The sequence below is a fragment of the Schistocerca serialis genome, chromosome 1, assembly GCF_023864345.2.
Source record: "Schistocerca serialis cubense isolate TAMUIC-IGC-003099 chromosome 1, iqSchSeri2.2, whole genome shotgun sequence".
Lineage (NCBI taxonomy): Eukaryota > Metazoa > Arthropoda > Insecta > Orthoptera > Acrididae > Schistocerca > Schistocerca serialis.
Window position 1 is genome coordinate 371,865,642 of NC_064638.1, and position 141,596 is coordinate 372,007,237.

The 141,596-nt window shown below is 39.6% G+C and overlaps 1 protein-coding gene across 1 annotated transcript; it reads left to right on the forward strand.

The window, feature by feature from the left end:
- Nucleotides 1-41,603: 41,603 nt before the first annotated feature.
- Nucleotides 41,604-121,188, forward strand: LOC126470627 (prenylcysteine oxidase 1-like). The gene is made up of 5 exons (XM_050098597.1): nt 41,604-41,773; nt 42,734-42,943; nt 71,231-71,408; nt 98,477-98,685; nt 118,352-121,188. The coding sequence occupies exons 1-5, from the start codon at nt 41,692-41,694 to the stop codon at nt 119,116-119,118; spliced, it is 1,446 nt and encodes a 481-aa protein (XP_049954554.1). The 5' UTR covers nt 41,604-41,691; the 3' UTR covers nt 119,119-121,188.
- Nucleotides 121,189-141,596: the final 20,408 nt, after the last annotated feature.

Consider the following 141,596-nt stretch of genomic DNA (forward strand, 5'->3'; position numbering starts at 1 on the left):
AGAGAAAACATAAACACATGCACTCCAAAGGCTACTATTTTCTGCACTTAAAACACAATATAATATTAGATCGTTGCGTGTTCCGACCTATTAGTCGAATGCAACAGTGTTACTATCCCAATATAAGAAATATATTTTCAACGCATGACATACATTCCCCTTGCAGGTTTCTCTACGATGAACGATCGTCATAAACTGCAAAATGAAAAGCTACTTCCTTAAAACATCGATTCCTTAGTTTAACGCCGACAACAAATTAAATACGTGCATTAGTGTATCGTTTAGTCTTGCCGTTAAAGGTTTGACTTTTCTTTGCGTATTTTTTCAGAAAACGCGAAGAGATCGTAACTTCGCGAAGTCGCACTTAGGCTTAAATTTTGTGAACGTGTCTGCTCTTGTTTCACGATAATTTAACTGGTTTCTCGGTAACAAATAAGTAAACTACCGTAAATAGCGTATAACTTCATTGTTTTAATATAGATTTCAGGATAACAGCGTAACTTTATATAAAAAAACTTGCTTATATACATTTGTTTATAGGCCTAATTCTCGTAACGTTTTTGGAGAATCAAACTTAAAGTATCTCGTTTAATTGTCCTTTTTTTCATTCCATCTAGTGAAATACATAATAAATAGCGTATACCTTCTTTGTTTTAATACAGACCTCAGAAAAACAGCGGAATTTTAAATCAGAAACTTGCTTATATACACTCCTGGAAATTGAAATAAGAACACCGTGAATTCATTGTCCCAGGAAGGGGAAACTTTATTGACACATTCCTGGGGTCAGATACATCACATGATCACACTGACAGAACCACAGGCACATAGACACAGGCAACAGAGCATGCACAATGTCGGCACTAGTACAGTGTATATCCACCTTTTGCAGCAATGCAGGCTGTTATTCTCCCATGGAGACGATCGTAGAGATGCTGGATGTAGTCCTGTGGAACGGCTTGCCATGCCATTTCCACCTGGCGTCTCACTTGGACCAGCGTTCGTGCTGGACGTGCAGACCGCGTGAGACGACGCTTCATCCAGTCCCAAACATGCTCAATGGGGGACAGATCCGGAGATCTTGCTGGCCAGGGTAGTTGACGTACACCTTCTAGAGCACGTTGGGTGGCACGGGATACATGCGGACGTGCATTGTCCTGTTGGAACAGCAAGTTCCCTTGCCGGTCTAGGAATGGTAGAACGATGGGTTCGATGACGGTTTGGATGTACCGTGCACTATTCAGTGTCCCCTCGACGATCATCAGTGGTGTACGGCCAGTGTAGGAGATCGCTCCCCACACCATGATGCCGGGTGTTGGCCCTGTGTGCCTCGGTCGTATGCAGTCGTGATTGTGGCGCTCACCTGCACGGCGCCAAACACGCATACGACCATCATTGACACCAAGGCAGAAGCGACTCTCATCGCTGAAGACGACACGTCTCCATTCGTCCCTGCATTCACGCCTGTCGCGACACCACTGGAGGCGGGCTGCACGATGTCGGGGCGTGAGCGGAAGACGGCCTAACGGTGTGCGGGACCGTAGCCCAGCTTCATGGAGACGGTTGCGAATGGTCCTCGCCGATACCCCAGGAGCAACAGTGTCCCTAATTTGCTGGGAAGTGGCGGTGCGGTCCCCTACGGCACTGCGTAGGATCCTACGGTCTTGGCGTGCATCCGTGCGTCGCTGCGGTCCGGTCCCAGGTCGAAGGGCACGTGCACCTTCCGCCGACCACTGGCGACAACATCGATGTACTGTGGAGACCTCACGCCCCACGTGTTGAGCAATTCGGCGGTACGTCCACCCGGCCTCCCGCATGCCCACTATACGCCCTCGCTCAAAGTCCGTCAACTGCACATACGGTTCACGTCCACGCTGTCGCGGCATGCTACCAGTGTTAAAGACTGCGATGGAGCTCCGTATGCCACGGCAAACTGGCTGACACTGACGGCGGCGGTGCACAAATGCTGCGCAGCTAGCGCCATTCGACGGCCAACACCGCGGTTCCTGGTGTGTCCGCTGTGCCGTGCGTGTGATCATTGCTTGTACAACCCTCTCGCAGTGTCCAGAGCAAGTATGGTGGGTCTGACACACCGGTGTCAATGTGTTCTTTTTTCCATTTCCAGGAGTGTACATTTGTGAATAGGCTTAATTTTTGTAACGTCTTTTTTGATTTTCGGTAATTTAATTGATTTATTCTAGCTGAAGTATTATTTTTGCCATGAGTGAGAAGTGCCTGACTTGCAGTAGAATTGTTAGTTCCGGGGTTTGGTGTGATGGATGCAGTAGTTTTTTTCACTGGGGGACTGCAGTGGCGTGGGTGTCGGGAAAGTGGATCATGCTCATCAATAGTTATGTAGGATTTGCAGCAGAGATAGGAAGAAAGTGGAACAGGAGGGGAAAATTGCTGCCCTTCAGGCTGAGCTAGATCAGGCTGGGGAAGATCTGGACAGGTTAAGGAGGGAGAAGGGAAAAGAGAGATGGGAAGTGGCAACAGGTATCGGAAGGAACAGGCCTAGAACTAAGTCTGACAGTTTTGTGGTGAATGTCAAAAATAAGTTTGACCTGTTGCTTCAGTTAGAAACTGATGAGCCTCAAGCGGAGGTAGGTGTAGACAGGATACAACAAACTTTCAATAGGAAATTGAAAAAGAATGTAGGAAAGTCATCGAAAAGGAAGAAAGTTTTGTTGTTAGGCGGCTCTCATGCCAGAGGTGTAGGCCAACTTCTGCAGGAGGAATTAGGACCAGAATATCAGGTCGCAAATTTTTTAAAACCAAGTGCTAGTCTGGATCAGGTGACAGAGGATTTAGGTTCACTCTGTAAAGGATTTACCAGGGAAGACACCGTGGTTATTGTGGAAGGGCCAGGGAACAGCATTGACAGAGATCCTGGGTACAGTATAGAGTGTGACCTGGTAAAGATTGCGTCGCCATCGAGACACACCAATGTTGAATTTGTATCTGTCCTGAGACGCCATGACCAGCCTCATTTGAATTCTTCTGTTGGGAGAGTTAATTTCGAGTTGGAACGGCTGCTTGGGTTGGGTGCGGGGGCTCATATTGGTGTGGTTCCTGTTGATTCTCTCAGTAGGTGGGACTATACCAGGCATGGCCTACATCTCAACAGGAAAGGGAACGGGGAAACTGGCTGGGGTAATAGCAGGAAATCTAAGGGGGGGGAGGCACTGCCATGAATGGTAAAATACCAGTGGTTACAGGTGTTGGAGCAGCACCTTTTTTAGGATAGGTAAGACAGAAAGACGTCAAGTTCTACGAGAGGTCAGGATTGAAACAAATCTTCAGTTTAGGAAAGAAATTAAACAGCATAATTCTAGCACATTGGATTACCAATCACAGCTGTCAATTATAAATTTTCACTAATCACCAGAAATTTTATCTGCACCAAGTTGTATGTCAGTCCTAGGTAATTGCATTGATGAATTAAAGTCACTCAACCCAGTTCACATAATCTGCATCTCTGAACACCATGTGACCACTGGTATAGGAATTAGGCCTAAGCACAATGAGAAACTCAGATGGGAGAGTACTGTAAATGTTAGAATAAGGAAAGGTTCTCATAAAAGTATAATTAAAAATAATGTAAGTATATTTCATCAAAATATTGGGAGTTTAAAGAATAAAATAGATGAGCTTCTGGTTTGTTTAGAAGATTTAGAAGCTGAGGATGAAATAGATATACTACTGATACGGATAAGGTAAATGTAAGTGGATATAAGCTCTCTGCACATGTAATGAGAGAAAATATGGAGAAAGGGGGAAATGCCATATATGTCAAAAGTTATCATTGTGCAAAAAGTATAGAAACAAAAGAGTTTTGTGTGGAGAAACATATAGAAGCATGTGCCTGTGAGCTTAAATTAAATAAAGGCACATTTATAATTGTAACTGTATATAGGTCCCCATCAGGAAATTTTCATCTATTTCTGAAAAATTTGGACTCCTTGTTGTGCTATCTGTCAGACAGGGGGAAGCAAATTATTATTTGTGGGGACTTCAATGTAGATTCTCTGAAAGAGGGTAATAGAATAAATGACCTTGAACTATTACTCAGTTATTTCAATTTGACACCCGTTATTGACTTTCCTACTCGGGTGGTAAAGGATAACAGCTCACTGGTAGATAACTTCTTTATAGACCAAGATAAGTTTAACCAGATAAATGCTCAGCCTGTTGAGAATGGTCCTTCTGATCATGGTGCACAGCTAGTTACAATATATGACATAGCTCCATTCAGCAATACTAAACAGTCCTCCAAAGTAGTACATTCAGTCAATGATTTAACAATTGCAAATTTCAGGGAATGCCAACAGCAGTTAGACTAGGATGATGTGTACCGTGAACCTGATGCCAATTTAAAATATAATTAATTTCATGACATTTTTCTAAATGCATTTGAAAACTGCTTCCCCAAGAAAATAGTTAAATATACTCGTAAGAAACCTTGTAACAAACCATGGCTTACTAAGGGTATAAAATATCTTGTAACTGGAAAAGGGAAATGTATCTGACAGCAAGAAAGAGTAGTGACCCAGAAACTATTAAACATTATAAAAACTACTGTGTTATATTAAGAAAAGTTATTAAAAAATCCAGAGGTATGTGTATCATGTGTAAAATCAGCAACTCTGATAATAAAATTAAAACAATTTGGAATATTAGTAAAAGAGAAACAGGTCAACCAAGAGCACAGGAAGACAGTATTACCATCAAATTGAATGAAAACTTTACGAACAAAAAGTCAGAAGTTGAAAATTTTTTTAATAATCATTTTCTAAATGTTGTGGATATAGTAGGATCCAGGTGTTCATTAGAAGATGCTAGGCTGTTAATGGAAGAGGCCATACCTATGCAATTTGATACAATTGAAATCTCACCCACTTCTCCCTCTGAAATTAGGAAAATAATAAACTTGCTTAAAAGCAAAAACTCACATGGAATTGATGGCATTTCCAGCAAAATACTAAAAGCTTGTTCTCAACATATAAGTGAGATTCCCAGCCACCTGTGTAATAGCTCTCTGGAACAGGGCATTTTCCCTGATAGACAGAAATATGCTATTGTTATACCTTTGCAGAAAAAGGGGGATAGATCTGATGTCAACAATTACCGTCCAATCTCCCTTCTAACAGCTTTATCCAAAATTTTTGAGAAAGTAATGTATTCAAGAGTAGCTTCACATATCTGTAAAAATGAAGTACTAACAAAATGTCAGTTTGGTTTCCAGAAAGGTTTTTCAACAGAAAATGCCATATATGCTTTCACCAATCAAATTTTGAATGATCTGAATAACCGAACACCACCCGTTGGGATTTTTTGTGATCTCTCAAAGGCTTTTGATTGTGTAAATCATGAAATTCTGCTAGATAAGCTCAAGTATTGTGGCATGAGTGGGACAGTGCACAAATGGTTTAATTCGTACCTAACTGGAAGAGTGCAGAAAGTTGAAATAAGCAGTTCTCATAATATGCAAAGATCAGCACATTCCTCAAACTGGGGAACTATCAAGAATGGGGTTCCACAAGGGTCAGTCTTAGGTCCTTTGTTGTTCTTAATATATATTAATGACTTGCCATTCTATATTCATGAAGAGGCAAAGTTAGTTCTCTTTGGTGATGATACGAGTATAGTAATCACACCTGACAAACAAGAATTAACTGATGAAATTGTCAATACTGTCTTTCAGAAAATTACTAAGTGGTTCCTTGTAAATGGACTCTCACTGAATTTTGATAAGACACAGTACATACAGTTCCATACAGTGAATGGTATGATGCCATTAATAAATATAGACTTTAATCAGAAGCATATAACTAAGGTAGAATATTCCAAATGTTTAGATGTGTCCATTGATGAGAGATTAAATTGGAAGAAACACATTGATGGTCTGCTGAAACGTTTGAGTTCAGCTACTTATGCAATAAGGGTCTTTGCAAATTTTGGTGATAAACATCTTAGTAAATTAGCTTACTACAACTATTTTCACTCATTGCTTTCATATGGCATCATATTTTGGCGTAAATCATCACTGAGGAATAAAGTATTTATTGCATAAAAGCGTGTAATCAGAATAACAGCTGGAGTCCACCCAAGATCATCCTGCAGACATTTATTTAAGGATCTAGGAATATTCACAGTAGCTTCTCAGTATATATACTCTCTTATGAAATTCGTTATTAACAACCAAACCCAATTCAAAAGTAATGCAAGGGCAGTTCAATAAATAATGCAACACATTTTTTTTTCGGCCAATTTTGTTTGAAAAAACCGGACATTTCTTGTGGAATATTTTCAAACATTCTCGCTTCGTCTCGTATAGTTTCATTGACTTCCAACAGGTGGCAGCGCTGTACAGAGCTGTTAAAATGGCGTCTGTAACGGATGTGCATTGCAAACAACGAGCAGTGATCGAGTTTCTTTTGGCGGAAAACCAGGGCATCTCAGATATTCATAGGCGCTTGCAGAATGTCTACAGTGATCTGGCAGTGGACAAAAGCACGGTGAGTCGTTGGGCAAAGCATGTGTCATCATCGCCGCAAGGTCAAGCAAGACTGTCTGATCTCCCGCGTGCGGGCCGGCCGTGCACAGCTGTGACTCCTGCAATGGTGGAGCGTGCGAACACACTCATTCGAGATGATTGACGGATCACCATCAAACAACTCAGTGCTCAACTTGACATCTCTGTTGGTAGTGCTGTCACAATTGTTCACCAGTTGGGATATTCAAAGGTTTGTTCCCACTGGGTCCCTCGTCTAACCGAACACCATAAAGAGCAAAGGAGAACCATCTGTGCGGAATTGCTTGCTCGTCAAGTGGCTGAGGATGACAATTTCTTGTCAAAGAGTGTTACAGGCGATGAAACATGGGTTCATCACTTCGAACCTGAAACAAAACGGCAATCAATGGAGTGGCGCCACACCCACTCCCCTACCAAGAAAAAGTTTAAAGCCATACCCTCAGCCGGTAAAGTCATGGTTACAGTCTTCTGGGACGCTGAAGGGGTTATTCTGTTCGATGTCCTTCCCCATGGTCAAACGATCAACTCTGAAGAGTATTGTGCTACTATTCAGAAATTGAAGAAACGACTTCAGCATGTTCGTAGGCACAAAAATCTGAACGAACTTCTCCTTCTTCATGACAACACAAGACCTCACACAAGTATTCGCACCCGAGAGGAGCTCACAAAACTTCAGTGGACTGTTCTTCCTCATGCACCCTATAGCCCCGATCTCGCACCGTTGGATTTCCATATGTTTGGCCCAGTGAAGGACGCAACCCGTGGGAGGCACTACGCGGATGATGACGAAGTTATTGATGCAGTACGACGTTGGCTCCGACATCGACCAGTGGAATGGTACCATACAGGCATACAGGCCCTCATTTCAAGGTGGCGTAAGGCCGTAGCATTGAATGGAGATTACGTTGAAAAATAGTGTTGTGTAGCTAAAAGATTGGGGAATAACCTGGTCTATTTCAATGCTGAATAAAACAACCCCTGTTTCATAAAAAAATGTGTTGCATTACTTATTGAACTGCCCTTGTAGCGGTGTGCATAACTACAATACTAGGAGAAAGGATGATCTTCACTATTCAAGATGCAATCTAACTTTGGTACAGAAAGGGGTGAATTATACTGCCACTAAAGTCTTTGGTCACTTACCAAATAGTATCAAAAGTCTGACTGATAAGTATTTAAGAAGAAATTAAAAGAATTTCTGAATGACAGCTCCTTCTACTCCATAGAGGAATTTTTAGATATAAATTAAGAAAAAGAAAGAAAAACAAAACAAACAAAAAATTATAAAAAAATAAAAATAATGAAAAAGACACAAAAAATAAAAAAGTTGTTATATTAACTTAAGTATGTTGTTAAATTAACTTAATTATGTCATGTATTGGAAAATTTGACTCGTTCCACAACATTACGAAATATCGTATTCATGATCCATGGAACTAGTATTAATCTAATCTAATCATGTACAATATAGCTTTCCAGAGGTGTATAGCGCCCACCATTCACATCTGATCACAGTTCAGTACAATGCTCGCATCAGTCCTACATAAAATGATCGTTAGTAACGGGAATGCCTCTTACAAAGAAAGGGCCAAACGCATACCAGCAGTGTTTGACATATGAAACTAAACGTCATTCCGCCACTAACTCCGAAAACAGGACATCTGTCAAGTAGATGTATACACAGGGATTTTAATAGCTCGCAAGCAACTGTCACTAACTTAGAATCACTACAGTTATGAAACTGAAGACTCGATTTTAGCACAAGATGCGGCAGGGGACTGGCAGTTTTTGGACACCTATCGAGGAGAACGCATGTTCAGCTACCGACGCCTTTGCAGTCTTTTAGAGCGACTATTTTCACCAGTGCATGTTCTGCATTGTGACACATTCATTACGAGTGTTGGTTCTTTCACAACAATTTCGAAGTGTAATTAAAACTGTGACGCATTTCTTCCAGCAGTTGTGGTATCGTGTTTTGAAACCGGTTACCTGGGCTGTAGGTGGTTTTGAGCAGGCGTCGGTAGCGAACTCTGACGTCAAACAACGATGGATACTGTATGTTTGTAGGTAATGCACTTTTTGAACTCTTCTCTGTCCAATATCAGCATCTCATCTGTTGAATATTGTTCCTGCCAAAAAGAATAAAGATAGTACCTTACACCCCTGCCTTTCTCCCACCAGCTTGTACGTGAAGAATAGAGTTTGAGTGTGTCTGTCGCTAGTTTCAAGTGCTATTGTGAAATTTTTTCCCAGCAGTATAACACGAGTTGTATGGTATCGTCAGTTTTTGAGCTGTATTGCGCTTTTATGCCGTCCTTGTGTAGCGCTATGTATATAGTTGTGTAATTAGGCCCTGTCATTGTTATTAATTACATAATTAGGATCGATCTTTGTGTCAGTTTCCCAACCAAAATGAATAAAGTACGCTAACCTAGCCTTCCTCTCCTGCATTAGTTTCCGTGTGTTACAGGGTGCACTTGGGCTTTCTATCCAGTAGAATCAGGGTTTGAGTCCTGGAAAGGGCACAGTCATTTTTAATTTCCCGTCAATTCCAAGCGCCTCTGGTGGTTTAATTGTGTTAGGGGGGTACACTTGGGCTTTCTGCCCAGGAGGACCAGGGTTCAAGTCCCAGAAAGGGTACTGCCAATTATAATTTCCCGCCAATTCCAGGGTAGGGTGGGATATCAGAACAGCCCTGGGACAAAGAAATCCCGCCAAAATTCGAAATTCCCGCCAAAATTCAAAATTTCTGCCAATAGGGTAGGTTGGGGAGGGGGAGGGTGGGGAGGTGGAGGTGGTGTTGGGGCACACATGCAGGCTGAGAAAAACACAATACATCATCCAGGGGCAGGGTGGGCATGGTAACAGTGGGGTGTCTGACGATGGGCGGGAGGGGGCAGTGATTAATTGATCAATGTAATTAATTTGCATATCAATTTGATATTGAAATTGCTCTCGTGACCCCACTAGCCTACTACTTCCATATCATCCGTCAACATGGTGTAAGCCAAAGTACGACTATGTGTAACCTGGAGACCGCTGCTATCCCTATCACCTGCAGTCCAGTTTGGACCACTTCGAGCATGTGTTGTTACATCGATGCATACTAGGTTCTGGGACGATTGTTGTCATTGCACACACAGTGTTCATTTCCAGAATCAGGTTCATAGGACATTTTTATCTCCATTTTCAGTCAGGAATCAGTCCCTGTAATTTGTTGGTTCTACTAATGTGCACCCTGTATATGAGTACAGGAGGAGAGTCGTAACAATAGTTCCATGGGAGTTTTCACTATGTAATGATTGATATATTTACTATATGAATAATGAATTCTTAACAAGATGACATTTCTTGCCATCTTATAGATCTTATAGATCTTTTGATGAAAAGGTTTTAGTGTTAAGGTTTTACAAGTAGCTATATTTGTTGAGTACAAAACTGTAAGAGTTTGGAAATCGGTTTCAAGCTTCAAAGCAGTTTTCCAATATCATTAAGTCATAAGCCTGTGTTTTCACCTGGAAAATTGACTCTTTGTAAGTCACCAAGAACTGACTTTACTACTCTGTGTGAGTACAACTGGATCATTAAGATCGCAAAGTAATGGTGATCCAGTCATTCTATGAATACTGTAAAATGATGACTTAACCTCAGGGAGTCGTTTTTGTTTATACAAGGTGATAATCTACCAGAAAGTCAGCATACATTTATTGCCCATATTTTATGTAGTTATGAATGAATTAGAGGATGTCTGGGCCAGTGAAAGCGGTTTATAATGTAAAGAGTTGGACATAACTGTAATAGGAGACTGTGGATAATATGCTTTGTCTTGTTTATATGCTGGCTCTTTTCTATATCAGGATCTCCAGACTTCCGCAACTGTGTGGGTAGTACTACATTATAGACTCATTCTAGAGAAGTGCAAGTATTTCTTGTGTAAACTAGTTATTTGTATTCCATATTAATACCTTTGCATTAATATTAACCAAGCGAGGTGGTACAGTGGTTAAACACTGGACTCGCATTTGGGTGGACGACGGTTCAATCCCACGTCCGGCCATTTAGGTTTTCTGTGATTTCCCTAAATCGCTCCAGGCAAATGCCGGGATGGTTCCTTTCAAAGGGCACGGCCAACTTCCTTCCCCATCCTTCCCTAATTCGATAAGACCGATGACCTCGCTGTCTGGTCTCCTTCCCCCAAGACAATCCCAACCCATTAATATTATTTGGTCTGGTTTCCTTTTACCTATTGCTATTGGATCTCCTGTTATCTACACACAGTATTTTGTCTCAATTCTAATACATTCTAGAAAATTTCTGATGAATATTCAAGACATCAATTTTCTAGTGCACTTCCTGCTGAATGGAGGCTACAGAGAAATGTTCGTCTTCTACATTGTTTGTAATTGAGTTTTTACGAATCCAACTGAAATATTCTTTTCATTTATGGGTTCAGGACAGTTTACTGATAATTACTATATTCTGACTTCTATTCTTTAAGAAGGGAAAGCAGAAAGGTGGAAGGAGTATATAGAGGGTCTATACAAGGGCGATGTACTTGAGGACAATGTTATGGATATGGGAGAGGGCATACATGAAAATGAAATGAGAGATATGATTCTGCGTGAAGAGTTTGACAGAACACTAAAAGACCTAAGTCGAAACAAGGCCCCGGAAGTAGAAAACATTCCATTAGAACTACTGATAGCCTTGGGAGAGCCAGCCCTGACAAAACTCTTCCATCTGATGAGCAAGATATATGAGAAAGGAGAAATACCCTCAGACTTCAAGAAGAATATAATAATTCCAATCCCAAAGAAAGCAGGTGTTGACACATCTCAAAATTACCAAACTATCAGTTTAATTAATCACATCTGCAAAATACTAACACGAATTATTTACAGACAAATGGAAAAACTGATAGAAGCCGACCTGGGGAAAGATCTGTTTGGGTTCCGCAGAAATGTTGGAACAGGTGAGGCAATACTGATTCTAAGACTTATCTTAGAAGATAGATTAAGGAAAGGCAAACATACGCTTCTAGCATTTGTAGACGCAGAGAAAGCCTTTCGCAAAGTTTACTCGAAATTATGAAGGTGGCAGGGATCAAATACAGGGAGTGAAAGGCTATATACAATTTGTGCAGAAACCAGATAGCAGTTAAAGGAAGAGAGGGGCATGAAAGGGAAGTAGTGGTTGGGAAGGGAGTGAGACAGGCTTGTAGCCTGTTTCTGGTGTTATTCAATCTGTATATTGAGCAGACGCTAAAGAAAACAAAAGAAAAATTCAGAGTAGGAATTAAACCCCATGGAGAAGAAATTAAAACTTTGAGGTTCACCAATGACATTGTAATTCTGTTAGAGACAGCAAAGTACACGGAAGAGCAGTTGAACAGAATGGACAGTGTCTTGAAAGGAGGGTATAAGATGAACATAAACAAAAGCAAAACGAGGATAATGGAATGTAATCGAATTAAGTCGGGTGATGCTGAGGGAATTATATTAGGAAATGAGAGACTTAAAGTAATAGATGAGTTTTCCTATTTGGGAAGCAAAATAAGTGATGATGCTCAAAGTAGAGAGCACATAAAATGTAGACAGGGAATGGCAAGGAAAGCATTTCAGAAGAAGAGAAAGTTGTTAATATCAAGTATAGATATAACTGTCAGGAAGTAGCTAGTGAAAGTATTTGTATGGAGAGTAGCCATGTATGGAAGTGAAACATGGACGACAAATAGTTTAGACAAGAAGAGAATAGAAGCTTTCGAAAAGAAGTGCTATAGAAGAATACTGAAGATTAGACAGATAGATGACATAACTAGCGAGGAGATGCTGAATAGAATTGGGGAGAAGAGAAATTTTGTGTCACAACTTGACTAGAAGAAGGGATCGGTTGGTAGGATATGCTCTGAGGCATCAAGGGATCACCAATTTAGTTTTGGAGGGCAGTGTGGAGGGTAAAAATAGTAGAGGGAGAACAAGAGATGAATACACTAAGTAGATTCAGAAGGTTGTAGGTTACAGTAGGTTCTGTGAGACAAAGCTGCTTGCACAGTTTACAGTAGTATGGAGAGCTGCATCAAATCAGTCTCTGGACTGAAGACAACAATAACAACATTCTTTAAGCAGGTATTTAATGACACAGCTATCGATTAATATTTTAATCAGGGTTCCATACTCCAATGACGTCGCCGAATTTGCATTTGAAAACTCCCATGTACAGGCGACATAATGCGAGTTATGTCACTTTATGGCAACCCATTAAATATAAAAGTCATTATAACTTAGTGTGCCACTAACCTGCTTGAGAACTTATCAACATCATTCATTTGCTTTTTAGGCGCTGTATTTTGTAACATAAACAATCTATTTATTTTCTTTCCAAGTAGCATACTAAGAAAATGAAGCAATGATTAATGAGAGTACCATATGGCTCAGTCTGAAGCTGTTTGTTTTGTGCAGTTACGTGCAAAATAACCTTTCAGAAATGCTTATCTACAATAACAATAAATTAAAAAGGAATTAAGTCTTTCAGGGAGAAAACTGCAAAATTTTAAATAAAACACTTCGTCTTAATGAAAAATGTAATGCAGTGTTTAACATAGTTATTGGTTACTTTGAAAACTATTCTTTCTATGAAATTAATAAGTTTAAAGTGATAAACTGCACCTAAATTCTAGGATACATACGTGCTCAGAATATCATCCAAAGCTAAGAGTAGAGTCAACTTAGCACAAAAGATGGAGATAGTGATAAATCATATTGCGAAATGTACAACAAAATTCTGTGGAAAGGAATCAAATTAGTTGCAATCAATAATTTTTTTCTGATTTGGCCAATTCCAGTGCCTATGATTTGAAGTAAACAGCCCAACGAAGTTTGGAAGGTAGTAGATGAGGTAGTGGTGCAGTTAAGGCTTTGAGTATGGGTTGTAGGTCGTGCTTGGGTAGCTCAGATCATAGAGCATTTGACCACGAAAGGCAAAGGTCCAAAGTTTGATTCTCAGTTTGGTACACACTTTTAATCTGCCATGAAGTTTCAGCCCAACAATATTTTTTAAGGCATCGTGTACACTAATAGATGTGGTAATAACCAGTATTCTTCATAGCAAGCAAAACACATATGGGTACCTATCTGATGGTGCAGAGGAGAAATAGAAATATTTCTGTTCACCTCTAGGTTGGTAAATAAATACAGCATGCCCAGTTGTACACATAAATTTAGCTGGTAATTTTAGTATGTTACTAATTACAGCAATTGCTATCAGTACAAGGGGAAGACTTAAAATGTCATTTTACATTTCCCACATAAATAATTCCTATATAGCTCATGACACTTACAAATCAAAGTAGGAAGCTTATGTAGATTCACAAGAGAAACAGAACTAATTTTGCTCAAAATACGTCTTTACTACAAATAATGTCTAAGGCTGTGTGGTCCTATATAAACATTAGTGGAAAAGGTACATAGGGTAGACAGTGGCAACATAATACTATCGAAGGATGCAAAGTAAAACAAATACCCCAATGAAATGCTTAATTTTTTAATCAGAATGACATTGAGGTAGTGCACAAACACATAAAATAGAAATCCAGTAGTACAAAGATCAAGTAGCATCCTCAGTGTGGGAGAAAAAATTTTCGTGTCATCAACAAATGAAACAGATATAGGAAAAATAGTACAAAGTCTTCCATGCAGGAACCCTGGGGGATTGTATAGTATTTCTACTATGGTTACTGGAAGTTTTTGTCATTGGTTTTTGAAGGCTGTAGCATTTCTTGTAAATTCATCTGTGGAAAAAAGAAAATTTCATAAATGGCTCAAAATCAGTAAGGAGCAGATAAGAAACATTTCAGGAATTATTGTACTATTGACATACAACTGTCATTTCTAAAATTATGGAAACCATCTTGTTTTTGGAAATGTAAATCTACAAATACAGATGAACAATAGATGATAAATGTTTTATTTGTCGATCTATCTAAGGCATTTGATTTTGTAGGCCATTGCAGCCTAATACAAGAACTTAGTAACTAAAGCATATGCCAAGTAGTTTTAGGAAGTGCAAGTGTACTAAAATATTAATAGCAAACGTTTTAGATTTTGTAGAAGAAGCATTAGAAAAACATAAAAAAATTTGTTGTTTCTTCATTGACCTTTGTAAGGTATACGACTGTATAAGTCATATCAAGGTAACACAAAAATACAGTAATTCCTGCTGTTGTTATAAAATCACACACGGAAAACAGTGAACAATGTGTGAAGGTAACCGATGCTATTAACAGTACTGACAAAAGTGAATTCTCAAACATTAAACTAGAGAAACAGGGTATATCACAAGGCTCTTCATTACTGAGGATGTGATCATGGATGTAAATGATGTACCTCTCAGAGCAAGTGCTAATATAAGAGACAAGCTAGGAGAGAGAGTTTCTAAAAATATAGCTCTTTGCAAATATTAAAGAAAATATATATTCGTTTAAGTACAAAGAAAACAACTAAATCGAATGACACCAGTGGCTCAGTTAGAAATTGGTACACTGTCACAAATTCTTGGGTACTGTTGTTGATATACACATGAGATTGGGAAGCCATAAAAACGAAATTTCCAAAAAAATATACTAGTGTATGCCGAACGTAAGGATAAATGTAACTTTTGCGTGATGTATCACTGCCAAGTAACATAGCTCAAAAAACTCGAAATATACATAAAAATGACTTGTAATAATGTTACCTTTAAGCTTGAGGATGTCTGGATGCCAGCTAAGGAACGATTCTATATCACTAAGCTGGAATGGAAAAGTTTGCAGTCACGTGGGTGGTATTGAAAAGAAATATACTGACCTGGAAAAAATAAGAGACGAAATAGAAGAGGTTACAGATCTTAGCACTAGTGATTTCTATGACACAGATGATGACAAATAGTGTTGGCATTTACATGATAATTACAATGAGTAAGCAGAATGTCAGTAATTAGTACTGTATGTATTCTTTATTTCAAATTGTCAATGTCACTTACGTGACATTATGCATTACACATATAGCCTGTTTACCATATCCATTGTGTTCTTTGACCCCAAATAATGTCAGAAATAGCTGTAATTTTCTCCTGAAATAGAGCTGAGTTTTTCACTTACACACAGATTATTTCATGAAATCTGCTTGATCAATCTATGTTCTTATTTATATACACTATATATGCTCTGTGCAGTCATTGTAAAACTTTGCTTGTGGAAGAACATTAATTGCAAAATATATCCAAGTCGTCATAGAATATTTGCAGTCTATCTTGAAAACAAAAGAATAAATTAAATTAAAGACTAAGAAGACGCAAAAGCAGTAAATACATTAGTACAACATGAATGAGTGTGGCGAACACAGGTTAACTTCCGATATTAGCAGATGATGACACTGCTGCCTCTAACAATGTCAACGTGACAACTTCCTCCCCAAGAACGGTTTCATCTCCTCCTGTTCCTTTTCGCCGGCCGGGGTGGACGAGCGGTTCTAGGAGCTACAGTCTAGAACCGCGAGACCGCTATGATCGCAGGTTCGAATCCTGCCTTCGGCATGGATGTGTGTGATGTCCTTAGGTTATTTAGGTTTAAGTAATTCTAAGTTTTAGGGGACTGATGACCTTGGAAGTTAAGTCCCATAGTGCTCAGAGCCATTTGAACCATTTTGTTCCATTTCATTGATGGCTATTTGAAATAAATTGTGGAATGTTCTGACATTCTGTTCCTTCAAATGTAAATCGACTTTATATCTTATTTGTGAATGTCACTTGTCGACTCAAGCTCTTGTTAATAGGACTTGAAACTCTAAAAAATATCTTTTTATTACTGGGTATTTAATGACTTAATAAGTAACGTTTTATTTTTATAAAGTTGCATGAAGTATAACAGCTGAAAATATGTTGCAGAATAACAAATAAGTCATCATGTGTTTAATAAATATATGTTATTCTTAATGTCATTCACTTCTGAGCCAAATGTTTGTGTTCTCTACTCTTCTTTTCTCGCCCTTGGCTCAATGTTATTCTGCAAGATGCCTGTTCTTATGTTTCCAGTTGCTACCGTACTGATAAAAGCACCTCTAGAATTTTTACCATTGTATGTAAAGACAGCAGCTTTCGTCTCCACTGTAGTTTTAATCGTCATGTCATCTGCTGTGACATCACTTGTTTGTGGAAACATAATAGTCTGTGTGTGACAACTACAGTTGAGGCTGTATGATGGAAACCGTAGACCAGAGGTTGGCAAACATCAGCAGCAAGAGCCATAGAGTGGCAAAATGAAATAAATGTGGGCCACATCTGATAAAAATTTTTGTGAATCTGTAACTGTATCGATGATATTAAAAATATAAAACACAAATATTTCATTTTAATTTTTACTAAACAATGGCAAAAAGAAAACTAGAATAAAAGTAGGCAAATTAGGTGTGAATTTTGAAATAATAATACATCTGTGACAAATAAAAATTTAATGAGATTTTGGAGGCTGTATTTGAGTGGCTGTTTGTGGAATGATTGCTTTCATTTCTGAGGTAGAAATTCACAAAATGGTTCTCATATAGTCATCTGTGAGACAATAACAATATTCATTTTCTCTGTACCTAAGAATTTTAAAAGTTTGCTCACATAAGTGAGTGCTGACAAAAACTGTAATTATCATAATTATTTGATAAGCAAAAAATTTCAATTCTTCAACATTAGAGATGACAGTCTGTCATAAAATTTACAAAATTATTAATTTCATAGAAAGAGGTTTTTAGAGTGTCATTACACTGAAAACCAATCAGATTCATTCGCAGATTTCTCCATACATCCTCAATACCACTTGAAAAAAGGTCTTCAGAATCTGTGGTTGAATTGATTTTGTAGCTGTATTGAAATATGTTTCATTTTATCATTTTTCCAAAGGAAATTTATTCCAAGTTCCTCAACAGGTTTTTTTACAATTTAGGAAATGGGAAAGCTTTTGCTCATAAGCATGTATTAATGAAGAGCTTGTTTCTTATTTGGAGTGGATTTATGTCTATGTCCATGTAAGATGGGAATTTGTTGTTTCCTTTAAACATAATATTCAATATATTTAACTTATTCGTTAAATCTGTCAAAAATGCACGGTCTATTAACCATTGAGGATCACTTAGTTCTGAAACACATTTGCCTTGTTCTATCACAAATGTGTTGCTTTATTTGCTGATGTCAAAAACCTTTTGAGTACTGCATTTCTACTTTGTTACAAAACAAGTTCTGTATCATCTGGAGGCGAGAGAGTGTGTCAGGATTTAACCCCAGTCCACTGTTAGTAATGCCATGTCATCATAACGTGCCTGTGTGTAGCACACAAAATATTGTGCCATAACCTAAGAGTGAAATTAAAAATTGAAATAGCTTTTCCAAAGTTTGTCTGTATATAGAAACCAAACTCTGCCCAAACAGGCCATGAAGGCCCAATTATACTGACTGGCTGCCATGTCATCCTCAGCCCACAGGCATCATAGGATGCGGATATGGACGGGAATGTGCTCAACACACTGCTCTCCCAGCTGTATGTCAGTTTACGAGACCAGAGCTGCTACTTCTCAATCAAGCATCTCATCAGTTTGCCTAACAAGGGCTGAGAACACCGCACTTGCCAACAACGCCTTTTTTATCAATACATAAACATTATTTAATTGCATTATGTATAACTAGACATTAGGTATGTTTTGAATCCATTACATTTCGTTTTCTGTTTTCCTTTTATATAGTTATCTTTTATTTAAAGTCATTCCTGTGTACTGAGTTCGTTTACTTCATTTCCAGGAGAGTAAATCTGTTTTCATTTAATTTTAATAGATATTCAGTCTCTATGTTTATGTATGTGTCATGATGATTGACTGGACCGTTTTTAATTTTAAATGAGCTGTTTTGGCAATGATAAATACGAACAAATATGCAATTTATATTTGAATACATAGAATTGATTATTGACTTACTATTGGCTTTTTTTTAAGTTAAAGTGAGTAGTATTTTTGTTGATTTGATAGCATTTGGTAAATGATATTTTATTTTTCCATGGGGGGGGGGAATTTTTGCTTTTTCATTCTACTTGTCATTAATTATTCCACTGGCAAGAGCATTGATAAAACACTGAAAACAAACTAAACTGCACTCAATACGGAATGAAAACTTCACTGAAGCACTTGACAGTTTTTCTGGGACGGCTGGTGGGCGGTGGCCTGGGCTTCAGTGGTGAGCTTGGGTGGCGGTGAGCAATGCTGTGGGCTGCCGTTCTCCCTCGAGTGGGCTTCATCTGCACGGGTGTGGCAGGCAGTGAGGTCAGGAGGATGGTATGGCTCTCCAAAAGATTGCTTGTAGGGCGATTTTGAGGAAGTTCGAGAATTCTGTTTTGTACTTTTTGTACTTATTGTTTTCCTCCATTAAGTTTGAGGTATTCCATAGCCTCTTGTTGGTTCTGTTCTATTGCATACACTGTTTGGCCTATAATCCATGTGGTGGTTTCTTTCTTTGATCAGGGAATGCTTTTATGTCTGGAACAATCAATAGTTCGATGTTTATCCATTCTAGTGTACTTCTGTTTATCATGCCAGCATAGTCTTGTATGTCTCCCATATTTGTTTCGTTTCTCCACATTGGAAACGGCGTTCCAAGGTGTCGTTTGCAATAGAAGTCGGATATATTCCTGATGGTCTGAGGTGAACTGCCACTAACCTTTCATTTGTGAGTACAGTGTTGTTGATTGCCTTCTACCACGTTTATCTGACTTTCGTACTGACTGCACCTTGATGTGGGTTGAGCCATCCTTGTTTCCAAATATTTGGGTTTCTTTGATTCTGTATTGTTCCACTGCGCCTCTCCTCTCAATTTCGCATAGAGCTTCTTGATCGTCCTCATTCTTCTGCTGTGTCTAATACGTAACCTTTTTGTACAAAGTATTATCTCAGGTTTTTCAGTTTGTAGGGTATAGTTGTTATGTTTATTGGTGCTTTTTCTGAGGCTGGTCAGTATGTATGTATGAGGGGGGCTCTCAAGGTGTTTGGGTTGTTCTCTGTTGTGGTACTGAAGCAGTGTATCAGCAGTGTGGTGCGTTCTTTCTAGACGTCAGTGAGGCCTACTCCCTCATGGATGTCTAGCGTGCATGTGGAACCCTGCACTTTGAATATTTCCCGACGCAAGAGGAATTAATGTATTGCTCCTTCAGTGGACCTTGCTGTTTCCTTTGGCGGTTTAGACACCTGTGCGAGGAACCCTACTTTAGACAGGAGTTCGTCGTTAATGGGTCTCGCCTTCTGCAGTAGGTCCAACTCTCTGTTGCCATTCGTTCTGGCGAGACCTCTTATTACGTGCAACACTTCTCTCAATTTTGCGCCACCATTTTCTTTGGGCATGAGTACATTTTAAGCCCTGGGTGCTTAAGTGTTTCGTCAACTTTGTTCCAGGTACTTCTTTCATATAGCTTTTTGCTCCCATTCGGTAGTAGGGCAGTTTTTTTCTTGTCTATTTTGGCTCCTGCTGCTTCTGCAAATGTTTGAAGGCTTCGTTTACTTATTTGAGGGCCTCTTTATCTCTCACGAAGAAACCAACGTCGTCAGCATACGCTTTGCATTTTAATGTAGTGCCAAGCAATGTGATTCCTGCTGTGCTGTCATCTATTTTTCCCAGCATAGGGTCCAGTCGAAATGCGAACAATCTCATCGAGAGGGGACATCCTTGGCTTACCGATCTCTGTATTTTTATGGGTTTCACATTTTGGCCATTTACTAACGCTCGGGATGTGGCACTGCAAGAGGTTACTTGCCTCATCATGTATACATATGCCCAAGTGATGCTAAATGTTATCTTTACATACAGAAAAGTATTATCCTCTCAACAATCTTCAAATCATGAGCTACACCCTTCATTTTTATATATGAAATTAGTGAATTTACTCATGACACTATCGTTGCCTTTGTCTGCAGTCACTTTCAGAACTCAAATTAATCATCAGATTAAATAATTTAGTAGAATTGCATTCTGAATTGCTGGTATATCCATGTATCAACACAATAAAATGTGATTGCCTGTGGAAGATTAAATGAGTACAGTGGCGTATTTAAGTTTCCAAAAATAATGACAAGTTTTTATTCATCTTTTTATAACTGCATTCAAGCTAATAAATCTCACAAAAAATGACAAACATAAATCAGGAAAGGAATGATGCTTGATTGGCAAAGCATTCATTGGGGTGGAAACTATACAAGTCCTCCCCTGAATTAATTCCTTTACAGCACAATCAGACTTCGTTTACATGAATCCACTGTGAGGCCAAATTTTTTTCAAATGGAATCAACTACGAGTGGGCACACCACAAACAATGGTTCACGGGGAACAGGGAACTGTGAATATCATTTAACAACCCTACGGTGGTTCAGCAATACTTAACTCTTTCACCTTGATTCAGGTGGCAGCAGAAAACGGCACATTGTGGGCAAGGGGCGGAGAGCGGCGGCAGCTGTAATGTTCTAACGTGGCCATGAAAACTTGCAAACTACATGGACTGGCGTGCTGATTATTAGAACGTGGGAAACTTCCCTATCAGATTGAGATGCACCCGTTCGCTGGACTGGTCAACCAATTTGAATCACAGGCACAACGGTGTGTGCTGCAATTGTCAAACGTCCTACTCAGGACGAATAAGTTCGCTCTTGTGACACACGATATATCTAAGATGACACACAGCTCCACTGTCGGTACAGTTGGAAACTGCCACTAGCTCTTAGTCCACCACACGTTACATATCACAAGTCTCACCAAATAGGCAAAGACTCAAGGTTCTCCACTAGAGTAGGACCAGAGGATGACGAAGCAAAGAATCGCAATCAGTTTTAGGAGCCAAATTAGCAAAAAAAGTTCTGCTGAGCTGGTAGCCAATACAGACACATCAGCAGGGTTCCCACGCTGGTGGAGCAAGCCTCTGCTTTGCACATCCTGAAGGGAGCCAATCAACGACTCAAAATCTCCCTTGTCTGGAAAAGAAGATTTTAGACTAGGGAGGCGTCGATCTCACGGTAAGAATGGCCATATTTTGGAGAAAGATGTCTACCAAGACAGGACCACAATCCATCATTGACAAAGAAATCTAATCTTTCCAGGCCAACCATTTCCAACTTCTGAAAGAAGGCTGTTAAGCTTCCCAGACAGTCATGCCCACGATATATATTCGCTTGCTAAAAGCAGTTGGCGACTTCCTGGCATCACGGGAGTTACAGTCCTACCTCCACTAGAAAAGTGCACCAGCTGCTCTGATCGTGTTGTACCAGCTTCTAACATGAGAATGCTTATAGCTTTATGACCATCCCGCCATTTGCACAAAAGCTCAGATTGCAGCAGTCTCTCTTAAATGGCTTCTGCCACCCACATTCCGCCATCTGGACACCCTTGCAACGGACATTCGCCTGGCCCATGCAAAATGTTTTGTGAGCCAGTGCCCTCCTGCTCCAAACCTAAGTGAGAAGAGTGGAGTGCTATGGCCCGAGGTCACTGTCCAGGTACAATTTACAGAGTGCTGCTTCCCCAAATCACTCGCACAGCCAGGTCGCTGGACACAGCATTTGTTGCCCACAAGCCATCTTTCTCCCTGTTCTCCATAACCTTCACTACAGCCCCTCAGGTACAAGTTCTTGGCAGGCTACACATGCGCTTATAAGGACATTCTGCCCACATTCCCTCATGTAAAAAAGTCGTAAACCACACATAAAAAATGTAGTACTAGAGAACATGGAGATCATGGCCTAAAATACGATTATTAATCTGACTGACAGAGTAGTTAAAGTGAGAGAGTGGCTTGTCACCTTTCAGCACTGTTTAGGATGTTCTAAACGATTTTCAGGAAGGATTCGCCGAGATCGAATTTTTCATGTTTTTGAATAGGAAATGGTGGTCTACGCGGTCAAAAGCTTTATGGAAGTCTATCGACACAATCGATACTTCTCATTTATTTACAGCTGTAATGATGATGAAGTCCCTATATTTAACAACAGCCTCAAATATTGTCCGGCTGAGTACGGCACATGTCTAGTGGGGGCATATTATTTCTCCCATTAGTGTTTTTAGTTTTTCCACCATGCACCACACTGCTGTTTTCTAATTTGCGTTTAGCAGCGTGATTCAATGGTAGACTTCCACCCGGCAGACTGAACGGTGACCGATCCAAGTGTACCATTTCATTGGCGCGTTGCGTATTCGGCACTATCGATAGCGACTTGTATTTCTGTTTCCGTCTGATTCGGCCTGTGCAGGCGCTGAGGCGGCTGCTGGCCTCTGATCCGTTTTTCGCGGGGGGCCACGCGCGCTCGGCTTCGGAGTTGGATTCGCACCGAGCTGGTGGTATTTTGCCTTCCGCTCTGGCACAGAGGTGTGGTCTCGTTGTTGGCGGGCCTCGTTGATTTGGGCGTTGGGTAGTGTGGCGTGTTGATGATGTGGTGTAGTGGACAACTGATGGATCCCCGCACGCGATCGCTCGCGGTTCTCTGCCTCTGAAAAGGGTGCCATGATATCACTTGGGTTTCCATTCCCAAGGGTTGTAAGGACTGCAGGGCAGGCTTTCTGTGTGTTTGCTCTGTCCAGTCTGCGTGGCGGGGTTCGTTTCACCTTACTTCACCTTACTTCAGCTGTTGTTTATATTTTCTGTGTGATTCCGTTTTAGCCAGAGTCTGGGTGTCGAGTTTTCTGCTGGTGTGTACCCAGTCGTCACCCCTGTTTTCCCACCCGGGGGGCAACCGTATCTGTTGGTGGGAATTATTTGGCAGTGTCTGTTTTGCATGGTTCCGGTGTGCTCACGCGATCTGATTCCGAGTTGAAATTACTGTGGTCAGGCTGGCTCGGTTGCTGGAGTGTGTGTTATTGGTTTTCTGGCTTGCTGGGGACTGCGCGCGCGTCTATTCCGTTTGTGATGTGGCAGGAGTCTGATATTTTTTATATGTGCCTGTTATGTTGCTAGCAATTGCCTTTAGCCTTGTGCTTACTTATTTTTATTTAAATTGCTGGGCATTGTCATTTGTCTGTTCTTTTACCTTTATTTACTTGTAGTTTCAATTAAGCCTAAGACGATGTCCAAGGTGCTAGCAATTGATTTTAGCCTCGTGTGTACTTAACCCTACTTAAATTCTTGGGCATTGGCATTTGCTTGTTCTTTTACTGTTATTTATTTGTTGTGCCAGTTAGCCCTAAGATGATGTCAGACCTTGGCATCTGCAACCTTATTTTGGCTACAAGCGCCCAGGTGCAATATTGCTGGGCATATCCCGGATTTATCATTAATTGAGAGCTTTTTATACTGTATTTTTAGTAGCAGGTTTGGCAAGTGCACTTGCGTCTGGTATTTAATGTGTTCCCTCCCACCTTCTTCCTCCTTCGTGTAAATTGATTTTGGCAAGATTGCTAGGTGGCCTGTGTTATTTCCTATGTAAGTTTGCCCGCTGCTTTAGTCGTAACATGTTTTGACCGGCAAGCGGCCCATGTTGACGAGAGTTTGAATGTGTTTTGTGCTGTTGATGCTGGGCTTTGCCGTACATATATTTAGTCATGTACGTGTTGTTGTGCTAAGGATTTTAGGGCATTTTTAATTGGGATACCTGTTGAAAATTTTATCGCTCTTTTAAAGAAGGTATAGGAAGAAGTAACTTCAACTGAAAATTTAATTGTAAATTATACTATTGTGCTTCACAAAATTTAACTGTATTAGGTGAAAGTATGTAGTTTAATGCACAATGATTATTTGTTAATGTATCAAATTGTAAACAGTTTTGAAGTTTCTCTGTTTACCTGTGGTATATAACATTTTTATTACCTCATATTGTAAGCAGCTTGATTTGTTTGTAACACTGTAATTTGTAAGCCACAGTGTAATTTATTACAATTAATTAATTGTTTTGTGGTAATAAACCTTGAATTGTATGTCCCCTTTTCATTAACCGAATCCCATCCAAATCGTCCACTCAATGGTAGCAGAGCTACCATCCTTCCTCTGGGGGGTTTTTGCACGCAAGTAGCTTTAATCATAAGTATTTTGGCCTTATTTGGTATTGTACTCATTTGTTCTTGTACTGTGTTTTCAGTTCAGACTGCTGTCATGAGTGCCCCACCAGTTCCCAGACTAGGTTATCTGCGACGCGATCAGCTGCGTAGTGAGAGCTATGCATTCGCGACCAAACTTTAGATGGCACCGTTCCCGAGTTGGCATCGCGATTGCGCACGGCGCTCGGATTACCGGTCAACATTGTCGCGAACAATTTTCCGGCATTGGGTGAGTCCTTGGCAAGTGTAGCACGTAATCTTCAGCAATTAGAGCCGGTTCTGGATTTCTTTATGGGGGAGACACCCACTCAGAAACAGGTAGTTCATATTCAGGCACACTTTTTGCATTATACGCAGTTTCTTATAGGCTAGATCTTCTCTCGTTGGGGCAATCTGGTGAGTGTAAGAAGCAAATTGAAGACCTGTTGATGTTGTTGCAGTCATTGCAGACGCGCTTGTTATCAGTATCTTTGATTGAGAATCAGCCCCTCGAAGGTAGTCAAGAAGCAGTGGATGTGTCGAGTTGTGCTTCTTTGGTCAGAGATCGGACAGCTTCCTTCGATAGTAGTTTTGCCCGTTTACCGCATCCGCTAGCCTTGTTAGTTCAGAGGATTCAATTTTCAGATGTTGATTCATTGCAGCAGCTTAAATATCTGCTTGTGCTGCTGGTTGAGTTGCAAGATCATGCTAATGCTTTACAGATTTTACATTCCTTGATCCTAACGGTGCTTTACCCGTTAACTAAGGGTCGTCCAACTTCCGTCTTGGCTGAGTATCTGCAAAATGGGGGGTCATTGGTGGCATTGAGGAGACGTATTCGCACTGAGTTTCTCTCAGCACGCATGTGCAACCAGTTATTGTCTGATTATTTCTGGAAGGTGCAGGGCGCGGAAGAAACCTTAGCTCAATATTTTGAAAGAGTTGACGTAGCTAGGCTAGCCTTGGACGTTGATATTCCGGAACAGGAGGGAGTTGCTATGTTACTTGAAGGTATGAGGCACAGGGATAGGGTATCCGCTGTGTGGCCCGAGCGTCCAACTTCATACGAACAGTTTAAAGCTCTAATTTCTACGGCACAAGAGTTAGCTTTTGCAGAATCACAACGGGATCAGAATAATCTTATCTCCCATATTACTCCCTTGTGCACTCCACACAGCTCGTCTGAGTGTCATGTTGAGAAGCCCAGGGAGCGGCGTTGTTATCATTGTGCTTCTTCCGAACATTTGGTAGCACAGTGCCCGGTACAATGGAAACCTCGTGTTTCTCAATGACGCCAGGTTATAGGGAGGAAAAGGAAGCGCGTTAGGAACTGGCCCGTTAATTGTAGAGCCATTTCCTACCCAAAAAGGCGCTCAGTACCGTATTTATGCCTTGCTATTGGGCAAGAGCCCCTGTGTGCTCTCTTGGATTCCGGGTGCGCTCTGTCGGTCGTTGATAGACGTTGGTATCATGAATTTAGACGTTTGTGTGGTTTTACTTTGCCCAAAACTTATGAAGGTAGATGTCGGCTCGCAGATGGGCAATGGTTACCTATCTTCGGTTTGGTGAAGACAAAGGTATCTATACAAGGTTTTTCATGGCCGACCCCTTTCTTGATTGCTGAAAAATTAAGCACCCCAGTTATTTTGCGTTGTGATTTCATTCAACATACGGGTTTGGTTATGGATTTCTCTCGGAACACTTTTTATTTTAAATTCAGTCCTAGCACTTCTGTCGCCCTGTGCTCCTGTAATCGCGAGAATCCCACCAAAACCCTTTGTGTTATACAAGATGAGGCGTGTGTTGATCTGGATCATCTTGAGCAGGTGTCTGCTAGCCAACTTAAACACTTAATTGAGAAGTTTCCTGAGGTAATTACTCAACGCTTGGGTATGACTGCCCTGATTCAGTATGAAATACAGTTAACTGATAACGTCCCCGTCCATCGGGCACCTTACTGCCTTTCTCTACCAAAAGTGGGCATTCTTCAGCAAAAGATTGAAAAGATGTTACAACAGGGAGTCATTCGCCCTTCTATTTCGCTTTATGCTGCCCCGATGTTTTTGTACCGAAAGACGGCCAAAAGGACTTTAGGCCGGTGGTACATTATCGAGAACTTTTGGAGTCCATTCCTTTACCCGATTTAGATAACTGTTTTTGCTGGTTCAAGGGGGCTGCCGTTTACTCGGTACTGGATCTTAACCAGGCATCATCCAAGCGAGTAACAGCATTTTGTACGGACTGGAACCTATTCGAATTTAACCGGGTCCCTTTTGGTCTCACGACCGGTGCAGCTGTGCTTTCACGCTTGCTCGATAATGTACTGCACGACTTAAAGTTTAAATGTGTGTACAATTATTTAGACGATGTTGTTGTCTTTAGTATATCCTTTCCTGAACACCTTCACCATCTTGAACAAGTCTTTCAAAGGCTTAAAGACGCCGGGTTAACGGTCAGCCCCGTCAAGATGACCCTACGTAGAGATAGGATTTCGTTTATAGGGCATATTGTTTCAGCTAAAGGTATCGGCATTGATCAGGAGCGAACCAGAGCCATTAGGGAACTTCCTCCGCACCGCGATCAACGCGGAGTACCTCGTTTTGTCGGCATGGTTAATTTGTTTCGTAAGCATGTCCCTAACTTTGCTCAGTTGGCTGCTCCTCTTAATTATTTAATAAAAAAGAACGTGCCATTCGTTGGGGGGGGGGGGGGGGGGGGAACAGCAGCTAAAAGCCTTTTTGGCTCTTAAGAACGCTATCAGCAGTCCCCCTGTGTTAGCGATCCCAGATTTCAATCTCCCCTTTGTGGTTCAGACTGATCCTTCTCATGCGGTCATAGCAGCTGTCTTGTTGCAGGAGGAAAACGGTGAGAGGCGTCCTGTAGCCTACGCCTCTCGACGTCTCACTGATACTGAAAGTAAATACTCTGTGTACAAATGTGAAGCTCTGGCTGTTCTGTTTGCCATTGAGAAATTTGCCTTTTTCCTTGAACATCGAGAATTCATTTTGGATACTGATAACTAGGTTTGAGCTGGGTCTTGGCTCGTCCATGTAAAAAGGTCGTATTGCTAGATGGGCTATTACGTTGTCGGCATTTCGATTTAGGGTTCGTCACATCAGAGGTGTCGATAACGAGGTGGCCGACGCATTGAGTCGTATGTTTACTGAAGAGCCCGAGGTTGAAGTACATGAGTTGGCCGTTAACACCACACTGAGCGAAGTGCCAGACCTATTTTGTGATTTACCTCAAGAACAGAAACAGGATTCTAAGTAGAGTGATATTTATACACGTCTTCAGAGTGGAGAGGGGGTGTCTGGCTTTTCCTTGCATCAGCGGGTCCTCTGTAAACAATGTACTCCCGGAGTGGATTGGAAAATTTGTCTTCCTAGTAGACTCATTATGAGTGTTTTGCACTATTTTCATAACTCTGCCCTGGGTGGACATTTTGGTTTTTTTAAAACCTTGGGAAAAGTCTGCGAGAAATTTTTCTGGGAGGGCATGTATCGCGATGTTCGTTCTTATGTCAACAATTGTTATGACTGTAATAAGGCTAAACCCGAGTCCGGGGCTCGGAAAGGTCTCCTACAGTCTACTCGCGAGCAGTATCTTTTGAATCGTATATACATTGATTATGTCTGACCTTTGCCACGTACTAAGAGAGGAAACAAGTACATCTTTGTGGCCGTTGATGCCTTCTCTCGCTTTCTCTGGTTGAGGCCTACCACTGGAGTTACTGCCTCTGTCACCGTTCAGCAGCTAACCCAGATTTTCGCCTGGTTTGGACCCTCGAAGAATTTGGCTTCCGATAACGCGCCGGCCTTTTTGTCTCGCCACTTTAAGGAATTTTGTTTCAATCAAGGTATTAGGCATATTACCACCACCCCTTATTATCCCTGTCCTTCGTTTGCAGAAAGAGTTAACCGCAATTTGAAGGCGGCTCTTTGTATTTATCACGCTTGGCCCCTACTAAGTGGGATACCACCTTAGGTTGGCTCGATCAGGTGTTCAATTTCGCCAGGCACGAATCCACCGACTCTTGTCCCAACAAGTTAATGTTTGCGTATCAGGTCAATTCGCCACTCTCTAATCTCTGGACCATCAATGATATTCTTCCGGAGCAATTTACTCCTGCGATTCTCCGGGAAAATTGGGAGAGAGCGAGGAGAAACGTCTTCGCGGCCCACCAGAAGGAGGCCGACAGGTATAATAAGGGAAGACGGCCATTTAATGCTAAGATTGGTGATTAATTTTGTTCGTACGATTTCTGAGACTGGTGGACACTGTTTGGGAGGGAAATGTACACTGCGGTTTCGGGGGCCCTGTCGCATTGTTAAAATCTTGGGACCTGTTACTTTTGAGGTAAGAGATCTCTCTTCCAGACGTATTTCCAGGGTGCACCTCAGCCAACTTAAATGCTCGTCTTATATTCAGTAGTGTTCCCCTCCGAGTTTGGCCTTTGGGGGAGGGAGATTGTGCCATTCCTCTGGTGCGGCGCGTATCCGGCACTATCGATAGCGACTTGTATTTCTGTTTCCGTCTGGTTCGGCCTGCGCAGGCGCTGAGGCGGCTGCTGGCCTCTGAACCGTTTTTCGCGGGGGGCCACGCGCGCTCGGCTTGGGAGTTGGATTCGCACCGAGCTGGTGGTATTTTGCCTTCCGCCCCGGCACGGAGGTGTGGTCTCGTTGTTGGCGGGCCTCGTTGATTTGGGCGTTGGGTAGTGTGGCGTGTTGATGATGTGGTGTAGTGGACAACAGATGGATCCCCGCACGCGATCGCTCGACGTTCTCTGCCTCTGAAATGGGTGCCATGATATCACTTGGGTTTCCACACCCAAGGGTTGTAAGGACTGCAGGGCAGGCTTTCTGTGTGTTTGCTCTGTCCAGTCTGTGTGGCGGGGTTCGTTTCACCTTACTTCACCTTACTTCAGCTGTTGTTGATATTTTCTGTGTGATTCCGTTTTAGCCAGAGTCTGGGTGTCGAGTTTTCTGCTGGTGTGTACCCAGTCGTCGCCCCTGTTTTCCCACCCAGGGGGCAGCCATATCTGTTGGTGGGAATTATTTGGCAGTGTCTGTTTTGCATGGTCCCGGTGTGCTCACGCGCTCTGATTCTGAGTTGAAATTACTGTGGTCAGGCTGGCTCGGTTGCTGGAGTGTGTGTTATTGGTTTTCTGGCTTGCTGGGGACTGCGCGCGCGCCTATTCCGTTTGTGATGTGGCAGTAGTATGATATTTTTTATATGTGCTTGTTATGTTGCTAGCAATTGCCTTTAGCCTTGTGCTTACTTATTTTTAATTAAATTGCTGGGCATTGTCATTTGTCCGTTCTTTCACCTTTATTTACTTGTAGTGTCAATTAAGCCTATGACGATGTCCAAGGTGCTAGCAATTGATTTTAGCCTCGTGTGTACTTAACCCTACTTAAATTCTTGGGCATTGGCATTTGCTTGTTCTTTTACTTTTATTTATTTGTTGTGCCAGTTAGCCCTAAGATGATGTCAGACCTTGGTATCTGTCAACCTTATTTTGGCTACAAGCGCCCAGGTGCAATATTGCTGGGCATATCCCGGATTTATCATTAATTGAGAGCCTTTTATACTGTATTTTTAGTAGCAGGTTTGGCAAGTGCACTTGCGTCTGGTATTTAATGTGTTCCCTCCCCCTTCTTCCTCCTTCGTGTAAACTGATTTTGGCAAGATTGCTAGGTGGCCTGTGTTATTTCCTATGTAAGTTTGCCCGCTGCTTTAGTCGTAACATGTTTTGACCGGCAAGTGGCCCATGTTGGCGAGAGTTTGAATGTGTTTTGCGCTGTTGATGTTGTACTTTGCTGTACATATATTTAGTCATGTAGGTGTTGTTGTGTTAAGGATTTTAGGGCATTTTTAATTGGGATACCTGTTGAAAATTTTATCGCTCTTTTAAAGAAGGTATAGGAAGGAGTAACTTCAACTGAAAATTTAATTGTAAATTATACTATTGTGCTTCACAAAATTTAACTGTATTAGGTGAAAGTATGTAGTTTAATGCACAATGATTATTTGTTAATGTATCAAATTGTAAACAGTTTTGAAGTTTCTCTGTTTACCTGTGGTATATAACATTTTTATTACCTCATATTGTAAGCACCTTGATTTGTTTGTAACACTGTAATTTGTAAGCCACAGTGTAATTTATTACAATTAATTAATTGTTTTGTGGTAATAAACTTTGAATTGTATGTCCCCTTTTCATTAACTGAATCCCATCCAATTCGTCTGCTCACCAAGTGCTAGTCCAGCTCGACAGCGCTTAACCTCAATGATCTGATGGGAACTGATGTTTACACTGCAGCAAGGCCATTGACTTTGTCAGTATATTCAATATATTAAAGTTAAAGCTGTTAAATCTCAGAATGATCAGATGAATAAGTTTTACTAAATATGTTATCTTAACAAAATATAAGTGGCGCTAAATAATGCAGCAAGATAGCTAAAATTGTTGAGAATGTGAAAATGTATGTCACAATGAAATGTCTCAACTTGATCGGTGCAATTTTTTGGTCGCAATGGGCGTTTTTACAAAAATTGAAGATCGTAAATACTAAACTGACTAGGGGAGGCCACGATGTTGGGATCACAGATTAATTTCAAAATTTGTACACCTTTAGCCGGCCATTAAAACAACGCAACGCGCAAGTAGTAAGGTGCTCTACTCAGGCAATTCCACTGGAGTTCATGGTGAGCACACTTAGCGTTCTAGCTTTGTGGGACAAACATCTATGAGGTGATGGTTCGGCTCCCGCTCAGAATTAACTATCAATCTATTTTTTCACCACTGGTCATATTATCGAATATATATGACATTTGAGAGGTAATATAATTAAAAAAGACTACTTGTATTTGTATGAAGTTTCAATTTATGTTTTCCATGTCTGTATGACAAATAACATACTACAACATGTGACGTCCAGAGCACATCTGACAAGAAATGCTACATAACTCTTGTGGTCTGGGAGACAGTGACTTACTATATTACTGGTTGTAAATAACACCATTCCCATAATTATTTATTGAGGTTTGACTTGTGCTTTCCAATCCTGCCCCTCATCATTGAAGATTTAGTTACAAATAGCAAATAGTCAAATAACATATGAAATTCACTACAGCTCCATGTAAATGCAAGTGGTTTTATTATATTTCCTCTCAAATTTCATATATACTAAATAATGTGACCAGTGATGAAAAAATATAGATTAAAAATAAATTTTAATGGGATTCAAAACCTGTGGTATCCACCACTATTGAATCTCCACACCGAGCTGCGGCATGTTCCCTTACTCATGGCCAAGAAATGCATCATTGGCCACACTTCTCCATGTGAGGTCCGCAGCCAACATCTCAGGCATCCTCCGCATGCATGCACTTCGAAACAAAGTGATTGGCCACCCATAACACTCAGCGGGTGGCTGCCAAGAAGATACAGCTACCCGAGCTGCCCACTCCATTAACTATGGAGCTCTATTTAACGCCACTCCTGACGGCCACAAGCCAATTATCATCATGCTAGTTTCTACTCCACTACTTGGAGGTGCTGCACTGCGATGTTGATTCGGCTGTGCTCTGATCTTAGAATCCGAAGGCTATACTGGAACTTGAACTTCAATGTATCAAATCAGGCTCAGTATTTCATCGGAACTGTGATATCCACTGGAATTCTGCATTTCACTTGTACTTCCTGAACATTAGTATAACTACGATCTATTTATATAATTTTGCATTAAGTGTTCATCTACAGCTTGGTACTTGGTAACAGAATTATTTGTATCAGTGTTGTGTCAACAAACCATAGAGCAGTGATATATTTATTGTGTTATTCCCAGTTATAACGGAACGATTCGTGCACAGAGCGTGAGTGCTAACCACTTGACCACATTACTCCTTATGGTAATCAAATTCGCACAGAAATATGTCATATAATACATGCATAAAACTTGCCATTTTCTTGGAATTGTCGGAGTAGTGCATCTTATTACTTGCACATTATGTTGTTTTAATGGCCTCCTAAAGGTGTGCAAAGTTTTAAGTAAATCTGTGATCCTAGTGTTGTGACCTCCCCTTATCAGAAAGATGAAAATTCGCATGTAGCCTCAGTTTGATATAAAAGTATCAACTATGTGACTCCACTAAGCTACCTCTAATAGTTTTCAAGTTATTTAGTAAAAACCAAATTTGGAACGAAAATGTCCATATTTGTATTAGATTAGGTGTCATTTGTAATTGTTGTAGAAGTTGTTGTTGAGTTGTTGCTCACTTTTGTTAACATTGAGGGACAGACTATTAGAGGTGAACTAACTTAGTACATAGCGTTTGCAGAGTTCTGTAGATTTCAGTTTAGTACTTTCTCTAAGATACTGTTTGTCTCATTCACAAACAGAGTGGAGTGTGCTCTTTGTGACACAAATCATGGCAGATCATTGTTAAACATTAGGAATAGTAATGGATCGACCACTGAGCCCTGTGGTACTCCATATTTCACTGTGTTCCTCTCAGAGCAGGCACGGTGCCTACTTTACCATATAAGCCACAGTGCTCAGCCTTCATAAGTAGAATTTTGTGATCTATGCAGTTGGATGCTTTAGACAGATCACAAAAAATTGCAACTGATGACATTTTATTGTTTGTTGGTTGGCAAATGCGAAAATGGCATGTTCAGTTGAAATACTCTTTTGGAATCCCAAGTGATTTTTATTATGAATGTTATGTTTATTAAGATGATCTTTGTTTCTCTTGAACATAAGTTTCTCTATGATTTTAGAAAGACATGTTAGCAATGAAATTGGCCAGTAGTTAGATATCTCAGCTAAATCAGCATGTTTGAACAGTGGCTTAAGAATAGCATATTTGAATCTATTGTGGACAGGACCTCTGTTTATAGACTCAGTAAATCTGTAGGGATTGCAAGAATAAGTTTGCAGCAATGCTTCAGTAATTTCATAGATATAATATTAATTTTTCATTTGCTTTATTACCTTCCCAGTCTTATTGGTTGAAATGTAAGGTGTATAGATCTGACTATTTATGATCTTGTTATGTTTTTGAAGAAGATTCTTTACAACCAATTTGATCAGCTGCTGTCAAAAAAGGGTTGTTGCAGATATTGACAACTATATCACTTTCCTTTACCATGCTTCTGTTATAACACTGTTCAATACTGTCTGTATCTACTGAAATTTTTGCTGACTCCCTTTTGACCACCTTCCAAATAGTTTCTATTTTATTTCTAAGGTTTAAATCTCGGTTTTGATAAAGGAGCTCTTGGATTATTAATGACATTCTTTAGGATGCAACAGTACAACTTGTAGTGCTCCCTATCCTGTGGTTTGTTATAATTCCTGAGTAAAACATTACACATTCTGAGACCTTAACTTTTCTCAGCGAATTGAACGTTCAAATAACTTACGGGTTTGCTGCCAGGTGACGTCGTCGACCACCGCCGATGTTTCGACAGAAGTACACCCTGCCATTCTCAAGGCACAAATGCAAGGAGGAAGAAATGTGCAAGGGAATTTAATACCTCAGTTCACAGAGGAGAAACAAGGAAGATACCACACACAGAACAAGTGTCAACACAAACAAAGATAACCAACATTAGAAATATCGATAGTGGGTGAGGTAGCACTAATTCTGTCCCTCTGTTTTTTGACGAGAGACAGAGCCGAATTCCAAGCAGCATTTAAACAAAATCCACCATCTCTGTTTATAAGGTTGCTTTATAGCTTGATTTCAACAGCTTCCTTAATAACACTATGCCAATAGCTGGATATGCAATCCAGAATCTCCGTGTTGTTGTATTCCATAGGATGACCGGTGTCAATGCAATGTTCTGCAATAGCGGATTTGCTCGGCTGTTGTTAGCGTGTGTGACGCTTATGTTCAATACACCGGTCTTCTACAGTCCTGATTGTCTGACCAATATACGACATGCCACAACTCCAAGGAATATGTTAGACACCAGCCTTACGCAAACCGAGATCATCTTTAACGGACGCGAACAGGGCCTTAATCTTAGAAGGTGGTCGAGAAACACATTTCACATCATATTTTCGCAAAACACGTCCAATCCTGTTGGAAATTCTTCCTGTGTAAGGCAAAAAGGCCGTAGACTTGGGTGCCACTTCGTTGCTATCGTCACTCACCCGTTGCACAGAAGGCTGATAGCGTAACTCACATTTGATCTGCCTCTCACTGTAACCATTCTGACGAAAGGTGACTTCGAGATGTGATAGCTCAGCTGCCAAACTTTCAGGGTCTGAGATAACGTCGGCCTTGTGAACCAAGGTACGAAGTACTCCTTCACGCTGAGGTGAATGGTGACAACTATCAGCTCACAGATACAAGTCAGTGTGAGTAGGCTTCCTATAAACAGAATGTCCCAACGTACCATCAGTCTTCCTTCTGACTAACACATCAAGAAAGGGAAGGCATCCATTCTTTTCCACCTCCATAGTGAACTGAATATTCAGGTGGATTGAATTCAGATGTTCCAAAAACCGGTTTAAATTCTCTCTACCATGAGGCCAAACAACAAAAGTATCGCCTACATATCTGAAAAACACGAAGGTTTCAAAGTCGCTGACTCCAATGCACGTTCCTCAAAGTCCTCCATAAACAAATTGGCCACAATAGGTGACAACGGGCTTCCCATTACAACACCATCATTTTGTTCATAGTACTGACCATTGAATAAAAAGTAAGTGGAAGTCAGCATATGTCGAAACAAATTTGTTAACTCGACACCAAAGTTAACCTCAATTAGCTGCAACGAATCAGAGAGAGGAATGCAAGCGAAAAGAGAAACCACATCAAAACTGACTAAAATATCAGAGCCATTCAAACACAATCCCTGCAATCAACATACGAAATCTGCAGAGTTCTTAATGTGGTGTTCACACCTTCCTACTAGTGGGCTCAACAAACTAGCAAGATGTTTAGCTACACAATATGTCACATAACCAATATTAGAAACAATAGGCTTGAACGGGACAGCCTCTTTATGGACTTTAGGGAGGCCATATAATCTAGGTGGTACAGCACAGTTAGAATTAAGAGTCTTGATAGTCTCCTGTGGCAAAGAACTTTTCTTCAGGAGGTTATTAGTCTTTCTCTCAACACTCTTAGTAGGGTCAGTACCAATCTTGCGATATGCCAAATCAGAAAGTAGACACATCATCTTTTGAATGTAATCGTGCTTGTTCAACAAAACCGTGGCATTGCCCTTGTACACTGGTAAGATAACAATATCAGGATCCATTCTGAGTGAACGTAAAGCAGACACCTCAGCTGCTGTAACGCTACACTTGGGTGGACGGGCCCCAGTCAACACACGACAAGCTTCCCTCCTAAGCTCTGCCTTGAGAATGACAGGGTGTGTTCCTGTCGAAATATCGGCCATGGTAGACGACGTCACCCGGCAGCAAACCTGTAAGTTATTTGGAGATTACACATTCTCTTTGTTTTATGTGTGTTTTGATTTCCTTAGTGAGACACTGTTTCCTGTACTCACTCAGGTGGGTGTTCTTTGAAATTCTCTTAGGAAATACACCTACGAAAGCAGTAACAAATTCATTCAGGAATAGGTTAAAATTATCTCTGATATTTTTAAGCTTATATACAGTGTCCCATTATAACTGTTGCAAATATCAGCTGGAGGTTTCTAGATCCTCAGTGTTAATTAGTCTACAAGATCTATTGATAAAACTACTCTTGTTAACATGACTTACTTCATTCATTTTTAACAGTTGCCCATCGTGGTCAGAAAGGTTTTCTAAGCTATGTGTTACACATATATCATCAATCCTGTAACAGTGTGCAAAGATTAAGTCAGTCAGGTTTCTGCAGTCCTCTGTAACTCTTGTGGGGAAGTCAACAACTGCCATTGAATTAAAAGACCTCATTATGTTTTGAAAATCTGTTTTATCTTTACTACAAGTAAGAAAATTTACGTTAACGTCACCAAGCATGATAACTTATTTGGTGTTTGAGAACAGGCAAGTTAAATGTAATTCTTCTTGTTTCAGGAATGTATTATGCTTCCCTGAGAGAGATCAGTAAACAGTAAGCAGATAAAAAGGTAGAGTATTGACGTGGAATTCAATGCAACAGGCCTCAAAATGTTGATCAACACAATAATTTCTCACATCTATAGACTTGTACACTGTATTATTTTCAATATATATGTTATTACTCCATCTTTATCCATTGCATAAGTAGTGTAAAAACTGCTAATTTGTAGTTATATAGTTTTACAATATCAGTCATTTCCTTCAAATGATGTTCAGTAAAACATAACATATGGACATTGTTTACTGTATTGCTGTTATTAATGCAAACAGGCAACTGGTCCAGTTTGTTTCTTAGAACTATTCTGTTCTGGTGAAAAATGCAAAGCTTGCCATTTCCTAAACTCTTTATTATGAATTGTTGAATTGTGTTTTATTCAGCTCATGATGTACATTTCAAACAGTTTGGTTTGTGTACAGGAAAAATGTCAAACATTTATAATTCTGTTACAATGAATTTTACATTAATAAATAATAGCACTACAGTAAATAATAACACTAATAGGGTATTTCTTGGAATATGTAACACACCGTATCCAGCTCAAATTTCCAGTTTATCCTGCATGAATTCATCCACTGAGTAATAACACTTCAGTGTCAGTACCTCATTCCCATCTACAGAGGTCCCTGGGCGTACAGTCTGAGGTAGTGGGTGGGGAACATAAAATATGCTTTCTTTCTAGTCTCATGTGAATGGACAAAATGGTTTGCCTCAAATAATTCATGTCTGGTGTACAAAAATATAATAATCTCATATATGTATAAGGATGGCAGAGTTAATATTTTAAGTTTTCTAAATAATGGTCGACATGGTTCTTTGTGATTTGCAGTGCACATATTCCAAATGATTTTTTCTGTATTTTTAGTATCCACAACAATGTTCGTTGAGTTACCTCAAAAAACAATACCATACCTAATAATGGATTCAAAGTAGCTTGTATATGCTACTTTTCATGTGCCCATATCAGCTGCAGTTGATAATATTCGCATTGCAAACGCAAAGTTGCTCAGTTTGTTTGCCAGGTATTCAATGTGTGCCTGTAAGCTCGAATATTTATGTACATTTATACCTGAGAATTTGACTGAGCTTACTTCTTCTATATCTTGATTGTTGTGTACAATCTTAATGTGCTCACATTTTGACTGTTTGGTTTTGACCTGCATTACGTCAGTCTTAGATATGTTTAGATTCAACCCAAATAGCTGAAACCAAGTTTCTTAGGCGCTGAGCGTACTGATCACAGATTTGGGAATTTTTCCTGAATCCTGATCTTCAATTAAGACAGAAGTATCATTTATGAACAGAACTGACGGGGAGTTGATATTTAAAGGTAAGTCATTAACAAAAAAGGGAAATAGGGCTGGGCCTAATTTGGAACATTGTGGAACACCCTGAGATATTTTTTTTTCCAGTCAGAAAAATAATATTTGCCATTTGAAGAGATGCTATTTCTTTGCTTTCTGTTGCATAAGCAGTATTTAAGCCATTGTAGGGCACTGCCAATAACGATATACTTTTCAAGTTTGTAAACAAGCAATGCATGGTTTACAGAATCAAACACCATTCTGAGGTCGTAGAAAATTCCTACCACCTTATTTCTCTTTTCTAATCATGTACTTATTTTCTTAGTGAAACTGTTAATTGCATGTATGGTGGTTTTCCCCTGCTGAAAACCAAATTTATTGTTTAAAATAACAATATTTTGTAATGTTTTGGATTTGTACAATAGCAAGTTATTAAAATATTTTAGATAGGACTAGAGGAATCGAGATAGGACGATAATTTCCCATGATCCTTCTTGATCCTGTCTTGAAGAGTGGTTTGACTTCACCATATTTCAGTACCTCTGGGAAACAGCCCTCTTCAAAACATTGATATGTTATTTGAGCTGGTGGGTTTGCAGTTCTATTGCGTATCACTTTAATAACCTTGGTGGGTATTCCATCCCAATCTGCAGATTTTTTGTGTCTTAATGTTAGAATAGCATTTCTACATCCTCCACAGACACTTTTGAGAATTTTGTAAAGTTTTCAGATTTTTCACCTAGGCTAAAGGGATTAACTTTGTTGTGATAATCTGTTACATCTACATCAGACTGCTACATTTATAAAGAATTCATTAACGTACTCTGGTATTTGAGTTGGATTTACAATAGTGTTTCCTTCAATGTCAATTTTTGAAATTTTTTGGTCACAGGCTTTAACACCTAACCCAGATATAATGGCTGACCGTACAGCCTTTGTCATATATTTTTTTTATTTAAAATTAGCCTGTTACTTGCCAGTTGTTTTCCTGCCCTCACAACTCTTTTAAGTATAGTTTTATAGAGGCCAACATATTTAATGAAATCAATATCTTTATTATTATATTTTAGCTCTCTGTGCAGTTTTTCCTTACACTGGAAATTTTTATGCCCTGGGTAATCCTCTTTACTTTATTTGTTATTTTATTGCTGCAGAGTCTAGGTGGAAATGTTTCATTAAAGACACCAAGAAAACTATTTAAGAATTTCTCCAAGTTTTTTTCACTTGATTTACAATGATCAAAAGGCAATGTTTTCTCTTTTAGCTTTTCACTAAATGTTAGCAAGTTTTCTTTGCTAAAGTTCCTGCTCATATGGGTTCTCATACATGAAATTTTCGTGTCTGTCTGTGGCAGCTCAATGAACAATGACCTGAAATACCTATATCTAGACAAAATTTGTACACATCTTCCTGTACATAATTAGTTAGAACATAGTTAATACATGTTTCTGGTTACCCATTGTCTCTGGTGGATTCAAAGAAATTCAGTTTGAAACCATATTTCTTTACTAAGTCAGTGAATCTTGAAGTGTGGCTACTATCACATGTGATATCAATATTAAAATCAGCAACTATTACTTTTTTTCTCTACGAAGGTCTTCTAGCATAATTTGAAGCTTAGATAAGAATAGTTCTGTTGTTGATGTCCCTAGAATTCCGTATATTGAGATTATTATAACATTTGCTAGTGAGTCCACTATTTCTACACAACAGCTCTCAAACACACATTCTTCATTTAAATCATTAAAACAGTTCTGGTCTCATAATTTTTAACATTGTGTAGAAGTATACATGAGCGTCCACATGACTTGTTTCTTCTGCAAAAGCTACTTGCTAACCTGAAGTTCCCTATCTTGTTTAGAATTTTAATTGTGTCCTCAGTAAACTAGTGCTCATTTAAACAAACAACTCTAATATATGCACATTCTGACAGAATGATTTCCAGTTCATCTATGTTGGAGATTTTACTGTTTGAAACATCAGTGTTTAAACCATTTATATTCAAGTGGATAACATACCTACTTTGACTATTAGTTATGGGCTTTAGCACATTTCTTTCCAGATATTGGTTTGGTTTTGTGTTTCTTAATGCTACACAAGTTTTTTCACCCCCATCACTACTTATCAGTTTACCTTATTTTTTAGTACCTGGCAAGTATCAATGAACATCTTACTGAATATTTTTGAGCTCAACCTATTCATTTGTAGATCATCTTTGGCAAGACACTTTGCACTTGTCGAGGCATGTACACTAAAATTCGTCATTTATAAATTTCAGACACATGTTTGCGTGCTTCTCATGTAACCAAAAGTTGCACTTAATGCGCCGAATTCCTTTGACTACACGTTTTTTACACTTTCTGCGCGAAGAACCATTCCATTTCAACTGATTTTGCAGTATCCTATCACCACAAAATCCTACCGGCGCCATCTTTACAGTCACTGTTTTGTTATAAATTGCAATTAGAGGTTATATGAATTGTACTTGCAGGTTTCTGACTTAAGTTAGTTCTGGAACTGAGGCCAGGTACCAATAATCTTGTAGAGGTGTGCGTTTCCATTGCTTCGTCTGCTTGCCTCAGTGACTGCTGATGGTGGTGGAGGCACATGAGATGGCTAAGGGTCTTGCACTTCTGAAGGCTGCGACGAGACTAATACTGACGAAAGGTCTTGAGCCACTGATGGAAGGACAACAGCAGATGAAGTTACTGACACTGCTGCTGATGAATACAGGGGGACAGTAGTAGTAAGTTTGATGGGTATGTTTTGAGATTTCAAGATCACTGTTGCTGTACCTGGTTTGTTGTAGTACCGTAATACTGTTGATTGATTTGCACAGGTATTGTTGGGTCTACGAAACTTGCCACTGCTGGCAAGGGAATTAGAATGTTGTGTACTTTACTTGTTGACATAACAGCTTTTATTATTTTGCACACATGGCTTCTTTATCCTTGTTTTGAGTTTTGAAGTGCTCTCTTGCAGAGCTGTCAACTAGTATAATAGTGGGATTGCGAAATAATTTATAAGTTTTTTGTAGTTTCCTGTCAATGTTCTTTATTTCAATATTAACACACGATTTTTCTATTAAATCATGCCTCGGTGGAATGGCAACAAGAAAGAACATAATCTGTGGGTTATTTCGAAGTTAATCTTTCAAAACCCTCATTGCAGGACTGCTTTAGTTGCAGTAAACGTCATTTGCACCGCCTATCACAATACACTTGATTCCAGATTGTAAGTGCTACAACACCGAAATTATTATTGTGTTGCACACGCGCTATTTAGCTTTGTGAACTCGAGTGCGTTAAATAAAAAAACCCTCGTACTTTCCGAAATTGAAAACACAATAGTTGTTGCGTGTAGCACCTTAGACGCAGAATAACTTGTTTCGCTGGATCGGCCGACACTTGTGGCGCACTGGTGGTAATTGACGTCACGATCGGTGTTTCTTCAGTTGTAGTTGTGTAGTTGTTACTCGTATTTCAGTTTTGTCACTAAATTAAAATAATTCCGAATGATAAAACAATCGCGGGGCAAAGGAGAAAGCACGCGGGCCGCTTATGCCCGTGTTTGCCTCCTGCTGCCCCAACTTCATCTACTTCGATGGGTCGATTGCCGTTAGTGACCTCCGTCAAGTCAATTGCGTTTACCTATACCAGGCAGAACGCAGAAGGCACTGTGTGAAGTTTGGAGATAGGTCAGGTGTAGCTGTTAATAATGAGAGGGAAGCAGGTGTTTCGTATATTTCTGCTGAGCTTTTGCTTGCAACTGGGAGTTAATGCTGCAGTACCGAGAATAGGTACGGTTCAGGGAATCGAATGCCGATTTTCTGTAAGGTGCAATTTGAAACTATGTACTGTATGCTAGTATGCCGGTAAAACGAATAGATAATGACAGCTGAAGTTTACAACTGCAACCGAATCTCATTCAGCCTTCGTAAACTTTCTTCTGTAGTATCCACAGTGGTTTAAGAGATATGTTAGTAAGGCGTTCTGCAGATACGGGCACCCCTAAAAGTAAAATTGTGGGAGCCGAATGGTAGAGAAATGAGAAATAAGTTCCTAACCCGCGCCGTCATTCGTTGGACACTCAGGCCGTAGAGGACAAGAGAATATACTCTATTAGTCGGTGTCAAAGTTTAGAAACGTGACGACAAGTGCACTGTGTGTTAAAAAAATAGAAAAATACATTTACCACCTGTGGATTTTCGTATAATTTCTGTTCCACGTAACTGGTGAACTGCCGTTGCTTTGTATGTGTTACAGCTTGATACGAAATGCATGTAACACCGTTTTACCAGATACTACAGACAGTCCAAGCCTTTTGCTTTTGTCCGTTTTGTAAGAATTTTCACCATAATTTTGCATCATGCAAGAAACAATAAATTCACCAGCCTCTGGTCATTTATTTTCACTCAGCAGTACGCACATCCACAAACCATATTCAATTTCTAAAAGTTTGAATTGTTTAGTTGTTTGGTACACATTGTTTGTACTTGAATTACAATAATCCATGTTAATTTACAGATATGAATTATTTGGGTTTAAGTCTGTTATTAGATTAATTTGGAGGGGAGGGGTCAACTGGCACTTAGTTTTAAAGCGCTTAAAAATTTATGCTTCATAACAAGGTACAGGATATAGTGTCCTGCCAAAACAAATCAAAAATTTTTCGAAAACTTGCCCTTCTTTGTCACTATTAATCTGTTGTCAGTCTGATGATTAAAGAATATGAACTAAAGCACATCACTCACTTGCAGGAGTTATTGGTGGAGGTATTGGTGGAACAGGAGCAGCGTATTTCTTAAGAAAACTCTTTGGACCAAAAGGAATTAAAATAGACGTTTATGAACAAGGAGCTATTGGAGGCAGATTGGCAACTGTAAATGTTGAGGGTTTTGAGTATGAAACTGGAGGATCTGTAATACACCCAAAGAACCATTATGTTGTGGGGATAATGAAAGAGTTAGGTTTGTATCTGCATTATTATCAGCACATACTCTGAGCAACCATAAATACTTTAATTACTGAGATACCATTATGAATGAGTTTGTTAAATAAAGCTAAAGCCTTACTTGTTAATTTGCAGCACTAGTTGATGTAGTACATATTTTCAAGTTAGATAAGTGTATGGTGTGCTTGTCACTGGCCCAGGTCAGATCTGATGGTGAGACTGGTATTTTTGTAATCCTTTGTTTAACTCTGAATGCTGACATAGATAAGTGGTATAGGTAACTAGTTCCACTAATACTGGGTACTTCTGTTGCTGCTCACTCTCCCTGCCCCTCCCTCCCTCCTTCCCTTCCCCCATACTAACCCCACCCACCCCTACCACCACCATTACCTCTATTTTCCTATCATATACATGAACTGTCTGTGGAAATGATGAGTCAGAATGTCTTTTTTCCAGTTTCCTCATTATGATCATTCTGTGAGGTGTGTATTGGAGGAATTAAAATGTTGCTTGATACTTCATGAGTGTATGCTCTTAGAATTTTAGCAGTGAACCTTTGTGTGATAAAATATATCTGTTGTAGCCTTTAGCATTAAAGTATCATGAGTATCTCTGCAATTCTCTCACACTTACTAAACAAACCTGTGACCAAACAGTAAGCAAGATGGCACACTGATCAGACACCAATTCAAATTCAGGTAGACTGCAATTGAATTTCCATCAAGGCTCAGGTTGTCCATGGTTTCATTAAATCGCTAATGACAGTTGCCTTTGGAAACAGTATGGCTAATTTCCTTATCCAAACCTAGCCTGTGCTCTGTCCCTAATGACCTGATTGTCAATGGCAATTAAAACACTAATCTTAACTCCTTCCTTTTCTTCTCTCTCTAAGATTTTGAGTTTGTCTGGACTAAATCTATGCAAGCTGTTCCTGGGGAATAAGTCATTACTCCCCCACAAACCTCTCAGGTTTTTTGAGCGTACAAGCCTCAAGCCATTGTAGTACTTCTTCCTTTTCTGTGCTACCATTTTACTCTGACTATATCTTTGTTCCGACTTAATCTCTAGGTCCAATTCTCTGCTTGCTTATAGGAGATCAATTCTGGCTTATCTCTCATCGTTCCCTCACATTACACCATGTAATTCAGTTTGACCTCCACCTCTTCAAAATTGTTTTACAGATTGTGTAGGCTGTATGGGGAAACTTGCTCAGTACGCAGTATGGTATGGAGGGAGGGGGGATCGTCATCAGACGCTCAAACGGTTGCAGCCCTCCTGTACAAGCAAGAATTACACTATTAATGCCCAAGCTGTCATCTCCCCTCACATGCCAAAGAGCAGGTGTTTGTCCATATGGAAGCACCGACCCTCTATGCAGTGACCATCATGCCAGGTGGCCTTTGCTCTGACTGGGTGGGAAGAGATCTCATTTGGAGTAAGCGGCATCATGGCAGATATTTGGTGTTATGAAACAACCAAAGTTATCAGCTAGTGTGTGCAAGATCCTTGCATTGTTGTCAGACCGACCGCAGTTCATCGCCAGTTTTTATGACTCGAGGAATTTTCCATTCTTGGCTGTGCCATGGGAGAAAAACAAAATCAAGTGACTTGCACACAGTCATTGCCGTAATTGGTCTTTGTGCCCAAACAGATGAAGGGTTCTCTCTTAAGTGATTTTTTTGTGTGGAAAATACTCAAAATGTACTTGACAAACTCTCTTTCCTTAAAATTATGAGGCAGTTCCATCTTAATTAATTCGGCATATCGTACCCAGTCCTAGGTGCTTCTCATCAACAACTTGGTGATGCACCTTTTACCATCACACGCTATAAGATCCTCAACATGGTACATGGATTAATTTTTCTCTGGGGCCTTTCACTAAAAATAATAATAATAAGTACTCGAACATTTATAGAGCAGAGAGATCTACATCGTAGGTTATATGCAACAAGGCCTGTTGGAAAACAATGTAGAGATTAGCAGTTTCATCCGTTCTTTATTTCACTTCCAGAAAAGGTTGAAATCATCTGTGTTGTGAACCCATGTTTCCCACCCACAATGTGGTGTTTTAAATGCCAGTGCTTCAGGCATATGCCTTCCTGGCATACACACTACACTGTCAATTGCGGAAACGAAATGACCACCCTCAACAACCCAGAAAGTGTGCTAACCTCCATTTTCTCTGTGAAAGTACTTATCATTACCAGATATAAAGTTTTACGTACTCGTACGTCCTTTGCCAGCTGTCTTGATCTTGTCTCTTTGTCACTATTTTAACTGCTTTTAGATGTAACTGTCAGTATCAATGAAATCCTCCAACTGCAATCTTACTAAGATGTTACTTTATTTTATTTTGGAGCGTACCAATTTCAGCATTTCGCTATGCCATCTTCAGGCCCCATATGCATCTCTCCAAATAAACGATAATGTTATATAGCTCAACTAATTTCTGGATGATGTCAAATTAAACACCTTTCAACCATCTATTGTCAGCTTTATTTTATTGGGTTATTGGGAAACCAGTTTCAGCATTTCACTATGCCATCTTCAGGCCCCTGAGCTGAGCGACATGTAGGAATAATCTACCTTGCTTGTGATTAAAAACAGGGACCAGCAACACTGGTAGTAGTAGATATTTGTTACAGTGACCACTTCAACCATCACCTGCCTCAAAGTCAGCAGGTGAGGGTTGAAGTGGTCACTGTAACAAATATCTACTACTACCAGTGTTGCTGGCCCCTATTTTGATCACAATTGAGGTAGAATATTCCTACACATCGGTCAGAGGCCTGAAATGGCATAGTGAAATGCTGAAACTGGTTGCCCAGTCAAATAAGGATGACAACTGAAAGGTGTTTAATTTGACATCCTCTGTTGAACAGCTGAGTCCCGCAACCATTGCTAAAAAGACTTGCTATCAAGTCTTCAAATGAAGGACCTGTGAAACGTTTGAATTCATGACATCCAGGGATTTGTGACACTATATGACATTATTGTTTATTTGGAGAGATGCGTATGGGGCCTGAAGACGGCATAGTGAAATGCTGAAACTGGTAGCTTCCAAAATAAAATAACATCTTAGTAATACGGCTTTCGGAGAATTTCATTGATATTGACAATTACTTAACCAGCCAATGTCTCCTGTCCATGATGGATCTAAGGTGTTGGGTTTTCTGCCTTACCTATTTTCATTTGTAGGGGTAAATCTCCGATGGATAGTGTTCTTTCTCTTTTTAGCACTGTGACTGTTGTGTTTTGTGGGTGAGATGGCTGTCGGAAGGATGGCCTCCAACATATGCAGAACCACAGGAAAACACTCCCCTGGCCCCATCCACATACCTGACGTCCTGATTATTTCTCTGACTTTATGTTGTTATTTTCTGTCAGACTAATGCCAATTACAGTTTTTAACCTCGTCACTTCCTCTGGCATAAGATATTCTGTACTCTCTAACTGCCTTTCTCATAACTAGATTGACAGGAATTGGATGTTGATGAGGTTTCTCCTGCCACAGAAGCCCTGGTAGGCTTATTGTTTTCTCTGACTGATGGAATAGCTCGACCCATAACATTTTGCTTCTCCCTAAATTATTTTTCAGTCCTGGCATCAATTTTGCATTCAATACCTTGATTTTAGCACTGCTACATACTTTCATAATTCAGTTAAATTTCTGGCAGATGTCACTAACTCCAGATGAACTTCATGTTAACCAAGGGTCTGATGAGCCTGCTGTTTAGACCCCCAACCAGCCCACATGGTGTTGATCAACCTGTGGTGTGTGTCTGAGTAGTTCGAGAGGGGGTGGGGCTCAGCAGTCCTAGGAATTTTCAGCACCTTAGACATCAAAAATTAAGATGGAGTGTATTATATTTGTGAAAGCATGTCAGAAAAGTATGTATAAACTAAAATTTATAACAAGTTTTTGTTACCAGTTTTCATGTATTGCAGTGGGACTTGGATCTTTTATTTGAATGCAATTTAAGTTTGAACAGAAAGAAATGTAGATATTCATGTTCATAGTGGTAGAGATTTTGGGGGGGGGGGGGACTTCAGAAACTCCCCGATAAAATAAAAACACTGAGACAAAAGAAATAAACCTTCCAGAAATCAGCCGTGGCAGAAATAACACTTTGATATCATTAGCAATCAATTTTAGTCTTTATGCCTACTTCTCCACAATGTCATACCACAGTGAGCCTTTTAGTACAGTTCTGAATAGAATGCATTTGTTTTGGTAGACAGTATTTACACCACTGACGTTGGTTTAAAAAGCTGAAATACTGTTGAGATTCTAGTAATTATGTTGGTGAAATGAACTAAGCTTATGTTCCAAGCAGAGTATTAAAATTCTGCTTCATATTAGGACAACTCTTGGTCTATCTATTGTTGTAATTGATCAGTGACACCTATAAGAAGCAGATGTAGACAAGTAACCCCTATTGTCAGACCCCTTTCACATTTGTATTTTCTCGGAAATATTTGGAGACAGTTTGTTTCATGCTCCATAGATCATTTACATGATAAATGATGATGAAGTGGAACAGGGTCATTTTAGATTCAGATAACAAATTAATGTGGAAGTATAGCTGAATGCTGCTTTTTTAAAATATACAGATTTGAGTTAGTAATTCTTGCCTGCTACCTTTACACATTACAGTAACAGGAATTCTTCTACAGCATATGAGTAGTAGACCAGGAGACAAATTTTCAGTTTGTTTTCAAATTTTACTTCACTGTATGTCAGACATAATATGTCATTGAGTAAATGATCAAAATTTTGGGTGCAGAATTGTGCACCCCTTTTTTGCTGAAGGCAACCTTATGTGGATTAATAAATGTTTTTTTTCTCCTGGTATTGGAATTATATAATTTATTGTTTGTTTTGAACTGTAATGAAACAATAACTATACTGTGAAGCAGTAGTCAAAATATCTGACCTCTTAAACAGATGTCTGCAAAACTGTAGGTGAGTGCCACATGTTATTCTTACAGCACCTTGTAGAGAAATGAAGACTTTGTTAAAGATGGGTTAACCTAGAACATTATTCTATAAGATATTATTGAATGAAAATTTGCAAAATACATCAGCTTACTGGTTTGTCTTTCCAAGATTTGCAATGATTGCAAGTGCAAATGGAGCTGAACTAAGTGTTTTTTCCAGTTTAAACTCTCATCAGTATGGATACGGAAAAATTTATTTATTATTTCTTGACACTAATCATCAGTGCAGCACCTCTAAACGTATAGAACTGAATATGCTGTTGTCTATTTTAAACTGAGAGACCACTTGCAGAGAACCAGTTGATGATGCTTTTAAGAACAGTGGATATCATTTCTTCAGTTACTCTATGTATGCTTGGATTGATTACAATACTAGTGTCATATGCAATAAGAAATGATTCTGTTTCTTGTATATTAGACGGAAGATCGTTTATGTGTGCGAGGAACAATAGCAGACTTAAGATTGAACCTTAGGGAACCCCATATATGATTTATCACTAGTCAGGAGGCTGTTCCCTGATTACGTTGGTTGAATTACAAAGTACAACTTTCTGCTTTCTTTTGGTTAGATATGACACCATCCATGGATTGGCTACTCCATCAGTTGCATGAAATATCAATTTATCTATGAGAATACTGTGCAGTACCCAGTCAAATGCTTTAGATAGGTCACAGAAAATAGCTGTTGGTGCTATTTTGTTATTTAATACTTGTAAAATTTGGTGAGTGAATGTGTGTAAAAAAAATTGCATTCCCAGTTGAGTAAAACTGTTTATTATTGAGGGACTACCTGGAACCCTTAAACATTACAGCAATAATGGGATAGCAGAAAATAGCATGTCAAATTGTATTTATTCCCCCTTGCATACACACACATATCCATCCGCACATACACAGACACCTGTCCTTTTTTCCCCCCTAAGGTAAGTCTTTCCACTCCCGGGATTGGAATGACTCCTTACCCTCTCCCTTAAAACCCACATCCTTTCGTCTTTCCCTCTCCTTCCCTCTTTCCTGATGTAGCAACCGTTGGTTACGAACGCTTGAATTTTGTATGTATGTTTGTGTTTGTTTGTGTGTCTATCAACCTGCCAGCGCTTTCGTTTGGTAAGTCACATCATCTTTGTTTTTAGATATAAATACGTATATAGTACAATTCATACATTTAAATATTCTTCATTGGAGTAAAAGCAGCTATGTTGTAAATATGACTTTAAAGATTTTTCAATGATTTTGACCTCTGTGTTTGCATTTATGTTTTCAGGAAGTTGGTTGTATAATTTAACTCTCATGTGAAAAGTATTGCTTTGGCACAGGACTGTGTTGATTTGGGTCATATTCTAACTACTCTGTAATCAGATGACTGAACTTTGATTTTAATCCCTCATTGCTGCAGTTAACATTTTTGTAGCCTGAACTCTTTTTCTGTGACTGCTCTCAACAAAAACTGTTCTAGAACTGAGCACACAACCAACTCATAACAACTGACTTATGTGTTAACTGTCACACAGTTGTAAGGAATATTACAATAACTGACAAATGATTTTACATTATTGGAAAGATAGTTTTGACAAAATTGCTATTAAAATTGTAAAGATTTATGAAAGTTGCCCAAGACATAAGTTACAGTGTGTTACACATCATCTCGTGCCGCACTTATATTTCAGAATATTTTATGAGCTTTGTGAGAAATTATACTACATTACTTTTTATAACAGTGTTTTTGACTAATAAGCACATTACTTCCAAATTACAGTAGGCAGTTTGCTTCTAATGTTACTTCAATATCTGCATGTAAATTGTTGACCTAGTGTATAAAGACATTAAGGCTGAGTACCTTGACAATAATGCCAGAATGTTTTTATCCGTTACTAATTTGTGTAGTGATATTGTGGATCTGGCTCAAAGTTACATAAATATAAAATAGAAATTGAATACATAGTTCATACAACTTAATCATTGCACCTTGCGTGTGTCTAAAATACTCTATTGTGGTTTCCGTTATTGAAACTGACTTGGACTTAGTTAATTTGGTAAATGTTATACCACTCTCAGATTCAGATTCTTTATTTGTCATTGACTACATGCAGTAGAATAGGCTTTCTTAGTGATAGCAACTTATAGTTGTGATCGAAGTATTAAAATTAGTGTTCATATATGTACAAATTAAGTTTCTTATATACAGTTATAATTTTATATAAATGTTAGCATGGGCTGTATCATAAAATGCTTTCATATGGCAGCATGGACTTTAGGTAGACAGTCATAAAATTTTAATTTTAATTTTTTTAAAAATAACAAGGATTGAGCAGTGAGAGGAAACTTTATGCAAATTTCATGTTATTGCTAGCATGTGTCTTGGAGTGTTAATATTTGCCTCATTTCTAGTGTTATATTCATAATTGTTTCTCTGATGACACATTCTTTAATGTCGTTTCAAGAAAGAGTGCAGACTCATAGATATACAGATTTACCACTGATAGTATCCTAAGCCACTGGCGGCAGGAAGGCCATATGGCCACCCCTTAAATTAACCATGCCAAATCCGACCTTAACCATGCCGACCCTGTGAAAATATTGCGCAAAGGCACAAGAAAAAGAAGAAGAAGAGTACCCTAAGCCTGGTGAAAAGAGGGTGACAGTGCTATTTAGGACCAGCCTTGTAGATTACATATCAATATTTGTTTGGGCTTTTAAAATGTTACTGGTATGAAGAGAATGTCCCCATATGAGTAGGTTATATGATATATGTGACTGAAAGGGTGTGAAATATGTCATACAGAGATAATTGTTGCTGACCATAACTTAGTTTCCACATTAGGTGGGATGCTTATGAGACTTTTTACACACTTGGGTGATACACTTTTCCCAACTGAGTTTGTAAGAGTTTGACACATTTATTATCTACATTTGTAGACAGTGCTAACATAATCTTTTGGGTTTTATCTGGATTACAAAAAAGTTAACTAGCTGCAGGCCAATTGAAAGCAGAGTCAAGAATTCCGTGCGTAATCTTATCAAGAATTGGGAAGCCGTGATGTGAAGTAAGTGAGGTTGTATCATCAGCATAGCAGATTGTTATACACAGTGAAGCACGTCAGTGACAGCCACAATGAAAAAGAAGGGGCCAAGGATAGAGACCTGTGGAGCACCTGTACCAGTTTCTACTAAGGGGGTGTGTCTATTGCTAATTGAGACAAACTGTCTTCTGTTGTTCAGGTAGGAAGAAATTAGTACTAATATAGGTTTTTCTACACCGTAATACTCCAATTTTGTTATAAATATGTTAAAAATGAATGCAGTGACATGCTTTACTTGATCACATAATACAAGTAAGCTATTAATGTCTGAGTGACAATTTGCAGAACAGCTGCAAATAGATTGTAGTAAAGGAGGTCATGCTTTTCAAAATAATTGCTTAGTTGAATGCAAACGAGCGATTCAAATATTTTTGAGAGTATTGGTGCAATAGAAAGTGGTTGGTAGATCTGGGGTAGTTGTTTATCACCATTTTTGAATTTTAGGGATAACTTTTGAGATAACTTTTGAGATTTTGAGTGGATTCGGAAAAACCCAATACTCTAAACATTCATTAAAAATCAAACTCAGTCGCTTACTTGTAATGTGAACTCTTCATTTAACAACATAATCAGACATTAAGTAGCAGTCCATACTTGCGGAAGTAGATAATTTGGTAACAGTTTTACAGGTGTCATTGGGCATGATTCTATCCCAATGAAACAAAGGCCCTTCAAGAAAGATCCCTTGCAAATGTGTTTGTGGCCTTAATTTTGTTTCCAAATTCTCTGACTGATGTGACAAAGTAGTCATTCAATTCTTCTGGACCTAGCAGAGTTTGCCATACCTGTGTGGAACAATTGTTTTGTATAATAACTTCTCAAGCTGCCTTACACGTGTTTGGAGCAACTTCTATGTGCCTTTCACTTGCTGCTTGTTTGCATGTATGAGCTTAGCTTTGTAATACCTTTTTATTACTAAGGTCAGCATTGTAATCTAAATCCTTCTGTTGAGCCCCTCGATTATCCCTACTTTTACACAGGATGAGTCATAAACGAGGAAAAATATGTTGAGGACCGCATGCTGCTATGCGTAACACGTGACGCACCACTGTTAGTTTCGTTCTCCTCGGTGAACTGTGTACTTATAACAAAAACACCTGTTAACCATTGAACAGGATACTGACAAGCCTCACGATAATCACGACACGTCATTCACCCATAGATACAACACATGACACGCCAATGAGCTGATGTGTATCTGCCAGCATTTGAAAGATACGAGAAAGAAAAAAATCTCTGCGTAATGCATGTGAATATATATCGGAACTTGTGAATCACATGTTGCCGGCGGTAATGGGGCGTGCAATCCCATTTTAGGGAACGTGTGTCCTGTAAGTGGAAAGAGTGGTCAGCGGCAGAAGTAAGACTGCGGCGTGCATGACGTGTTTACAACACCTCTGCACTGCTCACTGCGCCCAACACTCACCGTGTCGACAGCTGCTAATGGCTGCGTCGCAGTGTTACTACAATACCGTGGCAAGTTTCACAAACGAGGAATACGCTGACATCCACCTCACCTACAGGCTTGCTGATGGGAGAGCTGACATTGCAAGGCAACTGTATCACTAGAGGTTTCCTAGCCGGTGCCTTCCATCCGCAAAAACATTTTACTCTGTGGACAAGCACTTGAGGGAGTATGGTGCATGTGTAGCACCTCCAGGATTTAGTGGTCATGGCTGACCATCGGCATACAGTGCTGATGACGAACAAAAAGTGTTACAAACTGTCGCGGAGGACAGAACAATAAGTACCAGGTCTCTCGTCACTGCGGTCGGAATGTCACAATCTACTGTTATGCAAGTACTCCATAGAACCCGTTACAATCCCTTTCGCATGCATAGGTACAGGCATTATTGCCGGAAGACTACCAAAGGAGGACTTCTGCAACTTTATCCTATGGCGTCAGATCCATGACCAGCATTTTTCATGAACAATATTGTTCACCGACGAAGCCTACGAGGGGCGTTTGAAAAGTCCATGCAAAGTCCAAGAGATGGCACCACCGGCACATATTGAGGTCATGTTTAGTTAGTAGCATCTTTGGATAGAATGCACACCAAGTTTCAGCCATATTGGTCTATTTCTTTGTGTTTGGCATTCGTGTGAAACAAGGAAGTCGAGTAATTGTCAAAAAATGGATGTAAAAGAATTTTGTGTGGTGATTAAACATTACTTCATGAAAGGCAAAACTCCTCAGGAAACTAAAGAGAAGCTTGATGAACATTACAGTGACTCTGCACCTTTGATTAGAACAGTTTATAAGTGGTTTCAAAATTTTCGGAGTGGCCATATGGGCACAAGTGATGCTGAACATTCTGGAAGCCCTGTGGAGGTTACGACCCCAGAAATCATTGATAAAAATCCATTATATGGTGATGGGTGACCGAAGAGTTAAGATGCATGAGATTGGTAGTGCTGTGGGCATCTTGAATGAATGGGTACATAATATTTTGCACAAACATTTGGACATGAGAAAGCTATTCGCAAGATTGGTTCCGAGATTGCTCACACTTGACCAAAAATGGAATCATGTAAAGTGTTGCAACGATGCCTTGCAGCTGTTCAGGAAGAAACCACAGGACTTTAAGCATCATTTTGTCACTGTGGATGAAACATGGATACATTTCTATACTCCTGAGACCAAAGAACAATTTAAACAATCGGTTACCAAGAGAGAATCTGCAGCAAAAAAGGCAAAGACCATTCCTTCGACCGAACAGGTTTTGGCGACTCTCTTTTGGAATTCTCAAGGTATAATCCTCATCAAATATCCGGAAAAGGGTAAAACTATTACAGGTGCATATTATTCATTACTATTGGACCGTTTGAAAACCGAGCTACAAGAAAAGGGCCGGTGATTGTACCACAAAAAAGCCCTTTTCCATCACAACAATGCACCAGCACACACCTCAGCGGTTGTGGTCACAAAATTAATGGAAATAGGATTCCAACTCGTTTCACATCCCCCTATTCTCCAGACTTGGCTCCCTCTTACTACTATTTGTTCCCCAGTTTGAAGAAATGGCTGGTGGGACAAATATTTTATTCAAACGAGGAGGTGATTGCAGCAACTAATAGCTATTTTGCAGACTTGGACAATTCCTATTATTCGGAAGGGATCAACAAATTAGAACAGCACTGGACAAAGTGTATAAGTCTAAAAGGAGACTATGTCAAAAAATAAAAAAAGGTTTACCCCAAACATACAAGTAATTTTTATTTTGCACGGACTTTTCAAACAGCCCTCGTATTTCACAAAGGAGGTATAGTGAATTTGCATAATTGGCACGAGTGGGCAGAAGAAAACCCCCACAGCACAGTGATGTGAGGGTACCAACAACGATGTGGTGCCAAAATCTGGTGTGGTATTATTGATCACCATCTCATAGGGCCACATGTGCTACCACAAAGGCTTACAGGAGAGCGGCACTTTCATTTCCTGGATGCTACATTACCGGAAATGTTGGAAGACGTTAGTTTGGCCTCTGGTATGAACCTGTGGTACATGCCTGATGGTGCCCCCACTCACTTCAGCGGCACAGTGTGATGACACCTGAACAATGCCTTCCCTTCGAAATGGATCGGTCATGGAGGCCCTGTAGCATGGCCCGCAAGATCGCCAGATCTGAATCCCATGGATTTCTTTTTGTGGGACCATCTGAAATCTGTGATTTATGAAGAAGAGGTTGTTGATGTCAACACCCTTCAACGCAGAATACAACATGCCTGTGATATTACGCAAAGAGTACAGACATGTTGGATCATGTTCAGCAATCCTTCATGCGAAGAGTTCAATTTTGCCACACACATCGTGGCCATCATTTCGAACAGTAATTATAAACCACCACTGCAGCATCTGGTCATGTATTTTTATGTTAGTTTTGATTTTTACAGCTGTATTGTGTTTGTTTGTATTAACTGCTACATACCTGTATAGTTGTATTTTGTATTCTGCATCTCTGTACTTGTTTCCTAAAACTAAGTCCAGGACACAAAAACCAAATTATAAAACATACATGTACAGTAGTGCAGCCCCTCCTCGTGTTCCTTTCCCTATGCCAACTAGCCACAATACGTAATACCCGGCTAGCATAACCGGTATGAGATAGATGTGGATGCTGTCATTGCTCGCGTTGTCACGCAGACCGTCGCTTGAAACTGCATGTCTCGCCTTCTCGTGAGCGGATAGACTACCTACGACACGCGCATGTTATGCCCTGTTGCCGATCTATCCCCTTGGCCAATGTCGGCACACAGTAACACCCAAAAGTTCACTTCATATTTCCAGGTTTTTACCATTCAATTGCACCATCATTTATTGACATAGGAACATGTGGAAAACGAATTTATGTTTGTAGCTCAGTGTGTGACAATTTGCACAACATATTTTTCCTCATTTATGACTCTCCCTGTATACAGGGTGTTACAAAAAGGCACGGTCAAACTTTCAGGAAACATTCCTCATACACAAAGAAAGAAAATATGTTATGTGGACATGTGTCCGGAAACGCTTACTTTCCATGTTAGAGCTCATTTTATTACTTCTCTTCAAATCACATTAATCATGGAATGGAAACACACAGCAACAGAACGTACCAGCGTGACTTCAAACACTTTGTTACAGGAAATGTTCAAAATGTTCTCCATTAGCGAGGATGCATGCATCCTTCCTCCGTCGCATGGAATCCCTGATGCGCTGATGCAGCCCTGGAGAATGGCATATTGTATCACAGCCGTCCACAATACGAGCACGAAGAGTCTCTACATTTGGTACTGGGGTTGCATAGACAAGAGCTTTCAAATGCCCCCATAAATGAAAGTCAAGAGGGTTGAGGTCAGGAGAGCGTGGAGGCCACGGACTTGGTCCGCCTCTACCAATCCATCAGTCACGGAATCTGTTGTTGAGAAGTGTATGAACACTTCGACTGAAATGTGCAGGAGCTCCATCATGCATGAACCACATGTTGTGTCGTACTTGTAAAGGCACATGTTCTAGCAGCACAGGTAGAGTATCCCATATGAAATCATGATAACATGCTCCATTGAGCGTAGGTGGAAGAACATGGGGCTCAATCAAGACATCACCAACAATGCCTGCCCAAATGTTCACAGAAAATCTGTGTTGATGACGTGATTGCACAATTGCGCGTGGATTCTCGTCAGCCCACACATGTTGATTGTGAAAATTTACAATTTGATCACGTTGGAATGAAGCCTCATCTGTAAAGAGAACATTTGCACTGAAATGAGGATTGACACATTGTTGGATGAACCATTCGCAGAAGTGTACCCGTGGAGCCCAATCAGCTGCTGATAGCGCCTGCACACACTGTACATGGTACGGAAACAAACGGTTCTCCCGGAGCACTCTCCATACAGTGATGTGGTCAATGTTACCTTGTACAGCAGCAACTTCTCTGACGCTGACATTAGGGTTATCGTCGACTGCACGAAGAATTGCCTCGTCCATTGCAGGTGTCCTCGTCATTCTAGGTCTTCCCCAGTCGCAGGTCATAGACTGGAATGTTCCGTGCTCCCTAAGACGCTGATCAATTGCTTCGAACGTCTTCCCATCGGGATACCTTCGTTCTGGAAATCTGTCTCGATACAAACATACCGCGCCATGGCTATTGCCCCATGCTAATCCATACATCAAATGGGCCTCTGCCAACTCCGCATTTGTAAACATTGCACTGACTGCAAAACCACATTCGTGATGAACACTAACCTGTTGATGCTATGTACTGATGTGCTTGATGCTAGTACTGTAGAGCAATGAGTCGCATGTCAACACAAGCACCGAAGTCAACATTACCTTCCTTCAATTGGGCCAACTGGCGGTGAATCGAGGAAGTACAGTACGTACTGACGAAACTAAAATGAGCTCTAACATGGAAATTAAGCGTTTCCGGACGCATGTCCACATAACATCTTTTCTTTATTTGTGTGTGAGGAATGTTTCCTGAAAGTTTGGCCGTACCTTTTTGTAACACCCTGTATATGATACAACATGTAAGTTTTTGTTTAGTTTGGTTGGTGATCATGAATATCACAATTTTTCCCCAATCTGCTATCCTTGATTGTCATTTATAGAGAATATAAGGGTTTTCATAATGTAGATACATGATAAAGGAGGGGTATTAGAGATCTTAGACAGAGCTTTACAAGAATCTCTAGATTTGCAACCAAGCATAATTCTGATGACCTTTTTTGCAGTGTGATAGATGCCTTAGAGTTTCGCTAAAATGTGACCCCACATGTGAGTTGAGAACGTAAGTTGGAATGATATTGCACTCTTTACTGTTTCCTCACTACAGCAGGATTGTAGTAAGCAAAGAATATAGCAGGTATTGCTCAATTTTATGTTAAGATAGTCTATATGCTTATTCCATTTTACAACACTTTGCAGCCATAATCTTAAGAATTTGGTTTCTGTACTGGTACCAATTGACACAACATTGGTAGGGAGAAATGAGATGTACATATCGTTATTCAGTGTGTTGTGAAATTTTTGTGCATTATTTTTTTACTCTTTTTAAAAGCTGATTATTCTGTGCCTGGTTGCTAAGTTGTTTTGTGACATTGTTTACTGATTGCTGTTATTCTATCATGCCTTCCCCTTTTAAAAGAATTGTGGTGTATACTGCAAATATGATCATTTTATGAGCACCCACATTTAAGCTAAAGTTGTTAACATCAAAAAGAACAGAAGTGCTTCCATTGCTGATCCTTGAGGTACACCATATTTAATTAGATTATGCTCTGACAAGTGTTTAGTTGTTGGTTTGCTGCCAATTGTGGAAGTCGTAATCCCACAGAGACTCATATTATGCAACTTCAGACAAATAAAAATTACATAGAGGCACTACAAAATGATGTTAATAGTGGCCAATTAAATGGAATACTCTGAGTAAAATTCATAGGGATCCAGTTGAATACAAGCTAAACTGAAGTTAACATACAGATGAACAATCAAGAACCTGATTACATGGTTTGTTCTTAAAAATCTCTCTTGTTGTGTTGACTTGAAGATCAGGGTGCTGACTTATTTTGCTTCCTTCATGTCCCAGTTTGTCTTGTAGGATAATTTGGAGCAATTCAGTTAAAGTAAACAGCTTTTTCAGCCATTAAGATAGTTCTTAATGATAGGATACAGGAGTTGGCAGTCATATGTTGATGTTTTGGGCAAAGTACAGTGTGTAATTTACCTGTGAAACTCAATGTAATTAGAATACACATCCCTCCCTCAGACACTGCTTCTTCTATAGATATGATTTTCCTGCCAAATGTCCACTCATGTAACTGTAAGTGGTGTGTTAGTGGCAGATCTACAGGAGTTGGATTAAAATATAGAAACATTGCAAGAAACATGTTCTTGAACATAAATGCAGGTGCCAGTAATCCTGCAGTTTGTGCTGTAGTATTTGGCCATGAACATCACCTGTGCAATGTTCTTGGTAAATTGCAAGTGTTAGTCACGGTCAGAACAGTATTCAGTGAAGAGTTGCAAGTGCATTATGTTGGTACTAAGTGTTCTCGAATTCGGGTAACTTGTAGGCACTCGTATGGTGAGTGCTTCTGTAACCAAGGAAGCCGAAGTATGTGGTGTTTCAGAAGACTCTATATCGAAGATTTATACCACATACAGGGAAAGCAGAAAAGCATCATCTGCTAAATCACAATGTGGACGGAAGTGTGCATTGGCTGATTGTGACGGGTGGTCATTGAAGAGGACTGTAATGAAAAATGTGAGGAGGACAGCTGCAGAAGTCACTGCAATATCACACACATGAATGCTGTCAGCATCTAAAAAACATGAAGGAAGCTCCATAAACAGGGAATTCCAGAGCAAACTGGAATTCCGGAACTACTCAACAGTGATGGGAATGACCATATTAGGTAAATGTGGCACTGAAGCCATAAAACCTGGTCTGTGGAGCAATGGAAGAAAGTCATTTGGTTGTACGAGTCTTGTTTCACACTGTTGCCAACTTCAGGTCAAGTTTGCAATCCAAGAGTGAAAGATGGTGGCAGTTTGGTGATGATTTGGGCAACCATATCATGGTATTCCATGGCCCCCATGAGTACTCTGTAAGGTTGCATTAACACCAATGATTATGTGACCATTTTGGCTGATCAGGTCCACCACACGATACAATATTTGTTCCTCAGTGGTGATGCTGTGTAAAGATAGGGCCACTGTTCATACAGCTTGCGTCATCCAGTACTGGTTTTCTGAGCTTGAGGTTGTATTGTCACATCTCCCCTGACCACCACAATCACCAGATGTCAATGTTATTGAACCTTTTTGATCTACTGTAGAGGGAAGGTGTAGGATTGCTATCCATATTCACTTTCATTACCTGAATTTGCCACTATTCTCCAGGAAGAATGGTATAAGATTCCCTTGAAAAATGTACAGGACCTGTATTTATCCATTCCAAGATGACTGGAAGCTGTTTTGAATGCAATCAGGTTTCCTACACCATATTAAGCATGGTAATGTGTTTTCGGCAATTCTGTATTTTGGCCAACCCTTGTATGTGCTCTATACAAGAGAAGCAGGGCAAGGGAAAAATAGTATACTACATCCATCCCACATATCAAGAGATACAAATTACATTGATCAAACACATTACCTGGCCTTGGACATAATATATGTTTCCTTCTGACAACTGTTAGAGAACCAACCCCTCTTATGGTGATTCAAGCAGATATGCACTGTGCATCACTGTTGTTAGAGGTGACCAGAAACCTCTGTATTTGAGCAAAATGAAAGCCCTGGCCCAGAGACTTTAGTGACTCTATGACAGTCTAAGATATGTTTTGTTAAACTTATCACAGAATTGAAATCTGTATAATTCTCCTAAATGGCACAGTGGCAGTTAAAAGTTTTGTTTATTGTTATGTGGAAACCATGTCAGGGCTTTTTAGATTGTGTGACTGCTTGTTTAAAATAATTCTATTCACAGAAGCCTTCAAAACACATCAAACCAAAAGAAATGAGAGCATCGAGGTAAAAATCAGAAACTAACCTAGTCACATATTTGAAGTAAACATCAGTGTATACAAAAGGACAGATTACTTGGAAAAGCTCACACACACACACACACACACACACACACACACACACACACACACACACACACACACACACACTTTGTCTCACTCTGTTACCTTTGTTTCCCCTCCTGCAAGTCCAGGGGTTAGAATAGGCGCGAGGTATTGCTGGCCTGTCGTAAGAGGTGACTAAAAGGAGTCTCACGCGTTTCGGCCTTTATGTGGTGGTCCCTTGTTAGGTTTGACCTCCATTTTTCAAAATTTTATCGAAGAGCGAGCCAATTGGGAAAGGGCGCCTAACATGGTGGATCGTGTCCACCATGTGCTGAGACCTCTTGTGTCCTTTGTCACCATGGATCTGCATTTCCGCCCATTCTCCAGGTATTGGGCGAGCTCAACCTCCTGGGTGTGTTTTCCTCTGTCCAATGTGCCGTGTTGCTTTCTGCGCTGATGACTATAATGGACTTCTTAGCTCGTTTGCACCTGATATCCAGCATGGTATCCAGTCCGTTGTGGTGGGGCTGCCATGTACCCTGTTGGTTGTAGCCCCCCTGACCCCAAGGGATCGCTCTGCTGATGCCTGCTTGGTTGCTCCTGACGTATGCCAAGGAGTAGATGCCCATCCCCCGGGATCGTCAGGACTCCCGGCAATGGCCATCCTGACAGGTGGCCTTTGCTGCTGCTGGGTGCCACCTGTGGGGAAGACCCCTGGTCTTAGTGGGTGGCATCAGGGTGGTGACATGCGACGAAGCTCTGTACATCATCTCTTGTGCTGGATAAACACCAGCAGTCACTAATCATTTATGGGGTCAATTCAGTGCACAGAAATACGACCCCAAATCATTCACCTCCCTGACCACACCATGGGAGGAATGCCAGGTTAAGGATGGCAGCGCATCTTATTTGCCCCAGTACCTTGTATGTTGAAGAGCTGATGGGAATCTTTCGTGCTTCTGAAACCTCAGTTTTTTGTTGAGCATTTAGAGAACAAGTTTGTGGAGGTGGAGGGATTGTCCAAAATGTGATCGGGTCAGTCTTGATCAAAACAGCATCCTCTGCCCAGTCAAGGGCACTACTCGCCTGTGACAAGCTGGGGGATGTTTCTGTTTCCATCATGCCCCATAAGAACTTAAACACGGTCCAGGGTTTCATATTTCAGAGGGAACTGCTTTTGCAGTGTGATGATCAACTTGTGTGCCAATTTAATGCAGCGAGGTGTTCATTTTGTCCGGTGCATCCACCTGGGTCCGAGGTATAATCAGGTTGCCACCGGTGCCTTCATATTGGCCTTCGAGGGTGACACATTACCCGAGAAGGTCAGGGTGATGGTCTACCGCCATGATGTGAAGCCATATATCCAATACTCCACGTGCCCCACCTCCCGCCTGTGTCAGCTGCAGAGAGCCTTGCTCGCCATACTGCAGGATTCTCCAGAAAGAAAGGAAAATAATGAAATACAAGAGCCTGGACCAACTGACCTTCACCGAGACTAAGAGAAAATATAAGGGGCTACATCCTATGCATATGACTTAAACCTATGCTACCGATACGACAAAGGTTCTACCATCTTCCGTTCCGCCGCGTACAGTTGGCTCTCAGAGTCATCAGATTCCACCTGCCACCTTTATGGTGGGGAACACTTCCCTTCCTGTTGCTCCTGCACCATCTACTTCAGGAACAACCCTCCCCCTCCAAACATCGGGGACTTCAGTCCCCACTTTTCAGACAGAGAAGCGAATGTCTTCTTCGGTTCCTCTCACTAGGACGTGGTCCCTTGGGTCACTCCCTCCCAGGTTCCTACCAGCGGCAAAGCTGACACCTGCCAGTGGTTGAAGTGACCACAGGTCAGGGCTTCATGATCCTCCTCATTCCCTGAGACTGAATCACTGAAGCCATCCCTGCCGAACAAACCTAAGGAGTAGCAAGAGAAACCAAAAAAGAAAAAGACCCCCAAGAACCAAGGCACTGCGGTGGCACCCACACCACTGCCGCCTACAAGCTCTGCATCTGAGGATGAAGTGGAGATTCTGGCCTCCGCTGATGACATAGATCTTACTGGGCGCTCAGACCCAGGTACTCATCTGGTGGCAGCAGGTGACCCTGAGGCATAGACTGCGTCATTGAGTGTTTCATGCCTTCCCAGTCTCACGATCACGTCATCCTCCAGTGGAATTGCAGCAGTTTTTTCCACCATGTGGCTGAGCTATGGCAACTGCTAAGCTTTACACCTGCTTTCTGCTTTGCCCCCCAGGAAACCTGGTTCCCAGCAATGCAGACCCCTGCCCTTCTTGGCTACAGGGGATATTACAAGAATTGTAGCGAATATAATAGAGCGTCAGGTGGAGTTTGCATCTATGTCCTGAACTCGGTATGTAGTGAACCTGAGCTCCTTCAAACTCCTCTTGAAGCTGTGGCTGTCAGGGTACGGACGACACAGGAAGTAACTCTCTGCAAATGGTGCAGTACCACTGAATGTATTGGCTGCACTGATTGAGCAACTCCCTAAACCTTTCCTACTTTTGGGAGCTATTAATGCCTATAACCCCTTTTCAGGGTGGCACTGTGCTTACTGGCTGAGATAGAGATGTCGAAAATTTACTGTCACAACTCGGCCTCCACCTCTTAAATACAGGTGCCCCCACACATTTCAGTGTGGTACATGGCACATATTCAGCCATTGATCTCTCGGTTTGCAGTCCTGGCCTTATCCCATCTATCCACCGGACAACCTGTGTGGCAGTGACCACTCCTCCGGCATCATGCCCATGGATGCCTACCCAGATGGGCCTTAAACAAGGCAGACTGGGTAGCCTTAACCTCTGCTGACACCGTTGAATCTCCCCAACATGGTGCCATCAATGTTGTGATTGAGCAGGCCACTAAGCGATCGATTCTGTGGTGGAAAATGCGATTCCTCATTCTGTAGGGTGTCCCAGGTGAAAGACAGTCCCTCGGTGGTCGCCGGATGTCGCTGAGGCTATTAAAGAGTGTCGGCGAGCTCTACAGCGGCACCCTGCCCTAGAGCACCTAATAGCCTTTAAGCAGCTCCGTGCCTGTGTTTGCCAGCTTATAAAATGATGGAAACTGGAGTGTTGGGAGAGATACATGTTGACTATTGGGTGCCATACATCACCTCCCTTAGTCTGAACGAAGATCAGACATCTTTTCGGGTACCATATGCCAACAGGTGTCCCTGGCGTGAACATCAGTCGTGTGTTTTCTACCGACAAAAATGTGATTGCCAAGCACTTTGCTGAGCACTATGCTCGAGCCTCTGTGTCGGAGAACTACCCCCCAGCCTTTCGCACCATCAAACGGTGGATGGAAAGGAAAGCCTTCTCGTTCACTACATGCCACAGTGAACTCTACAACGCCCCATTTACAGAATGGGAGCCCCTCAGTGCTCTTGCACATTGCCCGGACACAGCTCCTGGGCTCGATCAGGTCCACAGTCAGATGATTAAACATCTCTCATCTGACTACAAGCGATCTATCCTTGCCATCTTAAACCAGATCTGGTGCAATGGTGTATTTTCATCGCAATGGTGGGAGAGCACCATCATTCCGGTGCTCAAACCCAGTAAAAACCTGCTTGATGTGGATAGCTATTGGCCCCTCAGCCTCACCAACGTTCTTTGTAAGCTGCAGGAATGAATGGTGTGTCAGCGGTTGGATTGGGTCCTGGAGTCATATGGCCCACTGACTCCATCTCAGGGCGGCTTCCGCCAGGGTCTCTCTACCACTGATACTCTAGTTTCCCTCAAGTCTGCCATCCGAACAGCCCTTTCCAAATGCCAATACCTGGTTGCTGTCTTTTTTGACTTGTGTAAAACATACAACACGACTTGGCGACATCGTATCCTTGCCCCATTGTATGAGTGGGGTCTCCGGGGCCCACTCCCGATTTTCATCCAAAACTTCGTGTCATTCCATACTTTCCGTGTCCAAGTTGGTGCCTTCTATAGTTTCTCCCGTATTCAGGAGAAAGAATGGCATTCCGCAGGGCTCTGTATTGAGTGTCTCTATTTTTAGTGGCTATTAATGGTCTAGCAGCACCTGTAGGGCCGTCAGTCTCACCTTCTCTGTATGCGGATGACTTCTGCATTTCATATTGCTCCTCCAGTACTGGTGTTGCTGAACGGCGCCTACAGGGAGCCATTCACAAGGCGCAGTCATGGGCTCTAGCCCACGGCTTCCAGTTTGCAGCTGCGAAGTTGTGTGTCATGCACTTCTGTCGGCATCATACTGTTCATCCGGAACCATAACTTTACCGTAATGATGATCCATTCACTGTAGTGGAGACATATTGATTCTTAGGACTGGTTTTCGACACCCGATTGACTTGGCTACTTCACCTTCATCAGCTTAAGCGGAAGTACTGGCAGCATGTCAGTGCCCTCCGCTGCCTGAGCAACACCAACTGGGGTGCAGATCTCTTTACACTGCTGCAGTTCTACAGAGCCCTTGCTCAATCCTGCCTTGACTATTGGAGTGTGCTTTACGCTTCAGTGGCGCCCTCAGTGTTGTGTGTACTCGACCCAGTGCACCACTGTGGCATTCACCTAGCAATGGGAGCTTTTAGAACGAGTCTAATGTCCAATGTTCTGGTGGAGGCAGGAGTCCCTCCATTGCAGATCTGACACGCACAACTGCTCGCCAGTAATGTTGCACATATTCGTAGTTCTCCAGAGAATCCAAATTACTGTCTCCTTTTCCCACCCGTGGCAGTTCATCTCCCGCATTGGCAGCCCAGGTTAGTGCTAACAATTGCAGTTCATGTGCGATCCCGTCTGTCTGAACTGGAGTCCATCCCTTTACCACCTCTGCTTGAGGTCATTTCACTTACACCTCCATGGTGTACATCTCGACCGAAGCTTCTTCTGGACAGCATAACAGTAGGCAGAATAAACTGCGTGTCGTTAAGGAGACTGTGGATTTGTGGATCTCTTCCTTGCAGGCTTCTCACATGGAATCAGTTGTCCTTTGTCGGCTCCACATTTACCATACGTGGCTAACACATGGTTACCTCCCCCGTTGTGAGGACCCACCTCAGTGTCACTGTGGCTCACAAATGACAAGTCGTCCACCTCTTGCTGGACTGCCCACTTTTAGCCACTCTGGGGCTGACTTTTAACTTTCGCAGCACCCTACCTTCGGTGTTGGGAAACAATGCCTGAACAGCAGCTTTAGTTTTACATTTTATTTGTGAGGATGTGTTTTATCATTTGATCTAAGTTTTTGCACATGTCCTTCATCCCTCTGTGTCCTCCACCCTAGTGCTTTTTGGGTGGAGGTTTTAATGTGTTGCAGAGTGGCTGGCTTCTTCTTTTTATTTTCATGGTCAGGCAGCCGTGCTAATCTGCTTTCTTGTTTTAATCTCTTCTACCTCTTTCTTGCTTCTCTCTGCAGTTTTGTTGTCCTCTTTTGTTCTTTGTAGTGTTTGTTGCCTTTCCTTAGTTCTTGTCATATTTCTGTCCTTTTGGTATTGTGCTCTATGTCTCTTTTGTTTTCTTCTTATCCCTGTATGATTGTTTTAACAGGAACAAGGGTCTGATGGCCAAGCAGTTTGGTCCCTTCCCCACCTTTTAAACCAACCAACCTACCTAACCTGTGTTTTAGTAGCCAGTGATGCTAACTACTAGAGTGCAATGGAGCCTAAGGGACCAGAGATTTTAGTAGGGATCTTGTTCCAGCTGGCACACACGTCCACGTACAGGAGGCTGTGATATATTCCTAGATGCCTAATGTAATACTTGTTCTCAAAACTTTCTAAGTAAGTTTTTGCAAAATGGATTGTGTATTCTTCAGGTGTCTGCTAGTACGTGTTTTGCAGCATTTCCTTGACACTCTCCCATGGATCAAACAAACCTGTGACCATTTGTTCTGCCCATCTATGTATATGTTTAATATTCACTATTAGACTTATTTAGAATTGTTCAAGAACGATTTCATCGATCTTCTTAAATGAAATAATACAGATGGGATCTGTAACTGCCCACACATACTTTCATTCACAAAATATGATATACCTTACTTGAATAATTTAGAGAGTGGTGGAAAGACACTTGCATCATATCATTTTCAAGAAACAACTAAAGCTTTTTTTAACCTTTTCTTAAGTCACTGGATGAGCAGGGAAACAGTAAATTTACAGTATAATGCTTACCATGTAGGAATACTTTTATCGTGGACCTACTGTATTTATACTGTCATTTGCTTAAAACATGCCTCCTCTCTAAGAGGTGCTTTGTTCCATTTTATACTTTCTTTACTTTTGATGTTTTTGTACCAATAACATCTTTTGCTGTGTGCATAATTATTTTTGCTAAGTGATTTCCTCTTTCAGCTACGTCTGTGGATTGTTCATTTTCTGAGATGTTGAACTTGTTGCTTAGTTTAATTTGGTACATCTATCTGTTTTAAATAAATTCTTGTGATTCTATGTTTCTGACTTCATGCCTTGTGAGATTTTCTTTCTACTTTTATATCTATTTTTATCTGTGCATTATGAGTCTGTGGTTCCTTGCAATTTAACACCTTTTAAACCCATCACATGGTGAAAATTTTCTTTGTTTGAAAAAATTTAATCAATTTAATTTTTTCCGCTTGAAAAGTCCATTTTCTGTTTGTTATCTTCTGTAGAAATGGGTTATGGACAAACTTATTGATGTCGTAAACTCTACTAACATATGACCTTGATAATTTCAAGTATCATGCACCCATTTTATTTATTCATCAGATTTTGTGAGACTATGGGAGCAGAGCTGTTTTGGCATGGAATAAGTCAGTGTGTAGTTTAAACAGTGATTGAAAAATTTATGAACAAAAGAAAGAAAATAATTAATTAAAGAACAAGAAATGAGAGTATATGAAAAATAACAAATCACAGAAAAAGGTTCTCAGCTATTGTGAGGAACTCTTGTATAAAATAAAAAGAATGTACCACAAAAAACCTTTCATGTTAGATTTGAAGACTTGGCACTATTATTTTTTCTTAGTTCTGCTGGAAGCCCGTTGAATGGCGAACACCTATCTGTACAATTTGGTATCCCAGTGCAAATCATTTTTCAATATAGTATTCATTGTATTCTAATACAATCATTTTCTGGTCTAAGAATTTTGTTCTTTAGTGCACATGTTTGCCCCATTATGTGATGACATGAGAGATAGTAGAGTAACAGTAAACAAGTGTTTGCATTTCAGTGTTCGAAACATTTAACCTTGGTCTAGTAGTGAAGGTAGCAGAATTCAGTTTCTGCACAATATCTTGAACATAATACTTCCAAGAAAGCTAATTCTTTCAAGAGAGCTCTCAGTCCTAAAAGTTCAAAATGACCAACTTCACTGATGTTTGCTTTTACAGAAGTTCAGTTTCAGAAACTTTATGTGTTTTAATTTTTTTGCAGTTACACTTTAATCTGTCCTCTAAAAGTCATGTGTTGATTTTATCTATTAACCAACTTGCTTGTTCATTTTCATTCCATTCCATGCCTTTCACAGAAACACTTGTCATCTGCAAAGATCAAACAAAATCACTGGTCATCTGTAAAGAGAGATTTTTGTGACAGCTATCATTTTTAGTGGCAGATCATTGTTACACTTATACCAAGGAAAGCAACTGATATGTGTATGGTGTCTGTTCTTTTGGACATGTCCAAAAGAACAGACACCATGGAGGATTGTGACAGTCGTGAAGAATCAAATTTCAATGAATTACAAACATCAGCTAAGCAGGAGATCTCGGGTTCGAATTCCGGTCAGGCATGCATTGTTTCAACTTCCCCATTGATTTCTATCAATCAGCTAATGTTTGTAATTCATTGGAATTCCATTCTTCACAGCTGTCGCAATCCACCGTGGTGTCTGTCCAAAAGAACAGACACCACACACATATAATTACAGTGATCACAAGCCAAATATCATTTCTGTGTGGATGCATACCTATACTCAGGTAGGGAGCACTACTTTTGTAGTGTGTGGAATAAGTTGCAAATGTGAATCTGCTGGAGAGTGTGCTTGGGATAATTCTGCGCAGTCGCACCAGTTCCTGTGTTGTCGTTCCGTATGGGTTTGAATGCCTGCCTAGTAAGCCGGAGATCCTGGGTTCGAATCCTGTTCGGCCACACATTTTGTCAGCTCTCCCTGTTGATTTCTATCAATGTCCCGTACACAGCTGATGTCTTTGATTCATTGAAATTTTAAAAGCAGTTGACCCAGAACAGAACCTTCCACTTTCATAGATTCAAATTGTTTTCCCTATTTGTCTCGCATACAAAACAATAAATTTCATTTCATGTGGATACTCCTTTCTTTCAGTCATACTGTAAATCTGACAACAGATTATGTGTACTGAGATGTGCCTTTACTCTCTTATACACTGCTTTGTCAAAAAAATTTAAAAACACCGATAACAAAGGAATTGAGTGGTAACTGTCTGCATTCTCACTTTTTCCCTTTTTACAAAGATGTGTCACTAATGAAAATTGGTCTGTCAGGAAATTGGCCACATCTGACACATTGCTCAGATGGCTGTGCACACAATTAATACATGGTGCGTCAATTCTCATAACCTTACGTGATATTTCACTATACTCATGGGAGCCTTTACTCTTTGGTGATTTAGTAATTGATTCAATTTCATCTTTGATTGTTCCTTGTAGCTGCATGTGGTATGTCTTAGAGCATCAGCTTAAGGGTTCTGCTTACTTATCTGTACATATAAAATTTTGGTGCAATTTTCTGGCTGTTGTGCAAAGTATTTAATAATGAATTTTTGTCATCTCTGTGGGTCCCTAACAGTTTCAGTCTCCCACATGAGAGGTGTAATATCGAACATTCAGCATTCTGCCCTTGTACACTTTCAAAATTGACCATATAGTTTTAATTTTGTTCTGAGAGCTTGCTATTAATTTGGTGTAATGCATTGTTTTAGTCAATCCAATGATGCTACTGCACGTTTCAGTATTGTCAGTAGCAACTGGGCTCTGACTGCCCTTCATACTTCCTTGAAGTGACCGCCTGAGTGTTCTCAGTCCACTACTTGTAATATTCTTTCCCCTGGCTGAAATACCAATGTCCTAGCAACAATCACTCATCAGCAGGTCCTCAGAAACGGTGCACAAGTCTGCCAGGCCCCAAAGAGTAGAAACAGTAGTAAATATTGGCAGATATATTTTCACATTGGTCTCAGCCCAGGCCTGTTTGCTTGCTAAATTTCAGTAAAAGTCTTAATGCATGACCAGTTTGCACAATAATAACATATTAGGAGGGACATCATATCGGTATTGTTATTTGGCTGTCTGTCTATCATGGCTCATAATGTAGCTTGCTGAATAAGTTTGAAGTGTTTTCCCATAAATGTAATAAGCATACAGATACACATAACAGAGACCTTAGTCATTAGTAGTATATTCTCCTTTACTATTTACAACAGTCCACCAATGCTGGGGTAACTTTTTGATTCTGCTACTATGAAATCACATCGTTTTGAGGTGAAGAACATGTTGACCCATGTTCAGAGCAAATTTTCATCCAGGAAGGAAGTTCCTTGAAGGTTGTCCAATAGAAAGCAGGAAAGGTGAAAGCATCCAAGATGAGGTGAATAAGGGATGTGTGGAATATCTTCCCAACCCAACTCCTGTATAGCATTTTTCGGCAGTGTAGTAGAATGCAAACAAGCATTATCATGGATTAACATCACTACACACAGTTGTCCTGGTCACTGTTCTCAGATTACATCTGCAAGGTGCCTCCGTTGTCAATAATAAATATCAGCAGTGATGGATACACCTTGGGGAAGCAATTTATAGTACACCACACTGTTACCTAACATTATCTTTAGTGGATCTGCACAGGTCTTTGTACGGAGAGTTGCTGCTTTGTTTGGGCTCAACCATTCCTTTCTTTTCCTTATGTTAGCATAAAGACACCATTTCTCACCAGTAACAATACAGTATAGGAATGATTGATGTTATTCATGAGCCACTTGATGATGAGCAAGCAGAGATGCATGTATGGCCACCCGCTGATTTTTGTGATTTTGGCTTAGAGCATGTGGTACCCAACCACTCAATCTTTGAATCTTCCCCGTTGCATGCAAATGTCTCATGATGGTGGAATGATCACAGTTCATCACATTTTGCCAGTTCTTGAGTACACTGAGGTGGATCATTGTGGATTAATGTGTTTAAACGATCTTTGTGAAACCCAAAGGTCATCCTGAATGTGGAGAGTCACTCATGTCAGAATGATTATCCTTAAAACAAGGAACCCATTTTCTTGCTGTGCTCTGTCCAGTGGCATTATCCCCATACACAACGCAAATTTTTTTCTGGCTGCCTTCACTGCTGTCGCCCTTCTATTGATTCCAACAAAAGAATTTCTCCAATTGGTTCTCCATTTTCTAGCATCCACAGCTTCACTTATTCTCCCCAAATGACAAAACGACAATATGTACACTCAAAGAGCACCAGTGAACTAAAAATAAGAAATGACAAACAATAAATAAAGCCAAAGCAACATGTGAAACAAAAACACTACAAACTTATGAACCAATCTAATACATTTGGTCAAAAAAAGAAGCAGACTTGACTCACTGTGCTGTCTGCAGTGTGGGACAGTTGGCAGCTCATCCATATTTATTCCCTACAAAGTGAACAACCAAGACTATCTAATGGTTGCTGAGTGCTGCATCCAGGAGCTTCTAGACTGGATATTGGGATCATCTTTGGTTGTTTCTTTTAATCCTCTCTAAGATGCAATTAAGCTCTCTCCTCCTAGTTCTGCTCTCCTCATTTTCAACCTTTCTATGCATAAAATCATAAAAATATAAAATGACTATACAGATATTTACCTACTTATTAATACAGATGTACTTGCCATGAAACCTCTCTGTACTAGATGGCAGTTACAGTTTGACCTCCTTTTGATATAAAGGAAGCTGCTGCAGTAAAATATTTCTGATAGTGGTAATAAATTTTGACACTGCATTTTTTTATTATTATAATTTTTGTACTTTTAAGTCTCGAACGATGATGTTATGTGTCTTTGTAAGTTGTAAAATAACTAGAACACATATGGCAGAAAGCTTTATCTGATGTACATCTATAAAAAGTGTGCACAGAGCACTTTATCTGCTGAATAACATGTGGTATGTTTTATAGGTTTGGGACGAAGAAAAACACATGAATCAACTTTTGGTCTCTATGATGGTAACAAATTTCTTTTTCGTGAAGCAAACACTTGGAACTTCATTAACACACTTAAAATATTGTGGCGGTATGGTATCAATGTAATCACTTTACAAGACTATGTAAGTGACATGCTTGGAAAATTTGAAAGGTAAAGTTTTCTTGAGAATATTATTTTAAATTGTGTCATTGCAAATGCGGTGTGTGTGTGTGTGTGTGTGTGTGTGTGTGTGTGTGTGTGTGTGTAACAGTTAAAGGCATTCATCAGTGATGAATATTGAATAATCATGAGGATTATGAATGGAACATTAAAGATTCCACTATATTTTTCCCATGTGCCATAAAAGCCCTAGGGATCCTTTCGTGATGTGATTTAGGTTTTCTGTGGTTTTCCTAAACTGATTTAGATTTTCTGTGGTTTTCCTAAATCAGCTGAGGCAAATGTAATGATGATTCCTTTAGCAAAGCCACAGCTGACTGTTGTCCTCTCTTCATTAAATACATCTGTATTTATTCGCATGTCTGTGTGTTTGTCTTATGTTTCTTTCCTTTATTAAGCTGACAAATTCTATATCATTGTAGAATGACCCTGGAATCATTCATTCATTCATTCTGCATGCATCTTTTCCATAAATCTCATAAGGAAGTAGAGCTCTTTGCATGTGAAACCAGCTGAGTCACACGTTAACAGGCAGTTGCAACCACTGATAGTTACTTCTGCAAAGTACAGTAACATCAAATTATGACTAGTGCTAATCTCATCAAATTGATTATTTTGTGTAGACTGCTTTATGTAAGTATGCAAGGAGAAAAACTCTCACTAGAAAAAAAAAGAAAGAGCTCAAAATTTGTCATTTCTGTGTGCACACTAATCCTCTACAGGTAAGTCATTGCCTCTCCCTTATTTTACATATTTTTTCCATTAAGGAGAAAAACAGCTACTTTGGGCAAAACCACTGCTCCTCCTCCAGTACTACTCATCTCCTGTTATTACCTACCATTTCACCTGCCTGGATAGCTGCGTGTGTTAACACGACTGCTTCCAGAATGGTAGTGTACTCTGGCCACTGACAAATCCAGCCGGTGGATTAACAATGATGGGTTGGTGTACCAGCCAGCCTGAATGTGGTTTTTAGGCAGTTTCCCACATCCCACTATGTGAATATCACTCAGATGTATGCTTTGCAAATATTTGGAATGCTTTCTTGCCCTTGCTCACAGAATTTAATCTATACTCAGACAGATTGGACACATTGTTTCTGTCTAGGAGGTGAATAGGAGACTGATGACCTTTGCTGTTTGTCTCCTTAAACACGTGAACAGCAACTGCAACATCTAATATTTCAAACAAAGCATTTATTTAATCTTACATGGATCACTAATGGGAAAATTAGGATCTTTCTAATACAAATATTAGAGTTATGTGGAATTTGCAGGACCTTTCTAATACAAATATTAGAGTTATATAGAATTCGCATTCTTGGATCCATGTAATCTTATAAGTTGAAGGAGGAGTGACTTCATTAGTCACTCCTCCTAAAGTGGTGTCCCATTGCCCACCCAATCTCCACAACAGCCCAGTCCATCCCTATGCCATTCCCAATCCCAACCCCTTGCCACAAGGATCATATCCCTGTGGAAGACCCAGGTCCAAACCTGCCCGATCCACCCACACAGCACTTCCTTTCTCAGTCCTGTCCCAGGTTTATCCTAACCCATCAGGGCTGGGCCACCTGTGAACGTAGTCATGTCATTTACCAACTCTGTTCTAATCATTCACAGCTTTTTATATTGGTATGAATACCAACTAGCTGTCCACCAGCAAGAATGGCCACCGCCAAACTGTGGCCAAGAGCAAAGTAGACAACCTTGTGGCACAACATGCAGCTGTGCATAACACACTTGATTTAATGGCTGCTTCATTATCAGAGTCATCTGGTTCCTTCCCTCCACCACCAGCTTTTCTGAACTGCACAGATGGGAGTTATCCTTACAGCACATTCTCTGCTCCCTTAATTATCCCGGCCTCAGCCTTCAGTAGCATACTGTCCAAACACCCTCCACCCAACAGTTTCTACCCCCTCCGTCCTACCATCTCCTCCTCATTCTCTTCTCCTACCCTGTTTATTTGCAGTGCTCTGCCAACACATCCACATGTCTTTACCCACTCCTCTCCTTTTTTCCTCACATCCCTGCCCCACAACCTCCTGATGCTACACCAGTTCGCAGTCTAGTCTCTGCATACTCCACCACGCAGCATTTGTCTCTCTCCCCACCCATACACTACTATCCCTTCCACCACCCCACCCCCCACGCCATCCAGATTGCTGTTTCCATCCCACATTATGTTGCATTCCAGCCAAAGATACTGGAGTTGGTGGTCGTGTGTGCATGAGGTGTGTGTGTGTGTGTGTGTGTGTGTGTGTGTGTGTGTGTGTGTTTTACTCTTTTACTGACAAAGGCTGTGGCTGGAAGCTATATGTGAGTGTCTTTTAATTGTGTCTGTCTGCAACTTGATGTGTCTTATTTATGGTAGGGTCTAAGTAACAATCTGTCTTTCCTATATTGTTGATATTCCTACTTGAAATTTCCATTGTTTGATAATGAAGTATTCTTTTACTTTATTTTTAAACATTTGAGGATATTCTTTCCTGCATAACATGCGCTGGTAGTGTGTTATAGACTTTTGCCCCAGAATATAAAACTCCATTCTAAACCCTAGAGAGGGACGTAAAGTCTACATGGACATTATTTCCACTTTTACTTTTGTGGTTGTGAATTTATCTTCAATTCACTCTTGTTTTTAACCACAAATATCATTAGGCAGTATTTGTATTGATGTGTACATGTAAGAATTCCTAGATCCCTCAGAAAGCTTGCGCCAACATGTTTGGTTATCAAGTTTACAAAATATTCTTATTTGCCACTTCTGTAGAAGGAACACTTTCCACCTTAGCTGCAGTGCCCTAGATTATTATCCCAAGGATAGAACTGAGTGAAAGTATGCAAAGTATGTTAACAAGTCGTCCTCCAGTTTGACATAGTGAGAGACATTTCTAAGTGCCCAGTAGACAAAAACTGAGCTTGTTCATTAACTTGTTCACATGCTGGTGCCACCTCAGTTTGTTATCCATCTGGATACCCAGGAACATGACATTTGAAGCCTTATCGAGTATAAACACACTGATCTCTACTACTAGTACCTGGAAGTCATTTTTATTTGTTTGGAACTGCACAGTATTAGTTTTTTTTTTCAATATTAAGGTTTTAGTTGCTGATTGTGAACAAGTAGTAAGCATGTTTCGTTATTGTCCTGGCTTAATCTGAAATGGAAGTGCTTGAGCCTTTTATCAATATACTTATCATCAGCAAACATCTGAAGAGACCTCAGATTTCCCCAATAAATCATTTATCAAGAGCAAGAACAGCAGCGGTCCAAGCGCTGAACCTTTCAGCATGCCGTAGTTAATGTTTCCCCCACTCTTAATTTAATCTTATTCCTATCATATTATTTGCTAATGTGACACACTTTTTTTCTATTGCTAAGATATGGCTCCATCCATAGGAGGAAGCCCTTTAATACCATAACATTTTAATTTCCATAGCAGAATTTTATGATCTACACAATCAAAGGCCTTTGCAAATTCACAGAAAATGCGAACAGAGTAATTTTTGTTGTTTATTTCCATGCAGAGTGGAGTGCACTTGATAGGGGGTGTGGTGGAGTGGTAGGCTGGTGTGTCCAGTTACACACAGGTGGCAAAGGGAAATATTTTGTTTAACTTCAAATATGTATCATATCATTAGCAATGAGAGGCAGACACGTCACACATTGGTGGCATTGGCTCGCAGGTGGCTGGCTCCTGCTATGGAGAAGAGATGCATGCATCGACACCCTGTGTTGCTGACATCAGCAATGGCTGGTGGCTTGGCAGTAGGCTGTAACTTTGACATCAGCAGCCCTCTCCTAACAAATTTCACTACACACTGGGTAGCAACACTACAATTCCTCTCTCCATAGGGAAGACTCTGCCGTTCGGTACTTGTTGAGGACTGCCTCCACCCTTGATGCATTATAAAAAATTACACACTCTCAATATTATACTACAGTAACAATTTTAAAGCGTATACATTTACATCAGTAAATTACATAGCTGTTTCCCAAATTCCTTATGTGCTAACAAATTCATTTTTAACTGATATCAATACTACATTATTTCTCATAAGCTTACTATAGCTGTTGTTACCTTGGAGTGTCTCCTTATACTGCTTAATCTCTCAAGAGCCCCCTGCTGTGTTCATTATCTCAAATACTACAAAATGTATTTCAATGATAGGTCTCTTGCCATGCCCATGCACAAACATTCCAGACTTAAAAACTAAAAATGACACTTATGTGTATACTGCTGATGAAGATTTCTTCAGTAAAAATGACACTATTTCTTTCTTAATAAATTATCCTTAACATGTCACCTTTGACAGTACACAGGCTGGCTCTATTAAACCATTACACTTGGCACCCCATTTGTCTATCTGGTGGTTTTTTAATTGTTTGTTTAGGAACAACTTTCAAAACTTTGTCCTTGCAACAGATTCACCCTTTGGCTTCCCAGCAAATATACCCCCAACAGTATCATCATAAGAAAACCACAAACAGCACTACCATTCAAAATACATTGACAAGTTGTCCCATTTACTCCTCCCCTGTAGTACTTATTACAGACTAAATTTCCCTTGAAATGCTTGGTTTTCTGGTACTTCTGCTCATCCGAAACAACTTCCTGATGCCTAGTGGCACTATATCATGCAAATCGTGCCTTAGTGTATTTGTCCATGGTTTAACTGGTTTATCTTGTACAACAGACAATCTTTGCGACAGCTCTACACTGGCAACAGCTTTCTGTTGCCGAAGGTTAACTTTGTCATGATATTCAGTCAGAATGTTTACTTTCACATTGTACCCTTCACCCACTTCATATTTGTCATGTACATCAGTTGTCACTGTGCTGTAAAAAGCTCACTGCGTACGTCAGCTGCTTGCCGTTTTTAATCAGCTAGTTATTGTACACTCTGCGCAACTTCTCTCCATTTTCCGGAGATTTTTGATAAGCTATTTCCTTCTCCTCGGCATCAGGCGCTTCTAATATCTTAGACTGCTTTGCATTGTCAGATCGCACCTTATCTGATTTGTCTCTTTAAAATTCTCAGTACCTCCTATTTGGTAGCACTCTGTGGTACTGAAAGCCCTGCTCCCTGTGGTACTGACCATGAGATGATTACCTCTTATCAGTTATGCAAAACATAAAAGAAAAGATACAACTAAACATGCCACAATCCCAACACTGAATGTTACTTCATTAAATACTGAGCCATATTCCTTGCTCTCCACGAAACAAAACCAGATTATGAGAGCACTTAACTGTAACTCTGTCATGTCACTTCTAGGTATAACTTAACTACTGTCACCTGAGTGGCTGCTTGTAATTAGCACTACACATTGAAATGATGACTGAACTCAGCTTCATATCCTGAACTGCTACTCACGGTTAACACTTGTATACTGCTAGACAGTGACCCATGCCTCTTGCCTGTGACACTCATATTGACCATATTAACCAGATGAAAACTAACATTTATCTTACACCTCCTCAAAATATGGCCTGCGTTCATAAAATCCACTGACTTACCATGACACTCACAATGAAAAGGGTGGTATTGGGGGGGGGGGGGAGGGGGGGGGGGCACCAGGGGGTGGGGGGGTAGGGGGGGGCGAGGAAGGAAGACTCCACCATGTATCACTCCACCTGCATCCCTGCAGCAGTAGAGTCAACTTCTTCATTTATGGATGATGGTTGTTGGCATTGTCTGCTCCCTCTGCTGTCACCAAATGGTGTGGTGACAGGCTCGAAGATCCCACTCTGTAGGGTACGGTCAGCACTTGGAAATGTGAGTGGTGGAGTGACAGACTAGTGAGTCCACTGACACACTGGTGGTCAAGAGAAATGTTTGATTCAACCTCAAATACACATCACATCATTAACAATGTGAGGTAGATGTGCCCCACTTCAGTGACCATGGCCAGCGCCGGCTAACAGATGGCAGGCTTCTGGCCTGGTGAAGATATGCTTACATAGGCATCCTACATTGCTGATGTTGGGCTAAGCAACATCTGGCGGCTTGACATGAGGCTGCAGCATTGATATCAGCAATGCTCTCCTAGTCCAGCTGCGACAGCATTCCACTATGGAACGGCCTCAGCAGGCAACTCAGGCCCCTCTCACATCTACCATGGAGGCAGGTGAAGATTACCATGCACAGAACATGACCCGCTGCCCCCCCCCCCCCCCTCCTCCCCCTCCTCCGGCAGGATTCCAGTGACAGCAGGTGCAGACGGCAGGTTGGCACCAAGTCGAGTCGTCGTCATCGTCGTGGTTGGGTCTTCAGTCCGATGACTGGTTTGATGCAGCTCTCCATACTACTCTATCCTGTGTGAGCCTCTTCCTCTCCAAGTAACTACTGCAACTTATGTCCTTTTGAGTCTGCTTACTATATTCATTTCATTGTCTTGCCCCCAGTGCTAAATTGGTGATCCATTGATGTCTCAGAATGTGTCCTATCAACCAATCCCTTCTTTTGATCAAGTTGTGCCACACATTTCTCGTCTCCCCATTTCTATTCATTACCTCTTCAGCTTTACTGTATGATTACATGATGATGGCGTCCTCTTGGGTAAAATATTCCGGAGGTAAAATAGTCCCCCATTCGGATCTCCGGGCGGGGACTACTCAACAGGATGTCGTTATCAGGAGAAAGAAAACTGGCATTCTACGGATCGGAGCGTGGAATGTCAGATCCCTTAATCGGGCAGGTAGGTTAGAAAATTTAAAAAGGGAAATGGATAGGTTGAAGTTAGATATAGTGGGAATTAGTGAAGTTCGGTGGCAGGAGGAACAAGACTTCTGGTCAGGTGACTACAGGGTTATAAACACAAAATCAAATAGGGGTAATGCAGGAGTAGGTTTAATAATGAATAGGAAAATAGGAATGCGGGTAAGCTACTACAAACAGCATAGTGAACGCATTATTGTGGCCAAGATAGATACGAAGCCCACACCTACTACAGTAGTACAAGTTTATATGCCAACTAGCTCTGCAGATGACGAAGAAATTGAAGAAATGTATGATGAAATAAAAGAAATTATTCAGATTGTGAAGGGAGACGAAAATTTAATAGTCATGGGTGACTGGAATTCGAGTGCAGGAAAAGGGAGAGAAGGAAACATAGTAGGTGAATATGGATTGGGGGACAGAAATGAAAGAGGAAGTCGCCTGGTAGAATTTTGCACAGAGCACAACATAATAATAACTAACACTTGGTTTAAGAATCATGAAAGAAGGTTGTATACATGGAAGAACCCTGGAGATACTAAAAGGTATCAGATAGATTATATAATGGTAAGACAGAGATTTAGGAACCAGGTTTTAAATTGTAAGACATTTCCAGGGGCAGATGTGGACTCTGACCACAATCTATTGGTTATGACCTGTAGATTAAAACTGAAGAAACTGCAAAAAGGTGGGAATTTAAGGAGATGGGACCTGGATAAACTAAAAGAACCAGAGGTTGTACAGAGATTCAGGGAGAGCATAAGGGAGCAATTGACAGGAATGGGGGAAATAAATACAGTAGAAGAAGAATGGGTAGCTTTGAGGGATGAAGTAGTGAAGGCAGCAGTGGATCAAGTAGGTAAAAAGACAAGGGCTAGTAGAAATCCTTGGGTAACAGAAGAAATATTGAATTTAATTGATGAAAGGAGAAAATATAAAAATGCAGTAAGTGAAACAGGCAAAAAGGAATACAAACGTCTCAAAAATGAGATCGACAGGAAGTGCAAAATGGCTAAGCAGGGATGGCTAGAGGACAAATGTAAGGATGTAGAGGCCTATCTCACTAGGGGTAAGATAGATACCGCCTACAGGAAAATTAAAGAGACCTTTGGAGATAAGAGAACGACTTGTATGAATATCAAGAGCTCAGATGGAAATCCAGTTCTAAGCAAAGAAGGGAAAGCAGAAAGGTGGAAGGAGTATATAGAGGATCTATACAAGGGCGATGTACTTGAGGACAATATTATGGAAATGGAAGAGGATGTAGATGAAGATGAAATGGGAGATATGATACTGCGTGAAGAGTTTGACAGAGCACTGAAAGACCTGAGTCGAAACAAGGCCCCCGGAGTAGACAATATTCCATTGGAACTACTGACGGCCGTGGGAGAGCCAGTCCTGACAAAACTCTACCATTTGGTGAGCAAGATGTATGAAACAGGCGAAATACCCACAGACTTCAAGAAGAATATAATAATTCCAATCCCAAAGAAAGCAGGTGTTGACAGATGTGAAAATTACCGAACTATCAGTTTAATAAGTCACAGCTGCAAAATACTAACACGAATTCTTTACAGACGAATGGAAAAACTAGTAGAAGCCAACCTCGGGGAAGATCAGTTTGGATTCCGTAGAAACACAGGAACACGTGAGGCAATACTGACCTTACGACTTATCTTAGAAGAAAGATTAAGGAAAGGCAAACCTACGTTTCTAGCATTTGTAGACTTAGAGAAAGCTTTTGACAATGTTGACTGGAATACTCTCTTTCAAATTCTAAAGGTGGCAGGGGTAAAATACAGGGAGCGAAAGGCTATTTACAATTTGTACAGAAACCAGATGGCAGTTATAAGAGTCGATGGACATGAAAGGGAAGCAGTGGTTGGGAAGGGAGTAAGACAGGGTTGTAGCCTCTCCCCGATGTTGTTCAATCTCTATATTGAGCAAGCAGTAAAGGAAACAAAAGAAAAATTCGGAGTAGGTATTAAAATTCATGGAGTAGAAATAAAAACTTTGAGGTTCGCCGATGACATTGTAATTCTGTCAGAGACAGCAAAGGACTTGGAAGAGCATTGAATGGAATGGACAGTGTCTTGAAAGGAGGATATAAGATGAACATCAACAAAAGCAAAACAAGGATAATGGAATGTAGTCTAATTAAGTCGGGTGATGCTGAGGGAATTAGATTAGGAAATGAGGCACTTAAAGTAGTAAAGGAGTTTTGCTATTTGGGGAGCAAAATAACTGATGATGGTCGAAGTAGAGAGGATATAAAATGTAGGCTGGCAATGGCAAGGAAAGCGTTTCTGAAGAAGAGAAATCTGTTAACATCCAGTATTGATTTAAGTGTCAGGAAGTCATTTCTGAAAGTATTTGTATGGAGTGTAGCCATGTATGGAAGTGAAACATGGACGATAAATAGTTTGGACAAGAAGAGAATAGAAGCTTTCGAAATGTGGTGCTACAGAAGAATGCTGAAGATTAGATGGGTAGATCACATAACTAATGAGGAAGTATTGAATAGGATTGGGGAGAAGAGAAGTTTGTGGCACAACTTGACCAGAAGAAGGGATCGGTTGGTAGGACATGTTCTGAGGCATCAAGGGATCACCAATTTAGTATTGGAGGGGAGCGTGGAGGGTAAAAATCGTAGAGGGAGACCAAGAGATGAATACACTACGCAGATTCAGAAGGATGTAGGCTGCAGTAGGTACTGGGAGATGAAAAAGCTTGCACAGGATAGAGTAGCATGGAGAGCTGCATCAAACCAGTCTCAGGACTGAAGACCACAACAACAACAACAACCTCTTCATTAGTTACATGATCTATCCAACTAATCTTCAACATTCTTCTGTAGCACCACATTTTGAAAGCTTCTATTCTCTTTTTGTCTAAACTGTATCTTATCTATATTTCACCTCCATATATGGCTGCACTCCAGATAAGTACTTTCAGAAAAGATTTCCTAACAATCAAATCTATATTCAATGTCAACAAATTTCTCTTCTTCACAAATTCTTTTCTTGCTGTTACCAGCTTACATTTTATATCCTCTCTACTTCAGCCATTATAAGTTTTTTTGCTGCCCAAATAGCAAAAGGTATCTGTTACTTTAAGTGTCGCGGTTCCTAATTTAATTCCCTTAGCGCCACATGATTTAATTCATCTTATGTTAGTGTTCATCTTATATCCTCCTTTCAAGATGCTGTCCGTTCCATTCAACTGCTCTTCAAAGTTGTTTGCTGTCTCTGACAAAATTACAAAGTCATTGGCAAACCCCAAAGTTCTTATTTCTTCTCCCTGAGCTTTAATTCCTAATCTAAATTTTTCTTTGGTTTGCTTTACTGCTTGCTCAGTGTACAGACTCAATAACATTTGGGATAGGCTATAACCCTCTCCCATTCCCTTCTCAACCACAGCTTCCCTTTCATGCCCTTCAACTCTTACGACTGTCGTCTGATTGCTGTACAAGTTGTAAATAGCCTTTTGCTCCCTGTGTTGTATGTTGCTACCTTCATAATTTCAAAGAGGGTATTGCAATCAACATTGTCAAAAGCTTTCTGTAAGTCTACAAATGCTACAAACGTAGGTTTGCCTTTCTTTAACCTACCTTCTAAGATAAGTCATAGGGCCAGTATTGCCTTGCATGTTGCTACATTTCTCCAGAATTCAAACTTATCTCCGAGGTTGGCTTCTATTAGTTTTTCCATTCTTCTACAAAGAATTCATGCTAGTAGTCTGCAACCATGATTTATTCGATTCAATTCAGTTTATTGCTCGTAACATGTAATTTTACATGCATGTGCATTTTCAACTGTGTAGAAAGTTTTTACAATTGTTGTTGTTGTGGTCTTCAGTCCTGAGACTGGTTTGATGCAGCTCTCCATGCTACTCTATCCTGTGCAAGATTTTTCATCTCCCAGTACCTACTGCAACCTACATCCTTCTGAATCTGCTTAGTGTATTCATCTCTTGGTCTCCCTCTACGATTTTTTCCCTCCACGCTGCCCTCCAATACTAAATTGGTGATCCCTTGATGCCTCAGAACATGTCCTACCAACCGATCCCTTCTTCTGGTCAAGTTGTGCCACAAACTTCTCTTCTCCCCAATCCTATTCAATACTTCATTTGGGATAGGCTATAACCCTCTCCCATTCCCTTCTCAACCACAGCTTCCCTTTCATGCCCTTCAACTCTTACGACTGTCGTCTGATTGCTGTACAAGTTGTAAATAGCCTTTTGCTCCCTGTGTTGTATGTTGCTACCTTCATAATTTCAAAGAGGGTATTGCAATCAACATTGTCAAAAGCTTTCTGTAAGTCTACAAATGCTACAAACGTAGGTTTGCCTTTCTTTAACCTACCTTCTAAGATAAGTCATAGGGCCAGTATTGCCTTGCATGTTGCTACATTTCTCCAGAATTCAAACTTATCTCCGAGGTTTTTTACAATTACAATTTTTTTAGTTTACGTTATTTTTCATTACATTGTAATTCATGATAAATTCAAGTTATAAGGGCATTTTTGGATAAGCCACTGCTTGACTCGCATTTTAAAAGTATCCACTGTCAATATCGTAACTTCATTTGGTAACAAGTTATTAAAAGCAGCTCCTTTGACATAGGGGCTTTCTCCTGTTAATCTTCTGTTAACCATATGAAAATCTTTTCTATGCCTTGTTTCATAGCTGTGAATATCCATGTTTCTTTTTGTGATGTTAGTGTCTTCTTTCACTAGCATTATAGTTTCTAGTATATACATGGCATATACTGTGAGAATATTGTGTCTAATGAATAGGGGTTTGCGTGAATTCCTGGTTTTACTTTTGATATGGTCCTCAAGGCTCGCTTCTTCAGTATAAAAATCCTTTTCATATTAGTTTGGCATTTCCCCTTCACACAATACTATTCCATAGGACAAGAAAGCATACAATAATCCACAATATACGCTCCTTAGGGTTTCAGAATTAAGATATGGTGATAATCTTCTTAATCCATGAAAGTCAATCATCTATGCATAAACCCAAGAATTTACAATCTGTACAGGTTTCGAGCAGAATTTCATCAATCACAGTAATTTGTCTATTTGGACCACTTGGTTTAAAACGAATAGTATTATTTTTTTATATGTTTACTTTTAGGTTCTATGTTTCAAAGTGAGCTCTTGCTTTTTCAGTAGAGTTACGTGTCTCTTCAACTAGGATGGGCTCATTGTCTGCATAGCAGACACCAGTTGTATCGTCTGCATACATAGTGATCAATTGCTTATTGTCAAGAGAAATTGGGAAATCATTTACACAGCGTATGAATAGGACTGGACCATAAATGGAGCCCTGAGGAACACAAAAATTTATATTTCTTATACTTGACCTTCTCCTCTCCAGTATTTCTCCATTAGAGTACATAATATCCATGCACCATTGTCTATCCTTTAAATATGTTTCTAGCAATTGCATGAGCTTTCCAGTGACACCACTCTTCACAATTTTTGATAAGAGCGTGTGATGATGAACTCTATCAAAAGTCCTTGAGAGGTCCAGGAATACTTCTGCTGCTTGGGATTTTTCATTTATTTTTTTAGGTACATGATGGACAAATTGTACTGCTGGCGACGTGGTACTTCGACCTCTTCTGAAACCATGCTGGAAATCACTTAATATGTCAGCATTGTTGTAATGTTCAAACATTTCTTAAATATAATTTTCTCTATCAGTTTGCTGAAAGTTGAGATTAGGGCAATGGGTTTGTAGTCCTGAACATGCTTTATTTCCCCCTTTTTGTGTATTGGTTTCACTACAGACAGTTTCAACTTGTCAGAGAACACACCGTCTTTGAGAGCACAGTTTATTAGATGAACTTATGGTTTCATTAGTTCATGGTTGTTTTTCTTCAATAGATATGGAGAAATTTCATCTAATCCTGCTGATTTTTTGTTTCTCAGGTTATCAATAAGTTGCAGGATGTCACATATGCTTACTGCGAGTAGTGTACTGCAGTTCTGTTTGTTACAGGACTCAAGTGTTCTGTATATCCTGTTTCATAGACACATCATTTTTGATAGAATCTATGAAGTAATTATTAAAAATATTGCTGACTAGAAGAGGATCAGAGATATATTCGTTACTCACAGTTAATTGTACATTATTAATTTTAGTTTCTGTTTCATTGTTTCTGACTTTATTTACAATTGACCAGCAAGCCTTTGAAATGCTATCTGAACCTCGTATCTGTTGGCTGATTCTTTCTGATTTTAATCTCCTGACTTCTTTGAGGTACTTATGTTTGTACTGCTTGTAGAGTTCTTTATGTAACTCTGTTTAGTCAGTTTGTGTAAGCTATACATGTTTTCCATTTTTTCTCTCAGATCTTTTGTTTTAAAATCTAATTGCGAAGGTTTTGATTTTGAGGGTTGATTTTTCTGGAAACTCACTTTTTTTAATGGCATGGCTCTAGGTGCTCAGTCATAATTTGTGTGAACATGTTCCATTTATTGTTGACCCCAGTGGTAGTCATAACTGATTCCCATGATTCCTGGCTTAAACTATGTCTTAGTGTAGCAATGTTGTTTGCAGATAATATTCACCTGTGCTTGTACATTTTTCTTGGTTTGAATTTGGTATTACATTTTAGCATGCTTGGCCTAAATGATCTGAGAGGTGACTATTTATTACATCTGTTGAGATGATGTGGTCATAATTTGTGATAACATGATCTATTGAACTACTATATTTATTAACTATTCTGGTGGGTACTAGTCCAAGAAGATCTTGAACCCCATAAGGCAGGATACAATCTGTAAAACACTTTCTTTCCTGACCATCATGTAGTGTTGATGTTCAGATCACCCTGTATGACAAGATTTACACTTCTGCAGCCTGGCATTAATTTACTTAAAACTCCATCAAGTGATTTCAGAAAAGCACCAAAGTTTCCACAGGGCGATCTGTGTCTTCAATAGATGTGGAGAAATTTCATCTAATCCTGCTGATTTTTTGTTTCTCAGGTTATCAATAAGTTGCAGGATGTCACATATGCTTATTGCGAGTAGTGTACTGCAGTTATGTTTGTTACAGGACTCAAGTGTTCTGTATATCCTATGACATAGAAAGGAACAGTCCAAAATGTGATTTTAAGAATTGCAATTTCGAAATCTTTGTCAACACAGAAATTGTTCCCCCATAGCACTTTTTTTCCATGATGGCTATGAACTTACATTTTCTTGAGTAGATGGGAACACCACCACCTTTATTGCATGTTCTGCAGTAGAACGTAGCTAGATTGTGGCTTTCTAATTTGCAATATTGAATGTTGTCCACTGTTTTCTAGTGTTCTGTAACTATTACTACATATGGATATAGTCCTGTGATAAATTATTCAAAAGCATCTGCTTTGTTTCCTAAACCCTGTACAGCATAATACAAAAGTAATAAATTATTCTCATGTGGAATGACTTCTGTTTGAGGCACATATAAAACACTTACATTTACATCTGGTGGTGTGCTGGTGGAAGGTTTTATTGTCGTAAAAAAATATTCCTCTTGTCCTGCCAATGTATTGTTTTACTGACCTGGCATTTCTCCAAAGTATTTGTTATTTTTGTCCTTGGAGGGATGGCCTCTGTTGCACAACACAGTACATTCAATTTGCTGTTCTGTACTTCTTGGATCCATTTTATTACTGAGTCCTTCCCTAGTCTATTGAGATGTAAGCCATAGTATGTGTGGAATCTTCTTCCTACGCAGCTTATGTCCACAAGTGCAGCATTTTCAAATCTTGTGCATATATTTAGGATTGGTTTATTTGCACTTCTTTATTTACACACAACCACATTGGCAAGTCATCTCAATGTGGAACAGAGAAGACGATCATGTTTGAGCTTCTCAGCTCATGTAACCTTCTTTTAAGTGAGATTACTAAGCCTTTCATTTTGTTTTTTGCTACGTCATTTGTTCCCACTAAGAACACGAAAAAGTTGTTATTTGTTGTTGCTGTTTTCATGTCATGGTTCATGGAAGTCACTACTTGAAATTTTGCTCCTGGTTTCACTATGCTAGTTATTTTTTGACTGCTTCTAAACTGAAATTTGGCTGCTATGTTCCACCCTTGACTATCTGCAAACAGGTGTATTGTACAAGCTTTTGCTGGTTGATGATAACTGTTTTTAGACCTGCCGGTACTTGGATGTTGCATGGTGTCACTGTCTGTTTTGTCTTTTTTGTCTGTATCAGTCGATTATCCATCTTGGGGAACACTAGATTTTGATTCACTGTCGGCGACTACACTGGCGGTTGAATTATTGTCCCCCCCCTGTGGTTGAAAATGACTGTGTCATTCTTTATGGTGTCCTTTTTCTCTGCATGCAGTTTGATGCAGCTTGTTGAAATATCACAATCTACAGTTAAAAGCTCTTCAAAAGGGTTTTCGTGCACAAACATTGTGTCATCGGTCCTTTTACCATTTATACGATTTTGCAGTTCTTGCTTGCTGTTTCTGTAAGTGACTTTAGTCCACTTTTCGCTAGCAGGCGCAATGCATTATGGAACTTGTCAAGTATTCCGCTCACTTTTTCCAAGCTGAAAATTTGAGAGATCCACTTTGAGAGCACTGATTATAAATTGTAAGCTTGACACACGTTCGTTTAACTTCCTGATTTCACCTTTAAAATTTGCACCTGCCTTCTTTTTAACACCAAAATTAACACTTCTCCTCAGAGAAACATGTCGAACTTCCACATTGGCCGCCATGTTACAAACATTGCCAATTATTAAACTGATAGCTCAGTAAGTGTCGTACCTGTCAGCAACTTCTTTCTTTGGAAGTGGAATAATTAGATTCTTCTTGAAGTCAGATAGTATTTCACCTTCTCATACATCATGCACACAAGTTGGAAGAGTTTTGTTGTGGCTGACTCTTCCAAGACTATCAGTAATTCTAATGGGATATCCCAGGGTCTTGTTTCGGCTAGATCTTTCAGAGCTCTGTGAAATTCTTCTCAGTGTTTATCATCTTCCATCTTATCTTCATCTAGGTCCACCTCCCATTCTATAATGTTGCCTTCAAGTTCATCTCCTTTGTACAGACCCTCTATACAGGATGTTACATAAAGGTACTGCCAGACTTTCAGGAAACATTCCTCACACACAAATAAAGAAAAGATGTTATGTGGACATGTGTTCAGAAATGCTTAATTTCCATCTTAGAGCTCATTTTAGTTTCGTCAGTATGTTCTTCCACCTACGCTCAATGGAGCACGTTATCATGATTTCATACGGGATACTCTACCTGTGCTGCTAAAACATGTGTCTTTACAAGTACGACACAACATGTGGTTCATGCACGATGGAGCTCCTGCACATTTCAGTCGAAATGTTTGTACGCTTCTCAACAACAGATTCGGTGACTGATGGATTGGTAGAGGCGGACCAATTCCATGGCCTCCACGCTCTCCTGACCTCAACCCTCTTGACTTTCATTTATGGGGGCATTTGAAAGCTCTTGTCTACGCAACCCCGGTACCAAATGTAGAGACTCTTCGTGTTCGTATTGTGGACGGCTGTGATACAATACGCCATTCTCCAGGGCTGCATCAGCGCATCAGGGATTCCATGCTACGGAGAGTGGATGCATGTATCCTCGCAAACGGAGGACATTTTGAACATTTTCTGTAACAAAGTGTTTGAAGTCACGCTGGTACGTTCTGTTGCTGTGTGTTTCCATTCCATGATTAATGTGATTTGAAGAGAAGTAATAAAATGAGCTCTAACATGGAAAGTAAGCGTTTCCGGACACATGACCACATAACATATTTTCTTTCTTTGTGTGTGAGGAATGTTTCCTGAAAGTTTGGCCGTACCTTTTTGTAACACCCTGTATACTCCTTCCACCTTTCAGCTGGCCCTTCTGTACTTAGAAGTGGTTTTCCTCTGAGCTCTTTATATTCGTACAGCTGTTTCTCTTTTCCCCAAGGGCCTCTGTAATTTCCTGTAGGTGCTATTTATCATTCCCCTAGTGAAATATGCTTCTAAATCCTTACATTTGTATTGTTGGCAACAATCAGATGAACAGTCAGTTTAGACAGTTGTTGGAAAACAATCAACTCATTTGGTTGTAACTTTATGTATCATTTAAATTATTCATTTGTTCTTTTGAATGAAACCAGTCTTAGGGAGCAACCAAATGGAGACACGCAAATCAGTCGGTTGTAGCTCTGTGTATCGGTTGGATTATTACACTTTCATTTCTTTTGAGTGAAACCAATCTATGGGAGCAAATGAATCAAAACAGTCGACAATCCTGCATACTGGCCCAGTTATTTGTTCTTTCTTTTCAAGTGAAACCAGCTAGTCTTTTTAACTGTAGCTAAGTGTCCTGCACATTCAACATCAGCATCCTGCTGCTGCCAGGGCCAGGGTAGCAGCTGGCATCGCCGCTAGCACAGATCCTAGTAGTGCTGCTTGTGCCGGCCACCACACTACCTTCTTGTGCTGGCTGCACCCCTATCCCTGGCAGCAGCAGGAGGCGGCTATGCCAGCAGCGCCACCCACTCGCCCCCATTGGCCATCATACCCATGGAAAATCGTGAAAAGTATTGGAGTTAAATCACTCAGTCTCTGGGACTGAGTGATTTAACTCCAATACTCATATAACTGATGTAACTGACAGACACTTGTCTCAGTCATTTGTCTCGCATTGAATGAAATCACTCAAACCAGGTGTGTGAGTGAAAACATTCATGTAATGGCCACAGTTGACAGATTTGTGTCAGTCGGTTGTCTTGATTTTGAATGAAATCACTCAAACTAGATGAGTGAGTGAAAACATTCATATAACAGCCACAGCCGATGGAGACTTGTTTCAGTCGGTTGTCTTGCATTGAGTGAAACCACTTAAACATGGTGAGTGAATGAAAACATCTGTATAGCTGACATGGCTCCAGAGACTAGTTTCATTCGTTTGTTTCATCTGACTGAAAAAACCGACTGAAGAAACAAAAAGCAATCAGCTGGCCAGTGTGTTGTTGAAAACAGTCAGTTGCCCCATCACTATACATTTGTCCTCTAGCCACTTTGCATTTCCTAGCAATCTAATTTTCTAAACATTTGTATTCCCATTTTGCCTGCTTCATTTGCTGCATTTTATTTTTTTCATTTCACCAATTAAATCCAATATCTCTTGTATTATCCAAGGATTTATACTAGGCCTCGTGTTTTTACCCATTTTATCCTATGCTGCCTTCACTATTTGATCTTTTAAAGGTACCCATTTTTCTTCCACTGTATTCCTTTCCCCCGTTCTCCTCAACCGTTGCCTAATGCTCACTCTGAAGTTCTCAGCAACCTCTGGTTCTTTCAACTTACCCATGTCCCACCTCCTTAATTTTGTATCTTTTTTCAATTTCTTCAATTTTTATCTACAGTCCACAGCCAATAAATTGTAGCCAGAGTCCACATTTGCCCCTGGAAGTTTCTTACAATTTGAAATCTGGTTCCTAAATGTCTGTTTTACCATTATATAATCAGTCTGAAATGTTCTGGTGTCTCCAGGTCTCTTCCACATATACAATCTTCTTTAATGATTCTTAAACCAAGTGTTAGTGATGATTAAATTATGCTCTGTGCAAAATTCTACCAGGCAGTTTCCTCTTTCATTCATTTTCCTGAATCCATATTCACCTGCTATTTTTCCTTCTCTTCCTTTTCCTACTATCAAATTCTACATCTACATCTACATCTACATTGATACTCCGCAAGCCACCCAACGGTGTGTGGCAATTCCAGTCCTCCATCACAATTAAACCTACTATCTGAATAATTTCTTTTATATCATCATAAAATTGTTCATTAGCTGCAGAGATAGTTGGCATATAAATGTGTACTACTGTAGTGGGTGTGGGCATCACGTCGTCATAGTGTTCTCACTATGTTGCTCATAGTAACTTTCATGCATTCCTATTTTCTTATTCGTTACTAAACCCAAATGTGAAGTATGGAAATGTAAACAAAAAGGATGTTTACTTGTTCATGAATTTTGTGAACCCCTTTGACTTGATCTACAGGCGAAGCCTTTGGAATGTAATGATGAAATTTGGATTTCTGATTAAACTTGTAAATCTTTCTAAAATGTGTGGATCATAACATATGCAGGGTGTTGCTAAATGAAATAAAATGTGACCAAAAAGTTTGGACCAAGACAGGGAAGAGTCTCTGCCCCTCTTCTTCTTAATGTAGCTTTGGAGAGAGTTGTGAGAAACTGCTCACTGGGATCATCCAAAGAAATAAAGGTGTTAGAATACGCAGATGGTATTAATAAAAGATCTGTTATCAGATTAAGCCCGGAGAATAATGGTACATACTAACAAATGTTTCACAATGGTTTATCCTTAATCTGGAAAAAAAAACATGTATTGTGAAATTTCAAACAAATAAAAATTACTTCTAGGTACCAGATGTGTAGAGTTGAACAAAACAACCAATCATGTCTGATAATCAGAAAACATAAATTCGGACCCACTGAACTGTTCAAATTTCTGCATGCAATGATTGATGAACAAAATCAGAGAAAGTAGAATTGAAAATGAGACTACAAAATGCTAACTGTGTTTACTACTCCATACAGAAATTTCTAGGTTCTGATGTGCCTAGGCAAACTAAAATGAAGCTATGTAAAGCAACCCACAGATCAGCCCTAACCTAAGAAGCAGAAACAAGGAGTTTAAACTGAAAGAACACCGGTTAAAAGTTTTTGAAAACAAAGTTTGTAGGAAAATTTGCAGTCCATATTATGGTAATGAACCACAAAGCTGGAAGAGAAGACACAACACAGAAACCCACATGTTATCACAACAAGCAATAACAGTGAGACTAATAAATTCCAGAAACTTAAGTGGAAAGGCAATGAGATGAGAAGGCCATGTGATCACAGTAATATTCAAGAAGAAGACCAAGCAGGAGACTCAGGAGAATATGACTATATGAAATTAAAATAATACCCAAAGTGTGGCCATTAATAATAATAGGCAAGAAGTAGCAGAAGACACAGAAGCTTTTGAAGGCAACATGTCAGATTGGCATAGGATCGTCAAGTCCTTTAGCAACCAAGAAGTACAAAAAGAAGAAGAAGAAGAAGAAGAAGAAGAAGAAGAAGAAGGACATTCTACTAGAATTAAGTTCATGAGGTCATATATTGCACACTCTTGAAGGGAAGCCACTATGGAAGCCAGACTGAGCTATTGTTAAAAGATTATTCTCAGAAGGTGGTTCAGTATTCTGTTTAAAGCTAGTTTCTCAAAAAAATTTGAGAGCAGGAGAAGGAGGGAGACTGGTTTCCATTTTTGCATATTGCTGTTACTACTACATATTTCAGCTTTCAGGAAGTATTCCTTGTCTCATTGACTGATTACAAAAATAAATCAACCATCAAGTCAGCATATGGTTTTGGTACATTGTCTAGTAATATCATCATTGCCAGAATAGTTAATATTTTTTAGTGAGCTAATGAACAACTCAATTGGCAAAACTGATGTTTGATGGTGGAGTACGCACTGCCTGTCTAACAAGAAGACCACAATGGCAATCAGATTTTTGTACTTTTTTATATTTGTGGTACATGAAGTTGAGAACTCAAATATCAATCACCCAAAGCAGTCAATGCAACTCTCAGTCATTCTCAAGAAAATTGGCTTTGAAATTTTTTGAGCATCTGTTGTTATATCCTAAAGCAAAGCCAATTTTTTGTCCAGTAGTGTGGTTCTGTGGTAGAATGTTTGCCTGCCACATAGAGGGGCCTGGGTTCAACTCTTGGCCAATGCCAATTTGTAAAAAAAAAAAAAGGTGCATGTTCTGTGAGCATTGTCCTGAAGCCTAAAATATATAAAGATGGGGAAAAAATCAGTCTTGTTTCAGCATTCTTGTTTCTAGTTCCCTGCATCATTTAAATATAAATTTCATCAAATGTGCACTGATTAACGCATATCTGTCATTTTTATTAATATAATTATTTCTAATTACATATTGCACACAAAAATCCAGTATTCACTGCAAACATAAATTCTTAATTACCAATTTTTTATAAAATATTATTAACAAAGATTATATAATTGGATAGATAAGAAATCTACTCACGAAGTGGCAGCAGAATACGCACATAAAAGACTGTTGGAATTGGCAAGCTTCCAGAGTCAGTGGGTCATTCTTTAGGCAGAAGGGTTGCTGCCTTTGTTGATCAAGGCCTGCAACCCACAGGTCAAAGACTCCCCTGCTAAATCAAAGATACCAACCATTTCCTAGATCGTCTGAAATCCATGCCCATCCCACTCCCGCTACACACCTTGCTTCTCACCACTGATGCCACCTCCCTCTATTACAATATCCCCCACATACATGGTCTGTCTGCTGCTGAACATTTCCTCAGTCAGTGCCCACCTAATTCCAAACCTATGACATCCTTCCTACTCACCTTAATCAACTTTATATATACCAACAACTACTTCACCTTTGAGGGGCAGACATAGAAACAGACCAAGGGTACGGCCATGGGAATCAGGATGGTTCCTTCCTATGCCAGCCTTTTCATGGATCTCTTGGAGGGGGCTTTCCTGGGATCTGTGTCTTCAGCCCCTGGTTTGATTTAGATACATTGATGACGTCTTTCCTATATCGACTCATGGTGAGGCTGACCTGCTAAAATTCCTGGAATCTCTAAATACCTTCTCCCAATTAAATTTCACATGGTCCTGTTCTGAATCCCATCCCAATTTCCTTGATGTTGATCTCATCCTCACTGAAGGCCAGCTACACACTTCTGTCCACATTAAACCTACCAACAAACAATAGTACTTACATTTTGACAGTTACCACTTCAAAGTCAAACATTCCCTCCCACACAACCTTGGTATCTAAAGCAAACGTATTTGTTTGGATGCAGACTCTTTGCAGCAATACACCACCATTCTCACCTCAGCCTTCACTGCACATAGTTACCCCACCAGCCCATTTAAAAAGCAGATTTCCCGAGCCATCACATCCAATCCTGGTACTGATGATCCCTCCACAAAACAGCTTCAGAGCACACCATTGGTGACTCTGTATCACCCTGGTCTGGAATGTGTTAATCATGTACATTGACAGGGCCATGACTTCTTAAAATCATGCCCTGATATGAGATCCACCCTGTCTGAAATTTTGCCCACCACACCTAGAATAGCTTTCTATCACCCTCCCAATCTCCACAATATTCTGGTCAAACTCTATCCTCCTCCCGCACCCATCTCCCTACCCTGTGGCTCCTACTCCTGTGACTGTCCCCACTGCAAGACTTTCCCTATGCACCCTTCTACCACCACCTATAATAGCACTGTAACTGGCAAAATATATATTATCAAACAGAGAGCAACCTGCAAAATGACACGTCATATACCGGCTATTATGTGAACCCTTTTCAGCCTTCTACATCGGCATGACTATCACCAAATTATCAATTAGGATAAATGGGCACAGGCAGAGGGTGCATACTGGCAATTCACAATGTCGTGTTGCAGAGCATGCTCTACAACATGACATTCATAACCTTGGCACCTGTTTCATCACACACACCATCTGGATTTTTCTCCCAGACAGCACTTTCTCAGAACTCCGCAGGTGGGAACTAGCACTACATGATGTCCTTGATTCTCGCCACCCACCTGGCCTTAATTTACATTTATTTATTCACTGTAAAACTACCCTTTTCTTCACTCTGTTTTATTTTTCTATATCTTTCATTGTCTTTCCCATCTATTTTTCACCGCCCACATCTGTTCTTTACAATGCACTTAGCTTTTCACTCTTATAACTTCACAATGTCTTAGTAGTAATCTCTGTCTTGCATATTACCCTGTCTTCCTCCTTTAAGCTCTCAGGTTTTCAAATCTCGTCTGATGCAGTTCAAAACAATCAGTCTTTCCTTCTCATCCCATACAGTTAAGTCTCCCCTGACTGCAGTTCTGGGTGACTTTCCCAAAATCTACCCCTTTTCCTAGACTTCTCCAGTCCTTTTCCTTCACCCTTCTTCCTTCCTCTTCAACCCTTCTGTCTGAAGAAGGAGCCACTGGCTCTGAAAACTTGCTAATTACAAGTCTTTTATGTGTGTGTTCTGCTGCTGCTTGGTTAGTAAATTTTTTGTCTATCCAATTATACAACTTTGTCAATAATTGATTGTTTCCACTGTTATATTAACAAAGATTGTTTTTAAAAAAACTATGAATTAAGTTTTTTCATATTTATGTAGTCTAGCTTCATGAAAATGCTCATGTAACATGCACTTTTGTTTAAAAATTTACCAAGGCTAGGAATTGAACTCGGGCCAATCATGCTGTAGGCGAGCATCCTACCACAGAGACCCATGGGGCATTGAAAAAATAACCTTGCTTTGGGGCATTAAAGGTGATTTACTTGAGAATTTTTTAGATACACACTAAACAACTTTGTCATTGATACTTGATTTCTGAACTTCATATACCATAAATATTTAAAAAGTACAAAAATCTGATTCACAAGCTGCGACATTGTTGCGAATAAAACAGTGACCCATATATACAATAAGTTTCCTTTAATTTACTTCTTTGGTCACAAACTTTTTGTTAACAGATTACCAGTTTCGGTCTACAGATTACCAGTTTCGGTCTATAATGACCATCATCAGATCTGCAGCAAAAATGGGAAAAAATGTAAATACACCACAATGAAAAGTACTACTGACAAATATATGCATTTGAGCACTTTTTAAGTATGAAGAGGCATACCTGTTTTATAAAAACAAAGTCCTAATGTACTGCAGCCATAGTGCCATCGTCAAATGTTAAATGCAAAATCGGCACCAGCATCATCAAATATAAATAAATAACATCATATGTATGAGTCATGTTGTCAGTATCACTACTGTTCAAAACAAGCTGCCATACAGTAGCCACAAGATGTTTGTGTTGCAGGTTCACCAGATGTCACTTATGTCTGCATAAACTAGTTTTCAGTAATTAATTGAACAATGTAAAATAAAGGGAGTAGAATAGTTGAAGTCTGTAATGAGCTTATAATGTATAAAAGGCATTACAGTATCCCCCTTAGACTGTCAGAAATTCTGTTTTGTATGTTTCCAAATCTGTTACTGAATAACATTGCTCAAATAGCTTTTCAGTACAGTATTTACTGAGATCTGAGGCCTTGGACTTTTTTTCCACTTTTTTGTGTATGCAGCTATTCCACCTTTCCTTATATTACACCTACAGTAATGTGCTACTAACTTGTATGCATCTAGGTACATCTGTTCAGTTTCTCTGACTTTCAGTTGATGTTCTGCTGTGCGTAGCACATCTGTAGAAATACCTGTAGATTTTTCAGTGACTTGTATTGGTATTAGAAACTCATTTTCCTAATGAACAACTTCTTATATTTTATATATCTAAAAACAAAGAAGATATGACTTACCAAACGAAAGCGCTGGCAGGTTGATACACACATACACACTGTGTACACTGTGTATGTGTGGATGGATATGTGTGTGTATGCGAGTGTATACCTTTCCTTTTTTCCCCCTAAGGTAAGTCTTTCCGCTCCCGGGATTGGAATGATTCCTTACCCTCTCCCTTAAAACCCACATCCGTTCGTCTTTCCCTCTCCTTCCCTCTTTCCTGATGAAGCAACTGTTGGTTGCGAAAGCTTGAATTTTGTGTGTATGTTTGTGTTTGTTTGTGTGTCTATCAACCTGCCAGCGCTTTCGTTTGGTAAGTCACATCTTCTTTGTTTTTAGATATATTTTTCCCACATGGAATGTTTCCCTCTATTATATCCACTTATTATATATTTTAATGGACAAGTCCTTATTATTATGACTGTTAACTCTTTGTAGCAACTGTGTCTATAGTTATTCAGCAACTCTATCTTTTAAAAACATCCATCTTAAAAAACGCACCGTGAAAATGTTGTAAATTGCAGGGATTGGACAGACAGTGATCTGGCTGTACCGAATGTGTCTGGAAATTAGTCATGCAAGTAACAGTCTTTTGCCTGACACATACAGGTACAGACTATGTCATTTGGGGTGCAACTGCATGGGGGTGATGTATTGATCATATCCACTTGTGATGCCCCAAACCATTTTGTTGAGCATCTTGTGAAGCTCTGCATTTACACATTCACCCAGGCATGTCATATACTCTTAAGAGTGCCACAATCTTCACACAAAACCTTTATGAGGACTGTTGAATCAATTTGATCCTTCATGAATCAGTTGCTGTGTACTGTACTTTTTACTGGCTTACAAAGGAGACAAAACAACCGTGATCTTAATGCACTGTTGCCCACACCAAAACTGAGTTTATTGTGTGATTTTTCTCCCTGTAATTCTAGTAAAGCTGGTACCTTTTAAGAGTAGCAGGTCTTTTACCAGTTCTTTATTAGTAACAGTTTCTTCAGGAATTAATGACCTGAATATTCTGAGCCTTTCGGTCTTTTATTGGATGATTAAACATGATGCAGTTTTGACCTCCTCACTGCGGTGTCTGCACATAGGGACTTCTTTCTGCAGGTATTTCCTTAACTTCCCATGGCCAGTCAATGGCCCTCCCTTTAGTTTAATCTGTCTCCTCTTTTAGTCCAGGATGACGAACTTCTCTTGAAACGTGACTTTGGCATTGTTAGCTTCCCACGTTTCTATTTTGGATCTTAGTCCAATATTCTGCATGGTGCTTCCTAATCCAGCTACTTAGTTTTCTTCTTACTGTCTTCTTAGTAATCTGATGGAGTTGTTGCACCTATCCTGGCCAGCCTGTCAGGTTGTTCGTTGCCACTGTTTCCTGAGTGACAAGGGACCCACAGCAGGTTTACACTGTTGCTTATTCCCTAGTCTCACATGTGCTTCATGGCAGTCTCCAATAATCTTTGATCTACTTACAGAGATTCAGAGCTGTTTGAATGAATGTAGATGCCGTGATCTTGTAGCAACTACGCAGATTTTCCTCTACTTGCACTCTGATAGCAAATATTTCCACCTGGAATACCATGAGCAGCTTCCCTAAATTGGTTGCACTTTCATCTGTTTTCCATCCGTCACTAAAGTAGACTCTGTCTTGTGGAAGGTATTTAGGTTTGTTCTTCCACTGCTCCTTACTTCCAATTATTACCTTGAAAGGTTTATTGAAGCAGCTGGAAGTAGTTGTACAATCATCTGGCATTTTCCCTGACAATTCCTATCTTTACTGCACCATTCACAGTATTGGTGTGGAATTCTGAATTTTCTAAAGGTTTCCAATTATTTTGAGTTTGTAACTCCATGCCCATTCTGCTGCCTCCATTGTAACTCAAACAGCATATCCAGCCTGGTCTCCATCCCAGCAATGTGTCTGTTGCTATTTCTACCTGTTACGTCTAAGTGGGCCAATCTCTTTACCTTGCCAAGCTCCTTAACAGCTGCCTTCTGTTTTACTTTATTCCACTGTACTGTAGCCCCATAACTCATCATACGTCTTACTACAGTGGTGTGTATCTAGTACAGGACTATTACAAATGATTGAAGCGATTTCATAAATTCACTGTAGCTCCATTCATTGACATATGGTCACGACACACTACAGATACATAGAAAAACTCATAAAGTTTTGTTCGGCTGAAGCCGCACTTCAGGTTTCTGCCGCCAGAGCGCTCGACAGCGCAGTGAGACAAAATGGCGACAGGAGCCAAGAAAGCGTGTGTCATGCTTGAAATGCACTCACACCAGTCAGTCATAACAGTGCAACGACACTTCAGGACGAAGTTCAACAAAGATCCACCAACTGCTAACTCCATTCGGCGATGGTATGCGCAGTTTAAAGCTTCTGGATGCCTCTGTAAGGGGAAATCAACGGGTCGGCCTGCAGTGAGCGAAGAAATGGTTGAACGTGTGTGGGCAAGTTTCACGCATAGTGATGTGGAAGATTCTCTACCAAGAAACGTGCCAGAACTGCGAGCTTGCATCAACAATGCTTTCGAACTCATTGATGGGGACATGCTGCGCCGAGTGTGGGAGGAACTTGATTATCGGCTTGATGTCTGCCGAATCACTAAAGGAGCACATATCGAACATTTGTGTATGCGTAAAAAAACGTTTTGAGTTTTTGTATGTGTGTGCAAAGCACTTTGAAAATATCTCAAATAATAAAGTTATTGTAGAGCTGTGAAATCGCTTCAATCATTTGTAATAACCCTGTACATGAGGCATTTTTAGCCAGTAAGTTCTTTATTCCTTTATCCAAATAAAAGTATTAATTATGTAATGTGTGTGTGTAATTCATTAATTAGTGAGCTATTCTCTGTTTGTTCTTTCAGGATCTATGGACTACAAAAATCAGGATTTGCATTTCCAAGTGTAAATGATTTAATGGCAGGAACAGATTTAGAACTTGCAGAGGCTCTGCATGTGTCACTTAAGGAAGCTCTTCTACATGAGGGATTTTCCAAACTGCTGATTGACGAATTAGTAACAGCAGCAATTGTTGTAGACTATGGTCAGACCACAGATGTCCATCAGTTTGTAGGTGAGTTAAAAGTTAATTGCTCATAGCTGTTAAGAACCCACAAGTTTGATGTTTGTTACAAATGTTAGGTATCTGTTTTGACACACATACACTAACCTTAGTTAGTAATGTTATTGAATCATGCAGATATTAAGAGCATATCATAAACCTTTATAATTAAAAAATATCTCATGTGTAAACATTTGGTCATACATTTTGCCCAGTCTTGCCAATGGTACACAGTTCATTATTGTCTCTATGCTGCTCAACAAATTATTTTCTCTCGTAGTAATAGTAGCACTAGTATAAAATATAGTTCTTGTTAGTATGAAAAGCGGTGTGCATATTGGAATGAAATTTTCCCATCACCTTGGCTCAGAGTTTAAATGTGAATCATTCCAGCGATTGGCGGAGAAGGCTGAGAAGACCAGTGTGTTTCACAGAATTTCAAAACAGCTTCAGTCTGCAGCGTTGTTCCCAAGACTGACACTGTCCCTCTGGCCCTGAGTTAAGTGGGAGGCATGTACCAGAGACTTTCAAGTTTCTGTACTGTGTCAGCCCCATGCTGTGACTTCCTAGACTTGCATGATAGGGCTGAGAACCATAGGGTCCTCCTGAATGGGTCAGAGTTGCACTTTAAGCTCATATTTTGGTTACATCCCATAAAAATGCTGATGTGTTGCACCTTGCCAGCATTGTGGAAGTGTCTCCTTTTATTTGGTATTCGAATATTATATTTCATTTGAAAAGGGGCAATGTTTGGTAATATTTAAAAGAAAATATGCTTCACTGAACATTTTTTGTTGGATGTCAAGTCTAACGAGTCACAGAAGTCAGACTGTAATTAGTTGTTTTGTCATAACAATGGCGGATGCCACAATTTGCCTAATAGTTAGACGTACAAACAACACAAAAGGTGTAAAGCTAACTCTGTTGTTGTCATTCAAAGGTGTTATTTGTTATGGACATAAATCTTTATAAAACACTAATATCACATGTTTAATTTATTGGTTTTTATGTTGTTATTCACCATGTGCTCAGATACATTGTCGAACCTCTGAATGGTACTTTCATTTCATTGTTCATTGTTATAGTGTTTACATTGGGGCTTCCCGTCATGTAGGAAACAGTCATGCTTTGTTGCCTTGTACATTTTTCAAACAATGCATCATTTATGGGGTTGTGAAAAGTCCCTGGCGATCAGTGCACCTGCTTGCTTTGAGGCCAGAAAAGAAAAGTCATGAGCAGTTCAGTATCACAGCTAGTAATGAGAGCATCTGAATGTTTCAGTATTAGTGAAAGTACACTGAAAGGAATTTCAAGAGGATATAGAAAAACTTCTACATCTATATGACTACTTTGCAATTCACATTTAAGTGCTTGGCAGAGGGTTCATTGAACCACAATCATACTATCTCTCTACCATTCCACTCCCGAACAGCGCGCGGGAAAAACGAACACCTAAACCTTTCTGTTCGTGCTCTGATTTCTCTTATTTTATTCTGATGACCATTCCTACCTATGTAGGTTGGGCTCAACAAAATATTTTCGCATTCGGAAGAGAAAGTTGGTGACTGAAATTTCGTAAATAGATCTCGCCGCGACGAAAAACGTCTTTGCTTTAATGACTTCCATCCCAACTCGCGTATCATATCTGCCACACTCTCTCCCCTATTACGTGATAATACAATATGAGCTGCCATTTTTGTGTCTGTATAACCAAAAATGAATTGTGGCAGGAGACAGATGTTTGCATTGGATGAGTTTACACAAAGGAATCATAGAAGGAAAATCTACAACTCCTGTTTGGGAAAGCAGTTTCTATCCATAGTGGGCGTGTTGAAAAAGTTGAAGACTGAAATGTAAGACTTCTCTGAATGCTATTCAGAAATAGGCTTCAGATACAAACTGAGTTGAGGGAAAATAACTGAGTACCAGGAAAAAAGAGATGAGTTCTTGCATAAAGTAAGAGACTTGTGAAACACTGAATGGGCTGTTTATTACATTGATGACAGTTGGTGTAGTGCAAATCATTCAAGAAAGTTTGGATGGCAAGAACAAAAAAATGCCTTATGCGTCAGAAAATGTATACAGTAAAAAATGCCTTATGCATCAGAAAATGTATACAGTTGACAAGGAGAAATAGAGCATTTGACTGTTTTCTGGGAATCGCCTTAATGGTTAATTACATCATTTTATGCTCATAACATGGTTATTTCCCCTCTTGAAATTCTGTATTTTTTTATAAAAATGGAAATCAAATTCAAATAATTTGAAAGCCCACTAAAATGCTCCACTCAATTCATATGATACCTGTGACATTACTGCTACCTCGCTGCTCCTATTATCATAAAACTTGTTCACAGTGATGTCTTGTTGTGGAATTTACATTTCAGAAAACTGATTACAAATTGTGTGTATTGCCACACTATACAAGTACATCCATAAAAACTCTTGAAAAGTTGTTTTAGTGTGTCCCAAAGGATGAGAAGGTGTGTAAAAAGTGGCTGCACTGCTCCAGCAAAATGCCACCACATTGATGCCCAAGTTCCCTTGGTTAATTAAAAAACACAATGACATCAAATTCTTAGTAAAACTTATTATACTCGCTTCATTGTGCATCATTTGGTAGCTCGATTGGTAAGAGTGATGGACTATCGAATATGTGAAGATGATATCCATAGGTTGCTGGTTCGAATCCAGCTATCAGAAATATTTTAACATTTTGTAAAACAAATTGACAGTCCTTTTATATGAAAACCAAATCACAATTACAAAACTTCACCACACAGGTTAGAAATGTAGTATATTGTTTTTTCTTGGCATTTGCATGTGCTTACATTTGCAATAGTTAATGTGACCACACACTATTTCCTTTTGTGAGAAACCATGTGTTCTTTTAAAATCTTTCTACTATCTAATTAGGATCCTTATTGTTTAAGTTTTTGAAGTTTCATCAGCTTACATAAGATGAAGTTAAGTCTGATGTTAGCTTACACTCACAAACAGCACAGCCCATATTTTGTGTGTTGTATGTGCTTTGTATCTCTCCGCATACAAAACTTCATCATCCTTCACCACATTGTACTGTGGGAGCATGTTGATATCTTCACTAATAGCAGTGCTTTCCAAATGAGGTAATTGTTTTTGAGCAAAGTAAATGCATTTGTCCTCAGTTGTTTGCAGTCCATTGTACTATATGTTGCACCACATAGTGCATGCTGCAGGTAGCACATCTGTTGAGTGTCTTATATAGCGGAAATGAGCACTAAGATTTGTCAAGAATAATTTTATTGTTCTTTGTCATAATTCATGACTGATAGTCAACAATCTACGTCTAAGATATGGGCATATTTCCTAAAGTTCTACATTTGCCTAGTTTTGTGTGAGTATAATTATGTTCCAGGGAACAGGGACAAGAAAGTCCATCCTTGCACATATTGCTGATCTAATTGAGCGGAGCATAAACACATCAACTTTCGTAAGGTTTCCTCTATCAGCATTCACAATATTCCTCTCTATTGTTACTTAAAAGTTGTAAATACGTTTTTCATCACTGAATTGAAATGGAAATGGAAATGAAGTTCCATGCTTCTTGATGGAGCGTAGGGGAACAATGCTAGGCATGATCCTAATGGGTGGTTTTCCGTTGCCTTCCTCTGACCGTAATGGGGATGAATGATGATGATGAAGATGACACATCAACACCCAGCCGTCTTGGGGCAGGTGAAAATCCCTGACGCCACCGGGAATCGAACCCAGCACCCCGTGCTCGGGAAGTGAGAAGCTACCGTGAGACCACGAGCAGCGGACCATCACTGAATAGCTAAACTATATGTAAAAAAAGTACATAAAAACCTAGTAACTTCGGCTAACACTCCTGTAACACACACATAGCTTTGTCTGTGACATCATCAGAGCTTTAGCCAATAACAGAATTTTTTCAGTCACATGATGAAATCTTGATATTTAATGATTTTTAAGCTTTAATTACATAAAAATACCAGATAATTTTTAAGAATATTGACTGTAAATGAGAGTTACATATTATAATCATTCAAAATCACAAGTGAAACTGTATTTTTAACGTAAACTGTTGTTGAAGACTGGAATGGCTGGAAAGGAGGAATTCAAACACCATCTAGGTCTGGGATTATAATGTGCCACATTGGGAATGAAGATGGGTTTGTGTAAAATGCTGGCTTAGAATTTATTGGCCAAAAAGAAGATGCAGATTATCATTTTGGGATAAATAGCTGACACGGCAACAAGTGGTTTAGGAACATACTTGAAGAAATTACCAAACAGATCTGTAATTATTATAGATCAGACTCCATAACACACAACGATAAATCAAGTACCATGAAATCCACATGTGAAATAGAGGAAGGATTCTATTATTGAATGGATAGAAAGCAATAATGTGACACTTTCATCTAGTGCCTTGTGATATGAGTAATTTACTAAAGCAAGCGTACTGCAACTCACACATTCTCACTTACAATTTCATGTTTTATTTTCCTCTACTCGAAACGTCAACTGTATGCTGCAGTGCTGTATTGGAATGCTGGTACAAAGTTGCCATTCATTGCTGGTGAATAGACACTTTTCAGATATTATAGTAGTGGCAACGCACTGGTGCAACAATTATGTTCCATGATAGCCTTGCATGGATTGCAGCTGCTAACGCAGTTCCTTTACAAACTTTTAATGACACACACAGAGAGTATTCATTAGTAATGACATACGATGTAACGAACAAAAGCTCAGACTTTACTCCCATGCTATGCTGTCTCTGCTGCAATAGCTGCAGTGATAACTCAATTGCAGCATCTTTCATTAGACATTATAGCAATGAAATGAATAATCAGAAATTAATGGAAATCTGCCTGCAAGTAGAAAAAGAATTTCTCTCCTAATTGTGGTCTGGCTTCTGTGACTCCACATTGTTGACACTTGCGAAATAATGCACAAAATAGCATACTTTCTCTTAAATATTGCCGCACGTGTCGCCTGTTTTCAACTAAAATGTGACATTCGTACACCAAATAAAAGTAGGCCTTTCCGCTATACTAGCAAGGTACAACACATCAGTGGTCGTCATGCAGTGTAACCAAAACATGAGTTCAAAGTAAGGGGTGTACCATTATGAAATGGGTAACAGGTCGCTGATTGTGCGTGGGATGTACACAAGACTTCATTTGATTAGGCAACTCCCATCCAGTCCAGATAAGAAGGTTGTAGGAGACCTTACTGTATTAGTATAAGATCAAAAGAAATACCACACTATCCTCCACCCGACCCCTTTTCCCACAAACCCCCTCTGCAGATAAAACTATTAAAATGCTAGAGATCAAGTATGTTGTGATCCTCTCTATTCATGTTGTGTATTAATGATCTGCCAGAAAATATTAATAGTAACCTCAATATTATGAGAAGGAAAGTTGCTACTCACCATATAGTGGAGATGCTGAGTCACAGGTAGGCACAACGAAAAGACTCTCACATTTAAAGCTTTTGGCTGTTAAGGTCTTCATCAACAATAGACACACACTTTGGACATTAAGGCCTTCATAAACAATACACACACACACACACACACACACACACACACACACACACACACACACAAATGCAACTCACACACACACAACTGCCGTCTCAGGCAACTGTGACCACACTGCGACTAGCAGCACCAGTGCATGATGCGAGTGGGTGGGGGTAAGGAGGAGGCTGGGGCAGGGAGGTGGAGGGACCATATGGTGGGAGTGGTGGACAGTGAAATGCTGCAGGTGGGCATGGGAGAGGTGTAGAGGGGGAAGTAATGGAGAAAGAGAGAAATAAAAAGACTGGGTGTGGTGCTGGAAAGGCAACATGGTGGATGGGTGAGGACAGTGACTAATGAAGGTTGAGGCCAAGAGAGTTACGGGAACATAGGATGTAATCCAGGAAAAGTTACCTTCAGTGCAATTCAGAAAAGCTGGTGTTGTGGTGTTGGTGGGAAGGATCCATATGGCACAGGCTGTGAAACAGTCATTGAAATGCAGGATATCATGTTTTGAGCAACAGGGTGGTCTACTTGTTTCTTGGCCACAGTTTGTCGGTGGCCATTTGTGCGGACAGACAGCTTGTTTACTGTCATGCCTGCATAGAATGCAGCACAGTGGTTGCAGCTTAGCTTGTAGACTACATGACTGGTTTCACAGGTAGCCCTGCCTTTGATGGGACAGTGATGTGGTGACCGGACTGGTGTAGGTATATGGGACAGATCTTGCATCTAGGTCTGTTACAGGGGTATGAGCCATGAGGCAAGGGATTCGGAGCAGTGATTGTGTAAGGATGGATGAGTATATTGTGCAGGTTTGGCGGACGGCAGAATACCACTGTGGGAGGGGTGAGAAGGATAGTGGGCAGGACATTTATCATTTCAGGACACGGCGAGAGGTAATTGAAACCATGACGGAGGATGTAATTCAGTTGCTCCAGTCCTTGGTGGTACTGAGTTACAAGGGGAATGATCCTCTGTGGCCGGATAGCGGTTTTGAGGTGGTGGGAGACTGGAAAGATAATGTGTCCGAGATTTGTTTTTGTACAAGGCTGGGAAGATAATTATGGGGATGAGAAGATAATTATGGTCAGTGAAGGCTTGAGGTACTGATGTAGCCATCTTTGAGGTGAAGGTCAACATCTATGAAGGTGGCTTGTTGGTTGAGTAGGACCAGGTGAAGCAAATGGGGGAGAAGTTCTTGAGGTTCTGGAGGAATGTGGATAGGGTGTCCTCACCTTTGATCTAAATAGCAAAGATGTCATCAATGAATCTGAACCAGGTGGGGGGTTTAGGATTCTGGATTCTTAGGAAGGATTCCTCTAGATGGGGTTTGGAATCTGCCGGGCATTGGGAAATATAGTTTCAATAGCAGTAAGGCCATGGCCATTAGGAATGTTAGTGTGCAGGGAGGTGGCATCAATAGTGACGAGCACCGCACCGTGTGGTAAAGGGACAGGAACTGTGGAGAGTTCGTGGAGGAAATGGTTGATATCTTTTATATAGGAGGGTAGGTTCTGGGTAATAGGTTGAAGGTGTTGGTCTACGAGAGCAGAGATTCCCTCATTGGGGGCACAGTACCCGGCCAGAATGGGGCGTCCTGGGACCTTAGGAAGCATGTAGAAGGTAGGAGTATGGGGAGTGGTAGGGCTGAGTAGAGAGATGGACTCCGGGGAGAGGTTCTGGGATGGGCCTGAGGATTTGAGTAGTGACTGGAGATCCTGCTGGATTACTGGAATGGGGTCACTATGGCAATATACTCATCCATCCTTACACAATTGCTGCTCCAAATCCCTTACCTCAAACTGTTTGCAGATGGTTCACTTATCTGTAATGAAATATTGTCTGAAACAAGCTGCACGATCATTCAGTCAGATCTTAATTAGTTTTCAAAGGGGTGCAAAGGCTGGTAACTTGCTTTAAATGCACTTAAACGTAAAATTGGGCAGTCCCCGTAACATATAAGGGTAGTCTCCTATAACTATTACATCAGTGAGTCATAGTTCAAAATAGTCAGCTCATACAAATACCTGTGTGTAATTACTTTTGAAGATATAAAATGGAATGGTCCCATAGACTCATTCATTGGTAAAGCAAACGGCAGACTTCGGTTCATTGATATAATATATGAAACATGTAGTCAATCTACAAAAGAGATCCATTACAAAATACTTATGCATGCCATCCTTAGAATGTTGTTCAAAAGTGTGGAACCCGTACTAAACAGGTCTATCAGGATATTGAATATGTATAAAAGAGGACAGCACAACTGGTCACAGGTTTGTTTCGCCCACAAGAGTGTCTTGTGGGAAGCTGAAACGCCTGAACTAGCAGACATGGGTGGTAGATGCCAACTATCCTTCAAAAACATACTTACAAAGTGTCAAGAATCAGTATTATTTGAGGAGCTTAGGGATGTACTATAGCCTCCTATATATCATTGTCATAGGACCCACGAAGACATGATGAGACTAATTACAGCGCACACACAGAGTCATTTAAACAATCAGGTTTTTTTTTATTTTCCATACGCAAATGGACTGGGAGGGTATCATAAAATGTGGTGCAATGGAAAGTATCCTCTGACATGCACTTCACAGCAGTTTGCAGAATGTAGATGTAGACATTGAGGAATATCTGTAGCATTGTCTCAGTTTTCATTAGACTTCATCAGTATTGTGAGCAATTCAGAATTGGAAGAGGAATTGGGCATGGGCCTCTTATATTACCAAAACTATTCTCAACATTCTTAGAGGAAGTGTTCATATTCTTAAAGAATGCAGAAAGAATATGTGTCAATAGAACATATCTGTATCATCTTAATTTTTTATGGTGTTGTACTGCTTGTCTCCAATGCAGATAAGCTTGTTAACAGAACAAGTGTGAAAGTAGACCTGAAATTCAGTTATAATGAGAGTTAAATAATGTACAGTGAACACATTGAAAAGAAAATTTTACAATATAATAACCCCCCATGAACCACGGACCTTGGCGTTGGTGGGGAGGCTTGCGTGCCTCATCGATACAGATAGCCGTACCGTAGGTGCAACCACAACGGAGGGGTATCTGTTGAGAGGCCAGACAAACGTGTGGTTCCTGAAGAGGGGCAGCAGCCTTTTCAGTAGTTGCAGGGGCAACAGTCTGGATGATTGACTGTTCTGGCCTTGTAACACTAACCAAAATAGCCTTGCTGAACTGATACTGCGAACAGCTGAAAGCAAGGCGAAACTACAGCCGTAATTTTTCCCAAGAGCATGCAGCTTTACTGTGTGATTAAATGATGATGGCGTCCTCTTGGGTAAAATATTCCGGAGGTAAAATAGTTCCCCATTCGGATCTCCGGGCGGGGACTACTCAGGAGGACGTTGTTATCAGGAGAAAGAAAACTCGCGTTCTGCGGATCGGAGCATGGAATGTCAGATCCCTTAATCGGGCAGGTAGGTTAGAAAATTTAAAAAGGGAAATGGATAGGTTAAAGTTAGATATAGTGGGAATTAGTGAAGTTCGGTGGCAGGAGGAACAAGACTTTTGGTCAGGTGAATGCAGGGTTATAAATACAAAATCAGATAGGGGTAATGCAGGAGTAGGTTTAATAATGAATAAAAAAAATAGGAGTGCGGGTAAGCTACTACAAACAGCATAGCGAACGCATTATTGTGGCCAAGATAGACACGAAGCCCATGCCTACTACAGTAGTACAAGTTTATATGCCAACTAGCTCTGCAGATGACGAAGAAATTGATGAAATGTATGAGGAGATAAAAGAAATTATTCAAATAGTGAAGGGAGATGAAAATTTAATAGTCATGGGTGACTGGAATTCAAGCCTAGGAAAAGGGAGAGAAGGAAGCATAGTAGGTTAATATAGATTGGGGCTAAGAAATGAAAGAGGAAGCCATCTGGTAGAATTTTGCACAGAGCATAACTTAATCATAGCTAACACTTGGTTTAAGAATCATGAAAGAAGATTGTATACATGGAAGAACCCTGGGGATACTAAAAGGTATCAGATAGATTATCATAATGGTAAGACAGAGATTTAGGAACCAGGTTTTAAATTGTAAGACATTTCCAGGGGCAGATGTGGACTCTGACCACAATCTATTGGTTATGAACTGTAGATTAAAACTGAAGAAACTGCAAAATGGTGGGAATGTAAGGAGATGGGACCTGGATAAACTGACTAAACCAGAGGTTGTACAGAGTTTCAGGAACAGCATAAGGGAACAGTTGACAGGAATGGGGGAAAGAAATACAGTAGAAGAAAAATGGGTAGCTTTGAGGGATGAAGTAGTGAAGGCAGCAGAGGAACAAGTAGGTAAAAAGACGAGGGCTAGTAGAAATCCCTGGGTAACAGAAGATACATTGAATTTAATTGATGAAAGGAGAAAATATAAAAATGCAGTAAATGAAACAGGCAAAAAGGAATACAAACGTCTCAAAAATGAGATCGACAGGAAATGCAAAATTGCTAAGCAGGGATGGCTAGAGAACAAATGTAAGGATTTAGAGGGTTATCTCACTAGGGGTAAGATAGATACTGCGTATAGGAAAATTAAAGAGACCTTTGGAGAAAAGAGAACGACTTTTATGAATATCAAGAGCTCAGGTGGAAACCCAGTTCTAAGCAAAGAAGGGAAAGCAGAAAGGTGGAAGGAGTGTATAGAGGGTCTATACAAGGGCGACGTTCTTGAGGACAATATTATGGAGATGGAAGAGAATGTAGATGAAGATGAAATGGGAGATACGATACTGCGTGAAGAGTTTGACAGACCACTGAAAGACCTGAGTCGAAACAAGGCCCCTGGAGTAGACAACATTCCATTAGAACTACTGACAGCCTTGGGAGAGCCAGTCCTGACAAAACTGTACCATCTGGTGAGCAAGATGTATGAGACAGGCGAAATACCCTCAGACTTCAAGAAGAATATAATAATCCCAATCCCAAAGAAAGCAGGTGTTGACAGATGTGAAAATTACCGAACTATCAGTTTAATAAGTCACAGCTGCAAAATACTAACGCGAATTCTTTACAGACGAATGGAAAAACTGATAGAAGCCGACCTCGGGGAAGATCAGTTTGGATTCCATAGAAATGTTGGAACACGTGAGGCAATACTGACCCTGTGGTGTCACCCCCAGACACCACACTTGCTAGGTGGTAGCCTTTAAATCGGCCGCGGTCCGGCAGTATACGTCGGACCCGCGTGTCGCCACTGTCAGTAATTGCAGACCGAGCGCCACCGCACGGCAGGTCTAGAGAGACGTCCTGGCACTCGCCCCAGTTGTACAGCCAACTTTGCTAGCGATGCTACACTGACGAAGACACTCTCATTTGCCGAGAAGATAGTTATCATAGCCTTCAGCTAAGTCAATTGCTACGACCTAGCAAGGCGCCGTATTCAATTGATATTTATTATACGAAGCATGTATCATCAAGAGCGATGTTATACAATTATGGATTAAAGTTAAGTATTCCAGAAGCTATGTATTTTTCTTTATAGCATTCATTACGTATCCTGTTTCAGACCTCACGCCAGCCTGCGTGAGTTTAAGAGCGTGCCTTTCGGCTTCCTCTCATTGTGTCTAGGCTGTCTTGTCTAGACACAACAGACCCTACGACTTACCTTAGAAGAAAGATTAAGAAAAGGCAAACCTATTTTCTAGCTTTTGTAGACTTAGAGAAAGCTTTTGACAATGTTGATTGGAATACTCCCTTTCAAATTCTGAAGGTGGCAGGGGTAAAATGCAGGGAGCGAAAGGCTATTTGCAATTTGTACAGAAAGCAGATGGCAGTTATAAGAGTCGAGGGGGATTGAAAGGGAAGCAGTGGTTGGGAAGGGAGTGAGACAGGGTTGTAGCTTATCCCCGGTGTTATTCAATCTGTATATTGAGCAAGCAATAAAGGAAACAAAAGAAAAGTTCAGAGTAGGAATTAAAATCCATGGAAAAGAAATAAAAACTTTGAGGTTCGCCGATGACATTGTAATTCTGTCAGAGACAGCAAAGGACTTGGAAGAGCAGTTGAACAGAATGGACAGTGTCTTGAAAGGAGGGTATAAGATGAACATCAACAACAGCAAAACTAGGATAATGGAATGTAGTCTAATTAAGTCGGGTGATGCTGGGGGAATTAAATTAGGAAATGAGACACTTTGCTATTTGGGGAGCAAAATAACTGATGATGGTCGAAGTAGAGAGGATATAAAATGTAGACTGGCAATGGCAAGGAAAGCGTTTCTGAAGAAGAAAAATTTGTTAACATCGAGTGTAGATTTAAGTGTCAGGAAGTCGTTTCTGAAAGTATTTGTATAGAGTGTAGCCATGTATGGAAGTGAAATGTGGACGATAAATAGTTTAGACAAGAAGAGAATAGAAGCTTTCGAAATGTGGTGCTACAGAAGAATACTGAAGATTAGATGGGTAGATCACATAACTAATGAGGAGGTATTGAATAGAATTGGAGGGGAAGAGGTGCTTATGGCACAACTTGACTAGAAGAAGGAATCGGTTGGTAGGATACGTTCTGAGACATCGAGGGATCACCAATTTAGTATTGGAGGGCAGCGTGGAGGGTAAAAATCGTAGAGGAAGACCAAGAGATGAATACACTAAGCAGATTCAGAAGGATGTAGGCTGCAGTAGGTACTGGGAGATGGAGAAGCTTGCACAGGATAGAGTAGCATGGAGAGCTGCATCAAACGAGTCTCAGGACTGAAGACCACAACAACAACAACAACAACAACAACAGCAACAACATGACAATGAAATCATAGAACCAGGCAATGATCTCGCTTTATTTTGGGCAGTTGAGGACACTGATTAGTAAGAGAAATAAACAGAAGACTGAAATCAGCATGTTGTTTCTTCGGTAAAAAAAAGTTTTCAAAATTAAGCTTCCAATGTGTCTAAAACAGGAAATTTACAATCATTGTGTATTAACACTTTTTATGTACAGCAATAAGACACAAACTTTTAATTAAAAAAAAAAAACTTTCAAACTCTAAAACCAGACTGTAAAGAAGTGGAGAGATAAATGTTAGAAATTATTAGGAGAGATACGCAAAGAGTGGAAATGAAATGGTGATTGTTGGAGAATATAGTGAGATGAGTGATGATTCCTGGACGAAGTAAATTCTTTGCTGAATTCAGAAACATAAGAAATTCCCAACATGATGGTTTAATGGGAAGGGAATAGATGACATTACAAAGTAAAGCAGTTGGAAACTGAGCATGAACAAAACAAATTATCATTAATCTTTATTAAATTTCAGAGGAACTATGTTCTGTTGTTTACTGAGGCAATGTTAAGGGAAATATTAGTATTAATCTACTAAAATTGGGAAGCATGTAATTTCAGATAATTTTATTGGTCTCAGAAAGTTTGTTCTTTAAACAATTTTACAGTATAATAACCTCTGGTCACACTTATGTGTTCATTTTTGCTGGTGATGAGCATTTAGTATCATCACAGATTGAAGTTGACAGGGCACAACCCTATCATATGCTATTGGCCAATGCCTAGTAATACCCATAATTTCATAGATGCCAGCTACTGTATAAAACTAACAATGCGTAAGACCTCCTTTTGATGTAATATTTTTCAGTCACCTTATAGCATTTCTACTATTTCTGATCCAATAAATGCTGAATTTGTTTCAATTTTCCCTCAAACATAGTGAGTAGCTGTTGCTTTTTTTCCCCCACGGTTATAATGTAAATTAATGCTCTTGGTTATGTTTACTTTGTGTTAATGCTTCATACTTCCATTACTGAGAAGCATCTACCTGCTCCATCCCAATTTCAAAGTATATTTTTGTCATACAGGTCTGTGAATCTTCACACTAACAATAACTGCATCTCCTACCAATCAAATAAGTTAATAGTCACAAAATATAACTTTCAGGTTAACTTTCTTCTACAATACCCACATGTCTATGAACTTGTCACATCAGTTCAGAAACTGCTATCTGCAGCTTTGGTGTAGGTAACCAATCATTACCTCTGACATTTTACATAATGCACAAATTCTAATAACCACAACTTTCCCTCAAGGTGACAAAAGTCATGGGATACCTCCTAATATAGTGTTGAACCTCCTTTTGCCTAGCATAGTGCAGCAACTCGATGTGGCATGGACTTGATAAGTTGTTGGAAGTCACCTGCATAAATATTGAGCAGTGCTGCCTCGTAGCCATCTACCATTGCAAAGGTGTTGCCAGTGAATGATTTTGTGCATGAACTGACCTCTCGATTATGTCCAACAATGATTCAATGGGGCTCATGTTGGGTGATGTGGGTGGCAAAATGATTTACTCAAATTCTCCTGAATATTCTTCAAACAAATTGCAAACAATTATGGCCCATGACATGGCACATTGTCACCAATAAAAATTCCATCATTTTTTGGGAACATGAAGTCCATGAATGGCTGCAAATGGTCTCCATGTAGCTAACTTCATTGAGGCCCCAGTCCATTCCATAAAAACACAGCCCACACCATTATGGAGCCACCACCAGCTTGCACAGTGCTTTGTTTACAACCTGGACCCATGGCTTCTGGGGTCAGTCCACACTTGAACCCTACCATCATCTATTATCAACTGAAATCAGGACATATCTGACCAGGTCATGGTTTTCCAGTTGTCTAGGGACCAACCGATATCGTTACGAGCCCAGGAGAGTGCTGTTAGAAAACTCGCTCACATTGGTCATCTGCTGCCATAGCCCATTAATACCAAATTTTTCTGTGCAGTCCTAACAGATACTTTCATTGTACATCCCTCATTGATTTATGTGGTTATTTCATGCAGTGTGGATTATCTATCGGCATGGACAACTCTACTCAAGCACCACTGCTCTCAGCCATTATGTGAAGGCCACTGACCACTGCATTGTCCATGGTAAAAGATAATGCCTCAGATTTGGTATTCTTGGTACACTCTTGACACTGCAGGTCTTGGAATATTGAATTTCCTAATGATTTCCAAAATGGAATGCCCTACCATCTAGCTCCAACTACCATTCTGCATTTGAAGTATGAAGTATGTTAATTGCCATTGTGTGGCCATAATCATGTTGGAAAACTTTTCAGGTGAATCACCTGTGTACAAATGAGAGCTCCACTGCCCTATTATACCTTGTGTACGTGATACTACTGCCGTCTCCATATGTGCATGTTGCTATACCATCATTGTCATCTCAGTGTATGTCTATTAATCAACCACTTGTCTCATGCCAGGCTGATTCATAACATGGTATGCATCAGTACTAATACAGGTGGTTGTGCAAAAACTAATGGTCCATCTCCGAGGTATATGGGGCTTTAAGTTGCCCAGATGTGATTATCTGATTCCACCCAACATCTAATAGCCCAGGACCTTCATACAGCCACTGCACATTCAAGTAAATGCTGTGTTTCAGGCATTCACCAAATTCTGTACATTGACTCATCACTACATAAAACAGACATCAACTGCTCCGCAAACCAATGACAATCTTTTTATATTATTCTAAGGGAGATCACACACAAATTCTTGTGACCAGTGGTTTACAAGCAGCAAAGTGCCAATGATGACAGATACCTATTTCTCTCAACCATTTACTACGTTATTGTAAGTACCTGAGCATTGGTTAAAGTGCTTTGCAGCAACTGATAGGCTACCCAATGATTGACTTTTACAGTATGATGGTAATTAATAATTTTAATTCATAGATGTAATGGAGTGATTGGGTTTAATGCTTTTCTTTATGCTCCCACTGCAGCTTAACAATCCATAATGCACATTGTCCCATCAATTCCTGCACAATCTCAGACCTAATGCCCAAACTTGTGGGCCCATACATTCTCACCTCATTTGAACCCTTTCTGGGAAACAGGTAAGCTGATACACTGCCATAGAAACCTGTAATTATTAAAAAAAAATTAAGAATGCTATATTGTCCTATTAACTGTAATCTTACATTTGAATGAGAAGATTGTGCACCAGTGGAAGGCAGCATGGCTGCAGGTGAAGGACAAGAAGCTTCATATAGTAAAAGAAACAATCTGTAGGTAGCATTCATCCTGCTTGCACTTACCTTTCTCTATGTGAGAAATTGACCCTTTATGCATGTCTTTTTACTCTGATGGGAGATATTATCTGATGACAATGTATGAAATTCAGTACATTATTTTTTTAAAAATCAGTTTCATATTCTTTTTTATTTAAGGACATTAGTAAATTTAACCAACCAACCTATCCTCTTATTGTACCTGAAAATGAAATTGTTGTAAAAGTTTGACAATTTTGACTACTGTCTTGATTCCAGCCTAAGCTTTCAGGTTGGAGAGTGTAGTGTTTCGCAGAAACTGGTTATTCCTTTTTTCTTTTAATTTTTTAAATTTTTTGTGGGACCAGTCAGTCTTGCATTTCTGTTGTGTGTGTGTGTGTGTGTGTGTGTGTGTGTGTGTGTGTGTGTGTGTTTTATCTTTTCCCTATAGACTGATATAGTGTATGATTTATCATTGCTGTAAGTGCATATACTCCTGTACACCTTTTAAGAATTTTAGTGAACTTAGTGATGTTGAGTCCCCTAAATCCCATCACCATTCTACCTGTGATGTTTATGCATTATTCCTGTGGTTATATACCCATTGCACATTCAGTTTGATGTTACACTGGTGAGTTTGGTAGGATGTACAGGAGCAGCCTTTGGTTTAGTGTCATTGATATGCACATATGTGACTTATTTTAAAATAGATGTATACTTTATTAGAGAGTCAGTGTGAAATTAGTTTGCTTCAGCACTGAGTTAATAGAAACAATGTAAATAATAACAAGATCTTTAAAGATGCAGTAGAATATAATAGATTCTGGACATTGGCTAATGGTGGGAAGGTCACGTGCTGGACGCAATGAGTCATTAGTTTGCTGTGGTGATGCAGGATGTAATGGGTTACAATGATAACTTTTGGAATGTGACCAAGCCAGCTAAGATTTCAATGTTTTTTTGAAATATCATCATAGCCAGAAGAGCTACTGCTGTTCAGTGACTTAATGATCTTTGTGATCTCTCTAACAGATGATTTGGCAAAACTGATGTCTGACAGTGGAGTATGCAGTGCCTGTCTAAGACTAATGGATCTGATTTTGATGGCCCATTTTATGCCCCTATGTTTTCTTTTAGTGTTAGAAAGAATTTTTTGAATTTAGTGACAAATTATTTGAGTTTAATATCATTTCATGTCTGATAGTACTCCATATTGCCTCTGCTTTATCAGAATATTCAATTTTTAGTGCATCATGCACAAAGGTTTGGTTTTTTGAAGTGAAAGTAATGAAATTTGCTATACTGTTAAACTGCCCTTTTAATTATTGATTAGAGCTGGCCTTTTGCATTAAATGAAGTTGAAGTTCTCACCTTCTGTCACTAGTGCTTAGGTACCATATGTTAGTCTCTCTTTTGTTGATTCCCACTGTAACTGTTCCAGACCCATTGCAGAAGAAAACTGAATTTGTAGTATTGTAAGAATATTTTTAGGAAAGAATTAAATTCCCATCTTCTGTGTCTCATTCATAGTGTAGTCTTTCTGGGTTCATGACTGTATCAGCATTTATGATTCTATGAAATTGTGTGTTCTTTTTTAGTTAAACTTGTTTTATGGAGTGCTTTATTCTTACCTTTTGACCACCATGGTTTACCTAAACCATTTACTATGGCACTCATATCTATTTCATGAAAGGCAGTTGGATTTAGATGTAAATTCCCAAATGCTGTTCCACTATGTTCTCTTGTTCTTGTTGGGATTTTTCTATGGGGACTTAACATAAGTTGGACATTGGCAACTGTCAGACACCTTCAATCAAAGCTATCTGAAAAAAAATCTATAATTGGTTAATCAAGCTTAAAATATATGTTTTTGGGGGTGGGTTTGTAGACTGTCAGAATTCATTGCCTTGTGTGTAAATTGCATTAAAAAGAGAAACTAGAGGAAAATAGAAACTTGTTAGAAAGCATGTTGAAAATGGGTTCTACATCTGTCAGTGTATTTCAGAATAAAGAAGAGTGGGCTGGAGTTCTTCAAAAAACAATTCTTCATTTTGGGCAAAATTTCTAATACACAGGGTGAGGCATTTAAAACTGTTTGTTGGAATACTTGTCAAAATACGCATAGGATTAAAAAAAGTGGAAGTCAAATCAGGTGAACGTGCAGGCCGTGATTGAGGGCCTTCTCGTCCAATCCATTGACCCAGGTACTTTCGATTCAGATCTCGAGCTAGTCATGAATAATGTGCTGGATGTTGAAACCACACTTCCAGTCTTGTTTGAAGTGCAACATTGTCCATTAGTATGGTAAAACATTATCCACAATGTTGCTGTGCATTTGACCAGCCAGATTACCTTCTGTGAAGTATCGACCAATTACCTGGGTGCCTAAAATACTGCACCAAATGTTGACACTCCATGGGCATTGACATTCAACTTGCCTTACCCAATGGGGATTCTCCAAGGACCAATAATGCATATTATATCGATTCACTTGACCACGATTCGTAAAATTTGATTCACTGGAGAAAAGTATCTGTGAAATGAAATTATCATTGACTGTCAGTTGTTCCTGTATGCAGTTGCAGAAATTCAGGCAGTTGTGAAAATTGTCACCATGCAGTTCTTGATGCAGCGATAAATGAAATTGGTGTCATTTGTATGCATGCAGTATGCGTAGCACATTTCTTTGTGAAATTCCTGAACCTCGCACAATTTTCTGAGAACTAACGTGAAGATTTGCAGCAACCACAGCTAAAACATTCACTATGTTGTTTTCGTCATGGGCCACGGTCGGACTCTTTCTCTAGGTTTAACACTTCTCATTTCAATAAACAGGTGGACAGTACTGTGAAACTTCATTGCAGATGGAACATTCATATCGGGGAACAGAGTGGCATTCCTTTGACAAGCTCTTCAACATTTCTATGGGCCTCAAAATACGCAGCAATGATATGGACTCTCTCTGCAGTCGTTAACATCATGGAACAATTGCGATGAGATGTCTACAGTCCAAATCATTGAAGTAATGTGCACAGGCTGAGCAGAGTCTGTGCTTCGTTTGATTGTGGGAGGTGTCACATCATAGCATTACCAAAAATATCAAAAAGGACTTCAATTGTCATAATATGATGTGTATTTGTTTGAGATAGTACCATTCTGCAACAGTTGTTACCTCATTCTCATGTTTGCTGATTTCAGTACCATCTCTCATGCAATGAAAGAAATATTTCATTCAAAAGGTACATATTTTTTCATGGGGAATCCAAATATGCAATAAAAAATAGGGGCTCTTATTTAAGATTTCCAAGTAACCCCTCCTGCCCCTGGGGGTGATGCATGGGGGGTGGAGCGTCATGTTAATGGATGCCGCTCTTCAATTTAAACATCATTTATTACCACTTTTTTTTTATCCGATGTGTATTATGCCAAATATTCTGACAAACAGTTTTAAATGCCTCACTCTGTATGTTCAGTTAGTGTACTGTGTTCACATTTTTGTGCCTGATTATCAAAGGAACAATAACTTTTTAAAATTATTGATCACGTGATTCTTAGTACAACATCGGTTTGATGCTGAGTACATTAGTTCAATTTTCTGTTTGGCCACTATAATCTGAATTTTAAGGTAACTTTACTCATCTTTGCAAAAACTATGTTAGTGCACCATCTGTTAACACTCTCGATGTTAGTGAGCATGTTGTATCTAAGTCCCGTTGGGATAGAGTTTAATAACAATCTCATAACAAGGCATTCAGTGCACCCTAAGAGGTCTACACTAAAAAAATAAGTGGTGAATAGAATAAACATTTGTTTAGTCAGATTTAATTAATGTTACATTTCATTGTGCATATGGAAATGTTTTTTAATTTATTTACGTAACAGCTCTTAAGGTTTATTATATGAATTAACCACTGTTAGTTTGTGTGTTTTTGTATTTCATGACTTACGCAAAGGGCTTGAATCGAACTCTGTGGAATTAAATTATGTTTAGGAAAGAAATTAAAAAATAGTCTTATGTCCTTTCTTTGACTAAATGTGAACCTTTATAGTTCTTATATACTTTTCAGTCTAATTATGTGAATGAATTTTTGAATCAGTGAATATTTTCAGGATCCGTTGCTCTTGCTGGGGCTGGTGCTGGTTTGTTCGCAGTTGAAGGTGGGAACTTCAAGTTGCCAGTTAAAATGTTAGATGCTTCCGGTGCTACTTTAAAGAAAGTACATGTGTCATCCATTGAGCTGCTCAATACAGGAAAATATTTAATACATAGCACAGGAAATCATTCCATAAAATATGATGCTGTTATTATGGCCTTTCCATATGCTGAAAACATTAATTCCAATTTTACATTTAGAAATTTCCCGTCTACATTTATATATGAACCCTCTGGTAATTATCATCGTACAGTAAGTACAGTTGTAAAAGGAGAACTCAATCATACATTCTTTGGTTTTGAAGATGCTGCAGATGTTGTTGATGAGATTTTGTGTGTGAGAACTGACTTAGCATTTAATTCAATTGGTAGGATCTATCCTGTAAGTGGTACGCCCAACAAAAAGTCTGATGTATGGAAAGTTTTTTCTCAAGTACCTTTGTCAAGAGAACAGATAGATAGTTTGTTTAAATCAGTAGATAAAATAGTTGTGAAAGATTGGCTGGCATACCCACACTATCGTGCTGATTGGAGACATGATAAATTTCGAATACATGATAATCTCTATCATATCAATGCTATAGAATGGGCTGCAAGTGCAATGGAAATGAGCTTGGTTGGTGCCAAAAATGTAGCACTCTCATTTTATCATGATTGGGGAGAACCCATAGTGGAAGCCACTGTTGAAGAAACTGTTAAGCTGAACCTAAAAGTAGATCTGTAGTTCCAAAACAGAGTTTTTATACTCCATTTCATTGTCAGTTATCTACAAATGTCATGAAAAACAAGTTATAATTTGAGTCTCTGTAAGTCCATCTTTATACCGGATGGTCGAGGGACTTTGGCTGTTCAGTATAAAAGTCAGATCAGAAATACCTTTAGCTGCCTATATTTCAAATATAATTTTACTTAGGTGACCAGTTGCATAATTGGTGTCCATAGATTACTTTTTTAACAATGTGACCCACTGCAGTTAATGAATGAAGGGATCACATTGTTTTAAAAAAATGGTCTATAGGTACCAGTTACTAAATGCAATTCCCTATTTCAATTGTGGGCACGACTGGATTCTTCCTAAATGTAGGTCAAGGGGCTTGAAGATGATGTAGTGAAATGACGAAAGTGGTTGCATAAGTGAAATAAAATTTGAACTGTAGACAGTTGAAGGTGATTCTGATTTAACGCTTTATAGTTGTAATTTGTGATCCACTTCTGTATTGGGATGGAATTCATTTACTCTTGATAGAGTGCAAATTTTGCGGATCATCTGTGACAAAAGTAAAACTGTGGATCATGCCAGGACTTGAACTGGACATTTGGCTATCACAGGTCCTTTTGTTTCAGTTGGGGTTTGAATAGCTCCCCACGAGTCAAATCAGAGCTTCAGTTTTGCCACTAGCTGCTCTCTGTTCCTTCCAAATTCAAAAGAGGCTCACATGTGAAGAAGTGGAGTTTGGAGAGGAGGCAGTGGCAAATTGTAGCCTTGTGGCAGTCTAGAAGTCCCTATGTGTGACAACTGGAACAGCCCAGTTCACACAAGACAGTTGTCTGGATTTGAGTCCTGGTTTAGTCTACAGTTTTATCTATAATGTAATATTATATAACATATGTGTTATGTAACAAAGAAAAGCTCTTAATTTGTTGAACAATATATTATCCACAAAAGTTTGTCAACAGTGTCTCCCACTGTTCATGTATGGTTGTGAAATTTCATAATGAATCACAATGCATAGACTACACCTTATCAGTATTAAAAGCTTAAGTATATATTTTTTTTAATTTACCACATTGTAATACAACTAATTATGCCTGTGAAAGTCCCAGTGAATCGAATTATTCTGGAGTAAGGCTTTCATTGGAATCAACTGATACCAAAAATGGTTTTAAACAGCTGATATCCTACCATAATTAAAAAGACTTTTAATTAAGGAAAAGCTCTTACCTTATCCTTTCGTGCTAGACTGATTGCAGAAGGTATGCCTATATTGTCTTTCACATGTTGGCAGGTCTAAACAGCATTAAACACCAAAGAGAACTAACATTTAAAAACTGTTAGCATAATCTTCATTTTTGTGTTGTGATTGACAAAGACCCCTATAATATTTGGAAAGGGAATACTATTATCTAAGAGAAAAAAGAGTATAATTATCTGTTAGCATTCTACACTAAAAGAAATTGCAACACACTGAAGGATCAATAAATTAAATTTATACTTAAGAATATTTGTGTTTTTCCTGAAAACCAGCGACAATTATTGTGACAACACAGGATGTGTGACAAAGTCCGGGATGACAAATTTTCACCTTTTTAAAATGTGTATTTTGTTATTGTCAGTATACATTAATAATATAGCATCTGCAACATCAGCCTTCAGTACAGAAATAAATGACTCACAATAAGAATTTTTGTGCTGCGTATTGTGTTACAGTAATGGAAATTCCAGATGGAAACCATAAACAAAAATCTGGAAAGGCAAACACTCGTCTATACCTGATGAACATATGTTGCATAGAAACAGGTAATAGCACAGAGACTATAGTATCTTGTGCACTACACCCAAGTGCTCCTACCCATAATCACAGTGGCACTCAAGGAAAGCATTTTTTGTTTATCATAGTCAGCATCAAATACTGAAAATAATTTGGAGAGATATGTTTTGATAAGTACATAAGACATGGGTTAAATTATTAACATATAGTAATACCATGAAACAATATATGCAGTTATGTCAAAATTGTAACAGTGACTGACTAGATTAGACTAAATTGATGTAAATATATTACATCACCACAAACCTGGGTCAAATTTACAAAGCACTTGGCAGCTGTGCCTCTCCAAAACATGGGACCTCATCCCACATCACTGCCATACTCACCTGTGATGGCCATTGGGGTTATGCAGAACTGTGATTCATCGCAGTAAAATATTGTCAGCAAAAAATTGGACCAACTTAAAAATTATTCACTTGCTAGTATACCAGTTCCACTTGAGCATCATTACATTGAATAACATATCTAATACGTCAACAGGTCATAGAAATTCAATTCTTCTCCCAATTACTATAAGGAGTTGTGGCACAGTTGGACAAAATTCCCCATTAAGTAGAAATATAGTAACTTACATTTTTCAGATATTTGAAACATTTTACCAACAGTACCAATAAAAGATTTTAATTTGTTTAATATTTTTAAGTTGTCACATACACCAACAAAAGTGCCAACTTGTAGACTACTTTATTTTATCAGACATTTAAAATATCTGCCTTTGTTTCCTGATTATTTGGTTTGATAATATCCTTGTTCACTTCCCTATCCTCAGTATGAATCTTCTATACTTCCTTATCAGGGAGACAAGGTAGTGGCATAATAAATAATCAGTGAATTAAACACTGTTCTGAGTAAAGGCAACCAACATTGAAACAAAAAAAAATACATTGTAATAAATAAATGATGAAATTTTCTGAGTCATTAGACCACATCATTGACATCCACTATAACATGGTCAGCTAAGAATGTAAAGATCAACTGGGAAACAACTGATGTGGCAGCAATATTATTTGTATTTCCCCTCTCTTTAAGCACCTGTTTCATTATTTACCCCCAGCTCACCAATAGCTAGAGGATTTTTACTCAGTAATTACACTTCTCAAAATGGTGAGGAAAAATGGTCTTTTGTAAGTGCACATGACTCTCTTTATCCAGTGTTCAGTCAGTCAGTGGAACCCTGAAGAAGATCCCAGCAGACAGATTGAAACATCATTCATTAAAGAAGTTTAAAGACAAATGTGATGCAGGCTAATGACATAGAAGATTTTATCATTAATGACAACCACCACAAAAGCCTGCATATTTAATAAAGGTATAAATAAGCATAAAAATAATACATTTACAAAAGAAAATCTGAGTATACACTGCGTGAAAAAAAAGTGAAGCATATAGAAGGGTATGATGGAACAAAATGAAAATCCATCAGTCGAGAAGTTATGTGATGTTATTTTTGTGCACTATGAGCGCTTATTACTATGACGTTGCATCCCCACTGACTTGGGGTATGCAGGGAAGAGTGTTGTATCTTCTCCTGAAGCAAGCTAGCCTACTACGTCTGTTGTAATTGATCCTCGATATCATGGAACTGGGACAGAATTGACATCCGAGCTGGTCCTACACACGTTCTGTTTGGTAACAGATCTGGAATCTTACTGGCATAGGAATACCTCAGCCTCATGCAGATAGGTCATAGAGACAAGTGCAATGTGTGGACGAACATTGTTATGTTGATAAATGACACTATGTTACTGTCACACGAGAGGCAGCACATGAGGGCACAGGGAGTTTGTGAGTTACCATTGTACCATCAGAGTTCCTTCAATGACTACCAGCTAAGAGCTGAAGTCATACCTAATGGCTCCCCACAGCTTTGGTAATTAAAACAGGTATATGTATGACACATATCCTCTCCAAAACACTGGAAGAATCGGACCTCTCCTCAGGTCACCAACATACTTGCTGATGATGGTCAGAACTGTGATTCATCACTGAACACAGTGCAGTGCCATTCATCAGCAGTCTGTGTATCCAGTAATGGCACCGATTCAGATGCAGCTGTTTGTGTTGTGTTAATGACAGTCTATGAAAATGATGATAATCCCATTGTCCAGCTGCTGCTAGTTTTTGTCCAATGCTGCAGGATGACAGACTGTCACAGGGATTCTATTTCTTGTCCTCAGGTAGCTGTGTTCTCAGGTAGCGGGTGCAGATTTGAAGGGTTTAAGATGTGATTGGTGCGCAATAAGATGACCTTCCCTTGTTGTGGTCAGATGTGATCAGCTGGAACCTTGACGAAAAGTATGTTTGCCCTTATGTTCCCATGCAGTGTAACATTGGGCTGCTGTCACATCTGAATGCCCCACAAATCTGTATATTGCACACTTCTACCAACTGGCCAAATGGAGACCGACAATGAAGCCCCTCTCAAATTCTATCAGGTGCTGAGAATATTAGACAACATTGCTGTATCCTTCACAGTGATCACTCAACATCTGATGCTCTTCACACCCCTTATATACCCTAGAGGGCCTGGTAACAACACTGATACTCTGTGCTGCTCATGCAGCAGAGAATTGAATCATAATCATTTACCTACCAATTGATGATGTGCAAGTGTATGAAGTGACACTACACATTCAACCATGTCTTCTAGGTGCTTCACTTTTTTTTGTCTGACAGTGTATACAGCAAATAATGAAGCCTAATGAACAAGGGATCATAAACAATCTTGATGAAAGTTGGCAGGTGTGTAGAGGGCGAAAAACAGCACAATAGATATTTTTTGTTTTTGCCCAATTTCACTCTTAACGGTACATCCAGAAAGGTAATCTGATGTATTAGGTTTGGAGGGAATATCTTCAAAACAATGACACATAAAAATGTTTCTTGTATAAAAGTTGAATGCAGTTAACATTCTTAAAAACTATGTTATAAAATTTTGTAATAATTTGAAATTTCACAAAGTACCCCACCACCATTAATTAATTTTTAAAAATAAAAACTTTTTTATAACAAATTAATGAAGCTTTCAAGCTATTTACATCCATGTGCAATAAATCTGATTTGTGGAATACTACTTCTGGAAAATAAGCCATACACAATGTGCTGTCAGAGTATTTTCAGCGTACCTAATTAAAATATCTAAACATTCATTACTAGTCAAGCTATTTATTTTACTTATGCTTGTTTTATGTTTTAAGTTGTTATCTTATGTTGTACATTCATGTTTGCTTGATTTTGTTTTATGGTTTCACATGAACATATTTTGTCAACTGAAAATAATAACTAACTCTAATTACAAAATAATTACAATATGATAATCCGTAAATCAATGTTTGAAACACAATGTTTTCTTACACCATGCACAAAAGAATGATTTTCTTCACATTATATACATGACTGAGAACATAATATAAAATAAAATTCCCCCATCTCTGCACATCCGCCAGTTTTATCAAGATCATTTACTGACACCTGGGAATGTTCCCTTGTCAGCTGTGCTGACAATATAACTACAGCAACATTTTTGAGACCGTCAGTAACAGAGCATGGGCAGTGATGGGGTGGAAATGAGGGAGGAGAGGAAGTACTATTTCCTTGCTCCTGTCATCACTTCACTCGGGCATTCTTCTGAGGTACGAATTGTATGTACACAGTGAATCTTGTCAGGAACTCTGTGACACCAGTAAGCAGCCATTGAAATTGTCTGTACTTCGTCATTTTCTTGTCAGTAAAACTAAGTTGTGATTCTTCCTTATTGAACAAGATATTGAGGTCAGCTTTCTCAATGTATTATTACAATAAGTCCAATTTCCATTTTTAGGTGTTGAGAAATATGTCTATGTAAAAACAAGATTCCAGGGCACTGACACTTACACATTGAAGGCATCATACTGATGTATTTTGTATTTACATTTTTGTGTGTTCCTTTCAATGTAGTGGACTGTTACTACTCATACCCAAACATGTAAAATTTTAACCATTTACAGAAAGGTCATGCATTGGTTTTCCATATTAAAACTGGCATCAGTAATCATGGAATAGATGTGACAACAAGGATTACTGAAATACAAAGGGCAAAGAAACAAATAGAAAGATGTGGATGCCCTGTAAGGTGGATAAGGAGGCAGTTATAGCATATCTTAAAGAGGAACAGTGGTTGTCAATCTTTATTGCTCAAGAGCTAATACTGACATTGTGGGATGGACCTCGGGCCACATATGTACTGTGACACCAGTAAGCAACCATTGACGTTGCCTGTACTTTGTCATTTTCTCGTTAGTTGATAACCTACATAAATTAGTATGTTAAGAGCTCCCACTGGCTTAACTACAACAAGAGTGTGATAATTTGGCTGAAAGCCCGAGTACTGATCATTAGACATTGATATCATTCACCACAATGTGTGTCGACTTTTCAGATTGCTGCCAACCTCAGGAGCGCCAAAGCTGTGACAATGTAATTGCTTGATGAAATGTTGTTATGTTGTCTATGTCAGCTGATGATTAACTGATTAATAACAGTAACTGTGCTTATATTTCCGTCCATTGTACATTATGACATAAGATCACTGCAAGTAAGTGCTGCATTTGAAGATGACCATCTCTGTAATTCACATTCACGAATCCATCTCACTTCAGTACCAAAATTTTTACCATAGCAGCTAATCAGTATGAATCACACATTCCTGTGAGTTGTCAGTACTGGAAGACAAACAATGAAACATTCCCAGGCTCACATATTCTAGCCCTGCATTAGCTACACTGCTTAGCCTCCTATCCCTGAGGTAAGCAGCCAACCTAGATCAGGGCCGAATTCACCAGTGTCAGTTTCATCTGTCTGTAACTATTTTTGTTTGTTACTGAAAAGGAAAACTACTCTCTCACGATGCCCTTATGTTAGTTGAAGTTTTTGGTTTTGGCTGTTAGTTGCTAGAAGCATATTGTAACAAAGTATGAATGTACAGAATATCAGACCAACTGTGTGAGTGAATTGAAGAGTTTCTTGCAAACAGGACACAGCATGTCATTCTCAATGGAGAGAAATCTTCAGAAATAAAAATAACTTTGAGCATACTCCAAGGGCTTATTATAGGGTCCACTAGTTTTCACATTAAGTAAGGAGTTCAAATGAAAATATTGAAATGTTGTAACAATCAAACTGTTAAAATTTGCATTTTCTGCTTTGGAATAATGTAGTGAGACATCTAGGAATGTGAATGTATAGTGTTGTCATCTCCCCCTAAAAATTCAAAGCTGTGTCCTCAACAGGCAAGGTGATGCTCACTGTCTTTTCCGACATCTGAGGTCTGATATGCAACAAATTCCTTGAATCCACAAAAACCATTAACAGTGACATGTACCCTGACACACCATGTAGCCTGCACAAGTTCATCAAGAGCAAACGTCCTGGGATGCTCATGGAAGAAGTGATTCTGCTCCACAATAATGCGTGTCCACACATCTCCAAAGTCGTACAAAGTGTAATGGCCAAGTTACGGCCAAACCGGTCATCCTGTGATTTCCATGTGTTTGGTCCACTAAAAAAAGAACTCAAAGAGAGCACTTAAACTTGGATGTTGAAATGAAGGACACAGTGGAGGACTTGCTTCCATCGCAGCCATAGGGATTCTGGGAACAGGGAATCCTTTGGTCTGTGAAACAGTGGGATAATTGTCCTCTGACATCTGTTAAGTACTTTTGAATGAAGACTTCAATTACACCAACAGTGTTGTTTTGTACCATTTCTTTTGAACACCTCTCATATATAAATGATACAACATTGGGAAGTTCCACGAGGATTTTTGCGGATGGTATTGTGTACAGAGAAGTCGCAACTCTAGGAATTGTATTAGCAGTAATTTTTAAATCTGTTGAACCAGACAAAAACATTTGACTGGCTCATAAAATTATCTCCAAAAGCTGTTTTTAATAGTTCATGAGTCTCAGAAGCTGATTTCCTGGTTTTAAAACAAAATTTCACACAAACTCGTTGCTACATTTTTACGTCCATTTTCATGCAGACTGAATACGGCAACAAACCCTAACAGACCCACACTCAACCAGCTGCCACAATGAACTGAACAAAGGAAACACAGTTTCCTGTCAGAGGGTGTTCAAGTACAAGGCAATGACTCACTCCTCATCCTCCATGCACCTGCCCGCCAAAGCAGTAAGCAGTAGTGGGCCCATTCTTAAAACTTTCCAGCTCCACCTCATATGTTATGACAGTAATTTGGTTTACAAAATATGTTATTGCAATAATTTTTATGCCTGTGTTAGGAATAACATATTTGTGAGTACAGGTGCCATCTTAAAAATTATGATGAATTAAGCAGTTTCTTAATAAAAAGCTTAATTACTTAGTGAAGGGTGTCATTCTGTTCATAAAAATTAGGGCAACAAAAGGACAACTGGAACCCAATAAGTACAATTGCTAAATCTCCAATGGAAAATCTAGGTAGGTTATCTGGTAGATTAATTAGTTTCAGGAAAATCAAAATATGGTACTATAAATTCTCAATACCAGTCTCTCTGAATGATGCCAATATGTCCTAAATAACATTAGCTCACTCATAGTCAAGTGCTGCATACTGTAGTAATAAGTTCAATTGTTAGTCTCTTTCAGTTAACTGGTTTTACCATAAAACTAGAAACACTAATGGGATCAACATGTTGAAAATAACAATCTGAATAATAAATCTAAGTGAGACATAGTCACATTAATGATTTGATAAATTCAGGTTCATACTACATATGCACTATGTAGATACTTGGACAAAATGTGAAAAATGAGTAAAGAAAAAAATTATTATTACCAGGAGTCCAGTCGTAGCAGATTTAATAGTTCCAGCTTGCTGTGTTATAAGTGCTGTCCCTGTTCAAATGTCATACTACTGCAAAGATTATTGATATAGGTATTACTGTAAGTGGGATTCAGAAGCAGCAGAAATCACTAAAAAAGCTACAGTGCTTGAAGGAACTTTCTTTCAGATTCTATACAGAATTAGCAGCCGAGCTAGTTCCCATTTCAATAATAATTATCATAGATCACTCTCACAAAAAACTATGCTCAGTTGCTGAAAGCAAGCACAGGCCACACCTGTCTACAGGAAGGGTAGCAGAAAGGATCCACATAACTGGCAACCAGTCTCATTGAATTTTTTGAGTTGTAGACTCCTGTAACATACTCTGAGCTTAAACATAATGTGGTATCTCAAATGGAATAATATTCTCCTTTCCAACTAGCATGGATTCTCAAAACATTAATAATGAGAAACCCAAATCCTATTTTTCTCACATGACCTTCTGGCAGCCATAGAGCAAAGCATTCAAGAGGGTGCAGTATTTCTTGACTTCCATAAAGCATTTGACATGACACACATCAATCATTATTATCCTAAGTACAATCACATGGGGTATCAAACAAAATTTATGGCTGGACTGATAATCTCTTTGGAGGAAAGATGCTGCATTTTACCTCGAAAGGGGAGTGATTGACTGCAATAGAAGTAATGCCCCAGGGAAATGTATTGGGATCCTTGCTGCTCTGCTACACTTATGACCTAGTGGACAATACTAATAGAAAGCTCAGAATTTTAGCAAATGCGGTGATCTATAATGAAGTAATATCAGAGATGCCCAGTCCACACATAGAAAATGTTGTGGGGAAACCAAATCAAAGACAGCATTTTATTGACATAAAACTTAGAAAATGCTGCAAATCTACTAGAGATACTGCCTACACTATGCTTGCCTGTCCTCTTCGGATTAAGGCTTTTTTCTTGCAGTGAGATCTTTTCACACAGTTACAATTGTCAACTTTCTACTCTGAATGCCAAAACATTTTATTGACCCTCACCTACACAGGGAGAAATAACCACTATGAAAATATAAGAGAAATCAGAGCTTATGCAGAAAGATTTTGGTGTTTGTTTTTTCCACATGCTATCAGAGAGTTGAATGATACATAAATAGTCTGAAACTTGTTCTATTAACCCTTTGCCAGACAGTTAAGTGTGAATTGTAGAATGTATATGTTGCAGCAGAGTGGAATGAAGCAGAGTTTGGAGCCAAGAACAGCATGCCAGGAAATGGAAATCGGCCACTGCCAGCTGTTGCCCCTGCTTGATCAGCACCCCTCAGTAGCAACAAGACATTTCCATGACATCATTCCAGGCTTCAATGACCTGAGCCATCCTTCCAGAAACCACTTAGCTTGACTGACTACTGCGTCATCAATGTGTGCTGCCGTTTGCAACAGCTGTCACGGAAATTGCCTTTGCTCCATATCATTCAGAGTGACATACAAACACAGCCACTACTATCAAATCAGCAGGGAATAGCAGTGTTTAAGCTCCTCCCAGACCAGCCATATCACTGTTGAACAGCTGGGCACCAATGTAACATGCAGTCCATGTTGTTCAGCACTGTATGGATGATGCTGCTGCATCTACTATCACCAAGCTCCAAACCTCTGCCCACCGCCTGAGAATTCAGGTGCTCAGGCACTTCACTGCCTTCTCAGGACTATAATCAGGTCTACCCAATTCCACCTGTGCAGTAGGACCAATTAAGGACTTCCGTGTCCTACACCACTGGATGTGGCACAGTCTGAAATAGTCACTGTAGAGCAGCTATACTGGACTGGTGTGACAAGGGCCCTGTCTTATGCAGCATCTGTAGTGGTGGCATCTGCTCAGTGCAATTTCCTTCAAACCATGCCAGAGGTTGGTGCACTGGGTGATGCTGAGTGACGTATTAGCTTCGTTTACCAGTGACACTAGCAGCTTCATAGTCTAATGATTGTAAACAAATAGCATAAAATTTGTATTGTAAATAAGAATTTTACAGATTAAATGTTATAGGATGAGTAATGATGATGGAAATAACATGTGTATTAGTAATTAAAGATAGGTGTCATGTAGAATTGAGGTTCATGGCTAAGTCAGGCATATTAGCAGATGTAATCTTGGAAAATGTGACCCCCAGGCAAAGCAATATATATATCTGTGTGTGTGTGTGTGTGTGTGTGTGTGTGTGTGTGTGTGTGTGTGTGTGTGTGTGTGTGAATCAAATATTGTAACATTTATTGCTAGATTTCAGAAATAAAATGTAAGTAATATAGTATTAATCCTCATTTATTTCATAATATTTGTAAAATGAAATAAATGGCAAGAATACTTACCAGAGAACGTTATGTGAAATCCAGTGTCACAATTGTTCTCTGGTAAGTGTACTTACCGCCCCATAGGACACCATGCATTTTGAAAATCAAAAAATGAGTATGTTATACAACCAACGTCTTGTAATGGATATGAAATAAAACCATTTCTTATTTATTTTTGGACGTACATAATACTGCCCTGTGAAAGATTAATTTGGCCCACATCTAGAATGTTCTGGACACTGCTGCCTTGCATATATGAGACAGAGGCAGATACTTATACCTTCACATCCCATACTACTACATTTACTGGGTACAGCTGATACTCCCCAGACCACAACAAGATCTGAGAATGTATGCTTATATGCAAACTGCTGTGCATATTGGTACAGACATGGTACACAAGAGATATGTTTGACGCTAAAATATTTTGTGGTCACAGAGCTTGGAAGTGTGTTTGGTGGTCATCACCACCAGTGGGTGTGCATATACAACCTGACATTAAGTCTGTAGAAAACGTAGAATAAGAGAAAAACAATCACTCGCCTATAGTGGACTGACGTGTGGCACATAGACACACATAACAGAAAACAAAGTTTATAAGATTTTGAGCTCTGGCTCTTCATCTAGTAAAAAGTACATATACTCACTCACGCAGCCACATAGACACCCAATTGCACACCACTGCAGCCATAGTAGTGTGTGTTTGGTTGTCTATGTGGTGGTGGTGGTTGTATGTGTACTTTCCAGTAGGAAAGGAAGCAATTGCAGCAGTGGGTGTGTGTGCACATTCTACTAGATAAAAGACCCTGAGCTTGTGTGTGTGTGTGTGTGTGTGTGTGTGTGTGTGTGTGTGTTCACATTCTACTAGAAAAAAGAGCCCGAGCTCAGAAACTAGTGAATACTGTTCTGTGTTGTGTGTGCCAATGGATCACGCATCAGTCTGTTATAGGTGAGTGGTTATCTTTCCCTTATTTTACGTATTATTTCACCCAAGAATTTCCATTATTACTATAAAGCCTGTAGAGTTTAATAACATTCAAGAGATGGAGGATGAAATGTTGGAGGAAAATCATTGATCTTAACAACAATGTTAACAGGAATCTTTACTGGTCTCCCTGTTAAACAAACTGCACTATCTTGCTTGATCCCTGCCTGTAGAAGAGGAGAAAACTACATGAGAGAGAAGTTAATGAGATATTGTTATAACAGACAAAATGAATGAACCATGGAGAAGGTGGATTGGGATAACTAAAGTGTGTAAGGTTGGAAATACAGAGAGAAAAAAACTAAGATAAGAGTTAGGAACTGTCTCAAACACCACGGCATAACTAATATTTTGATATTTTTTCCATTCGCGTAAAAGCAATGAGCTAAAATTAACTTCAGGCAGTCTCTATTTATATTTACCTTGGAAACAAATGGCATTTCAAACTCAAATATTCAGATTAGATCACATCTGTTTGCTTTTAATTTATAAGGTTTTCAAAGCTGGATTCTACCATTTCATTTATGTGATTTACAAGGAAAACAATTTCTCCTGGTTACAGAAACAGATTTTTTTTTTTTTTTTAATAAATAAGTTACAAATCATGATGTTTGGGTAAAGCAGGTGATAGACTTCGGTTTATTGGTAGAATACTGGGGAAGTGCAGTCAGTCTACAGGAGACTGCTCACGTATCACTCATGCGACTGGTTCTAGAATATTGCTAACTGTGTGGAACCCATACCAAATAGGTCTAACAGGTCATATTGAATGTATACAGAGAAGAGTAACATAAATGGTCACAGGTTTGTTTAGCCATGGGAGAGTGTCACAGTGATACTGAAGGAACTGAACGGGAAGACTCTTGAAGATAGATGTAAATTACCCTGAGAAACTCTATTAATGACTTTTCAAGAACTGACTTTAAATAATGGGTCTAGGAATATACTACAATCTCCTATGTATTGCTCACATAGGGATTGTGAGGATAAGATTATAATAATGCACAGAGGCTTTAAACAATCATTCTTCCTGCACTCCATATGTGAATGGAACAGGAAGAAACCCTAATAACAGGTACATGGGGGCATATCCTCTGTTACGCACCTCACAGTGGTTTGCTGAGTACAGATATAGATGTAGATGTAGATTTGTGAATTCAGCCAAGCAGCTACACTTACTTTGTTGAAAGATTATCTTTTTATCTGAGGAATTTTTATTCACAAAGTCCCATACTGAAGGAGCTGGAGCAATACCATATTCTCATCATAGAGCATTTTCTGCTCTTTTCACTACAACATATTAGCCTTTTCTTAAATGTAATACATTTTGGTGTAAAAAGCTCACGCGTGTATGTGAATTTCCACCTTGACAAATAAGATAAATCTGCCGATTAGTCTGTGTGTTTTTCCCAAAGACTGATACACCTCCAGTACCTTCTAAATCTACTTCTACATTATTATGGGTCACGGGGGGAAAATGGTTCATAGATACAAGAACATCTGTATTGCTGTTTGTTTGCAATCATTGGACTTTGAAGCTACTAATATCACTGGCAAGTGAAATGAACACATCACTCAGTGTTACCCAGTGTGCCAACATTTGGCACGGTACAAAGGAAATAGTGCTGAGTAGGCATCAGCACTGTGGCTGCTGCGTAAGGGAAGGCTCACATGTCCTGGCTCATGTCAGGCTGATCCAGCATAGTTGCTCAGTGATATGGGACATAGAAGTGCCTAGTTACTACCCAACCAGGGTTGGTGGTGACTAGACCCCCACATTATAGTCCTGAGAAGGCAGTAGAGTGCTCATGCCAGGATACTCAGGCAATAGACAGAGGTTTGCAGCTTGGCGACAGCAGAGGTGGCAGTGTCAGTGATGTAGCACTGAACAACATGCACTGCACATCACATTGCTGCCCATCTGTTTGACGACGATGGCTGGTCCGGGACGAAATTAAATTCTGCTGTTCTCTGTTGACCTATTCCTGATTCAGGTTATCAGTTACACTAGGAGTGTACAATGCAAGATTCTCAGCAACCTTCTCAGAGTACATTTTAGAGATGTCTTCATCTCTGAGAAGGTTGCTGAGAATCTTGCATTATACACCCCTAGTGTAAGTGATAACCTGGCTCAGGAATTGAACACTTGCAGGGGTGCAGTCATTGAAGCAGCAGAAGAAGTGCTAGTGAAAGAAGGAAAATAATTGAGGAATTCCTGGTTTGATGAAGAATGCAAGAGAATAAGTCAGGAGAAAAATCTGGCATACACATAAATGCTTCAGAAATCATATACTTGTTTAGCGGTAAGGAATTATCAAGATAAAAGGAAGGAAGAGAAGAAACTGCATCAGAGAAAGAAAAGGGACTGGGAAAGAAAGCAGATTGAAGAACTGGAGACTAATGGAAAAACAAATGACGATAGAAAATTTTATCAGAAAATTAATAGTGAAAGAAGAGCATTTAAGCCACACATCAACCTGTGTAAAAGTAAAAATGGGACACTACTAACTGATGACCAAGAGGTGTTGGAGCATTGGGTGGAGTATTTCAGTGTGCCCTATCGAAGATATCCCAGTCACTTCAGAAGATAATGCCATAGTACCTCCCCCTTCCCAAGGAGAAGCGAACAGAGCAATTGCCCAATCTGAACTATTGAAAGCTGGAGGAGTTGAGCTAAATCATAGGATATACAAGATTGTGTACCTCATCTGGGAAAAGGAAGAGTTACCAGAAGAATGGAATGTAGGGATAGTGTGTCTGGTGCATAAGAAAGGAGATCTATTGCATTGAAGGAGTAAGTTTTTGTCTAGTGTGTAGCTTCATCTTACAGTTTTTTGAGTATTTATGAGTAATCTATTTGCATCAAACCAAGATTGCAATTGACAAGTAGTTTCATTGACTACATCTTGCAATGTGTCACCTCTACTGGTTATCAGGATATTTGTTTCATCAGCATCCAGAAAGCAGCTGGCATTTGGTATGTGTTCTGCGAGATCATTTGTATACAATCTGAAAAGAACAGGGCTAAGAACAGATCCCTGAGGGACGCCATTTGTTGTATGTAGTGTATCTGCCCTGCCCTGGATATCTTCAATTTTCTTATTTCTACACATTGCTTTCTTTCACGGAGGTAGCTACACAACCAATTGTGGGCTACACCTCTAATATCATACTTCTGGAGTTTCATAAGAAGCAGCTTGTGGTTGACCATGTCAAATGCCTTGCACTGATCAAGAAATATACCAACAGCACATTGTTTATGGTCAACGAAACTTGAGCACTTTTCTAGAAATGCATACAAAGCATATGTGGTGGATCTATTTTTCTGAAATCATATTTTAATGAAGTAAAGAACATGGGGCAGTTTATAACAAAACATTGTGTTTCTTAGGATTAAGCAGCTCTATGATGAGAGCTGTTTTACATGGCATTTAAATTGACATAAATCTGTATCTTGTATAAGTGTAACTCAGTTTCCACATTGCCAACATCAAATGAAAAGAAGAGACATTAAGGTTTTCATTTAATTCTTCAGAATTCTGGTTTGTGGGGTTGAAGGGACCAGACTGCTACGGTAATTGGTCATCAGAATTCTGGAAACAGATCTCAAATTCGTTGAGAAGATCACTGAGTATATTTTGATAAATGAACATTACATATTTTGCTTTTCACTAAAACAGCAATACCTGTTACCAGTTTTGAGCACTTCTAATTCGAAGGCAAGCTATTAAATTGAAGTCTGTCAGTGAGCTTCTTTGGGCAACTTTCGTTCTCTTCACAGTGGAAAGAAGTTCCTCATGTACATATATTGTTCCAAACTTCGACTTAATCATAACTGTAGAGTTGTAAAGTCATGGAAATTTGTCTCGAGGAAAAGTTTTATAAAAGTCTGTGTGAGTAATTTTATTATCAAACATGTCATATAACTGCCTGTCACACAGCAGGTCTAGAAGTTATAATGCAGCTCAGTTTCCACATTGTCAAGGTCAGCTGAAAAGAAGAGACATTAGTGTTTTCATTTAACCTTTCAAAATTCTTGAAATGGATCTCAAATTTATTGAGAAAATCACTGAGTATATATTGATAGTATTCAAAATACCAATCTGTTCTCATTCGTAAATATGACAGCTTGGAAAAATGAGCAGTGTTCCCACTTCCTAGCTGTGTATTCCACAAAGAGACTTACACCTTAAAGCCCTGAATACAGTGATACATCTCTGAAATTAACCTTTTTCTTACCCCACAATGATATATTCAAAGCATTCATATGGTATGTAATGTTACAGATGAAGGCCACATTTGCTATACACCATTCGTTTTTCAACTGAGCAACAGGATTTCCACTCATGACCTTAGATATATCTATAAAATCTCTCAAGGACTTCATCTTGACTCAGTCAGCGTATTCACTGTGATGTGGTGCATCGCCATAAGTGTTTTCCAGGTCTTCCAAAGGCTTTGAACTGGCCATATTTAAGAGCATGACTATGGATGAAATTTGTTGTGTAGGTCAGAACGCTCAAATACGTTGCTGCGGTAATGGACTCTCGAGTCCGGTATGACCAGTGAGTGAGTGAGTCTGAGTCAGAACACTCATCACTTCTCTCAAGTTCTCTTGGTGGAGAATACAATGAATTGAAAAAAATCTCATATCGACTGGGCAATGATTTTAGCATCTCTCATAAAAGAGCCACGAAACTGATATTTTGACCAATATTTTGCCGCGATGTCTGTAGACACAGGAAGCAAGATTCTTCTATTGTAGACCCATATTTTCAACACTCTCTTTGACACAAGCGAGAATATCTACCACTGTTGTTGTTTATATTATCAGATCCACATGTTGTAATTTTTCTGGGGCGATCTACTTTGCAAATGTAAACTACCAACTGAGCAATGTCAGAAACGTCTGTGCACTCACCCAGTGCCATAGAAAGGCCAATAACTTTTTTTTGCAAGAACCATTACCTTATCTGCAGTGTTATTTACTATTTCTTGAATTGTGGTCGATCAGATGAATGAGAAAGATTAACTGTCTGAAAGTCTTTAAGTCTCTCACGAGCTATATGTTCAGCAGTAGACATCGAACGTCTCCTTGCAAACTCTCATTCAGCGAAACTGCACATTGTTATGGCAACTTTGAAAAGCAAAATAGTAACTATCTACACACATCAAAAAAAAGTTGTGCATCACCCCAGTTCCCAGAACTCCTGAAAATAGACGTTGACTGTGGAATATTGTACCACAGACAGTCCCTTTGACTGTTCAGATATATCACTAAACCTGCCCAAAGATGTAAACAACCATGCTTGAGCAGCGCCTATTAGACTGAGGGCATCTGACAGCCGATCAGTTCCAGTCATTCCACCAGGAAGGAGGTATACAGCACGTGTTGTCTGTAGTTCATCCATGTCTAGACGGTCGATACCGCTGTTCGATCGCGTCCGCATTGTTGCTTTGTGCCAGGAAGGACTCTCAACAAGGGAAGCATCTCAGATAGAACCAAAGCGGTGTTGTTCGGACATGAAGGAGATACAGGTAAACAGGAACTGTCGATAACATGCCTTGCTGAAGCTGCCCAAGGACTACTATTGCAGTGGATGACCGCTACCTACGGATTATGGCTCGGAGGAATCCTGACAGCATGGCCACCATGTTGAATAATGCTTTTTGTGCAGCCACAGGACGTTGTGTTACGACTCAAACTGTGTACAACAGTCTGCATGGTACGCAACTCCACTCCTGACATTCATGGTGTGGTCCAGCTTTGCAATCACGACACCATGCAGTGCGGTACAGATTGGCCCAACATCATACTGAATGGACCGCTCAGGATTGGCATCACATTCTCTTCACCAATGAGTGTCGCATATGCCTTCAACCAGACAATCGTCGGAAACATGTTTGGAAAAAAACCAGTCAGGCTGAACGCTTTAGACACACTGTTCAGCAAGTGCAGCAAGGTGGAGGTTCCCTGCTGTTTTAGGATGGCATTATGTGGGATCGACGTACGCCGCTGGTGGTCATGGAAAGCGCCATAATGGCTGTATGATGTGTGAATGCCATCCTCCAACTGATAGTGGAACCATATCGGCAGCATGTTGGCGAGGCATCCATCTTCATGGGCGACAATTCGTGCCCCCTTCATGCACATCTTGTGAATGACTTCCTTCAGGATAACGACATCGCTCGACTACAGTGACCAGCATGTTCTCCAGACATGAACCCTATTGAACATGCCTGGGATGGATTGAGGAGGGCCGTTTATGAACGACATGGCCCACAAGCTACTCTGGGGGATCTATGCCGAATCGCTGTTGGGGAGTGGGACAATCTGGACAGTGCCTTGGTGAACTTATGGGTTGTATGCCACGACGAATACAGGCATGTGTCAATGCAAGAGAATGTGCTACTGGGTATTAGAGGCACCAGTGTGTACAGCAATCTGGATCACCACCTCTGAAGGTATCGCTGTATGGTGGTACGACATGCAATGTGTGGTTTTCCTAAGCAATAAAAAGGACAGAAATGATGTTTATGTTGATCTCTATTCCAGTTTTCTGTACAGGTTCCGGAACACTCGGAACTGAGGTGATGCAAAAGTTTTTTGTATGTGTGTAATTTTACACGTCTGAAACTCAGTGTATCTATGAAATTATGAGTGTTTCCTATAAGCTATAGATTAGTTTTTTTCTTAATTGGGATATTCATTTTCCTGGCTGAACGACTCTGCAACTTAACCTCATAGCTTAAAATACTTAACCTTTGTTTTCTAACATAAAACAATGCACTACAATATTTTCATCTGACTGCAGCACGTACTTAATAATAATACGATTCTACATTCTTTACATCAATATTCGTCTACACTATAAAATCATCTTCCATTAAGTAATCTTTTAGATAGTTCTGGAATGCCCTTCCACTAACACTGTCCTGTAGACTCTTAAGGAAGTTGCTTAACCAATTGTATACCTGAGTATCAAGGGCCATTTTCAGCAGCTCTCAGTCTGTGAGGTACACTTCTCAGCTGACCTTTATGTACTGTGTCATATGAACGAACATTTGCATTTTTTCTAATTCCTTTTGATTAATGACATTGTTGTGTTGTACATGGGAGGAAAATCAATATTTTTAGTTTGCTGAAGGGAGTTCTATGTTAGTCTGTTTTTTTTTTATTCAGAATGGTCCTAATGGCCTTTTTTCAATCTAAATATTCTTTCTGTATTATTAATGCTGGAGGTTCCCCAAACAGTAATTTCATACTGTAAGTGTACTTCATATAGAGCATTGTACACTGTGAATAGAAGGTTTGTTAACATAAAACTGCAAGCTGTTCCACAATAAATACTACTGAGCTTAATTTGCAACAGACATTGTCTATAGATTGTCTCCATGGGAGCTTATTGTCAACAGTACTTCCCAAGAATTTTGTAGATGCAACTACTTCCAACCTTGTTTCAACTATGAACATAGCTAGATGATCTTCCTTTTCTCTATTCGTGAACACCATGAACATTGTCTTTTTTAGATTTACAGTTAAGACATCGCGTATGAGTCGCTGTACAGCAGAATATAAAACTTCATTGTCATCTCTAGAAAGGGAAACAGTCTTTCTGGAAAGTTGAACTTGTGGTAATGTGGAAGTGAATTCTACAGTTCACTTTTAATTCACTCTTGCTATGAACCATATATTAAATTAGGATTTCGTTAATTTGATTAGCTCTTTGTGATAAAGGGGCCACAATGAAGTTTTCTCTATTGTTACCATTTCCCTTTTTTCCATAGGGTCAACCGCTCGAATTTCCTGTATTAATTCTCGAGTGTGTGCATCGTTTTCCATATCACAAGCGGACACATGGTGCACTTTGTACTCGTGTAAAGAATAACTGTCTTTATGTTACCAAGGTAAACATGTATGAGCAAAATCATAATTTAATCTTAGTTTAATTAAACAACGATAAAATAAACTTACATCATGTGTGATAAATGACCATTTGATAAACAACAATAAAATAAACTTTTCATTACATCATTCTGTTGCCACATGCAGTTATCATTTATTCCGCAGTAAAGACACACTAAACACTACCATTACATTAGATCCCTGCGAATCACTTATTTGATTAGTAATTATCTCACAGATAATTGTCTCTTTGTGGAATGATGCTCCTAGTTCTGAATCTGTGTCATTTTCTTGCACAGATCGTAATTTTTTTCTCACCAGCTCACTGTTTACTTTATATTACTGTTGTTCACTTGCACATATGGCAGCATAACTTTTTATGGTGGTTGAAGCAATAATGAAGCAATAGGTATGCCCTGACAGTCGTGAAACAATAATGAAACGGTACAAGGCAATGTTATTTGTGGTTGGCGCACTTTATACATTGACGTTCCCCTCGAGGTTTAAAATTTTTTTAATCTCAATCGCTGTTTTCCTAGCTCTTAGTTATCCAGAAGACGTGTGTTACTCCCATGCATTTCAGTAAATTCCGCAATGAACTATCTAAAGCACTTATGCGTATCTGCCATTTTAAAATACACTGTGCTTACACAGAGGAGAAATAATAGACTCAACAATCGGCTGACTCAAACAAGTCTTGCGCCCCAGGTTTACAGCGATTTCTTGTCCACACACAACGATTTGTTTGCGTGAAGGTGGTTGTTGCCTAAAGGTCCACCATATGCAATGATTTGTCTGCGCACAACACAGATAGATCGTTGGGTGTGAAAAAGAGATTTGTGCAGGTATGAGATATGTGCGAACCTGGAAGTTGGAGGTTTCATCGAAATTGCTCGAATCACATCTGTGCAGATATGTTAGAACGTGTGGGCAGGATATCGCAGCAAATCTGACACTAAAATGTGTTTGAGTCAGCTGTTTGTTCAGTCAGGTGTTTTCTTGTCTGTGTGTGGACAACGATTTTTAAAATGGCAGAGTCACACCAGTGTTCCAGATAGTTGATTGCCGAGTTTATCGAACTGTATAGGAGTCACGCATGTTTGTGGAAAATTAAAAGCAGGGAATACAGCAATGTGGATAAAAAGGCAGCTCCTTCTTTAACAAATAAATACGATAGGTTGACCCAACACCAGATAGGGAAATGGTACATAACAAAATAAATAAAGGGATCGATACAGACTGTTTACCGACCTAGTGCTGGGGGGACTCCTAGCATGCTTTCACTAAGTACTGTCATATGCCACAATAAGCTCTGTTTGTGCTACAGAAGAAAGCGATCATAATATTATGTCAAGCTGATGATGGAAGATCTTGGAACAGTGTCTTCAGGGACACAGTTATTATTAAACTTATTTTACCTCATAATGTAATACATGGTTTATAAAAAGAGTGATTTGGAGGTTTGCTGTAGCACTCACTACCACAATACTGGAAGTAAAACTTTCCAGTTGCACTGGAGGTATGAATTAAAAAACGCCGACACGAGTGGCCGTGCGGTTCTAGGCGCTACAGTCTGGGACCGCGCGACCTCTACGGTGGCAGGTTCGAATCCTGCCTCGGGCATGGATGTGTATGATGTCCTTAGGTTAGTTAGGTTGAAGTATTTCTAAGTTCTAGGGGACTGATGACCTCAGCAGTTAAGTCCAATAATGCTCAGAGCCATTTGAACCATTTTGAACCAATTAAAAAACGCCTTCTGTCACAACTTCTCGTATTTTATTAAATACACGACGAATTTCGGACCCTGTGGGTCCATCATTACGCGTAATTTGTCTTAATGAATGTTTTATTTTTCTCTTGAATGAGGTGAAATGAATATTCCACAAAATCTAAGAAAAGCGTTTTTAACGTTTTAGAACCTGCAAACATTATTTTCTCCATCGTTTTCGTACATGCACTTCATTCAAGAGGCACATTGGTACAAACACAGAGGTGAAGGGTTTACAAACATGTGTGTGCAAATGTGCCCCTTGAATGAAGTGACATGTACGAAAATAAAACATGTATTGACAAAAATTATTACTGATGATGGACCCACAGTGTCCGAAATGCATCGTGTATTTAATAAGACACAAAAAGTTGTGAGTGAAGACGTTTTTTAATTCATACCTTCAGTGTGCTGAATACAGTCACGTTTGAAGCTGCAAAATATGGATAAAATTAAACTTTCCAGATGTACAGAATGGAGTTTTATATTCTGGTGCAAAAGTGTTGGTAGACTTCAGGCAGGGAACAGGAAGTCCCGACGTCGAAACAAATTGAACTATATCTTATTAGCCATGTATCTAACTTCTAAAAATATACTGCGTCTGAGACACGTCTAAAACTGTAAAAATATTATCTCTAACTTGGCAGAATTTATATACACTACTTTAATTGCTTTCGTGAGATCATCCTTCACGACAGAGTAAATAGCTCGCGTGTATTGGGTATAACTTCACTCAATGCTTATTTAAAAATTGCAGTAACAGTTTCTAAATCCTTGTAGTTCCTATTGCCAGGAATCTTATCGTCACCGTCAACCACTCATGTGACGA

Coding starts and splice junctions, on each gene's coding strand:
- LOC126470627 (XM_050098597.1), top strand. CDS start 41,692: ATGAGAGGGAAGCAGGTGTTTCGTATATTTCTGCTGAGCTTTTGCTTG. Junction 41,774..42,733: donor TGCTGCAGTACCGAGAATAG/GTACGGTTCAGG, acceptor ACTCACTTGCAG/GAGTTATTGGTGGAGGTATT. Junction 98,686..118,351: donor AGATGTCCATCAGTTTGTAG/GTGAGTTAAAAG, acceptor GAATATTTTCAG/GATCCGTTGCTCTTGCTGGG.